The sequence below is a fragment of the Zootoca vivipara genome, chromosome 10, assembly GCF_965207765.1.
Source record: "Zootoca vivipara chromosome 10, rZooViv2.hap1.1, whole genome shotgun sequence".
NCBI classification, from domain to species: domain Eukaryota; kingdom Metazoa; phylum Chordata; class Lepidosauria; order Squamata; family Lacertidae; genus Zootoca; species Zootoca vivipara.
In genome coordinates, this window is record NC_142593.1 from 26,216,040 (window position 1) to 26,358,611 (window position 142,572).

General features: G+C 42.3%; 8 protein-coding genes and 1 non-coding gene across 19 annotated transcripts in view; 6 read left to right on the forward strand and 3 right to left on the reverse strand.

The window, feature by feature from the left end:
• Positions 1-17,638: 17,638 nt before the first annotated feature.
• On the forward strand, positions 17,639-17,711 carry TRNAR-CCU (transfer RNA arginine (anticodon CCU)). Its single transcript has one exon. It is a non-coding gene; the product is annotated as a tRNA-Arg (tRNA).
• Positions 17,712-20,156: 2,445 nt separating this feature from the next.
• On the forward strand, positions 20,157-28,683 carry GLRX (glutaredoxin). Its single transcript, XM_035100111.3, has 3 exons — positions 20,157-20,408; positions 24,950-25,062; positions 28,406-28,683. Exons 1-2 carry the CDS (start codon positions 20,202-20,204, stop codon positions 25,058-25,060), a joined length of 318 nt encoding a protein of 105 aa, XP_034956002.1. The 5' UTR covers positions 20,157-20,201; the 3' UTR covers positions 25,061-25,062; positions 28,406-28,683.
• A 3,490-nt stretch (positions 28,684-32,173) lies between these two features.
• Positions 32,174-65,047, reverse strand: RHOBTB3 (Rho related BTB domain containing 3). Of its 2 annotated transcripts, XM_088652930.1 has the most exons (13): positions 64,751-65,047; positions 64,307-64,532; positions 59,346-59,538; positions 55,471-55,622; positions 50,651-50,762; positions 49,254-49,619; positions 47,874-47,986; positions 46,339-46,459; positions 44,855-44,968; positions 42,015-42,188; positions 38,605-38,771; positions 37,476-37,572; positions 34,854-35,532 (listed from the first exon to the last, which is right to left on the reverse strand). In XM_088652930.1, coding segments are annotated over exons 1-13 (1,953 nt in total). In that variant the 5' UTR covers positions 64,753-65,047; the 3' UTR covers positions 34,854-35,416. The 2 variants fall into 2 exon arrangements, with proteins under 2 accessions (XP_034956019.1, XP_088509056.1); XM_035100128.3 differs by lacking the exon at positions 44,855-44,968 and having other exon boundaries at positions 32,174-35,532.
• A 908-nt stretch (positions 65,048-65,955) lies between these two features.
• Positions 65,956-77,251, forward strand: LOC118076851 (carnitine O-palmitoyltransferase 2, mitochondrial-like). Of its 2 annotated transcripts, XM_035099989.3 has the most exons (5): positions 65,956-67,802; positions 69,956-70,036; positions 72,414-72,520; positions 73,961-75,259; positions 76,678-77,251. In XM_035099989.3, exons 1-5 carry the CDS (start codon positions 67,387-67,389, stop codon positions 77,004-77,006), a joined length of 2,232 nt encoding a protein of 743 aa, XP_034955880.2. In that variant the 5' UTR covers positions 65,956-67,386; the 3' UTR covers positions 77,007-77,251. The 2 variants fall into 2 exon arrangements, with proteins under 2 accessions (XP_034955880.2, XP_088509055.1); XM_088652929.1 differs by lacking the exon at positions 69,956-70,036.
• A 3,880-nt stretch (positions 77,252-81,131) lies between these two features.
• SPATA9 (spermatogenesis associated 9) lies at positions 81,132-88,614 on the forward strand. The gene is made up of 5 exons (XM_035100298.2): positions 81,132-81,287; positions 81,796-81,884; positions 85,438-85,665; positions 87,340-87,435; positions 88,310-88,614. The coding sequence occupies exons 1-5, from the start codon at positions 81,227-81,229 to the stop codon at positions 88,535-88,537; spliced, it is 702 nt and encodes a 233-aa protein (XP_034956189.1). The 5' UTR covers positions 81,132-81,226; the 3' UTR covers positions 88,538-88,614.
• Positions 88,615-94,213: 5,599 nt separating this feature from the next.
• On the reverse strand, positions 94,214-101,943 carry RFESD (Rieske Fe-S domain containing). 3 transcript variants are annotated; one of them, XM_088652931.1, is made up of 5 exons: positions 101,801-101,914; positions 98,282-98,541; positions 96,504-96,684; positions 96,374-96,408; positions 94,214-94,840 (listed from the first exon to the last, which is right to left on the reverse strand). In XM_088652931.1, the coding sequence occupies exons 3-5, from the start codon at positions 96,679-96,681 to the stop codon at positions 94,571-94,573; spliced, it is 483 nt and encodes a 160-aa protein (XP_088509057.1). In that variant the 5' UTR covers positions 96,682-96,684; positions 98,282-98,541; positions 101,801-101,914; the 3' UTR covers positions 94,214-94,570. The 3 variants fall into 3 exon arrangements, with proteins under 3 accessions (XP_088509057.1, XP_088509058.1, XP_034956177.1); XM_088652932.1 differs by having other exon boundaries at positions 98,282-98,545; positions 101,801-101,877; XM_035100286.3 differs by lacking the exon at positions 98,282-98,541 and having other exon boundaries at positions 101,801-101,943.
• Positions 101,944-103,844: 1,901 nt separating this feature from the next.
• On the forward strand, positions 103,845-108,264 carry GPR150 (G protein-coupled receptor 150). The gene has a single exon (XM_088652935.1). The coding sequence runs from the start codon at positions 105,376-105,378 to the stop codon at positions 106,723-106,725; it is 1,350 nt and encodes a 449-aa protein (XP_088509061.1). The 5' UTR covers positions 103,845-105,375; the 3' UTR covers positions 106,726-108,264.
• Positions 108,265-110,392: 2,128 nt separating this feature from the next.
• On the reverse strand, positions 110,393-132,663 carry ARSK (arylsulfatase family member K). Of its 3 annotated transcripts, none has more exons than XM_088652934.1 (9): positions 132,094-132,635; positions 130,297-130,426; positions 129,259-129,673; positions 127,924-128,083; positions 126,419-126,701; positions 121,198-121,369; positions 117,516-117,737; positions 114,174-114,398; positions 110,393-112,653 (listed from the first exon to the last, which is right to left on the reverse strand). In XM_088652934.1, exons 3-9 carry the CDS (start codon positions 129,296-129,298, stop codon positions 112,373-112,375), a joined length of 1,383 nt encoding a protein of 460 aa, XP_088509060.1. In that variant the 5' UTR covers positions 129,299-129,673; positions 130,297-130,426; positions 132,094-132,635; the 3' UTR covers positions 110,393-112,372. The 3 variants fall into 3 exon arrangements, with proteins under 3 accessions (XP_088509060.1, XP_088509059.1, XP_034955902.2); XM_088652933.1 differs by having other exon boundaries at positions 129,084-129,673; positions 132,094-132,559; XM_035100011.3 differs by lacking the exon at positions 129,259-129,673 and having other exon boundaries at positions 132,094-132,663.
• Positions 132,664-133,973: 1,310 nt separating this feature from the next.
• The window catches only part of SKIC3 (SKI3 subunit of superkiller complex), a 44,006-nt gene continuing 35,407 nt past the window's right edge, over positions 133,974-142,572 (forward strand). The window contains exons 1-9 of one of the 5 annotated variants that reach the window (XM_035099721.3): positions 133,974-134,083; positions 135,628-135,722; positions 136,274-136,417; positions 136,955-137,046; positions 138,275-138,350; positions 139,326-139,466; positions 141,005-141,103; positions 141,219-141,327; positions 142,228-142,368. In XM_035099721.3, coding sequence (XP_034955612.2) covers positions 135,633-135,722; positions 136,274-136,417; positions 136,955-137,046; positions 138,275-138,350; positions 139,326-139,466; positions 141,005-141,103; positions 141,219-141,327; positions 142,228-142,368 — 892 coding nt within the window. In that variant the 5' untranslated portion in view covers positions 133,974-134,083; positions 135,628-135,632. Of the gene's footprint in view, positions 135,284-135,627; positions 135,723-136,273; positions 136,418-136,954; positions 137,047-138,274; positions 138,351-139,325; positions 139,467-141,004; positions 141,104-141,218; positions 141,328-142,227; positions 142,369-142,572 lie in introns of all 5 variants that reach the window. The other 4 variants (XM_060280187.2, XM_035099723.3, XM_088653223.1 and 1 more) reach the window with 4 other exon arrangements.

Here is a 142,572-nt window from a genome sequence, read left to right on the forward strand (position 1 = left end):
GACAGTGCAGGGAGAGGAGGACCCCAAAGGCAGCTAGATTCTTCGCTGAGCTAATGGAGTGGGTCCTGCTGTCTCAGCTGTGCTTCTGCTGCAGCCAGAAACTAATACTGGGAACTTGTACACCACAAGTGAGAGTCAGTAACTGTATATTACAATAAAGGACACGTTCCAAACGTTGGAGTAAGGGTACAATGCAAGGCTAGTGAGGCACATATGACAGGGGACAACCCCAGAGGCCAGACAGAGGGGCCCGAAGCCCCTCATTTAGTTCCTGGGCCTAAGGTTCCCCACCCTTGAATTACGGTAATCCAGTCCTGGAAGTAATTGAAGTATGGATGACTGAAGCCAAATTTGCCTTCTCCAGGTAATAGTGGTCACATCTGGCATATCAGCTGAAGCTGATAAAAGCCCCTCCAAGCAACTGTAGCCACCTGAGCACCCAGGAAAAAGCTGGCAGCTTCTGTTTCTGCAGCAGTTGCGCTGTTGGCTCTGCTACTGGGTGTGTATGTCATGCTGACCATAACACCCAAGCCTGTGATGGCCAGGGGATTGGCAGGCCAACCAGTTGTGAGTTATTCTGCTGGTTTCTGGCTTCTTATCAACACCAACCAACTGGCAAAGTACAGATCTACTGGTTCTGGTTCCTGGTTCCGAGCTTCTCTTTGAATCAGTCCTAATAATCCTTTGGTAAATTGTAGCAGGTAGTTTGCACAACCTTATTCCAATACTTGGCATTCCTCCCCCTTTTTCTTTTATAATTGCAAGCTTGTTTTGGTTTGCTGCATGTCCAGTGAAGATGAGATACACTGGGGACAGGGGATATTCAACAAGCTTGCCGTCCAGTATTTTAGACTTTTAATTAAGAAATAACTAACTTGTAGTGAACCTGTGGGTCCTATATGTAGTACAAAAAAAGCACCATCCACATAGAAGGGGGAGTTATTAGCAGGCTAGGAGGGTCCCTAGAATTGAAGAAATGCAAAAAAGAAAAATATTTAGGAGGTGTATTCTAAGGGGTGTAAATGAAAAAAAATCTGTTGAGGGCTAAGCACATGCCGTGGGCATGTTATACTGACTGTTGGGGGCAGGAAGACAGAAAACTAGAGGAAGGAGAAATGGAATGGAGTTTCCTGAAAGAGGGCATGGCTGGCTGTTAGGTGTACTCTGCACCGCAAGATTTTGTTGCAGGTGCCACCTGTCATTTCTCTTGCTTGTGAGCCGTTTTCCTGTGCCTCTGAACAAATATAGGAATAAAGAACAGAATGGTAGCTTCCCCCAAGGAGAAGTGGGGCAGGACAGGCTCACAAGGCCTTTCAATTACCGCAATTAGTCAGGGGCCTTGACCTTAGGTCTTATTATCCAGCCCTGTTTCTCTTCAAGTAGGAGGAAGCGTGGCTGCTTGCTAACTCATCACCATCTTTGCTTCCTGCACTCACTTTCCAGCCCAGTTGCCAAGCAAGCTTGGTGGTGATGCAACTGATAGGAAGCACCGGAAGATGCAGGTGTGTATCTCAAGAGACATTTAAATATCATTATTAGCAGGTGGGCATTTATAAGAAGTTGAGAGGAACGTCTCATAAAGTGATTCTGAGCACACACACACACCCCAAAAAAGGCATTTCTTATATAGCTTACACATTAATATGGTTTATGAAGTGTCTTCAGTGTAGAGGCTGTTCTACAAAGTAAAATAAGCAACAGGAGAGATAGGTGCTTGCAACCAAACCACTTACAGCATGCTGCTGTTAGAATCATAGAATTGTAGAGTTGGAAGGGACCACAGGGGTAATCTAATCCAGGCATCCCCAAACTTTGGCCCTCCAGATGTTTCAGACTACAATTCCCTGACCACTGGTCCTGTTAGCTAGGGATCATGGGAGTTGTAGGCCAAAACACCTGGAGGGCCACAGTTTGGGGATGCCTGATCTAGTCCAACCCCCTGCAAGGCAGGAATCTCAGCTAAAGCATCCATGGCAGATGGCCATCCAACCTCTGCTTAAAAGCTCCTGAGGGAGACTGTTCCACTGAGAACAGCCCATACTGTCAAAGTTTTTTTCTGACATTTCATCAGAATCCCCCTTCGTGAAACTTGAAGCCATTGGTTCAAGTCCTAACCTCCAGAGCAGGAGAAAGCAAGCTTGAGATATTGGAAGATGGTTATCATATCTCCTTTCAGTTGCCTTTTTCCAGGCTAAACATTGATGGCCCAACATTGATGGCCTTGTCTTCCATGTACCAAAGATATGCTTGCAGATGACACTGCGTGTCTCCCTGTCACATCTAAATGCTACTTGTAGCACAGGTCACAGGTGAGGTTCTTGTGAGCAACGCTCCACAGAAAAGATACCCATTTGTAAGTTGAGTGTGCATTCGGGGCTGTTATGTGCGGTTGTAAATGTGTAGAGGAAACCTGAAATTCTTTGAAATCCATGAGAACAGCACTCATAGGCCATATGACTAAATGGACTGTGGGTGGTTCCTTCCTCAGTAAGCACTCCTTCATGTCTGACTGTGCTGCCCGTCACCTCCTAGGGAGGAGCCACTCGAGGTAGAGCCGCCAGCTCATTAAAAACAAAGAATCACAACCGATGCAAAGGAAGCTGATGACAAACCCTTGAGCAAAAGGGCTTATTAAAAACCCAGCCTCATCTAGCTATTTAGCAGTATAGTAGTAGGTCAGGAAATTTCACTGAATGGGTGGGTGAAGGTATATAGCCTGTTTGTAATTAGCAAGCCAGATTGCATTCAGCCGAAACTCTGAATCTTCCTGGGCCAGGCAATTATAATTCCTTTTTATAGTGTCAACTTCCTATGAACCAAGGTGTATCGATGGAACAAAATGTGGGATGGATCTGAAGGAGAGAGGAAGGTTTAAGTTCTACTTCAAGCAGTGAAACATTATCAGCTTTCATTCTCTCTCCAGCTCTGCCTCCAGCCCAGGCTACTGTGATTAAGAGTGGCTACCAAATTTCACAGGAAGGAAGATTTGAAGGGATTTTTTTTTAAAAAAATAAGTCAATCAAGGAAACTAACTTAGTTTTTCCATGAATTGGTCTCAGGACCGACAGAAAAGGAATAAGCAGGTTGTGAACGAAATTCTATTGTCCCCCGCCTCTCACCGTCATTGGAACATTTAAATATGAATTTGAAGGACCTGGTGAAGAAACTCCATCCTCCAAAGGAGTTAATGAGAAACTGCCCCCCCCAAAAAAAGTAACTTGGAATGAAATTCTCCTCAGCCTGTGGATCTGCGTCAGGGGTTCCCCATGGTTTCCCAAGCGCCTCTGTCCTCTTGAAATGGCTCGGCCCCTGAGGGCATCCTCTTGCGTTAGCATGAATAATTCCTTTGACAAAAATGCCAACTTTCGAAAGCAGCTATAGCAAGCACAGGGAAAAGCAAAAGTTCAGCCGATGAAAACGCAACATAACTCTGTTTATTATTAAAATAAAAAAATTCCTTCAGTAGCACCTTAAAGACCAACTAAGTTTTTATTTTGGTATGAGCTTTCGTGTGCATGCACACTTCATCAGATACACATGCATGCACACGAAAGCCCATACCAAAATAAAAACTTAGTTGGTCTTTAAGGTGCTACTGAAGGAATTTTTTTATTTTGTTTCGACTCAGACCAACACGGCTACCTACCTGTAACTAACTCTGTTTATTATTATCGTTCAAATGGGGAGGTGTTGCTCCTTAAAAATCCAGGAGTAGAAGGAGGTTTATCTTTCAGTGCTTGGTATTATATGCTGCTCTAAAGAGTAATCAATCCCTGGCAACTGGAAGAGAGGATAACCTGGAATGGCTATGTCAAACCTATGATACCGTATATGGCCAGTGTTTTTAAATATAAACAGGTTGGGAGGGTGCCCAGTGTGGGGGGGGGGGGGAACAGGGAGGAATTCAACATTGCGCTTAGTTAATTATTCCATCAGTGTAAGCATTTCAGCTTGCTAGATGGAATTATCTGCTCTTTCCTTTCCCCGTGTGGAGTTCTGGGGGTTTCCTCAACCACTCAACCCAATTTTGCAGGGTGTGTAGGGGGTGCACGGGTGGGGGGCAGAGAGTGGGGAGAGCCTCATTGCATAAGTGAGACCTTGTTAGGTGAATCAGACCCATAATTTTGTGCCAAAGAAATCAAGATTCTCCTTTCAGAATTAATAATTCATTACCGTATGTGCTTTTGTATTCTGCTGAATATCGTAACTTTTATTAAATGTGTTTTAAAGGTCCAGCTCCGAGGGACTTCTGGTGGTTCCCTCAATGTGAGAAGTTACAGGGGATCAGGCAGAAGGCCTTCCCAGTAGTGGCACTTGGTGCTCTCCCTGTGGAATGGCCTCCTGTCAGATGTCAAACAGATAAACAACAATATGACTTTTAGAAGATATCTGATGACAGCCCTGTATAGTGAAGTTTTTAATGTTTGATGTTTTATTGTGTTTTTATATATTTTTTAATAATAATAATAATAATAATAATAATAATAATAATAATAATAATAATAATTTATTTATACCCCGCCCTCCCCAGTCAAAACCGGGCTCAGGGCGGCTCACACCAATAAAATTACAGTAAAACATAAAAAGAAATTGATTAAAATACAGATTAAAATACAGTATTAAAATATTTTGCTGGAAGCTGCCCAGAATAGCTGGGGCCGCTCAGTTGGATGGGCAGCAAATTATTGTAACATTATTGCTTTTATCCCACCTTTCCTCCGAAGGACAGGATGGTTCTCCCCTTACCCACCCATTTCAGGTGAGTTAGGCCTGAGACTGAGACAGTGACTGGGCCCCAAATCACCTGAAGAGCCTGTGTGATAGAGTGGGAATTTGAACCCGAATCTCCCCAGTCACATGCCGACCAATATAACCACTTTACAACATTATCCAAATTCTTATTCCTTGAGAATCTGAGGGCATGTAAGACGACTCAGCAGATGATAAAGAGATAGGCAGCAAGACACAGATTGTGAAGAAGGAATTAGGAGGGACAGAAAACAGAATCTGTCAAACTGGGACAGGAAGTTGTGTGATGCAATGATAGTTGTTTGAAACCTGTCCTGCCTTGTGGATACTAGAAATTTGAGAGAGAGAGAGAGAGAGAGAGAGAGAGCACACCTCTGTGGATTCTTTAACTGTGATCGTGTTGTGTTCACCAACTCACCCTTTGGGTGCTTCCGGTTGATGGATTGTATCTGACAAGGTCATTCTGTTTATGCAAGTACTTGCACAGCAGAACTTCCTCTCCCACTCCTCTCCCTGTGCACCCCAACATCCGATCTTTTCTGGAAGGTTAGAGGAACCCCCAGAGTAGATTTTGGGAGGACACTCAGGGGAAGGAGAGCAAGGGAAAGTTCTGTCGTGCATTTGATACAACCCTTGGATAATAATTTAGTTGCACCTGATCACTGCAATTCTGCTTCAAGCTAAATGTGCAATTAAGATTGGGCCGTACAGCTGGAATTTTCTTGGATTTAACCAGGATTTAAAATAGCATCCCAGGGGGAAATGTCTGGGATTTAGAGGCTGATTGTCTAAACTTTTGTGTCCTGAATTTCACTTCTAGAAATATGGTAACCCTAAATTAAGAACTCCAAGTTCTGGAATCCAAATACAGCCATACCTCAGAAGGCAGAATCCGTTCCGGAAGTCTGTTCAACCTCCAAAATGTTTGGAAACCAAAAGCGCAGCTTCTGATTGGCTGCAGGAAGCTCCTGTAGCCAATCGGAACCTGCAGAAGCCCCATCGGGCGTTTGGGCTCCAAAGAACGTGCGCAAACCGGAATGCTCACTTCCAGGTTTGTAGCGTTCAGGAGCCAAAATGTCTGAGTACCAAGGCGTTTGGGATCCAAGGTACGACTGTAGCTTCCTCTAGCCGTCCTCCTTCCCCCAACCTGTCTTCAAGAGCAGCCCCACTGAGAGTGCATTACAGTAGTCCAAGCTGGAGGTTACCAGAACATGGATTACTGTGGCTAGCTTCATGCAGGAATGCCTACAGATAGTGAAGCAGCCATAGCTGGAAATACCAGGCACTCACTCCTAGCTATGGAGGCCCCATGGACTTCCAGCAACAGGTATGGATGAAGGAGTACAGTACTTCCAAACAATGCCCCTGGTCTTTCAACAGGTATGAAGCCCCATCAAGCACAGGCCATCTCTCCAGCTCCCAGACTCAGGAAGTACCTCCTGTCTTTTCCGGAAGATAGCCAATGCAGCACTAGCTTTTTAACTAAGCACTGGAGCAATTAAGAAGCAAGTTCTGGAGCTTGATCTGTTCAGCAAAGCAAATTGTAAGGATTTATATCATGCCAAAGGTGTGTGGCAAGCCTCCTTTGAAAAGCACGTCCCGTCCTTGCTCTGCTGCCAGCAGTCTGCTATCTAAATTGGATGCACAGCAGCAACAAGGCTAATGTTTTAAAATAATAATCCTTTATTATTTCTGTCTGCCTGGCCCTAATTAGCTCCTGCTTTGGTGAAGAGAAAAATCAAATAAATTGTCATTTACATTTCCCTGATTCATTTCTAGCCAGTTGCCAGCACCACACCTGCAGTTGAAGTAAACTATGCAGTTGGTCATTGTAGCCAAGCAAGAGAATTCTGACTCAGCTGCTGAACCAGAAGTTTCAGAAACCAGCCAAAATTGCACAACAGAACCAGGAGTGGAAGGTGTTGTTGTGAGTAGTAATGCACTCCAATGCAAACTTTTTCAGCAAGCGGCCGGTCCACTGTCCCTCAGACCTTGTAGGGGGGCCGGACTATATTTTGGAAAAAATATATGAATGAATTCCTATGCCCCACAAATAACCCAGGGATGCATTTTAAATAAAAGGACACATTCTTCTCATGTAAAAATGTGCTGATTCCCAGACCGTCCGTGGGCCAGATTGAGAAGGTGATTGAGCCGCATCCGGCCCACGGGCCTTAGGTTGCCTACCCCTGGCATAGGTCCTATTCTACAGTAATGGGGTTGACAATAAACTACACTTGTATATTTGAGGGGCAGGGAAGGATCTTTTTTTTGGCTGCTATTTTTTTAAAAAAAACAACTGCCCACATAATGCAGGTTAAATATTGTGGCTCCATCACTTTCATATCCTAATCTTAAAGCCTGCTAGCCATTACACAGACAAAAATACTGGTCTTTTGACACATCCACTCTGACATGACAGGGCTTTGGTGCAAAACTCTTGTAGTCCCCTGTCACCGCCTTAATATGGAGTTTGGCAACAAAAGAATGATCTCAACAGCCTCCCCGTGAAGTAAATGGTGATGGATTAGCTGCTATGTGGTAGCCAATAAGAAGTAAGATGCCTCTCTGGGGCAGCTCAACCCATTTTGCCACCTGAGGCAAAATGGGAAGGTGCTTCCGCTGCCCACCATGTCACTTGCCAGCTGGCCTTTCATGGAACTCTCTCACAATGTCTTCCCAGAAGCTGCCGCCTCACCTCACTTCTCTGGCGATGGCAGCCTCTGTGCCCCTCATGGGCCTTCTCCAAGAGGGTCTCTTACTGGATTGGCTTATGGGTTTAAAAATGTGCTGGAGGTGGGAAGTATACCTAGTGTTACTCATTTACACCAGCCTTTCCCATCCCCTGGTGCCCAGCAGAGTTTGGACTAAAAACTCCATACCCTCCAACATTTCTCCGAGGAAAAGAGGGGTTTCCTATTCAACAACAACAATAATATTTATACCCTGCCCATCTGACTGGGTTGCCCCAGCCACTCTGGGCAGCTTCCAACATATATATAAAACATAATAAAACATTAAACATTTTTAAACTTCCCTATACATGGCTGCCTTCAGATGTCTTCTTACTGTAAAGTTAATACAGTAGTTACTTATCTCCTTGGCTTGGGAGTCACATAATACCACAGCCTCCAACAATTCTCTGGTGAAAATAGGGGCATCCTAAAGCACGGGTAAAACTGGGCTTTATTTCTCACAGGTCTAAGACCCAGCATGCCCCCCCCACACACACACACACATAGGCTGGGAACCTCTCTGGAGGCTTCACCTGGGGCAAAAAAAACCAGCTAGCCCCACCGCAGCTACGGCTCCGCCTAAGGAAAAGTGGGACATTCCAGGATCAAATCAGGGGCGGCTTCTGTAAATCCAGGGCTGTCCCTGGAAAACAGGGACACTTGGAGGGTCTGTTATTGGTTTTTAAATGTGTTAGAGGTGGGAATTATACATAGTGCTACTGATTTACACCAGCATTCTCCATCCTGGGTAGTTTTTTTGAACTAAAATGCCCATCATCCCTGACTACTGGACATACTGGCTGGGCTAATGAGAATGTAGTCCCAAACAGCTGGAAGGCACCCGGCTGGAAAAAGTTGCTTTACACCCTGTGCTTTATAGAATTACACACAGGCAAGAAATACAGTATATAGAAAAGAATAGGTTCCCGGCCTTAGGAGCATACATTCTACATTTAGATCAGCATTTGCATTGCTTTTTTTCTTTGCCTCTTCGTATCTGCTTAAGCGACTTCCAAGCAGATGCAAAAACAATTTGTCACAGGATTCCTACATTTATGGGATGATGCCTCATCTCCAGGTTATGCTTGTTCAGACTTCATCTTATTTGCATATTTAGAAATACCACACCTAACACTTTCTTCTTCTATAAGAGAGACTGTGTTCCCAGGAGGAGAACCCAGATGCAATGTAAAAATGCCAATTTAATGCACATCGATCTACACAGCTGTGCCTGCTCAGGGGAATAAGGTTATATGTATTTTCCAGGCTATTCAGATTCAATACCCACATTGCCAGGAACCGCCGTGCAAATTAGCAACACTTGTTTAGCACATTGCATGCTGCATTAATTGTATTCCTAAGTTTTGAGAGAGAAAAGCTGTTACACACACATCTGCACAAACCCTTGTTGGTACCAAATACTCAATGGGGTTTAATAGAAATGGGGTTATTTCTATCGACATCCCCTCCTGACTTTGAATATGTTTGTGAGTTGTTTATTTGATTTAGGAGAGATGGCTTCCATGCTCAAGTGAGGTCACATTGTTAAAAAGTTTGGTAACAAAAGACGTAGTGCCAAAAAAAGAAAATGCTAGTAGAGATTGGTCAGTATGGGCCCTGCCTCACTAACCTGTCTCTACCCTCCAGTCCAGGAGGTGGCGCTGTCTGACAACCTCTCCACTTTAGTCTCAGCGTTGCCCTTGTAGAACTGAGCAAGGAGGAGGATGGGGATAAAAGTAGAATTAGTTTGCCTGTCGTTGGCTCTGGCTTCACCTCCTATTGGTCTACCCATCTTGCGCCCTAAAGGATCTTTGGATAATATGGTGGTTAAAAAAGACACAAGGGGAAAGATGACTAATCCCAAGCAGTGGTCATCAGCAGCTGACAGGTGCAAACAGCACCCCACTGTTGATGACTGGTTTCGTGGGGACTTTCAGCCAAAGGAAACCGCCACACTTCCACAAGCACAGGGCAAAAGTAAAAAAAGAGCAAAGCATTCGTAATGGAGGTCAGGGAGGATGTGCCAGTCAAAGTAAGGGTGTGAGTTGTTCCACTAAAATTGGCACCAGAGATTCACACAGGGCAATACATGTACAAAGAGAGAAACCACTTGCACGCTGCGGTCCAATGTGTGCCACTAAGAGCGCCCATCTTCACATTTTGTCCCTTCTTGCCTCATAGCTCTTTATCCCTTGCACACAAAGGGAACATACGGTAAATGCTGAATTTGTATGCAAACATATTCTCATCCAGGGAAGAAGGATTTAGTTCCCTTCCTCTATGAGTTTGTATGGGGTGTTAGGGGAAGCGTAGCACCTCTGGTTGGGGAGAGGCACATCATGCTCCTTCTGGGGTAGCTTGTCCACCTTTAGTCCCTCACCCTGGAAGAGCCAGAGGAGGGCACAAAGGAGTTTGGATACGCAGGAATTTCAAAGAAAGATGCCCAAACTTCCAGAGTGATCAGGTATAACAGTTTATCAAAAAGGGCTACAAACTTACAGCAAAGGTCCAATGCCTTCCTCCTTGCCCCTGCTCACAGCATTCATGTGGGACGGACTCCACCGCGAGGAGATGCCTTGTCCATACCCAAGTAAAGAGACACACAACCTTTATAGGCCCAGGCAGGTCACATCACATGGGAACACAAGGAGCTGATCTTAACCATTGCCTCTTCCTCTAGCTTGGCCTGGGGCCTGTGGATACATCAAAGTGTGGCCATCAGGCAATGGCTTTTTCCACCTGCTTTGCCCCACCCTCTCCAGCCCTGGGAGCCTTTCCCAGACCATGATTTTAGGAACAGCAGAAGCAGCTGGGAAGAGAGAAGAGGAGTTCAGGGATATATATATATATATTTAAAAAGTTTGATAAATTGTGTGTCTTTGCTTCTCAATTTTTATTGTGTTATTTTATGCACTGTGACTTGCTGTTATTTTTATTGGCTATAGTTTAGAAATTATTTATTGTGATTTTTAAGAATAAATTTCTGTTTGATTATTATTTGCTGATATTTAATTTTATTGTGTACTATTATATGCTTGTGGGTTATTGAATATTACTTTGATATAAGTTATTTTAAAGTTATGTTTTTATTGTGACATTTTTGCATTGGGTCGGATTGTTATAAGGTGTACGATATTCGTTGTTTCTTCAGCTTGCAAAATTCCTTGTGTATAGTAATATGGAAAGGTGGTATACGAATTAAAAGTGAAATGAAATGAAACGAAATGGGGGGGGACTTGTGAAACACATATGAGCTCAGCACCACAGCTGCTATCAATTAGGCAGGGGTTATCTTGATCATCAATATGCTGCAAGCAGGGCTTCCAGACCAGCTTGCCTTTTGGGTCAACACAACTCTCACCTATGGCTCCTAGAAGCTGTCAATATGCAACAGCAGTCAAACCCCGGGGAATAGCTTCGGCTGACCAGCTAAACCAGGTGAGGGTAGCCGATGCATCTCAAACCCTCGGGGAGTTAGAGACTTCTCCTGCGTGGCTAGACAGACTCTTGCAGATTGAGCAGAGGAGACCAATAGTGGGTCCAGCGATGAAGAAGGCAGCTTCTGCATGTGCTGTAGAGGGAAGTGGGGCTCGTCAACTGGGGAAGGTAGTCAAGCAGGAGGAAAACTCTGATCCTAAAGCTCTGCTGCCTTGCAGGACATCTTCAGGAGATGAAAAGGCTAAGGAATAAAGCCTGCCGAAATCCAGCAGAGTCCTTAAGACGGTCGAATGGTGCCTTGGGCGCTTCCTTCCAGCAACTCCTGCAGCCAAGCCAGTGCCAAACAGATTGCTCTGCTTTCCTTTAGACCACATCAGCGAGGCCAAGAGAGGGTTCTTGTTGTCTGGGCTGCCAGGGCCTCCATACACGCTGCCCAGGTTGCGTCCCAGGGAGGTTACTTCAGTGCTACTTATGCAGTGGTTTGACTTCACCCCTGGAGGCACACTCCATTGTCTCTCGAGACTGATGGACGCTAACAACAGACGCAATACCTAAGAGCAGCTCTTCAGCAGAAGTACAGTAATTGAAGACCTTCTATGCCAATCAAAGAATGAGGAATTGGGAGGTGCAAATTCTATGACAAGAATCTGCAAATTCACATTCTTTCTGCATGATCCAAGAGAATTCTAACTACCTCCGCCATGCCTTCTGTAAAACGAGACTCATTTCACGAGGTAAGGAGATCCCGCAAGTAAACTGGCCCCAAGCTGTTCCTAAAATATATACCAAAACAGCAATACAGAAGCGCTGGTGGGTATTACACACACTGTGCTGTTTGTCTGGTCTCTGCTGAATTTGAAAGATAGGAGTGGGCCATTAGTTGCTCATACAAAGCTCAATTAGAGTTGGACCGGAGTCACTGACCATTGATCAATGATTCACTGACCCATGATGACCAACAGTTGTACTCTCCAGGACTGCAAATCTCGGGGAGGTAGAATTTATGCATATCACAAGTGAGATATCAACAATCCTCCAGGAAAAAGGCAATTCTCAAAGCTGATTGCAAGCAGCGATTCTTTCTGCTGTTTAATAAAATGGAAATGTGGTGCAACGATACAATGCTGCCACCTAGTGGATAATCTGCATACTGTATGCACCTTTGAATATATAGCACCATGAGAAAATACTTCTTCGAACAAACTCGTAAAGCCAGCAGGAGGAGGAGACTTAGACAACTGTGGGAAGTCAGGGACCTTCAGTCCACACAACTGCCTCATAGGGGCAAGATCTTCCCTGACGAGTTGCTGTGCTCATTAGGCCTGGCTTCCTGAGCCGACCCAGTTTCCTTGAATAAAGAGTTAACTTCATTGATGCTGTGTGATTTATTGCTGCCCTGCTCTTGACATCCTTCTTCAGCTGCGAGTAACAACTGCTGCCACCATCCCAGTCAGCCCCTGAGGGGAGAGGGTCCCTCCGCTGCCACCTTGGAACCAGAGTTTGGAACTGATCCTGAAGGCGCCCAAGGGCCCCCACCTGCTGCCCTTGTTGCTCGCTGCTGCTGCCACTTAGTGGCAAAGCATATGCCCATGCTGCCTAGGGTGGGCCACGCTCCCGAGGGGGGCGGGGCATGGAGAGTGCCCTCCCAGGTGCGGGATAGATGCTTGGATATGTACTGAGCGGCGTGCGCGCCCTGCAGCCAGGGGCAGAGCGAGCTGCCAATGGCGGACATTTGGCACACCGCCCACCCACGACTCCCAAACCTTCCCCAGCTGTAAAAACAAAGAGGGAAGGGGGGCAAAGTGGCACAGCTCCCCCCCTTCCCCTGACAGCTCGGGGTAGTCTTGGGAGTCGTGGGTGGGCCAAATGCCACCCCCCCTCAGAGAAGACACCCAGGGTGGTCCGCCCCCACCACACACCCCTTCGTCTGCCCCTGCCGCCCCTGCTCCCACCTGCTCCTTTCCTCTTGACACCTTATGTCAACACTAAACGGCTCTTAAACTTAAATGCCCCCATTCCAGCTAGTGAAAAATGCAAGGCAAGTCTTTAAAAATGTAGTATAAACATCGACAGCTGGGGAACACTGGCCTGCAAGCGCTCCGATTGGAGAACAGCCTTTACTATGGGCTTTGAAGGCGCTCGAACTCAGGATGAAAGGGAGAAATGTGCTAAGAGGAAGGCACACTTGGCAAATTCTCACCGTGATCAACTCCCACCGAGAAACCTATGTCCCCACTGTGGAAGGACGTGTGGATCCAGAATTGGCCTCCACAGTCACTTACGAACTCACTTTTAAAATCATGTTTATGGAAGACAATCTTACTCGTGATCGCCAAAGAAGAAGACGACTCTTAAACTTAAATGACCCAATCCAGCAAGTGCAGAAGTCAGTTTTAGACCAGCCTCCTTGAACTGGCTTCTGAGATGAGTCAGTCAGTGGCCAAAATTAAATGGGATAGCTTCTACAATTTCCAATGTAGGAGCCAATGTAGGTCTTTCAGGAGAAATGTCTCAGAATGTTACCATCACCAACTTAGTACCACAGCTTAAACGTGTATTTCATTATCTTAATTTCCCTGAAAAACAAACAAACCCTATTTCTGTTCTCAGGATGTATATCTCACACCTTTTCCCCCTTCCCCAGTCACAAGAGGTTGTTATAGCAACAAGACAGCTGTATACACCTTCTTTTGACTCACAGCCCAGAGTTATTTATAGCTGCTGTAATTCCTCATGGTACTTTAGTAATGGAAACCACAGCGAGCTAAAATTGCACAATTGATAGACTGGCATCTTAATCTAGTCTCCGTGCTTGCTGAAATTATCCACACCTCATGCTCCAGTTCCATATTCATCTCTGCAAAATGAAGCAAGGCGACATGGCAGGGTGTAGGAAGGAGCAGACTGTTTCATGCCATCTTTAATAGCAACACCTCAGGAATATGTTTTATTATTGTTGTTACATGAACTTGAAATGCCTTCACCGTCTCCTCAACCACAATGATTAAACCTAGGGATGAAATAGTTTGTCTGTGATAATCTTATAATAAAATAAGCAATCAAACAACCACTTTTTAAAAGGTCAACTCTGTTGAAATTAGGTACATTATGGCACTCTGGGTGCACCAATATGCTTGTGTTTTCTTTTTCGTTTCCCTTACTCCCAGGGATATCAAAATAATGAGGTTATTTTCTGATGTGCTAGAATCTGAAAAGTGGGGCAAGTATAGTTTAAGATGCCACAATAGGAAGAAAAATCTGAAAATTGAACATTTGTATCCCCCCCTCAAAAAAAAATGCAGGACCCAAAGTGCACACCCAAATTATTTAGGGTTCAAGTTATTCCAGGTGACACAGATTTTGGTGCAGGGCCATGCATGCTGCATGGCACGCACAGCTCCGGGTACCAATGGTCTCAGGGCCAAGCTACCGTAGCCCTCCTGAACTCTGCCACACAAAAAGGTCATGTTATACCCAAAAATAAGTAAGCTACTTCCACAGCAGGTAGAAAGCAGTAACTTGGCACGCACATAGTTTGAAGCGTGTTTGAACATTTGCACACTTTGTCCCCAAGTAGAATATACTATTACAGGCCACCCCAATCCCTGCCAAACCATGCACAGGATTCCAGGGGTCTTTGAATCCTCAACCAGGGTCTGTGCATAGGCTAGCCCAGGAATTCCTCTGCAGATTGTCAGGGGCGTAGGAAGATAGGGGTGGGCCGCCCCGAGTGGCGGGCTCCAAGGGGCGCCATCGCGGGCACCCACCCAACCCCCAAAACCTGCCACACCCCCGGAACGCGCGCCACGGCCCCGGGATGTGCGTCACACCCCTCTGGGAGGCGCAGCGTGCCCCCGGGAGGCGTGCCACGGCGCTGGAATGAGCACCCCAACCCCAGAACGGGCGCCAGCCCCGCCCCCAGTGCCGGAGCATAAAGCTCCGCCACTGCAGATTGTATATTCCCTTCATATCTGTCCCATTTTAATTGTGTTATGCTGAATCCCGAGACAGCACATTTTATTGTTATATATAGCATTTTTCTTTTTTCTTTCCTTTTTACCAGGTTATGTAATATGAATCCTTTGTTGCAATGGCCTGTAGGCCACGCAAATAAATAAAGTTTTACTTACTTACTTATTCCCTTCATATCCCAAAAAATCAAAATCCTACCATTTATTAATTTCTAGTGTTTAGAGGTTCCCCCCAAAACACAAAAACAACCTATAACAATACTCTCACGTCACTTATGAAGCTGGTACATGTCTAGAGAAAGGCACTCTGGTTACATCTCTGGAAACAGGGCTTTCAAAGGCGTAGCAATCCAAACTGAGAACGTGACATTTACCGCTTCTTCTTAAATGGCCCTCAGCCCAGCAAAGGACTCTGAGTTCCTATACGGGACAGAATGCTGGGCTGTGGGAGTTCCATTTCCTCTTCACACACTTTAAGCTGCCTTGGCGGAACTTCCCATAACAGCTAGGAATGTGCATTTCTACTCTCAGAAAGGAAGTGCAAGCTGGGTGCGTTCCTTTATTTCCTCACATCCTGCCTTGCGGTTACAAGCACTTCAAATGCTGCTTGCAAGACAGAACGAAATAATTAAAACACTGGAAAGAGAGAAACTACGAAACCACATTGAAATGGTGAAACAGACAAATGGGTGCAGAATCTGAAAGAGCAAAGCAGCAAGATCAATAAAGTTTTGAATGAATTAGTGTGCAGATATATAACTATAGGAATAATATTCAGCATTTGAAACAGAAAACCCTCCGTGTCCCTATTTTCCAGTGACAATCCAGGATTTACAGAAGCCATCCTGGTTTCTGACTTGATCCTGGAATGTCCTGCTTTTCCTTAGGTCGCCCCTATTTTCACCAGAAAAATGTTGGAGGATATGGAGTTATGCTACCCCCCCCCCAAGCCAAGGAGAAAAGTAACTATTCAACCTTTGGAAGACATCTGAAGGAAGCCTGCATAGATAAGTTTTTTAAATGCTCAATATTTTATCATGGTTTTTTATATGTTTGAAGCCGCCCAGAGTAGCTGGGGCAACCCAGTCAGATGAGCAGGGTATATTATTAATATTATTATTATTACTATTATTATATAGGTCTTCCCTATTTTCATTGGCTAAATGTTGGTGGGTATGGAACAGTAGCGTCACCCACCACAAATTTTAATGCTGCTTCCTTAGCAAACTGAGAGGTAGTATGGTGTAGCAGTTAAAGGGTTAGAGTAGGATTGAGATGGTTTGAATACCTGCTCAGCTCTGAATCTGAAAAGATGATGTTTGGCTAGTAACAATCTCTCCATTCAGCATATAACAGAGGTGTCATGAGGAAGGAGGAGAACAATTAATGCCACCCTGAGCTCTTTGGAGGAAGGGCGGCATAAAATTGTAATTGATTAAAATAAACAAACCATTGCATGATTCCAGGACACTGCACTGCACCCTGGAATCTCTTTTTTGTTTGTGTGTGTGTGTGTATGCTTTTTGCAGGCTCCCCTATTCATTTCAGTGGCAGGAACTGTACCCATTCAAGGAGACCCATGGGATTTCAGAGTACCTAAATCAAGAGCACATCTCTAGTCTCCTAGATGTGTTTTCTGTACCAGGCACATGGGTGCTAAATATTACAGATGATGAATAGATCACAGTCAAAGTGCAACTTGGCATTAGTAGGTTTGTGCCATGACACAATTTAAAAAATTGGTTGCAATCAGCTTAATCCCTCCTGAGGGTTGAGTCTGCAGGCTTGAAAGGCTGAATAGGCAATAACACAGCCTATGTAATCCTTGTGATTTCAATGCCAGAGCATATTATTGTATTTGTTATCCTTCTTAATACCGGTAACAATTTTTTTTTATTAATGCAAAGTTAGACAAGTCAATCCAAAATGATAGCTCAGGCTTCACGAGTGCTTTTCATGTTGAATAAAAACTCACTCCAGGCAATGATATTTAAAAAATTCAATAACAAGAACAAAACAAAACAAAATCTCCATATGGTAAGAATTTCAGGGTTCCCAAGTAGTAGGCTGGTCAAACTACACATCAATTTAAAGTCACAGGGTAAATCAATACTGTATCAGTAAGAAAGCAAGTCTTTTTCTTGATTCTGAGTAAGGCACTTTGCCTTGGAAGAACTGAAAACTTCATAGATGAATATTCTTGGCATTTAGTTTCAGGGCAGTAAGAAAACTCAGCCCTGCAGTGCTCCCAAAAGACTCTAGATAATGGGTTGCCAATGTGCAAGTGTGCTTGCTAGCACCTCCTGTGAAAGGTCCAAGTCAATATCAGCTCAAAAATCCACAATGGGTGAGAGATGCTCTTCCTGCTGAGTTCCTGTTTGCCCAGGGTTGTCATCTCCAACAGGCCCCCAAGGCAGCATTTTCTGACTGGCACAGTCTACAGTTCCTCAAAATTCCCTGTGTGCTCCCTCACTGACCCAAGAAGCTTCGCCACTCATCCTCTAGGTTTTGCACGAAGATATGAGAGGCGTTCCAGTGCCCTCTTCTTAAAAGATTTCTGCTGATGAGAAGTGCCTAATCCACATGCGGAACAGCTTCAAACATAATGCTGGCAACATGTGGAGAGAGTCAGAGTGGCCTTCAGATGGTGGCCAAAGCTTATAAATCTGGGTTAAAGTATGCACCCTGGTATCACCTTGTCAGTACACTTGCTTGTATCCCATTTCAATCAAGCAGATTGTGGGGGAGCAGGTAGCTCAGTTGGTAGAGCATGAGGTTCCTAATCTCAGGGTTGTGGGTTCGAGCCCCACATTGGGCAAAGAATTCCTGCATAGCAGGGGGTTGGACTAGATGACCCTCGTGGTCTTTTCCAACTCTACAGTTCTAGGCTTCTGTGATCCCGATTTATCCTCACAACAAGTGAGTTAGGTTAAACTGAGAGCATTTACTGGCTCAGGGAAGCCACATGTCCCCAGCTGATAGCGTTGTGCCAAGGGCCTCCAAAGACTGGTGCCAGACTTGAGCAAGGGAAAGAATGTGTGGAAATGCTACTATGCCTGCTTAAAGCTTGGAAGATACAGAAAATGTGGGTTTGGGGAAGGTTTGTAGTTAAAGTGATAAGTAGCATTTACAGTAAGTATACTGTTCTTCACATAAGCCAACATGCCCGCCATATCAATCTGGCATATTTTGTCTGCATTCTGCTTCCTGTCGACATAGCTATAGAAGCTATGTACATGACAAACATGGGACCGCAAGTGTGACAGGCAATGGCGGTCCAGAGTTATTCGCTGACTTTGTGGCTTGTTTAGCAGCAACATACAGATGCAACACGGCTTTCCTAGCACGCCTGTGGAGATGGCACTATTGCTATATGTTGGCAATATGCCAAGTTTCGTGACACTGCATTTCAAAAAAGGTTTCACAATAGTCTCACAAGAGCTGCAGTTGTCACATGCTAGGAGTCTTAGTCAATCCGGGAGTCAGAACAACGCATCATTCATTCATTCCAATATCCTGTACTGCAATACTCAGATCAGAGGGGACAATCCTTTTCCTGCTTTCCAGTTCGGTATATAACACAATGAGCAGCTTACCTAACTGATAATCTTATAATCATGTTGATAGATTTATGTAATAGTTTTGAGCTCAAGCATGATACTCCTTCTGGAGGCAGAGAGTTCCTCAGGTCACCTGTGCGAAATGCACTGTGAAAATGTCGTTGTCTTTGGGTTGTCTCCACTGTTGTGTTTACTCAGAGTAAACCCACTGAAATTAATGATGATCAACTTAGGTCTTTTAATTTCAGTGGGTCTATTCTGAGGGAAACTAAAAATGGATGCAATCCTTTTCATTTAAAATCTGTTGCAGGTTTACTCTATTTTATACATTATTATTATTATTATTATTATTATTATTATTATTATTATTATATTAAGATAAATTATTTCCTCTGTTTCTCCAAACTTCTTCCTTCCTTCCATGTTTTTAGAAAGGAAAAATCCAATCTATGTGTTGGGAGTTACACCCTTTTTGATCTGTAAGTATTCTCAGAATAAGCATATGATCGTGGGAGGATATAACAGGAGAAGCCCTTGCAATCTGGGCAAAACCGGTTGTGTGCACCCAGCTCAATCAGATGAGGGAAATCCTAGGCAGGTGAAAATCTGAAGCTGCTAGCTCTCAGTGAGACTTTAGAATAGATCTATTCTGTTGTGCCTCCATGCATAGTATAAGAGGTTGTGTGCGTCCAGTTATACCTGATGAGAAAAAGAAACACATGAAAATGTGATAAATACATAAATCTGGAGGCCAAGGTGGGTACCTCACCTCCCATTTCCAGGATCTGAGGAGTGCAGTCCTGTATATGTTTACTCCAAAGTAAACTCCACTGTGTTCAATGAGGCTTCCTGCTTAGCTTGGTTTATGGCATTTACTTTACTGTATATTTTGTTGTAATAACATGTTCACTATGGGAACCTTTGGGCCAAAGATAAGTATATAAATACACTGTATGGTGAATTATTATTATTTATTTTCTGCACAGTCTTCTTTTGCATCAGGCCATGCTAGTTTAGGATTTCAGTCTTTGAAAGTGCATTGTATCGAAGCACCTGTTGCTTCCAGCTCTGCAGCTATTTTGCCACATGAACAAGCCCAGCAGAGCCAGAAATACAATGCCAATGTCACCAGGGAAGAAGAGGAAGACCAAACATTTCATTTGGTTGGTTAGACCACGGTGCTGATAATGCCAAGGTTACAGGATTGATTCCCCCTGCATTGCAGGGGTTGGACTAAATGATCCTCAATGTCCCTTCCGATTCCATTAGAGGGATTTCTAGCCTGCCTTTCGATCCCACAGAAAACTATGCATATTTACTTGGAAGTTGGTCTCACGCCGTTCTGTAGGAGTTGCACCTCAGGAAGCAAGTTTGACTGCTACAATGAAGACTCTTCTATCCAAAACAAATAAAGGCCATGCAAATGCTGTGAAGCAACGACTTCAGTCCAAAATAGATTAAGGGCGCGCCAGCAAATTATTTACCACGCAGCTTGCATAGGGAATACACACCATAACGCTTCCTCTGGGCAACCGTTCATAGTCCTTTCTGACTTTTTTTTAAAAAGAAAGAAAAAAGAAAGAAAGCCGCAGATAAGAGAGGGAGAGGGCTCCTCCTACAGGGTGTTGTCCCTTAAAGGAGGAGCGACGGCTGTAACTCATAAAAGAGCGCACAAGCAACGCGGTGGGAGCTGCTGCAATCTTCCCGTTGCGCGCGGCTGCTTGTGGCGAGGCGGCAAAGGTCCCAGAATGGCCCAGCAATTCGTTAGCAGCAAGCTGAAAGCTGATAAGGTGGTTGTATTCGGGAAGTCGAGCTGTCCTTATTGCCACGACGCTGTCAAGCTCCTGGAAGGACTTCATCTCAAGCCTGGGCACTTGGAGTATGTGGACCTCACCACTCGAAGCGACATGTCTGCTATCCAGGACTATCTTTTGGAGATAACGGGGGCCAGAACAGTGAGTTTCCTTTCAATAATCCTCATTCTTGCGCGCGGGGGAGAAGTAAAGCAATATGCTTTTTTCTACTTTCTAGCCGTGCATTTCTCTTTAGATTCCCCCACCCTACCGTAGGAAGTGGCTCCCCGCCCGTCCTCCATGACATCACTTGGAAAAAGCTCTCCCACGTGTGGACAGCAGCGTTAGAAGTCTGTTACGCCGGGCTCAGGAAATGACCCCGCCCTGAGCTGCTTCAGCAAGCCCCTTGCAAAAGCTTCCGAGCTCTCAATGGATCCCTGGGGGCGACTTTGTGAGGAACCGAGCGCCTGTCTTTGCATACCGTTGCGCTCACTGCTGCTGCGATGTAATGACGAGAGGATTGCGGGAATCTTGAGTTAACGCCCATCCATCCCCACCAGAGCCGCTTTCTGTGAGAAGCAGGATACTGGACTGTAGAGACTTTTGGTCTGATCCATGGGGAGTTTTTTGTGTTCGTTACCTACCTCAAAGGGTTGTTGTATGAATACAGTGGGGTGGGGAAAATCAAGCTCCATCTGGGGGTGATGATAGGATAGAAACAAAGCTGGGTAGCGGAGGTGGCCCTTATAACTTAAGGGCCACTTCTGCTACCCAGCTTTGCAAAGATCTCTCTTCTTCCAGGGAAGCCCTTCATATGCCCTTGTGAGGTATTTCTTTTTTGCTTGAAGCTCACTTGAAGTCAGGGGGTGAGCTACATAGGGAGGTGTTAACTGTTAACTCTATGAGGAGACCAGGTGTCTCCCAAAAATTCTCAGCAGCCTTAAAAAAACTATGGTTTCCAGGATTCTTTGGGGGAAGCCATTACTGTTCGATAGTGGTTTGAAAACACTTTAAATGTGCAGTGCAGATGGGTCCAAAGTCATGCTCATTTAGGCTATGATGCGGTTAGCAAGCTAACACACCGTACTGTACTGCTCTATTTTTTTCCCCATTGTGGGATTTAAGAGTCCAAGCGGTCCTTAAAAAAAAAAAAATAGACATGTAGGCACATGTAAACTGCTTTCAGTTTTCTTACAATCAAGCAGTATACAGGTATAAATGATGGTGATTATATATATATGAGCAAGTGTCACATGAGATGTGATGGGTAAGCTAAATCATTCTTGACACTCACAGCAACAATGTGCATCGGAACAGTTTCCAGAATTCTTCTATTGGTGTGAGAGATTTTTCACAATGTAACATGTAAGTCTTTTGAGACATAACTATTAAGAAATGGGTCTTTTGAAACGTTGTACCTAGTAAGACATGGGTCTTTTGAAACAACTAGTAAGGTGTGAATCTTTTAAAATATATTGTACCTAGTGTACATAGAATTTGAAACATTTCAGTGTATTTTAAGTACTGTACTGTTCTTAAAACCAATCCCCTCCAGGGGTGGACCAGACTAGCAGCTTTATAGTTCACTCCTGTAAAACCGTGTACTATTTCCAAAAGAACATGTGGCAACTATAATGTAAGTTAAGACGTAACAAGCTCATTCTCATGTTGTATTTGAGAAGCCATAAAGTCTTCCTTCCTCTGCCACTTCTTCCCTTTGTGAAACTTAAAGCAGCTGCTTCCTTCAAACTTTTCAAGGTGAGCAACATGCCTGGAGCAGGGGCGCTTTAGGGAATTCAAATTTCTTAACAGGGCAGGGTGTTTGGCAAGGTAGGAAAATTGATTTTGAAATTCCCAATTAGTCAGACTTCTATTCAGTCATGCATTGCAGGGCAAAGAGTCTGTGAGTTTTGTGTCCAGGCCATATGAAGCTGGCTTCCCTGAGCACAGGTTTTCAGAATTTCTACCTCAGTGGCTCTCCTTTTGTTTCTGGGTTCCATCTCCCATCATCCCTGACCATCAGCTAGGCTGGCTAGCCCTGATGGGAATTTAGAGTCCCAACAGCTTCTTGGAGCCACCCCAGTTGTAAATGAGGCGCATGGCGTGTCAATCATGATGATAATTGGTACAGTCCGTTGGTGGGTTGCCAGCATTTCTGCTGGCCCTGCCCTTATCTCTTGAATGGCTGCCTATAATGCATAAAGTTAATGGGCAGCACTTTGGTTTCCACTTTCCGAGCTGGATGTAATACAAAGGAACAGCTGCACTTAACTGCATGTCATAATAGCTCCATACAAATCTGTGGGGCAACTGGGTATACTGTATACAGTCTTGGTTGCCTCATCTATTATTATTTTTTAACGGACGCTGTAGAAATGGAGAAAGGTTCAAAGAAAGAGGAACCCAAATTATAGTGCAACATTTGGGGGGCTTTTAGCTTAGAAACAAAGTTTGTCTCCTCTCTGGCGTCATCCAGTGAAGATGAATGTTGGAAGATTCATGACAGACAAATGGGAGCACTACTTCACATAGTGCATAATTGATTGGCTACCAACTTGAATGGCTTTAAAGGGGGATTAGATAAATTTATAGATAGAGCTTTTGGTGGCTATCACTCATGATGGGGTATATCTGGGAACCTCCCATAGGTGGGCCACTATGGCAGCAGAATCCTGAAGGACCTTTTGTCTGATTTCAGAGGTTTCTTCTTGGAGAGCTGGTAGAAGCCAAATCCCCTGGGAATTTCCTGTTTGCAAGCCCCACTGAAATGAACAGAACCTGTATAGAAGTATGGTTGGGTGGTTGCCCATCCCATTCACCTCAATGGGATTTGCACCACAGAACTTCAGAAGGAAGGAGGGACTGTGCCTGTTGCATTGTGGGGACCTATATCTAATTAAACTTAACATTATTGCACTGAGAGCAGCACCTCCGATTAAAATCCACAGCTTAATGCCGCAAAATGGGGCTTCATGTGAGGAGCTTCGTACTGTGCTGGTGAGCAACAGAGAACAGATGTTTAGCAAAACCTCCTGATACATAAGCTTCAGGCCAAGAATGATGGCAGGCACAAAAGTGTCCTGTTACCTTGGCTGACTAGTTTATAATGTCACTGGTCTTCTTAAAATGTTCTGGATAGGGGCCTTCTGGTAGTTAGTGCAAGCTGCAACAAGAATCCTTTGTGCTAAGAAGGCACTTCCTCCTTGGCAAAAGCAAGTTATGCAAATCTGGGCGATGAAGTCCAAGGCCTATGGCACAGTGACCTTTGCCGTAGTGCATGGGAGAATTCTAGGGAGGGTAAACCACACCTGCACCTGATGGAAAGTCGTCACATGCAAATTTCCTGTTACCTGAGATTCAGCTGCAGTAGCTCATGTTACAACACTCTTTTCTGCATCCTCAAGAGATGACCTGCCTCTAGTATTGCTTGCCCTTAAATTTACAGCATCACACACAGCAAGAATGTGTCTTCCTGGCCTGCAAGATACATATGTGACTTTGCAGGACTTTTGCCCTGCTGTTCTGTTCCATTTGCTTGCCATTCTATCCCATGGTTCACAGCACGGAAGAGAATCAGATTGAAGAAATTATTGTATACTGTCTTGGGAACTTCTAGCACCCTAAGTGATGGGGAAGGGTCTTCAGATTTGTACCTGGAAATCCTGTTCACCCCAGGAGTAAGGACGGTCTAGTCCACAGGCTTAATTAGGCCTGGCATGAGTCCCAATTTGCCCTGGGAGGCTGTGTTTTTTTCTCTCCTCCCCACACCAACCTGCTGCATGCAGGGGTGTTCCAAGGGGGGGCGGGGGCGGTCCACACTGGGTACCATTCCAAAGGAGGGGTGAAAAAATGCGCGCACACACACACACACACACCAGGATGTGCGCCACGCCCCCTGGAATGAGCACCGCTCCGGGTACTAGAGCAGGTTGCTTTGCCTCTGGCTGCACGCACCTGACATCACATACAATGTTCAGGTGAGGGGCAGGTGGGGATGTGGCTGCCAATGCCCAGTTGGGAACCTTAAAATGCACTCCTGATTGTGCATTGGCAAGGGAGGCATGTTGTCACTGTGAGTCAGCTGATTGAGAGTGAGAGCGAACCAGCTGACAATGACTGCATTACGGAGTTCCCCAAAGGGAACACAGGAGAAAAGCTGAACTTCAAGCAAGCGCCTGTCAGCCTCTCAGACCTTGCACTTCAAGGTCTCTGGGATCAACTGTTTGGGAGCTCCCTGAGGAACTCTGTAGCCAGTCAGGACTTGCAAAGAGCCTTGTTCTGCACCTTGAACTCTGACTATCAGCTACCTGGCACTTCCAAGCACCACACAGGATTCTATGTAAGCCCTGTGTGGCACTACCAAGTCCCAACAATTGTCGGTACTTCAAAGCACCCCATCGCCCAATGTAATTGTGACACCGGGTGATTGACAGGTGTCTGGCCACACCCACCTGTTAAATTTCACCCATAAAGGTAGGGGAGATAAGGGTCAGGTCTGCTGGCCGGATCCGGTTCTCCAGCCCTGCGCTACCCTTATCCCTCTTACTTAGTAGTCAAGCTGCCATCTCTCTCTTGCCGTTTATCTTTTGCTGTCGTTCTTATAGCTCTGTTTTAAGCTCCTGCCTCCCTAGGAGACTATGCTCCTAAAATCCTTTTTTCTTTGCTGAGTAATCCTAACTAACAACTTTAACTACTTCTTCTAGGTCCCTCGTGTCTTTATTGGAGAAAAGTGTATAGGTGGCTTTACAGACCTGGAAGCTCTATATAGGAGTGGAGAACTTAAATCCATTTTGCAGAAGATTGGAGCCTTGTGAAGGTAAGTGTTTGGATATGAGCTATCCAGCCAACTTGAGAACAAGGAAGAAATGCAGTTGCAACCCTGTGGGCCAAACTATGTGTTACATTCAATAAGAAAGAGCAGCGCATCTAGTGTTTTGTTTTGCTTAATACTAAGTGGTCTCTGGCAGCGTTCAAAATTCACCAGCTATTGGCCTCTTGTGACCAAACGAAGATACCAGGATGATGCCTGACATCTCCAAGATCTGAAGGAGCCTGCCTGGAGGTCCTTGGATCTTGTCTGTTTTCACACAGTAACAACAACATATCCTTTAGAATTCTATCCATGGTATTTTATCTGCACCATCAGAATGAATTTCAGGAACCAAAACCAAAACATTGCATTGAGAAAGACAGCCTTCTGGCCCCCAAACAGCAACTAGATATTCTGTTTTGGCGACTGTAACCCTGGTTTAAGGAGCCATTTGTTGCCCATCTTATATATATCTGAGTTTCTAACACTGGGGTGGGTGGAATTGTATCAGGTAGCACATAGGGAGAGGCGGTTTAAACCTTCCCTCCTTTGCTGCAATTGCACCCCCCTGTAACCATTAGCCGTAACTGGGTGCTTTTTAATAAAGCAAGCTGCTGTGACAGGAAGGGACTCTGACCATGATCCTGGTGGTGGAAGGAAGGTTTAAACTTCATTTCCCCATGCATTGTGGTACCAGTTACAATTCCCCCATATTAATAAAAATTTGTAGCTGCATGCTTTGAATTTGACATGGTGTGCTATTTGACATAGCATGTTGTTTGACTCCAATAAAACTAATGTTGTTGTTGTTGTTGTTGGCTGTGCTGGCTGGAGTTGCAGTAAAAAAAACAACACACACACAAACAAAAAAACATCAGGAGGGCACCAGGTTGGGGAAGACGAGCTTAGCTCAAGTAGCTCCAGTGCAACTCCTTGCACACAAAGCATAAACATGTGACTGGCGGCTCCCACAAGCACCATAAAGGATTCCTGATCTGCACAGAGGTTTATTTTGAGAAAAGCTTGCTCCAAAAGTATTTTCAAAATGTGCAGAGGAATCCTGCTGCAGGAATGAGAAGGCAACTTTAAAATGGCAAGAACGTGTGTTGGCATCTCCTGCTGCATCAGATGAAGAGAAACGAGGCTTGCCAGCATCTTGCTTGCAGCTAGATATTGTAGGGCAGTCGATTTCCTGAATTGTATTAGTTGAAAAGAGGCATACCAGAGGCCAGGGCGAGGCGGGGGGGGGAGATACTTTTTCTAGGCCAGGCACACAGCTCTTCTGAAGGCCTAGGCACTTGAAATAATGGGGTTGGAAACATGCAGGGGTTTGCAAATGCCTGATCTCTGGAAATGAACAGCTGCTTCACAGGTCAGTTGCCCTTGGAAGCATTCTCTATGTTCTTCTCTCTGGGAGTCTGGCTTGGAATGCTGGAAGCAACAGCTGGAGAAAGGAGCTTTTCAATATGTTCTTAAAAAAAATATTCATTTTACAATAAGAAAAAAAGAAAACAAACAGTAAGTATACATAAACACAAACAAAACACACACAAAATCTTAAACCTTCTCACTTATTACTTTACATCATATGGGGACTTCCCTCAGTCCCCACCTTCTGAGTTTCATTATTCTCCATCATCTTTAGCAGGTTCATCCTCTAAAATATTAAAATACATATCACTAACAAGGAATTAGTTCCTTTCACCAAACAAAATCCTAATATAAACTGAAAACCTAAATATACTTCCCTAAGGTAATTTATATATTACAAAAAAAATTCCAAATAAATTCTAAATTTCTTCCAATCTTCTATCTCCTCCTCCTCTTGGTCGCAAAGTCTCCCAGTCATCTTGGCGAGTTCCATATATTCCAACATCTTCATCTGTCAGTCATTGATAGTTGGTATCTCTTGCATCTTCCACTGTTTAGCTATTAACAATCTAGCTGCTGTTGTGGCATACAAAAAGAATGTACGGTCTTTTATAGGGATTTCTTCTCCAACAATTCCAAGCAAAAAGGCCTCTGGTTTTTTAACAAAAGTGTATTTCAGCACTCTTTTCAATTCATTATAAATCTTTTCCCATAAGTCTTTTCAATATGTTCTGCAGACCCTGTTAACCTTTCTCATTCCCACAGAGCAGTGACTTCACCCTCCAAGTCTGCTACAGGTTGTTGTTGTTGTTGTTTAGTCGTTTAGTCGTGTCCGACTCTTCGTGACCCCATGGACCAGAGCACGCCAGGCACTCCTGTCTTGCACTGCCTCCCGTAGTTTGGTCAAACTCATGTTCGTAGCTTCGAGAACACTGTCCAACCATCTCGTCCTCTGTCGTCCCCTTCTCCTAGTGCCCTCAATCTTTCCCAACATCAGAGTCTTTTCCAAGGATTCTTCTCTTCTCATGAGGTGGCCAAAGTATTGGAGCCTCAGCTTCACGATCTGTCCTTCCAGGGAGCACTCAGGGCTGATTTCCTTAAGAATTGATAGGTTTGATCTTCTAGCAGTCCATGGGACTCTCAAGAGTCTCCTCCAGCACCATATGGTGCTGGAGATGGTGCTGCTACAGGTAGCTTATGCTAACCCTGTGCCGCAGAATAAGTGCCATTCCTTGCCAACTGTAGTCATTGCTTCGTTTCAAGTTGCACTTACATCCACGCCATATAATGAAAGCAACGGCTTTCCCCAAAGATTCCTGGGCCTTGTAGTTTACCCTTCCTGGGCCTTGTAGTTTACCCTTCACAGAGATACAGTTCCCCAGTACCCTTAACAAACTACATGTCCCAGGATACTTTGTTAGAAGCAATGTGTTTTAAGTGTATGGTATGATTGTGACCTTTAAGCCTCTGCTTTTAACAGAGGGGCATCATTCACTGCAGGAGGCAATAGGAAGTAAAAATGCTAACTGTTCCTAGTGTGCAAAGAAGTGAGAGCCCTAACCATCTTGGCACACTTTTGCACCAACAGAGAGAGTGCAGAAAACAGAGTTTGGATAGGTTTGCACCTATTCGAGTTCTGAAACATTCAAAAACCAAAAACTAAATAGCCAACAGCTAGGCCCCAGGATCTTGCACTCAGTGGAAGCTGCATGGCATGTTTGACTTCTGAGGCGTGTTCGAAAACTGAAGCATTTATTTCCAGGTTTACAGCGTCCAAAAACCGAAATGTTCGTCAACGGAGACATTAAAAAACCAAGGTACCACTGTATTGCATTTCCAGTATTGTCTCAGTGGCAATGGGTTTATTTTTTGAAACCAAGCTTTCTCCCAAAGTACTGCTCAAGATCTTTATAGCTGCCAAATGTCATTTCATGGTAACCTTCCAGTGTTCATAATGTGTCCCTTTTTTAATTTTCAGAGCAGCAATGGACTAGAGGACGGCACTACCTCATGCTACAGCACTATCTTCTGGAAATGAAATCGCAGCTGCCTACCTCTCGCTTTATCCTGCATCTACTATGTTGCTCGTGGTGCGTTTCAATGTAGAGTAATGGTGATCGAAGGCTTTGGTCTCTGTCTGGTTTTGCTGAGCATGTGACTGTAACTTCTGGCACGTTTTAGTATGCACCATCTCTGCTAGTTAACATGGGGACAGTCAGATTCTGATGCAGTGGAATAAAATGCTTGTTCTAAGAATGAGTTTTATTATATAATTTATCTGCATATATACATTGGTAGCAATCTTCATTCTCCAAGAGCCTGTCCTTGCCTAGCCCAATCCACGCACATAGGGGAGGCATCAGTGGTCTTGGGAGAACCGCAAAGTTTGCAGATTGGGGGGGGGGGCTCTTAAAGGGAGCCATAGAAAACATCTCAGGGAGGTTTGAGCATGCTGCAAGAGGCACAGAATTCAAGTTGATTTCTGGAGAGTAGCATAGCTGCCAAGTTATCCCTTTTTTAAAGGGAAATTCCATTATGCTGAATAGGCTTCCTCGTGAGAAAAGGGAAAACTTGGCAGCTATGGAGTAGGAATGGAAAAACCAGCAGGAGAGGGAATGCAATGTCTGGAGTTCTTAGCAGGAGAATATGCTGCAGCATTTTGTTGTAGGTTGTACTTCTCCTTCTCATACAACCAATATAATTAGCTTTGTTCACTTCCTTCCAATATGGATGAGTCCATACATCGACACCTGGCTTTTTCCACCTTGTAAAATTTGGTTCCATTTATCTGCATCCTCCCCTCCTTCAATCACTTCTCAAAGTTAGCTGGTCCTTCTTCAGGCTGAGAATAACAGAGCCCTTTTTATCTGCCCATCCTCATACATTATTGGGCCATCCATCATAAAAGGGATTTAAGTGGTACAAGGCAGAGTATCTCCCTCTCAGTCAACAATCATTCTTAACCATTTTTATTTGCTACAGCTGCATCCTAAAGCACCCTTTTGGGACTCTTGCCTCCTGTGCATTTGGGCATTGTTTGTGGGGCATCAGTCAGCGTACTTCAATTTTTACGCCTCTCCATTCTTCCTTCTAGTGAGCCCTAGGATTGTTAGGCCTCTGGGCAGGGGATCTGTACAATGCCTGCCCACTAAAGTTAATGTTTAGATTTAATAGTGCTTAATGGCAAAGCACTTAGAAGCTGTTCTCTTGACCTTCACAATTACTTTCTGGAAAAAAGCTTCATCTCTGTTTGCAATACACTGGTGGATTTTAGAGGATGCAGTCACTTAACTCCATGCCGCCCAGGAATGCAACAGCAGAGAAGGAACTTAAATCCTGTGCTTTTAAGGGCTGTGATCAGTTGTTGCCTCCTATGCTTTGTACAAGGGTAGCACAGTCCAGCAAGGTGATGAGTTCAGTGTCGGAATATTTCCCTGTATTTGAAAACAACAGCACCCTCAAACTGATATGCCACTAATTTCCTACACAGCTAATTTTCCTACACAACGGGTGGCACTGTGGTCTAAATCACTGAACCTCTTGGGATTGCTGATCAGAAGGTTAGTGGTTCGAATCCACATGATGGGGTGAGCTCCTGTTGATCTGTCCCAGCTTCTTCCAACCTAGCAGTTTGAAAGCAAGCCAGCACAAGTAGATAAATAGGTACATCTGTGACGGGAAGATAAACAGTGTTTCCGTGTGCTCTGGTTTCTGACACAGTGTCCCATTCGGCCAGAAGCAGTTTGGTCATGCTGGCCACATTACCCGGAAAGCTGTCTGTGGACAAACGCCGGTTCCCTTGGCCTGAAGCAAGATGAATGCCACACCCCATAGTCAGCTTTGACTGGACTTAACCGTCCAGGGGCCATTTACCTTAGCTTTACTTCTGCTATAGTAATTTGAGAGTACAAATTGGTACAGGGGAGACTTGGATTCCAATCCCCACTGAGCTCACAGACTGAGTTAGGACCAGTCACTGTCTCTTAGTCAACCCTTCATCAACCTACCCAGAGATGCCACAGATTGAGCCTAGAACATTCCACAGCCCTTCACCTGAGATGCCTCCTTGATGCTATTGCTGAAACTGACAAAGAACTGAGTGGGAAGACACAGGATCCATCCCTTGGGGCATGCGCATGAATCCTGAGGAGCATACACTGCCACCAGAGTCTAGCTCTGGAATGCTCTGCACATGCTTTCCCAAATATAAGCCTACGCTGGGACCTCACAGAAGCACTGGTCTCTTATGCATGTATGCATTTGAGTCATGCATTTTTAAGTTATTGGAACGCGCTAGCAAATATCAAGTGCCTCTGATTGAAGTCTGACACACCTTGGTGGCAATCTATTTTCTTGACAGCCGTACAAAATGCAAGGTGACTTAATTTTTCCACCCATGAATGCCATTGAAGTTTGTGCTTTGTTGTCAAAGGGAGAGGCCATTATTTTGCGCATGCTGCCAAGTTGTGCAATTGCAGATTTTATTTTGAAGTTGCTGTCTTCAGGTACAATTATATGTGTTTCGACATACTAATTGAAGCTCTTGTATGTCAGCACGTAACATAATGGTTGTATAATAACCTTGAATATGAATAAACTGTTTCGTTTCATCTCGGGCCATTTCCATCTGGAGAACTAAAACAGGACTTTGAAGGCTGATTGCTGTGTTATGTTCCGCACCTACAAGTCATTCTTGTGATGAAAATCATAGAAAGAACCTACCTACAAGCCATAAGGTCCCAAGGCAGGTTACAACAACATTTGAAACAGTTGAAAACCATGAAAGTTTATAAATTATAAAAAAAGGGAAGTAAAACAATTGTCGATGCAGCAAGTATGGTAACACAAAAATACTTGAAACTGTCAAAGGTATAGGTATATCTTTAGCACAGTGAAAACTGAATAAGTATGGTGTTCAATGCACCTCTGCAGGAAGCAAGTTCTGCAACTTAGGGGCTGCCACTGAGAAAGCCCTCTCCTGTACTGGCATTGTCTCTACTTCTGAGGTTGGTGAAAATGCCAATCTTAATACCCAAGAGGATCTGTAGAAATGGAGGCGGTCTTTCAGATATTTGGGTCATTTATGACTTTATACACCAGGCACCCCCAAACTTCAGCCCTCCAGATGTTTTGGACTACAATTCCCATCTTCCCCGACCACTGGTCCTGTTAGCTAGGGATCATGGGAGTTGTAGGCCAAAACATCTGGAGGGCTGAAGTTTGGGGGTGCCTGTTATACACCAATGTGAGTGTGTTGAATTAGGCCCAGAAACAAACTGGCAACCAGTGTGGTGATTTTAAAATAAGGGTTACGGTATATGAATTTTAAATGGAATCATAGTCATCAAGCTGCTGCATTTTGGACCCTTGAAGTTTCTGAATTGTTTTCAAGGGCAGTCCCATGTAAAGGACATCGCAGTAATCCAATCTGGAGGTTACCAGAGCAAGTACAGCTGGCAAGTAATTTATATGACACATCTGGGTCGGGTGAGGCTATCCATTTTGCTTTGGATAAGACCTTAATCCTTCTGAGGTGAGTGCATTGTCTTGGAAGTTTTGTTTGAATCCATTGCACACTCCTAGTATGCGGCACAATGAAGTATCAATATAATACAAATTTACTGTGGAATATGTTAGTTTTGACTTAGCATGAACTGATTTTTTTCCATTTCTAAAGATGATCAAATACACACTGAGCATTGTTTGTATAGCTATTTAATGGATAAATAAGCACATGAGATGAACACTAAGTAGAAACATTTTATTGAATTAAATATTAAATTTAAAATCTTGTAAATTTTAAGCACCAGCTAACATGTGAAATTATTATTACATATCCAACACATGCCATAATAAAATAAGTGTTTCTTTGAGCTACAAACACTCTCATCCATGTGACAAGACTACAACAAAGATTCTTGTATCTTAAGGTTGGCTCTCTACACATCTCCACGCTGGCTTGACATTAGCCCATGTTCATAATTTCACTTTAAGAAATTATAAGTCTGTTATCAGAAATTATTATTATTTAAATAAAAATAGACATCGAAGTAATCCCTTCAGTGTGAACTCTCTTGAATGCTACTTACAATGCCTGCTTATTAATAAATAATTCTATAATTAGAAATGTGAAATCTACTAGTTGTCTTCTAAAATAGACTTGCATTAATTGCCCCATGAAACCACTTTAGGAAACTTTAGGAAAGTTACAAGTTGCTATCATGTGTTTGCAGATGGGAGGGCAGGATTTGACTATCTGAGCAGGGATTATGGTACAGTACAATGCATGTGCCTGTAAAGGAACCTGGAAGCTTTTTTGCCTTTTTGACATTTATTCAGCAGATCAAGCTACCCAAGAGTTTCTCAGTTAATTTATATATTAAAACCAAATCATGGCTTGCTAATTTTCAAGCTAAACTAATTCATGTATGTTCATACTAATTCTAAACTGATTCAACTATGCACTCTTCCTAATCTAAGGCCGTACACCATCTGCATGAGCATCGAGGAACACAAACAGGTGCACCATATGTGGTTTCTAATCCTAAAAAAAAAAAACCACCAAAAAACGAACTAGTTCCCCTCAGTTCCAGGAAGCTTCTCAAATTGCTATACTTGCCATATCGCAGTAATACTAGTGCTCTGGTTTTCCCCTCACACAGTTCTATCCAATTACTGCTATATACAGCGTTGCACCATAGCAGGCCAGAATTGGGCCTTAGGGGTGGTCAATTTTTGAGTGCAGCATGCACATCAATAGCAAACTCCTATGTGTGGCTATCCTCTTTCAAGTGAAGAAATTGTTTACAATAAATCTTAATTTTAAACACGTTCAAGCCCGGGTGGAATTCAATGAATGAGTCACATTAGTGGAAGTCTAGCACAAGGCCTTCCACCTGCACAAAGGGGCTTTCCTCTTCTCCTCCCCGCACTCCATGCCCCCAAAATTTACTTGTGGGAACCCCTAGAGCAGCATACAGGGAAAGGAGCTGTCTGGCAAGCCAAAATGACAAAACTGTCGCCATAGCACAAGAAAGAATTCCTCCCATTATTCCCAAGGTTACTTGTCAACATCGCTGCAACAAATTATCAAATCCATTTGAGTTGCTGTGCTCGTTTGTAGTATGCAATGTTGTATCTAATACATGCAAGTACAGAGTGCAAGTAAGGAATTACAGCCTATTTTGTGTGCTTGCATACTTAGCAAATCATTAGACATTTAGAAGGGGAACTGTCATGCTTGCCCTGCTGACCTGCGGAAAATGAATTGCAAAACCACACTGCTGGAATGAGATTGGTTTCTAGTAAGAGATCCACAAATGCTTCCATTTTTTTTTAAAAAAAAGGTTAAAAACCTAATAGAAAACACTATTTACAAGGGCCACTGAAATGCACGTGGGCTGTAAGGGAGGAACGCTTGGTGTAAATCTCATCTCTGGTGACATCAACAGGATCCTACACCTACATGTTTGGCGCATGTGGAAGATACAATGTTGCAGCCTCTGGATGTGCACACAGGTGTTGAGGATAGGTGAGGAAATACTGGCACATATAAATATATATAGCCTCATATGCACACAAAAACAGACAATAGTCTCAGCAGGGACATGCCACTGAAAACCAATAGGAGGCACCTCCTGCTTTCCAGTAGGGCATGCAGCCCTCTGGATCCTGGCCAGTCTAGGCATGCACACTGGATGCGGGTTGACTACATGCAGGGCCCCTCTGGAAGAAACTGACAAAGGACAGGAGAATCTTGCTGGGACGTCATACGTCTGGATATGTGTGAAAAAGACAAGCCAGGGCTTGGGACTGGGAGACTGGGGTGGCAGTCTGAGTGCAATAGCATGCCTGGATCCCCTGGAATCTGCAATATCTAGCTCGAAAGCGGCCAAAGCCCATCTGTCCAGCTGGCTCCATTCTTCTCTCTTGCAGCCTCTGGGACATCAAAGTATAAGCAACAGGCCCTGGTCAGGGTTTTAATGACTATACCTGGCTGCTGAGTGTCACCTTGCTCCATAACCTTTGCCTTGCAGATTTCCAACCCTTGCATTTTCATGCCCTTGGCTAAGCTCCGAATGCAATGTACTTTTGAAAAGTGTTTCTGTCACATGCCCCCTTTAGAGAAAAATTTTCCTGGAGGGATTCATGTGGAAAATGTTAGGACTTAATTTGTCATCTACTCAGGAAGAGCTGGCAAAAAATGCAGTAGCGTTACATGATTGTGACAATGTTTTGGTTTTTCTCCACATGGAAACACATTTGTAGAGGATATATATATATACACAAACCAGATACAATGTGGAAGAATGCTTATTACCCTTGATCATTTCTTTTGCATTGCAGGATAAAGACCACTATTTTAGATATATTAGACCATTCAGTGAGGGGAAAACATAAATCATTATTTTCTAGAAAGATAGTGATGTATTTTACACCATAACATAGGAATTTAATGATGCTAACAGGAAGTACATTTTTCTAATTCCCAGTACAGAAACATAATACTCTATGTTTTTGCAAAATTCTTAAAAGGCCCAAAAATAAATTACAGAAATCCTTAACTAGCAAACAAAATTGGGTTCTACAGTTTCCAGACAAAGAGAACCTACAAACATTTAATGAATTTGGAATCTCCTTCAGACTCTTAAAATCTCAATCACAGAGGCTGACAAGATTTCCAGGCTCTAAATAAGTCTAAACTCCACTAAAAACCTGAAATAATATGACATGAATTGATGTCCCTATACAAGGAAATTAGACCCAGCAGCAGAATTGGGAAACATCCTGGTTAAATGCTTATGCTTTTTAAAATTTTGTTTCACATGCTTTTAAAAAAATACAGTAGTTATTCATTAGCAAGTGCAGTATTAGATAATAGTTTCACAGCATGTAAGCTCAGCATTTGCTTTCAGTCTTGTGAAGTTGTAAGATTCCTGAAGCAATTGAATTTCTTCTCTTCATAACTAAAGATGGATCAGCTTTCAGTTTACATTACTACACAATGGCATTTTCGAGAATGAATGTAGTTCCTGTACTCTGCAAGCTGTTTCAGGTACATACTAGAAGGCCATCTATGCATCTCAACAAAGTTGCGTTCTTCCACTAAAATGAGAAAAAAGGGAAATGTATTTCTCATCAGGTGAAAAGATTGCTCTGTCCAGCGTGTTATTTCTAAACAACTTCAGAAGCTTTTTCTCTCTAAACTAGAAATATGTAGTTCTACCTTGTACCAGATCTGAATTGCAGTTTCATACATTCTGCACTCAACTTGGGTTGGAAACAGACAGGGTAAAAAGATTCTAACACACTACGGATTTGAAAATGATATGTGACGTACTTTCATCTAACACCATGTTTAATGGACTTGGTAGAAATGAATTGTCAATATATTTTGTTACTATAGAAGATAAACTGAAATACAGGGAAATGATAAATTTTGAGGGGAAGGGGGCACTGCCAATCAGTGGGGCATCACAGATCCTTGCTAAAAGTTGGTAAGATCCTGCCCAGGATCTTCTGAGGGCGTGGCAGAAAAAGAGGATATGGGAATCCATAAAGCTCTCTTACGGAGGGAAGCTTTCTTTTACCCATTGGTAAAATGTTTTAGCCATGACTACATGTTATTCTTCAAAGTGCCCTTCTTCCTTTCTCTAGATACAATACTAGTTATAACATCCCAATATAATCTGGCTTTTTTTAAGGCTGCAGAGAAAATTGATGTACATTCAAAGGGTGCTACTCTGTAAGACTTTTAGAACCCAAAGTATCATATTTTACAGTGCCTGGACGACCACCAAAACTCTACTCAGAAATTCTACTTATGTGATCTCCAAGCACATGAATGGGGTTGCGCCAACTAGCCCTGCCCTCAATATCATGTGCGCTAATCCTGCCCATTGATGACTCCACTTACAATGCAAAAACATCTGCAGGGATGCAGTCTTCAAAGGTACTACTATAAGCGCAAAGGCTTCCACACAAACTGGAACCCTGCGTAATCTGGGTTCCAGGTGCTGTTGAAGTCTTTACACATACAGCTATTCCTGGTATGAGATACTGACTTACAGAACTTTCGGATTTCACATAAGTGTCATAGGTGTTCCAGATAATTTTGTTTCTTATGAAAAGCAAAGTGGTATGCGGAGCTGGACTGTAAAGCATTTAGAAAGCTAGCTATTGTAATTTGCTTTGCTTGAGTGTGGAAGCAGATAGTGGACAGCACAGGCCTCTTCCAAATTTGGTTTCTATCTTCTATCTAGACCTGGGCCTCCTTCCTTCTCCTCCCGATCCAAAGCTTGGCACCCGATAATAAAGTGCATAGATCGATTTTCCTCCAGACTCAAAGTTCTTGGAGGCTGTTCCAGGCTTTCCCTGCTGCACAAATTCCTTGAAGGGTCCCCCCCCCCAACTTGGATTCTTGCTAGAAGGGAAATTTTCACCAGATTCCCAGCTTTCTCCTCCTACAAATGCTACTCTCAGCATTCTATGCTACATGTTTCCCTCATCTTGGGGTGCTTGTTTGAGTAAAATGAAGCCAGAACCACAAATGTTTATTACTCTTGATATGTAACAAGGGAGTGGGGGTAGGTTTGTATGAACAAGTTATTCACCAATCTCTATTTTTCTTTACATCTGTAAATTTCTAGAATTAAGTCTTCATAATTCCTCTTCAAATTTTTATGTCATGAATGTCCACAGTGTGGCATATGGTATCAACGATTACAGATATGATGTCCCCCTGATGCATTCATGAAACTACCTGTTTGTCTGACAAAGCTCCATCAATTCCATAGTAAAGTTGGAAGGGCAGATTCTAGGTGATTTAAAGGTTGGTGGGCGAGATATCATCCTATCACTGCTAAAATAACATCAGTGACAGTGTGCACTCATATTGATAATGAGCTGGATCCAGACCTCATCATGCTTAGAGTACACCTACTGAAATCAATGTGCCTATTCTAAGCATGACTGAGTCGCTTCAATCCACCCTAGCATTAGCCCAAACATCAACTTCTTTGTGGTTAGGAAGCAAACTGGCAAATTACCCGAAAGGTCTTCAAATTCAGGTTTTTGACTGAAGATTAAGTAGTTAGAAGCAATAAAATGAAGAAGCCAGTTTGAAAGGCAATCAGAGTTGTGAAACTGCAAGAAAAGAATTGGAAATAAAATAGAGATGAACTTGAGTATTATAGAAAAACACATTTTGGCAAGAGCATTAACTAAAATGGGTAGACATTTATCTAGAAATGTCATCTCTTTGCTGTGACTGGAACACCCATTTACTCAGTCTATTTGACGCTAATAGAAATTGCTTATTACTCCAGTGTCCGCCTTTTATATGCACATGCATATGCTTCATTTTGCCTGTTACAATGTGCTGCATCCAACTATGTCCTACTCAAAGTAAACCCTTTGCCGTTAATGGACCCAAGTTAGTTGTCTCTACTAATTGTAATAATGGGTCTACTATGAGTACAACTAACACTGGCTACAACCTATGAGTACAACTAACACTGGCTACATTCTTCCTGCACTTTTGCAGAAATTACAACCTATCCTAACAGGAAGAAGAAAAACAAATAAACCAAGAGGATTTAGAAAGCCAAGTGATTTGATAATTCTGAGGTAGAAGAAATGGTAACATAGACTTGTGAAGAGAACATCACAGGCCAAGTTAGAAGTGGGTGGAGGCTTTCGATAGGTTACTTTATGACAAGAGTGGTGGACCTGTGGTACTTCTGATGTTGTGCACTGGCCCGAGTCAGCATGGGCAATGGTTCAGCATAATGGGAGTGATAGTCCGGCAACAGCTGGAAGGCAGTCACAAGTTAGCTACCCCCGCTTTATGGTCTTAATATGTGAGGCAGGTATCATTTCCTGATAGCTCTTTCACTGTTGTAGCCGACCATTTAACAGATGCTATGCTTAGCTCAATTCTGGAAAAAGGCTAATTGGCTAATTTCTTCAAGGCATTGCTAAAGTGACAGGAGCAGCCCTGGCAATTACAGTAGTTGCAGTTATTGTTGTTTACTGCCAGATGGCAACCATGATCATGACATCAAAAAAGATACTTTGGAACACTCCAGCTTTCGCTGGCTAGGAAATAAAATGCCAGAGAGAAACCTTTTCCTTACTGAAGTATTAATGTGCATGTATTTGATGCTTAGCACTTACCTTTGCTTTTCGAAGCAAGCTGACAACACTCAGGCTTGTTGATGCCAATTCCCTACTAGGCATGCTCTGGAGCTGTGTGATGATATACAGCTCACAGATGTGCTGAAGCCGCGACACCTGGTACATCTCAGCACAAATCAAGAGCGACATAGCTTGCAGAATGCTGGCTGGTAAGAATATCAAACCTGAGTTAGATTACTGTCTACTTGATAGCAGGCTAATCAGTGCAACCCTTACCATAGCTGCCAAGTTTTCCCTTTTCTCGCGAGGAAGCCTATTCAGCATAAGGGAAAATCCCTTAAAAAAAGGGATAACTTGGCAGCTATGACCCTTACACATCTGTTGCCGGTGCGCTTCTATGCTCCCTAACTCAAATGGGTCAGCGGTCATTTTTAAGCTGCTCTTCCTCTACACATAATTGACTAGTTTACTAGCTATGAGTCCAAAATGGCTATGCCAAGAGCCATCAGAAGAGTCCCCTTACATTTACCAATCACAAAGCATCCTTCTTGCAATAAAGGGTGGTTCTAAGGGAGATCTGCCCACAATCTACTTTAGCTGAAGTATGATTTAATCTCTATAGAACTAAATAAACTTAAATCCTACTATTTGTATTTAACTGGGTAGTGAATATGTCTTTTGGGAGACTCATTTTACTAAGGGCAAGGTATGACCCATGCTGCAGAGTCCTGCATAATCAAGGAATTCCTGTTGCTGGCTGTAGAAAGGGCCACTGCAAATAGTACACAAGGTCCTTTCTTTTCCTGTAGCTGCCAACTGGGAAACCCTGTGACACACACAGACAGCAGCATAGCTGTAGTTTCAGAATATTTTAGTGCCTGCTTCCTCAAATGGCAGAAAGAAACTAAAGAAAAGAGGGTGAAAGGAATAAAAAGAGAGACGTGATTTCTTTCTTTTAACATGCTGTTTCTTTCCCCCTTGGGGAAACTCATATATAATTTTAGGGATTGCCACTGCAATCTACAACACAGTTATCAAATCAACATCCAGTAGTTTTCAAGGTCATACCATAAAATATTCACATTAACACGCCCTTTATATTTAACAAGAAACCAACCTGAAACATTTCTTTTGAGGGTTTTTTTTATGAGAACATACCTTAACCATTATTAATATTATTAAAAGTTAATTTATAGAAGTTAGTACAAACTCAACTTCAGTGTTGATTCTGACACACACAAAAAGGAGATCTTTTGCTAGTCTGCTGTCTCTTTAAAATGGGGTCAGGGAGACTGAGTACACAGCTGGGTGTGTCTGGTAAACAACTGTTTAATGAGATCTGAAGAGAGGAATGATTTAGCTGGGAATGGGGCAGTGTGGGTAGAGGAAATTCCCTGAGTAACAAATAAAGGTGTGGGTGGCATATGTCACATATTGATTGGATATAAATTATCAACCCGCAAATTTCTACTTGCACAATGCTGGGTAGAAATTTGCAGGTTGGGTATTCCTCTCACAGTGAGACACATGGATATTAGTGGTTTGAGAAATCTGGAGATTTTGAAGTGTAGTTTTCTATATTCTATGTCAGGCATCCCCAAACTTCGGCCCTCCAGATGTTTTGGACTACAATTCCCATCTTCCCCGATCACTGGTCCTGCTAGCTAGGGATCATGGGAGTTGTAGGCCAAAACATCTGGAGGGCCGCAGTTTGGGGATGCCTGTTCTATGTTGTAGGTGGTTTTTTTCCAGCCTTTTAGTCTTACTTGTTTTCATTAGGTCTGAGCCAAAAAAAATCTGAACGGTGTACTTTGTTGTCTATTTGTTTTGGGGGTACAGATTTTACAATCATTCACTTTTTAAAAGTCTTCCAACATGATGACATCATTCAATTATTGCTATATTGTATTTCTCTGTGGTTCTTTTGTCTTTTCTCAGACCACAGAAAGTCTTTTTTTTCAGAGGAACAGAAGAGCAGCGCAATCTCTCCAGGTGAAAATAAATGCCTTTTGCATTACCATTCTGCCTTTTTAAAAGTTTTTTTTAAAAAAAATGTGGACAGTGACATACTAAGAAAGAGGACCTATCACAGCTCAGCAGGCATTTATTATAAAATTTGCAGTGAGTGCCATTTTATGGCCCATTTCTTTTTAAAAACATCAATCTCTTAATTATCACTAGAACACTTTTCTGACTGTATTTTTAAAAAATGAAAGGGAGGCATGGTACTGTAAGTCTATGGTGGTTTTTTAATGATTAAACAATCCCTACCCCTTTCTGGTCACACCGCCATTAACCATGTCGATAAAATGATGAGAAAGCTTTAAAAAATATTTAACATTATTATATTATAGTATTACATCACCATAATAGATTAACATTATAGCATTTTGGTGATAATGATGCTAAACCGCTCTCTCTCTCTCTCTCTGGGCTAGAAAAAACATTTTACTAATAATTAAAATACTGATAAAATAAATAAATAAGGAAGATCATAAAAAGGTGTCCACCACAAAGTAAATGTACACTAAGGTTAAACTGTTCCCATATACAGCAACTACACCACACTGTTGTGGACAAAACATGGAGGGATAATAGAAAAAGCATCATACTCCTGAGAGTGCGAAAAGTCAATTATGATTCTGCCTGTAGCTTCCAACAAAAGAGCAGTGACTGAGTAGCACTAGGAGTCACTCATATTGAAGCTGGCCTGAACTGAGCCTTTAAAAGGTAATGCAGGAACGCCCAGAAATATTTTTACCCAATATCAAAAAATCCAAGGTTAAGAACCAGAAAATTCAAAAGGCACAACACTATGCAAAATGTACTCAGTAGCAAGTCCACTTAGTTCTTAATAAATATACTCACGATCAGCTGTGCAGAACAATCATATGCAAGTAAACTTGGAAGTAAATTCCATGGTGTTAAATGGAATTTTACTGTATTTTTCCATGTATAAGACTAGGTTCTTTTAACAACAACAACAAAAGGTTTAAAATTGGGGTGCGTCTTATACACGGGTAGTGCTGAGGGGTGTTTTCTTAATTTGGAGTCCTAAAAAATAGGGTGCATCTTATACATGGGGGCGTCTTATACATGGAAAAATATGGTATTACCAGCGAAGTCTGCACAGGATTGCAGCCTTGCTCAGCCGTAAAAGAAAAATGATATAATAATAATAATAAATTATTTATACCTCGCCTATCTGGCTGGGTTTCCCCAGCCACTCTGGGCGGCTTCCAACAGAAATATTAGAATACACTAATTTCCTAAAGATTAAAAACTTCCCTAAACAGGGCTGCCTTCAGATGTCCTCTAAAAGTCTGGTAGTTATTTTTCTTTTTGATATGATGGCATCTACTTCTCTTCCCTCTTCTTTCACCAATGAAGGAGCAACCAGAGCACCAGAAGTATATGAATATACAGAAAAAGCTTAAATATTTGTTTACCTGGACAACAGGAGTCCGTATACAGATACTCTAGAAAGGACAAGAAAGTGTCTTTGGAAATCCCATAAACTGGAACCAGAAAACTATTAGATTCTGCATAGTTGCCGTTGAACATAGCCGCCATTACCTCACAGCGAGCCACGAGGACTGCTCTGTGAGCTGGCACTGTAGCACCTGGTGGGGGAGAGAAAGAAAACCAAGACAATGATTTCAACATTTTTATGCTGATATATACTTAAGTTAGGGATGCGGAAACTGTGGCACTCCAGATGCCATTGGACTACAAAGTTGATGACAGTTACAAGTATAACAACACACAAAGGGCCACAGTTTCTCACCCCTAATTTAAGAGCGATGTTTTCTTAAATTATTGAACACTGGTGTTTCAGGAAAAATCTGCCATGGTTAACAAATTTTACAATATAAAACAATATAAAGTGACAAGACTTATAGTGATGCCTTCATTTAATGGGATCTCAATCCACTGACCATTTAGGATGAAACATTTGGTATCTGGATCTACTCTGGTTGCCTTCAGTACACATAAGTTTACAATCCTCTACACATTTACTGCGGGAATCAGTCCAATTTAATTCAGTAGGTTTTAGTTTTGAGTAAATGTGCTTAAAATTAGATGGCACACTGGCCTGAACCCAAATTCCATAATTTATTGCACCAGCAAAGAAAAAGACTCTGTGTGTGTGTGTGTGTGTGTGTGTGTGCGCGCGCGCGCGCTTCTATTAATGCTGCCCATTGAAACTTTGTGATCTGTAAATATGGCATCCATGTGTATAATGCAAACATCTGCAAGGAGGTTTCCACATCATCTAAAACCCTAACTATTCAGGGTTCCATATAGTATAGAAGGCTTTGTGCACTCAGTTATTTGAGGAAAGTTTCCCACCCAGCCGATGTGCGTCCTGTACACAGAGGTGCCTGAGAGCAGGGCTACTCAGCACTGGTATCAGGGGCAGAGTTATGTTCTTGTTTGCTGCAGCCCCACTCTTTCCTCACATGATCAATTCAGTTTTGAATAAAATGCCTGAATAGGGTTTACCGATAATTCTTTGGAAAAAGCACTGATAGGAGCAAACTGACATTTGCTCTGCAACAGAAAAACGTCTAAATGGCTCCAACATTTCACATACGAGGACTTAAGTATTTAAAATGCACAATCAGAGGCTGATTTTTTTTTAAATAACTGTTGCAGGCTCAAAACTGTCTTAGTGCCATGCTCTATGACTTGGAACTACTGGTTTAATCCCTGGGATCCTTCAGTAAGGAAGGAATAGCATTTTTCACATCCTCAGAGGTACTCCTATTATTACTGGAATTAAAAAGTCTCAGGGACTGATCTCTGTGTCCTGACAAAAATCTGGACACAATCTGGTAAACACAACTGCACTCTTTTGTGCAGTACATTCTTAAATTAGGTGTTTTTAGCTCTAAAGACGAAACACTTTAAAAACTACAAATTCATTATCACTGTGTTCTGCTTGTAATAGATGGTTGCACTCTTGTTAATATGAATATATTCCTCTGTGGCATTTGTTTGAGACAAGCAATGAAACCTATTGTTCCCTCAACTTCCTACAAGAATTGTCCAAAGAGTAGCCCTTAGAACTGAGCTGTCTGTCTCACCAAGCTGTGCATTTGTATTTTGTTCTCCTTTCAAAGGACTGTTTGTTTTCTCTGCATACTGAAGGCGGCATCTAGAAAAGAATTCCCTTGTACGCATGTGCCTAGTTCATAGAGATTCAGACTTGGCTGTGGCTTTTCAAAGCTGAAAGCAAAATAATTAAACAACTCTTTATTCTTGCGGAAGCAGAAGTTTGAAGTTGATCAAAAATACTTGCCACTACTTGCAGCAAAAACTGCAAGGTTTTTAACGGAGGCAATTAGAATAAGATCTATTATTTGATTGTTGATGTAAACCTCCAAAATGTATTTGGTATAGTTAAGTTTTTACCTCTTTCCTCAGTACATACATTATTTTATTTTATTTTATTGCTATGGCTAGTGGCTGATCCAAATAAAGATTCTTCTGGTTCTTGCCACTACTCCTGTCTATGTATAGGCGTAGAAGTAGCTAAGGGTTGCAATTCTGTACAAAATCCTGCTTAAATCCCACTGAAGTCAATGAGATTAGGCACTGTTAATAGTACACAGGACAGCAAATAAAGGTCCATGACTGGCAAGGCAAAAATGAAGAAATGCTAGTATCATCTGCAAAGGCAGCTGTGCTGGCGTATAAGAAAATTAGGCCAATACCTTTAATAGGCCAACCAAAATAGCACAAGTTAGAATTGCAAGTTTTTGAGTTCTACAGAACTGTTCATCAAGCTAAACAGAGCAACATGGGGACATGGTGGGGGATTTCTTTTTTATTGTTTGGTTGCTGTTGAAAACATGGAGTTTGCATCTGGTCACAGTCTTACGATGGAAAGGGGGAGGAGGCACTAGCAGATATTAACATGACGCTGTGGGTTAAACCACAGAGCCTAGGGCTTGCCGATCAGAAGGTCGGCGGTTCGAATCCCCGTGACGGAGTGAGCTCCCGTTGTTCGGTCCCTGCTCCTGCCAACCTAGCAATTCGAAAGCATGTCAAAGTGCAAGTAGATAAATAGGTACCGCTCCGGCAGGAAGGTAAATGGTGTTTCCGTGCGCTGCTTTGGTTCGCCAGAAGTGGCTTAGTCATGCTGGCCACATGACCCGGAAGCTGTACGCCGGCTCCCTCAGCCAGTAAAGCAAGAAAAGCGCCACAACCCCAGAGTCGTCCACGACTGGACCTAATGGTCAGGGGTCCCTTTACCTTTATTTAGGTGCTATATGACTCTCACCTTCACTAATATAAGGCCTGCATCCTGGCCGAGAAGTGGCGCCAGGATAGGTGTTGATTTCCTGCTGATTTCCTGCAAAATCTTGCGAGATCTCAGAAAAGTCTTGCAAGAGGTCTAGGAGAGCAAAATATCTATTGAGATTTGAGAGAAATATTGCAAGCTCTTTCACAGACCAATGCCAGCACTGCTTCTCCACAAGCAGCGGAGGTGACACAACTGGCGGTACAGCTGCAGTGCCACCGGCAGGTGGCTAAGTGGTGGTGAGTGTCCCACTGGTGGTGTGGCAGAACAGTATGGTATGGCACTTCCTGTTTTGCCTTAAGTGGCAAAATAGGATGTACCACCCCTGATCTTAGGATTCCAGAACTTACAGCTGTCAGTTCTGAGGGAAGACAGGCAAGGACCCACAGTCCAGGTGGGGCTTGCTAGCTCAGGGAGGAGGTGTGCAATAGTACATAGGATGCCTGGTCAACCCCAGAAGCTATAAAAGGCCTGCGTCCTGGTTTCCACCTACTAAGGAACCTGTGTGTTTTGCCTAGGTTGGAGACAGACCTGTATAACAGACAATTCTTGAGTTTTGAGAGATCAGGAATCAGCCACATTTATGATTATTTTCCCCAGCTGGCCTTGGTGCAATCTACATAGCCTCTAACCATTCTCATACATACTACCTCCTTCCCCATTGTTTTGAGACTAAGATACAGTGGAGCCTTGGTTGTCAAACGCTTCAGAAGTCGAATGTTTCGGCTTTCAAACTCCAACAACCTGGAAGTGAATGCTTCCGTTTTTTTAATGCGCCTCAGAAGTCGAATGGCTTCCAAGGTGTGTTTCTCCATTTTTTTCAATGGATTTTGCCAACCGGCAATTGCACCTTGATTGTCGAATGTTTTGGAAGTCAAAAGGTCTTCCAGAACAGATTACATTTGACAACTGTGGTTCAACTGTACAGGCTCCATGACTTTAATATCAGCTAAAAAAAAAAGTTTCCTCCTTCCCATTTACCATCTAGCCTGCTGAAAAGTTCTGGGAGACCTGGAAGCTTTGAAACTCTTTTGTGATTATGGCACTGCCATAATTGGGATTTTGCAATATAATCAAATATCAAATGAGATTCCCTCCTCTCCTATCATATATCCGGCTTTGCAACATTTTCGCAACACTATAATAAATATTGCTGGAAACCACAGGAGGGAAGAGTGCTCTTGTGCTCGAATCCTGCTTGAAAGTTTTTCACAGGCATCTAGTTGGTCACTGTGGGAACAGAATGCTGGACTAGATGGGCCATTGGCCTGATCCAGCAGGCTCTTCTTATGATATGCTCTTACATATTGAATTCTCCCTTATATTCTAGATAATGAAAGCATATTGATGATGCTACTTGTTTTTATTGCAAAAGTTATTCAATTTATCACCAGGAGGTATTTTATCATTGTTTGACTACTTAAAGGGCAAAGGTGGGAAAACAAATGAGATAAGTTTAATACCTTGTATTTTGAACATGACATCAGCTAACACAGTTGTGTTAAAGAAGAGCCTGAGAGAGCTGTTACATAACTGCAGGGGCCTTTTTGACAAATATGACCTGCAATTTCTTGAGCTGTTAACCTGAAAAAGGAAAAGACAGGAGAACATATGAGTGACAATGCTTTTTAAGTGCCTACCTTTGTTCCTGCTTTTGTAGCAAACAATATGAAACCACTGAGCCTGTTTTTTCACGTTGTTCACAACTGATCAGCAACATCTGTTGCACACTTTCAAAAGCTCTTCCTCCATTTTTATTTCTACTACCATAAATAGGCATCTCACAATGGTTCTCACTCTAAATATGTATCATGCCATTGTAAGCTCGCCCCTCCCCCGGATGCATATAGCGTCCCACAGGCCATAATTCTGGCACAGGGTAGTACTGTAATCAATATTTTCCCTCCAGTAGCAGACTCTAGCCCCTCACCTTTTGAGATGTTCCTCTAGCTAGACACTTAACATTGGGAAGATCAAGGGGGGAGAAATGTAACATTCTCCTACGCATACACGGAATCCTGAACATGACACTTTGTTTCTGACCATGGAGCACAATCCCTGACAAGGTTATCCTGCACTTATCTTGTTGAAATAAACAGGAGTTGTGTAAAAGACCACCCTTGCACATTGTGTCCCAGCCTTGGGTCAGATGAGTATGTCTCTCTTAAAGGTAAAGGGACCCCTGACCATTAGGTCCAGTGGTGACCGACTCTGGGGTTGCGGAGCTCATCTCGCATTATTGGCCGAGGGAGCCGGCGTACAGCTTCCAGGTCATGTGGCCAGCATGACTAAGCTGCTTCTGGCAAAACAGAACAGCACATGGAAATTCCATTTACCTTCCCGCCGGAGAGGTACCTATTTATCTACTTGCACTTTGATGTGCTTTCGAACGGTTAGGTTGGCAGGAGCTGGGACTGAGCAATAAGAGCTCACCCCGTCGTGGGGATTCGAACTGCCGACATGCTGATCAGCAAGCCCTAGGGCTCAGTGGTTTAACCAACAGCTCTTAAAGGTATCCAAAAGCTGGCAGCCTGAGACAGCTACTTCACCTAGTGTGATGGCAGGCCTGCTTCTGCATCAGCATTCATAAACAAAATTAAGTAATGCTCCCTTATATGAACCAAATATTTTCCCCTTTGAAACCTCACGGTTGTTAGCATTTAAGCTTCCCATAGCTGCATTTTAAACTCTTTTATTGATAGGAAGAATATTAATTAAGAAATAATTGTTTAATAAGGATCATTTTGAATACTCTGTCATCATCACCCGGTGAGTTATTAAATCTACGTATTAAAAAAGTTTATAATCTTTCCAGTTGTTGAATTCACCCTCTTCCCTTATTTCTATAGCCTAACTAATACTGAACTTAATGGTGAGTCATTTGGACTTAACAACCTTCATTGATAAATCTTGTATCTAAGGGATCCAAACCACTCCATCTGGTCCTTTTTGCAATCCAATAAGTGCAACTGAAAGATAAAAAAAAAATGTGGCTTACCTTTCCTGGAATTTTCAAGATACATTTTACTCTCTCAAGAACAAGCTCAACGTTCCCAAGATCCTTCAGCTTCTTTTTGATATGTTCTTCTAATAGTTCCCATTGGAAAGCACCTGTGGAGATGAGACAAACAATACTTCTAGGCTATGGCTCCTCTCAGACTATCAGCTTTTTAGCACCAGAAATGCAGTTATTACCAACATGCGCTGCACACAACCCAATCATCTTCTCAGGGGGTGGCATTTCTGTCGCAGGGACACTGCATTTTATATCACTGAATGAACTATATTTGGTACCTGGGAAAAGGAAATTTTCGCCTCTCCACATGCCTGAATAGCAAAGTCACTGTTATTGTGCTTGGTGTTAGTAATGTGGGTGTCATTGACACTAATAAGACACCCCTATGGTGTGAATAACAAAAAGTGACAAAACTACCTCCGCAGTTCCTGACTTTTAAATAAAAGTATGCAATGCAAAGAAATAAATAGAATTGGAGAGGAGACATCTGTTTGCCCTTGAACTGGCCTTGCAAAGGTTGTGAAGTTGCACCCTTCAATGCACACATACACAACAACAACATTTCAGCATCAGACTTGGAAGAAAATATATGTTAAGACATGACACCCAGATTCAGAGCTCTGCATGTGTTTTGATGCATAAACAGATTTCCTGGACAATATAGCATCCCCACCTAGTGCAATAAACCCAATAGGCATGTGACTGGAGTTGTCCTCAAACACACTGAAAGGAACAGTCCTTTCAAGAGAAAGAACTCCATGTGTAGACAGGAGCACCCTAAGTTTAAAGAATCTTAGGGCAGTAAAATTGGGTACAATCCACCAAAGAGTGGCATTGCACTATTTCCATTTTGTTTGTTTATTTCCTCCTTCAAAGGCTATTGACTACAATAGCTTGGTGGATTGCTTCATTGCACCTCCTTAGTAGAGGAACCAAGTGCCAAAGTCTATCATCTTTTCCTCCATCACCACTATTCAGCAAAAGTTCTTAAAATATGTAATAATCAGAAAACAACAAAGAGGATGAGAATGGGATAGTCTGGTGCTCAACCAACTCAAATTGTGTAAACAAAAGTTCTGGCAACATTTACACTTCCCACTGAAATCTCCTTCATTTAAAAAAAAATCCCTACATAAAGAACACCAGACATTTTCTGAAGAAAAGTTTTCAGGTAGTCGACTCCCTGACAGGCTAGTAATCTGTATGCATCTACTTCAAGTCTGAAGTGGTTAAGTTCAGGTGCAGATTTATTACAACAACGAGAACTAGGCCTCTAGCGAGATGGTATGCAGCCCCATTGCAGTAGGTTAGCTCTTTCTTGCTAAAAGACAAAAAACAGCCAGAACCATTCTGACAGGATACCTGAGTAAATGAAGTGCAGAATGTCTGACAAACAAGAACAGAAGAAAGAGTCTTTAACAATGACTCTTACTGGTGAATTGCATGATGAGTTGTGGTTTAAAACAGGAAGCACAGCTTGCCGCTTTGCTGCAAAGAGGGTCTGGGCAGTTCGAATGATGGAGGAATCCTGAATGTCTGCTGGACTCTTCACATTGAAGAGTAACATGAACACATGGCTAACAGAGCACAGAACAATCCTGTGAGCTTCTGCTACTTCCTTCAAGTCTTCAGAATAAAACACCACATCTGCACACTGGCAACAGAACAGCAGGTTATGTAAATCAGAGTCGTAATGCGAGGCTTCACCTTTTAAGATTGGCATTTTTTCTAAAACAAAACCAAAAAAATAGAAATCATGAATAAACTGTTTGTAACTCCAAATTTGCACTAGGCACAATGCAAACAAAAGCATTTTTATTCCCTGGGACTGGATTAAATGAGGACATTACAGTGTTTTCCTAACTGCCCTAAATACATTTTTCTTTACTACACTTTGGCCATCAAAGGAAGTACAATTCCTCTAACTTCTCAGGTTAATAAAAATTGTAAAAACATTTACTAAAAAAATTAGATGTTTCTGAAATTAATCATTGGAGAATTGCTTGAATTGCAGTAGTTTTAAACGATATAGCCAAAGGATTGTGAGGATAGAAGGCTGCATACTCACAAAGGCCAAACTACGTTTTATACTGAACATCACCAGCAACTGCTTATAATAGTGAAAAAAATGCAGAACATTCTGATGTCAGGGTAAATTGTACTAGATGCCAGAGGAGTCTGAGGAGGTGCACAGCATTTTTGATGGCAGCCATGCACTTAACGTAATCAGAGTTCAATAAACTCACCCAATTCCTTATTATGGACCAGGGCCCTTTTGCCATCTGGCCAGTAGAGGATGGTGGGGTGGGGTGGAAAATAATACCAGTGGAGAGTGAATAACGAAAGCTGTTAGGTGCCAGAGAACTTACAGCTAGCATCTATTCAGATAATGGCACCAGTACTATAATTATTTGTTGTAGTTCATACTTTCCTCTAGGCCCTGAAGCCCCTCTGCTGCAGCAAGTCTGCCAGGAGTTAGTCCCAAAACAGGGCATTCCAGGGATAGGGCAGCCTATAGTCTCCCAGAGCCCTCCATCCCCCTAGGATCAGACCCATAAACAACTACACAAGTATAGAGCTATTGTGTTAATTTCTCTTCCATTGAAATGAGAGGGTTTGTCAAAAACACACTCAAAAGAACCATAAAAAGAAGACACCCCCACCCCCCACCCCTGACAGCACAGGCCAGCAGGGCTTTGAAATTGATAAATTCTCCCTCCGTCTCCTGCCACTTAGATGTGCTCTGTTGGAAAGTATACCTGGCTGATCAAGTTGAGGTGGCTTAACTCCATGGCACTTATGGTTCTTTTTCCTTTTCTTCATTTTTTCAGAAGATTTCTGATTCAAGCTTTGTATCATAAAATATTCCAGCTAAAATAAAATACACACACACATATATATATTTACTTAACCTTATTAGATTTATTTAAGAAGCCGTAGCAGATCAATTATGGTTAAATGCTGATTGGACACTTTAATCAACTTGAAAGATAACAAATTTCTTATGTACAAATACAATTTCATACAAAAGCAGGAGCACTGAACGTTTAGAAGATATTAAGCAAAGTAGAAAGGATGACTCCTATAGTTTTTATGTTAGTGGCAGGGAGTTTGGATGTTTCAGAACTGACCAAGAGTCCAAATCTCCGTGTGGTTTTTACCCTTTCTCCCATTAAATTAGCCTCATCAACCGAGTACAAGAAACAGGACATTTCTTCCAGCAGCCTCTAGGTCAGGCACCCCCAAACTTCGGCCCTCCAGATGTTTTGGACTACAATTCCCATCATCCCTGACCACTGGTCCTGTTAGCTAGGGATCATGGGAGTTGTAGGCCAAAACATCTGGAGGGCCGCAGTTTGGGGATGCCTGCTCTAGGTCTATTATGGAATTCCCTGCCAGTGGGAATGCAGTAAGCCTCCTCCTCTTTGAAATTTTAAACATTCTTTGAAAATGTTTTGTAGGAAGGTCTTTTATGTAAAGGATGTATAGGGTGCCCAATGCAAGAGAGGACTATTCTGGATCCCGCCCAAGACCAAACCACCGAGGCATTTACGGTACTTGCAAGTAAAGAAGTAATTTTTGATACAAACTTAGCAGCTAAGAAAGAACACAATCTAATCCATAGCTCTGCATACACTGGACAGGCTGCAGAGCTGGCCTTCTCTGTATGGAAGTAGACTCTAGACTAGAGCTCACAGGTACATGCCAGTTCCTATGCTTATGAGCTCCTTGCCACAGGTCTGCTAGATGCTGCATTGCGCACTGGGTCTCCTTGGTACAGCAATGGGGGCCTCTTAAGCCTCTCTGAAGGAAGAGCATGAAAACCATCCAAACTTGATGAAGTGAGGTATTGTTTATTATACCAACAAATCTTTAAAAGATTAGCCTTTATCATTCCTGCTTCAAAATAACACTAACAGAAATTAGTACAAGGAAGGAACACCATGCCCAAAGTGCTTATAGAATAAATTCAGTAGGCAAAGCCAAGCAAATGAGGACAGCTCCCACAGATGTTAATTTAAAAACAATAACAAATCTACATAATATGTATTCAATTAGCTCCCTCACATTACTACCCTGTTTTCCATGGAAGAAACCTAACGTCCATTGAAGTTCATTTTTAAAGTAGCTGATTCAACAGACAAACTAAAGTGCCTACTGACTGCAAACCAAGCTGCAGAAATCCTAAAACAGGCTCACTTCCAATACACAATTAAGATTGGCAAATCCATTAATGGCACTAAATTTTGTTTCCCATAAATAATTTGGAATCTATTGCTACTGTTTTCAAGACAGTGATTCATTTGAGAATGTCATTTGCTCTATGACTTTGGGTGTAATCCGTATCCATTCAAACCATTTCTTTAAAAAAAACCTGATATGGCTAGCCAATGGCTAATGTAATTAATGAACTGAAATGATCTATTTATCACTTTAGAGACCTTTTATTTTTATTTTTTTTAAAAAATATTTTTATTAATTTTCCAATTAAAACCAATTATATCACATTTCAATATTTCAAATTATACACATATATATATCAATCAAACCGAATGTTATGCCAAATCATCTAAATAATTTATTTTTGGGTTCCCATGCTTCAAGAAATTGGGAATTCCTCGCAACTGTCCACTGCCGTCTTATTTCTAAAGTTCAAATCGTCCTCCAAGCTCATAATATTCCAAATCTTCCCCTTACAGTCACCTAGATGTTTTCCACTTTCATCCGATTGTTCCAGCTGCTGAGATAAATGTCAAACGAAGTTTCACAGATGTTCTTTCTCCTGTGTGAGTTAATCAGTCCAGCCTCCCCATAAATCTTCTTAGTGGAGCTCCCTGTTGCGACGGAGTAGCAGCGCCATCTTAAAAGGCTCAAATCACTTTCATTTTCTCTCATAACCATGAAGATTTACGATTTATTTATCTTTATAGAATTTACAGCTTTTTCAGGCAGGAGACCCAAACATCCAACCATGAACTCTTGGTAAATTAATGGATCTCCTTGCCCTATAGCTGAACTTAGCTTCAGGTCGCTGCTCCAATTTAAAGTGCGTCACAGCTCATAAATCCTCCGAACGCGTCCAGAACTCCTTCCGTCTGACTAGGGGGGGGCTTTTCTCATCGGCAACTTCACATCTTTAAGAAATATGCTCAGTAACAACAGCTATAGAGTTCAACTCACACAGTCTTTTGCTTCTCTTTCACTCCAAACAAGCCAGGACATCGCGTCCGGGAAGATACGAGGCAACAATATGAAGAAAAAATAAAAACTTGCTTCCCTTATCGCTCCGTCCCCATCAATCCTTCTTCCAGATGCCGTACATTCTTTGACTCCTCTCGCTCAGCAGCATAAAATTCTCAGCAGTAAACAGCGCTTCTTCCCCTCCTTCTGAAGTATGTCCATAGATTTAAGCCTAATTATCTTCTTTAACCATGGAAATCCCCGCCATGCAGATTAGCGTCCGGGAGTCCTGGCCGTCGTAAGTGCTCAGCCCAAGCTCCCCCCACTCCAAAAACAGTCGGAGTGGGTCTGGGGGCATCGCGGGCCAGCGGCCCCTCTCCGTAACCCCCGGAGAGGGTAGGGGGTTGCCATTTACTCCCCTAGCAACCGCCAAATTCCTCACGAAGGTCAGAGAGATGGAAAACAGGTCCGCCATTCCTGCAGGCGGAAACCGGAACCCACTTTAGAGACCTTTTAAATTTACAGCCCAATCCTCTGCATGTCTACTCAGAAGAAAGCCTTTTGTGAGATTAATTACCAGGAAAATGTGCATATAACTGCAGCCTAAATCGTTTTTAAACCAGTTGTGGCATGTGAGGGAATTGCCACTGTACCACCCTCAAAGCTGCTGTTTGCCAAGACTGGGATGAGGAAGGACAGGTTGGTGGTGTGAGAGCATCAGGCTTGCAATGCCACGCACAGAGGCACATGTACTTAGGCCCACTGCTACCAGAGGTGTACCTAGGCTCCCTTGTGACCTTGGCAAGGAGCTGTATCGGCGCCATTCCCCTATCGCTTGCACCCATGGCAAGGAGATATATTGGTGCCTCTGAAGCCAGGAGAGACCATGGACCCAAAATTAAAAAAACTTTGCTTTTCATCACCTATTGCACTCTGCCAGTTATTTCCTCCTGGAGTTGGGTCTGCTCTGCTCCACCTCCCCTCCATCGGTCCATCTGCCTGGTTTCCTCCCTCCCTCTGGTTGCTGCATTCCCTTCCGCCTCCATCCACCCTCCCTTTCTTTTTCCTCCTCCTGCAACTCTCACCCTCCCTCTTTCTTTCTTCCACCTGAGCCCTCACACTTCTAATAGCGCCACCACCCACTGGGGAAGGCCCCCCAGCAAGCGACTGGATTCCATCACAAAGGCACCCAGAGGAGCCTGCAGGCCTTGCCCAGCCACTCAGAAAAGCAGAGGAGCAGCCCAAGGAGACCACGGATGGGCTTTGAGCCACTCCAAGTACTGCCATTTTTGTGCCCTCATGGGCTTGCGCTTTGGTAGGGGCCAACCCAGCCAACCCTTATGTACACCCCTGAATGCCCCCACCAACCCAGTGCTTCTGCTGCCCTGTCCATACTAATCAGCAGCAGCGTTGCCCCAGCTAGGAGTACTTCTTACATACTGCAACTGTACAAAACTGAAAATGCATCCAGATTAAGGATGTAATACTATACTCGCTTACTAGGAGCAAGTCCCACTGAACTCAAAGGCACTTGTGTTTCAGAAAGCATGTTCACGATAGTGCTGCAACACTTTTGCTGCATTTCAATTTAATTTAGTTCCATTCCTCCAAGTACTAATCATTGCATGTAGACTTTCTCCTTCCAAAATAGTGGACTTTGAACAATGAAGGAGGTGGCCTTAAAAATGGCTCGGAGAAGAGGCAGTGCACTTCCCCCCACTTCCTAATATGATTTCCTGTGGTACCTTGAGCAAAATGTTCCAATTACACCGTTTATTTCACTTACACAATTTATCCTTGCAACAACTCTGTCTGATAGCTTTAAGCTAAAGTTTAAACTGCCATAATGAGTTGCCACATTTATACCCCACCTTTCCTTCAAGGAGCTCAAGGTGTCATAAAAGATTCTCCCCGTTCCCATTTTATCCTCTTAATAACCTTGTGAAGCATATTAGGCTCAGAGGGAGTAAGTGACCCAGCTTCACAGCTGGGTGGCGATTTGAACTCTGTTCTCCCTGGTCCTAATACAACACTTTAACAACTACACCATGTTGTCTCTCTGTGGGGATAAACTGTGTACGAAACAGATATATATATATATATATATATAGAATCATATATATATAGAATCATATATATATATATATATATATATATATATATATATATATATATAGAATCATATATATATATATATATATATATATATATATATATATATATATATATATATATATATAAAATTTGACCTATGTCATCCAGTGGACTTCATGTCAGAGCAGGGGCTGTGATCCTGAGTAGCCAATGTCCGTATCCGTCCCAAAAAAATGGTAGTCCAAATTTCAAAAGATATTTGAAATCTTACCATTTGATCATTCTGAGATTCTTTTCTACTTACCACTCCTCCAAAATATTTTCCTATGTAGAAATCATTGAGACTGTGCAGTTCCAAATAAGTAGCTCCAAGTTCTTTAGCAAGCTGAATCCCTTCAGAAGCTGTAACACAGCTCCCTCTGTCTGAGATGCACAAAGGACAAGTGCAGGGAACTTCTGAGAAAACAAATTATTTATGCAAAATATTTTAATTATATTGGCTCTTCTTCAGTAGCTTCAAAATCCTATTAAGGAATTAATAGCACATTCAACAAAAGGTAAGATTTTAAAATCTATTAACAGCTTAAATGATGCAAGTGCAAATGCAGAGTTACTCCAACAAGAATTAAAGAATTATTTTAATGTTAATTATATTGTATCTTACTTTTCTTATTGCAAGCTATTTTTGAACAAGGGTTGTATTCAACTAAATCCTACTCAGCGTAGATCCACTGAAATTAATGAACCTAGTCATGTACATTAACTTCAACTGGTCTACTCCGAGTAGGACTAGCACTGAATACCACCCCATGCTCTTGTTATTCATGGTTTGTCTGATGTATAACAGCTAAGGTTGCATCAAGGTTTTCTACAAAGATCTCTCCTGAAATGCAAATATGGCTTGCCAAAATGATTAATGTGCATGACACAGTATTCCCCCCCCCAAAAAAATGAAATTAAGTGTCTTATTATTTTCTCTTCACTTTTCAATTTATCAAAAGTTTCAAAAAAATTAAGACAAGTTTCAATGGTAGGCCATTATAAATCATAAGGCAAATAATGAGGAAAGCTTGTAACACTTTGCAAGGACATTTGCCAGACCATAATTTCCTCTAAATTGCAGTCAGCATGATATTACACAAGAATTCTGCATTCCTTACTAGGCAGTGTCAGTAGTACCACAGATAGAGTAAACAAGGCTCTGCAGACAGCATTATCTATTATTTTCATTGTTAACTGGAGGAAAAAAAGTTCCCATAGAAAACAGACTTGTGCTGTTATAAATAAAAATATTTAAGTGCATTATTATATTGTATCATCAGTGTACATGGCACTGATATTCCAAAAGACAAGATCTCCTTGCCCCCTAAATTTAATCTCTAGTAGGATATATCCCTAGGATATATCAAATTGCCTATGAATCACATCAGATAATATTTCATGAAAAAGAAGGCTGCTACCTACTGACAGTTCTTACTGTAAAAGCAGTGGTGCAGTCACACTGAAATAATCTCTCTTGGGTCATTTATATTCTGATTATCAGTTATTCCAAATAACTTACTGCCTTGCAGAAGCATAACAAAAATTGACAAATATAAGGTTGCATCCAATGGTAGGCATAGTCAAAGCAGACCCACTGAAATTAATGGGCATGACTAACTTGGGTCCAATAATTTTAATGGGTATTTTCGGAGTATAATGCAGTTTGATAGAACATAGATCTGTATATATAAATGCAGAGAGAGAGAAATTTGAGACATCGATACATTTTCACCCAGCATCAAGTTCATGGCCTATGGATGATTGTCAAGGTTTACTTCATAGAGTTTGGCTAACATGCAACACAATCTTTTTATACGTTTATTGTTAACTGCCCCCAAGTATTCCAGTAAAGAAATTTCAATTGGGAATCAGGAATTACATCAATGAGGATAAATTGCAGCATTTTAAATAATAAGTATGATGAATATCAAACTGGTTCATATTACAATCTTACTATGGTAGAAACTATGTTGAAGTTGATGGCATGTTTTCAGATAAAGTGGAATAGACTGTTTATTAACAGTGTGATCATACAAAGCAGTTTCATTCTTGTACATGTTATCCTTTTTTTTACACAAATTTAATCTGGAAAAGTTTCCCCTTTTCCTTCATGTTGCTATTCAGTACAGTGGCATCATAATTTTAATTAAAAAGCATTTCAAATGGTCTACCATATGGAAATGGTCTGCAAGGTATTGGGACCCATAATGCAACAAAGTTTAAGAATTCAGTGGACTGCATTGCAGCAACTATATTTTAAAAAAACAACACTTAAAAGTAGCTGCAACTTACAACAATATAATGGACAAAAACATGACAATGTATTAAGTGATTGTATAATGAAAAAACTTTTTTAGCAAATGCTTCTCAATAAGAAATTACAGACTACTCTGATGCTATTGCTTTCCAATAATCACATTAGCTTGGAAGGTACCAGAAGTAAGGAAGAAACAAAAACTTTTTTCCACTTTTGACACTGTATCAGATTTCTCACAAATAATGCCTTCATCAGGATTCATTAAACATCATTAAAATTAAAAGTGCATAGCTCATAAATGCCCAAATAACATTCTAGGGGGCAGGAACACTAATATGCCTGTCACTATGCCACAATAAATACATTATGTTAAAATTTTAATTTTCCTGTCAACCTGAAATATCCACTCAAAGATGCTACCCACTTTGCCTCTGCTTGAATAAATGCTCTGGACAGGCCTCCTTCAGTTTCCACTGAGAGCAGGGTAATTTTGCCACAGATATGTTTGGATCATTCAATTGCTCATGATGCAGATACACAGCAAAATTACCTATGAGGAGGCACACCAAAATGGAGACATATAAAGTAACACTACCCTGAGCCATGCTGAGTAAACCTTTCCAGGAGTAAGGGCTCAAATCTGTATCTCATCTATTAGAAGCTTGAAATACAATGGCACAGCTAAAGTTATGACTATAGACTCTGCTCATGCAAAAGCTAAGGATGATGAGATTCAGAACAGATCTTCACATACATGAGAGAGCGCTGTAGAAATCAAATGTGCAAAATCATTTTTTACCATGTTTACCAATTTTTCAGAAGATGGCATTCATTGTTTCATCATCCAGAGCATAAATTTTACCTAACAAACGTGTGCAGTAGGATAAATTATAGGCAGGGATTTAGAGCTTCATAGCTCAAAAGGGATTAAAGCCTCAGTCCAAGTTCAAGTCGAACACATCAGGCGCCCTTTAAATAACTTTTTCATGAGTGGCTCCCACATGGGCAGTGAATGATCTTTTCGGTTCTAACCAGAGAAGTATCAGGAGAGGATGCCAATTTCATGGGACAGGCACTTTTGATCAGCCCTGCCCATATGGTTGGATCATTTTAATGTAATTGCAACTCTGCAGGATCCACTCAAATAAATTAAGCTCCTACACAGTCTGTGGGATCCCAGCAGACCACACAGCTGACGGGTACCAATGTGGCTTCAGCCTTCAGCACAGACAATACAGCCTGCATGACTTTAACTTCTGAATGCAAAGGTGACAGGGGTATGCCCTTTTAATAGAATCCATTAGCTACTGGAATTGACCTACAGTATGTAAAGTCTATACATACTAAGGAAAGGAAATGATGTTATGAAGTTACCTGTTACACACAGAACTGATCCTGTGAAAGAGTAGGCAAATGTTTGACAAACAATGCTAACAATGTAAAGAATTTTCCAAGCAAATTACTGATATGCAATGTCAATAAGCATTTTAATGTTGCAATCTTAATCACACTTACTAAGGTATAAGCCCCACTGAACACTGTGGGACTTACTTTCAAGTAAATGTGCACAGGAGTCTGCTGAAACACATCAAAAGCAGCAATTCTGAAACCAACTAAATTTGGCAAACCTGACTTAGCCCCAGTAACAGCAAAAGGGTACACAAACCTAAGTACAGTACTTTACCAATCGTGTAGAAGTGCAATTCTGGAACAAGTCTCTTGACTAAAACAAATCTAACCAACAGTACAAATGCTTTGTGACCAAACATTAAGCTTATCATGATTGAACTAACAGCATCGTTTCCCCCCACCATGATTAACCCAACACTTAGTCTCATAACGATACCTCAGCTGTTTATAAGATGAGCTCCATCACATACCGTTTTGTCTTGCACCAACAGCAGAAATTATGACAGGAATTGAACAGTGGTTTAATGCTTTTTTTATCAGTGGTGCATAAATGTCCTTTACTTCTTGAAATGAAGACTTGTCATTTACAGAGTATTTAATCACAATGATATCTGCTTCTCCAATAAGGTTCCGAGATGTGTACCAGTCACTGTCAAAAATATCCTATACAAAACAAAAAAGATGGAGCTAAATTCCATTTTCTATGGATCAAGAGCAACTGGCAAAATAGTCCTTCACACAAAAGTAATACAAAAGAGTGGTTTTTTATGATGAACTGAATGGTTGTTAAAGCCAAGAACAGAATTTGTAGTCACAGTTTTGTTTGTTTTTACTTTAAAGCCATTTGCGTAGAGATGGCCAGAATTAACAAATTCATAACTATGAAAAATTCCTTTAAACTTAATCTCATTCATTTTTGCAACAACCTTGTCTTCAATATTTCCATTTTAGAGATAGGGAACTGAGTGCACGACACTAATTGGTGAGTTAATAGGTGCACAGCAATTTGGATCTAGACCTCCCAACTCCAAAACCAACATTCACTATGGTTTTAGAACCTCTGGTTGTTGCGTTTATTGGTGTATTACTTATAAGGAATCTTTATGCAGCAAAATTGTTTTAATTTCTAGTAAATTGTCGCTACAACAATCTGTTCACAGGTACGAATATAAATTAAAAACACATGCAGTTCGTTTTTTTTAAAATGCTGCCTTTTAAAAGAAATTAATGGGAAGGTGTAATTCAAAGTCACCTGTACTGCTGACAGCTTAATCTGGGCATAATATCCCTGGCATGGTTGTACTGTATGAATACTAATCATAATTTAAATAAATGAGTCTTCTTTTCTGAATATCAGTAACATTTGTAGCCAGAAAAATGGGAGAAATCATTCAAATCCAAATGAAGCACTTACTAATTTTTTAATGTATGCCCCAACTTTCTTTTAATAAAGAACTAACCAACTGTAGTGTTATAGAAGAGAACCTGGCTTATTTTTCCTCTGTGAGACAATTTACTATTATTTAAGCTTGCTCCAGCCTACACATTCCCAGCATACAATAATCTGCACTCCAATACTCCCTTTGACTGGCACTTTCCCTCATTCTCTTATTTCAATTATTATAATAAAATTCTGAAGGTCCAAGTATGGAGAATGACAATCTTTTGTTTATTCTTACAAACAAAGGCCACCGGATATTCTACATTTGTTTCTCCAGTAGTATTCTGGAAAGTTCACTACTAGAGAATGGAAAGGCCAGTCCAATGTCCTTGCTTCTTATGCAATGTATACTTATTACCAGCTGATGAAAGGCTTTCAAAGTAATCTCCTGCTCTCCTTATTTTTCAGTTTGTAAAATTCCAGTCTGCAGAAGTGCAGAAATAGCACAACAATTTGAGATTAGCATGAGACTTCCCAACATTCTAAATAACACTAGACAAAATAGAGAATGAGATAAATTCAGAATGTTTAGATTTGTGGGAAGTAAACGCAAGACGGGAACAGAAACAGAAAAGGAACAGAGAAATGTGAAAACCGAAGACACAGAAAACAAGATCTGGAAGATTAATAAAACCAAAATTAATGCATTAAAACTTGTTTAGTGAATGAATGCACTGAGAAGTTTTAATTCACGGGCATATCTTTGTACATTCTTCACCCCACCATTCTAAATGTTGATCAAATATTTGCCCAATTAGAGAGCAACTATGCTGAAATCCCAGACTTCTGCAGGCACATTAGGAACCTTGATATACTTCTTAGGCCACGATAGTTAGGTCCTTCTAGATATCAATTCCCTCCATTTCAGAAGTTCAGAGATGGATGTGGATCCTTGTGTACCCAAAGCAGCACCACCCATACTCAAGGAAGAGAGAAACAGAAAGGTTTGCAAAAGTGCAAAAAAAACACCACCCCACCTTTAGGAGAAAACCCTAAGGGAGGGAACCCCAGAAATAGCCCAGTAAGGACTGAGCATGCTCCGTGCCACAGAATGTTGACTGGGTGGAAGAGGGAGAGAAATAGTGTTCCCTGGAAAAGGGCATGAGTAACTTACTGAACACTAAACAGGCACAATTCACGCTACAATGGTTTGTTACAGGTCTCACCTGTTTGCTTTACTTGCAACAAACAAGTTAACAACACGGGAAGTATTTTATATCTAAAAAGTACCTCTTACCCATAGGATCTGGAACTATTGCTACTACTCTTGCACAACAGCAATTATCCTATATGTGCTAATATTTCTACCACCCTGTAGACTGATCAACATGGCAATCTCGAGAGTTGCTGCCTGACTTGTAAATACTGTATCTGGAAAGCTCAGATAAAGTGCTGCAAAAACATTATGTCTGAAGAAAGCTGACACTGCACCTAGGAATTAGTTTATTTCTAGGTAGACATATACAGTATAGGAATGTGGCATTTAATCAAACAATTTGAGATGTGCATAAAATACTAGTTTTCAACACTAATAATAAATAGCAGAAGTAAGCCAACTTGATTGCATTGTGTTCCAGACAGTAAATGCAAGGTCAGATGAATCAATAATGTTGACTGTCAGTTGTCTCTGCATGTTTCCATACACAGACATATGTATGCATATACTGATCATTGCACAGCACAGATTGTGAAAGGGTAAAGATCTTAAATCACTGTTCTGCACATATGATCAGAAAAACTACAAATATGAATGCTTTGTGTGAAGCTGTTCAATTGATTTCATGTTTTTAACTGTGGGTACAGGTCTAGACCATGTTATTCATTCTTGATTTAATAGTTCAGAATGAATTTTTAAACATTGTCCTCAGGATTTGTCATGAGGCAAGAGATACCTTAACATTATTTGTAATTAATCACTTTTTAAATCTGTAAAATCTCCAGAATTCTCTTAAGCGATAGGATCTATAACACAACAAAAGTTCTTCCTAGACAATGTGGTTTTGGGCACATGGTACACATATGCCAGGGATACAGGGGACCCTTTTCATCTACTGCATCAGTTCACGGATTTGAATGTTCCCTAAAATAAAGCTTCATTATTGAGTTACTATGAAAATTCAATTTCTCCCCTACAACAGCAACTATTGCACTGAAGTTGTATGATCATGGTTTCACTACTTAATAATGCTTACAACAACAATGTAATGAAGAGTAGTAACCCAGGTGGCGCTGTGGGTTAAACCACGGAGTCTAGGGCTTGCTGATCAGAAGGTCGGCAGTTCGATTCCCTGCAATGGGGTGAGCTCCCATTGCTCGGTCCCAGCTCCTGCCCACCTAGCAGTTCGAAAGCACATCAAAGTGCAAGTAGATAAATAGGGACCGCTCCGGCGGGAAGGTAAACGGCGTTTCTGTGCGCTGCTCTGCTTTCGCCAGAAGCAGCTTTGTCATGCTGGCCACATGACCCGAAAGCTGTCTGCGGACAAACGCTGGCTCCCTCGGCCTATAGAGCGAGATGAGCGCCGCAACCCCAGAGTCGGACATGACTGGACCTGATGGTCAGGGGCCCCTTTACCTTTAACACAATAGTAACTCTTCATTCTACCAGTGCCACTTTGTACTTTAATTGCCCTGCCATTTAAATTATTTTTTGTTTTCCCTGGTTTCCATATACTGTACTTTCTTCAGACACTGTGCACTTCTGCTATACAACACCTATCCCAATATGTTGAAAATGGCTATGTCTCAGCAACAAGATTACCCCTCTTCTTCCATTCCAAGGAGTTGCAAATATAATGGCACTAAAGAGGGTGGGTATCAAAATTATAACCTGCTTTTTGGAAAAGGTCCAAAGAGTGTGGTCCACATCCAAACAGGGAATAGATTCCTGTTTACAATATACTGTATGTTACATTTTTAGAGTCAACTCCAAAATAACCAACCGTTCAGTCACTCAAAAGATGTTCCTCGATGCATGCCATCTCAAAACATTTAGGAATTTCTAAAGAACCATAGTCTTCAACCATGGCACCCATGTTTAAATTTTAAACTGCATGTGTCTGCCTTTCTTCCCCTTTCTTTCATTCTACTGACATCACCTTGTTCCTATTAAATGCATACACAAACACTCCAAAAATGATGGTGGTGTGCTTTTGGTGCAGCCTAAGTGTGGTTGGGAAGCCATGATTTTTTTTATAGAATATCTGTAAATGAAGATGTTGCATACAAGGAATGAGGGTAGGGAGGGAGATCTCTTTAAGTGAAATGAATGAAATTTACTAACAGAACCGTAAGTTGAACCAATATAATTTACCCAAGGTCTTATGAAAAAGTTATAAATACGATTCCTGATAACTGACCCTATCATTAACTCCAGAAACACTATTAAGAGCCAAATTGGTATATGGTCAACTTATTACAAAAATAAATAACAGAACATGCACACTTTTCAAAACTTTATAATCATGCAACTGTCAATCAAATTCAAAGCTGAAAACCTCATAGAAAATTAGTTGGTTAAACTGCTTTACTGTTCTATTAGTTCCAGCTAAATGTCTGCATGAAAAAACAGTTTTTCAACCCTCCAAGATGTGTTTCTTCTCTGAAACACAACTTCCATATCAGAACAGCAGGTGATAGTCCTCTTTCTTTTGATCTTTTCACGTTTCTTTAAGGAATGAACTTATTCAAATGGCAGTAATTTACAGAAGATAGTATTTTCAGTTCTCTTTTTCTATTAAGCTATACTGTATTCTAATAACCTTATACTGGTTTAGAAGTTGACCAAACTAAGGCAGCAATCCTAACTCCACTTACCTGGGAGTAAGCCCCACTGAATTCAATAGGACTTACTTCAGGGGACAAGATTAGGATTGCACTGAAAAGCTACAATATTAGCATAATTACAAGGAAGTAAACCCCTTGGAACTCAATGGGACCTCTGAGTAAATACATTTAAGATGGCTCTGTTAACTTCATATTACAGTATCTTACCCAGAGAGGACAGTCATGTACCACCAATCTGACATTTCCAAACACACAGGCTTGATATTCGGTGAATGCAGGATTTCTAACATAGTTGGCAGAGTTTAACAACAAGCTGCTGTCAGTCTCTGAAACCAGAGCACTTCTCCCAAGATAGGTCCAAATCAGACTCCTCTGCTGATCATCCTCGGAAAAGCCACCTCTTTCATTTCCAAAAGCTACAACGTGAACGGACCTACAAATAAACAATGTTTTTAATCTGCTGGTATCAAACATCTATTATGACGAAATGAAGAGAATGTGGGAAGGGGAGAAGAGGGGGGGGAAGCAAATGATGTTTTTCAAGTGACAAGAAGAATCATTATTATTTTCTCAAGGCACACGGTTTTTTTGTGTTTTTGTTTTTGCCAGAGACAGGAAACACTCAAGGAATAAATAACACAACCCACGTACATGATCTTAAATCCAAAAGCAGGAGAGCAAGGTGACTATGGATCCTGCAAAAGCTGCTTGCATTATAAATCCAAAGCCTCTTGGGTTTATTCTTTCTCCATTTCCTGAGGTTGTTTCATTCACCCCGTCGACGGCCGTGGGGTGCTTCCGCCACCGTCCTCCTCCTATTCAGCAATCCCTTCTCTGCAAGTCGAAAATGAGCGTTAGCTCTCTGTGACAACAGCTCGCTGCTGCCGAAGGTGAAACCGGCACGTAAACTCAGCAGCTCCCAGCTTCGAGCTCAGCCATTTGCCTCGTGACGTCAGTAAACCCTACCAACAAAGGGTATTAGCACCCGCAAAGGGAAGAGCGGCTCGACATTTCTGCAGAGCCAACATAATACGGTCAGGTCAGCAGAGGGAGAGAGAAAAACAAAGTGTGGCGTTGGGAACAGCAGCATCTCACCGAACGGAACGAGCCTACGTGGTACATTGCTGTTGCTGCTACTAGCGGGAAAGAGATCCATAAATACATGAGCTCACTGGCAGCCAATCCACTTCCAGTCATTCCCAAATGCGGGAAGGTGGCCAGCCCGAGCTGGGGCAGAGGCGTCAACACTCAAGAAAGAAATGCCCTCAGTTTAAAACATTTGCTTTCAGACCTTTCACTGGCACAACAGAGCCGTTGTTTTGAAAAAAAAAAGGCGTTTCAGATGCAGCATCATGCTTTGTTATTAATAGGAAGGTTGAATTGCATCTTATATTTGATTGTAAATATATATGATTTTTTAAAAGATGTGGTCTCTAAATAAAGTATATTTTGTTCAGTAAGAATTTGTTCACTATGTCTGTTACCGTTTAAAAAGAGAAATACTGTAGGTGTTTTATGAGGCTCTTAATTTAAAAAAAAAACCTGCTCCTAGCAAAGCTACTGCAAATCAATTTTGCTATACTGTATAAAAAAATTCTTAACAGTAATAATATTAACTTAAGTTGCAGACCCATTGAAATCAATGGACTTTAACTTAGATGGATGCAACAATATGGGCTGTCCCCAATGTGTTATACTCAAGAGTAGATCCATTATAAGTAATTGACATAGCTTAGGCATTAGTTTAAATGGGTTAACTCTGAGCAGAACTTAGTTGGATACCACAGTATGTATACCAAATATGGGGGGGGGAGTAAAAGCAACGAAGAGCACTTCAGACAAGGTTGGTCTGGTTCCTGTAGCACATATTTATTACAAGGACTAAACAGAAATCTTAATTTTATTTACAGTAAAACATTTTGGCTTCCACCTTCATCAGTCGCTCTGATAAAAATGATGCTGTTCCACAGGTGGTAGTTAAGATACCTTTGAGGATGCTCAGAAAGCCTTCGTTCCATCAAGGGTGCTGGTACCACCCACTAGGCTGAGGTCATGTGGTGTTAATGTGTCCAGCATGTACAGCCAGAAGTTCTCCCTTTTTTGCTAACACTGCTGGATCTGTTGGCATATGTCTAGAATTACTATTGCTAATTCCGACAGGCCGCGTTTCTCAGAAGTGTTTGGCAAACGCTTTGTAGTTTCTAAAACTGTGCGCCTAGCTTGTAGCTTTACCTATATATAGTGGATACACATGAGAGGAGCCTTCCTGTTTGCTTTGTTTTTAATCCTTAATAAATGCAGCAAAGGCAGGAGGCGTTGAAATACCGGTACTACTTCTGGGTTGTGCAATGTGTTGCTTTCCAAAATAAAATATGCAATTAATTCCTATAAAAACATACAGGCTGCAGACACGGACGTAGCCAGGATTTTTGTTGGGGGAGGGCAGGCTTTTGTTGGGGGGGGGAAGAATCTCAGTTAGTTAAGTTTTTTTCTTGATGGGGGGGGGACTCCCACCCTGCCCACCCCCTTTGGATACACCCATGAGTCTTCTCTTTGAGGCTGCAAGTGTATTTACACATTAAAAAATACGAGTGACCTTATTTATACAGTATTGTGGAACTATCCTCAGCATGCTTCATTAGGCTGATTGCAGAAAGAGGGGGGGCGGGTGTTCGATACTGTTTTTTTGTGTTGAATATATGCTATATGGTAATTTATCGACCTAATAATAGGTATCTAAAGCCATTTGCACATAACAAAATATGTATTTTATCAAAGCAATTGTTGAACTGAAATACAATTAAAAAGAAGTATATTAATAGTGAAATGTAGTTGTTTAGTCGTTTAGTCGTGTTCGACTCTTCGTGACCCCATGGACCAGAGCATGCCAGGCACTCCTGTCTTTGTGAAATACAACCCTATATATAGAAATGAGCAAACCAATGATATTTTAGGGAGAAGGCTAGCAGGCGGGGCCCATTACTTACATCATAGGAGCCTACACAACACAAAACACTGTTGCTGTATGTAGGTTTTATTTGTTTTTTATATTATATTTTGGAAATGTACATCCAGTGTTCTTTTTCCAATAATTTGGGGGGGGGGGGCTCAAGAGAGTGGGGCCCTAATCTAGCTTATACTTAAATCCGGCACTGCATGGTAAAACGGGTGACGTAGGAACAGTCATACACCGACCAAGGTGGAATAAAATATGAGGCGGGGGAGAAGCTCCACCCACCCCCGGCCAGAAGAAGAAGAGGAAGAAAAGAGCACGAGACGAGGGGGCCATGAGGGGAGACTCAAAGAACAAGGCCGCCTCAGCGCTCGCCCGCGCCGCCTCTGCAGAAGCGCAACGGCCTCTCGCGCTCCCTCGCGTTGCCCTGGTTACTGCCCGAGCGGGCACCCCGCTTCCCCACCCGCCGCGGCCGTTTGCCGCCATTCTAAGAAGCGCGTGCCGGCGAGGATCGGTTTGGCGCCCGCTCTGCTCCTCCGCCCGCTCCCCCTCCCCTCCTTCTCAACGTGACATGCACCGAGCGAGGCCCCGGTGGGGCGCCGCGGCCCTGTGGAGCAGCGCGGCCAGGAGCCGCCGCTACTGGAAGACCGTGGGGCAGCTGGAAGGCATCGTGTCGGAGCAGGACACGGACCATCACTTCGTGCACCGGAGCACCATTCCTACCATGCACTTCCAGCCCAGCTTGCCCAGGTTCCCCCGCGTCGCCGTTGCTCCAGACTTGCAGGGAGTGGGGAGGGTGTGTGAGGTAGAAAGCGGAGCCGAGGAGGAGGAAGAAGAAGACGAAGAAGCGGGAAGGCGAGCAGGCCCCTCGTGCCTTCTTCCTCCTTCTGCTCTCCCAAAAAGCCACTCGTTCCAGTTCCCAAGGGGGGGGGTTAATATACAGGTGAAACTCGGAAAATTAGAATATCTTCAAAAAGTGCATTTATTTCAGTAATGCAACTTTATTATTATTATTATTATTATTATTATTATTATTATTATTATTATTTATTTTTACAAATGCTTTCTTTCGGAAATTCTACAGTAATAAAACAAATAGTTACAATAATACAAAAATAAACATAAACATCGCTATTACATTTCATTAATTGCATTCCATTTATAATTGACCTGCCTAAGGACAAATAATTACAATTGCAACAAATAAAGGCTTGACATATCTTCCTTTGCAGGTCATGCATCTATCTCATATATTGGTTTCACCTTTTAAGTTGCGTTACTGAAATAAATACACTTTTTGATGATATTCTAATTTTCCGAGTTTCACCTGTATGCACAGTAATTTGCACTTAAGAGCAAACGCAACAAAGCAACCCAAATGAAAGCTGGCCCGCTTGCTGGGCAGAGTGCTTGAGGTTGATCCTACTTGAGTGAGTTCCTCATTCCACCCTGAAGGGCAAAATATAAGTAAGATTTCTTTGACCACGTTGCACTTTTGCATTGTGAGTCGTCTCAGGACCACTTTTAAAAGCTGTCACCTTAAATAATAATGTAGTTACCATCTGCAGAAGCTTATGCTGTGCAGTATATTGGGTTGTAATCCTATGGCCACTTATTTTAGGGTAAGTTGGTTGAGCTTTGTGGAAGTAAATTTTCCGGTAAACAGATAGGATCACGCTCTTAGGCGCCAAGGCACCACAATACTTTTTGTGCATGCCAGCTTAACACTAGGATCCATTGTGGGTACACCAGGCAGAGATGAAGCACTGATAAGGGGCATTAGCAAAGCCCAGAGCTTTCCAAGCTTTTCATGTTGGTGACACGCTTTTTAGGCGTGCATCATTTTTTGACACTGTAATTCAGTTTTATTAGCAAACCGGAGGTCAAACTAGCCTCTTTCCATCTCCTGGAGGACTGCAGGGAGCATTCGCACGACACACAAACTGCAGCAGCCGATGCGCTCATGCATGTCCTGGGCAGAAGAAGGACCTGAGAAGGATTCCTTCATTGATTTTTTAATAAATAATATTTATTGACATTGTGTGCACATCTGTCCACCTAACATTTGTTCTATTAAAACTAATTTCATATTAGTTTACTTGCTAAACCTAAACATTAAGACTAATTACGCCTTAATATGTCTAGTTTACTGGAGTAGTTGCACCCTGTTCAATGGCTGCTCACAATCCGTAAATGGATGTAGTGCACATGTGGAAAGTGTGCAGCATTTAATAACTCTTTAACCATCCTGATTATGCTGCAGGATTGTAGGAAGCATTAAGCTGCTTGAAATAAGATGTTTTTTTGTAGGAGACAAGTGTTTCAGCGCTTCTGATCCTCACAGGACAAAATTTTGTTGTGTATCTGTGCATGTGTCTGTGAGCATGGGGATAGCTCATACTGGTCCTCACCTGCTGACATTGCAGATATAAATCAGTATGAGTGAGGCACTGCTGGTTTGCTACTGTAGGGGGTCCCAGATATGTGAATGATTTTGCTTCCTCTGATTTTCATTGTGCATTATATCCTTTAAGTCTTAGAAGGCATAAAAATTAAGTGTGAATGTATCAGTGTGGAAACAGAACTAGTAATCTTTCCACTCTTACTGTTTTTAACATTTGTAGAGAAGAGGCTCGGGTGTCTTCATCATTTAAATTGTCTTTAATTTTTTAAAATAATACTTGTGGCAAGTAAGAATCACCTCTGGGTGATCAGGCAACAAAGGCTTTGCAAATTAAAAGAGTATTCTCCCCCACTCCAGGTAATCTATAAATTACGTGTCTATGTGCCATAAATTATTAATTTAAATATGAATGAACAGGTGGGCTGGTACATTGAAGGGGAGGTAGTAATCTCTGAGGATTTATGTGCCGGATCTATAATTTGTCAATATCCATTTGTAGATTGCCTATTCCAAAACTGGAGGATACTATTAATAGATATTTAGCTGCCCAGAAGCCACTATTGAATGAAGAAGAGTACAGGTACAAGAAATGACACTTGCAATTATTACAATATGTCAGATGTAAACACAAAAATTAACATTTGCTCTCCAGCTCTACCACCAGCAGCTGCTTAAACATCTACTCTCTTGTATGGCTCTGTATGTGTTTTCTATTGGTGCTCCATGCCAATAGGAAGAGCTGTTGTATGCTTGGCATACTGATTGTCCCAGGTTCAATCTTCAGCATCTTGTCTGAAACCCTGCAGAGATGCTACTAGTTAGTGTAGAAATAAGACAAAGGCTGTGTACACACTAACCCATTTGTATCACAAAAACGTAACCTTTCTTGATCAAGAATTGTTAATGCCTGTCCTCAACATGCTGCTTTCAGTCTTGATGCGCTGCTTATCTCCCGCTTGGACTACTGCGATGCCTCTACGTGGGGCTAGCTTTGAAGGTGACTCGGAAACTGCAATTTGTAATCCAGAATGCGGCAGCTAGAATGGTGATTGGGAGTAGCTGCTGAGACCACATGACCCTGTCCTGAAAAAGCTACATTGGCTCCCAGTACATTTCCGAGCACAATTCAAAGGGCTGGTGCTGACCTTTAAAGCCCTAAACGGCCTCAGCCCTGTATACTGCCCTTCTGGCGGTCCTCACACTGCGAGAAGTGAGGTTACAGGGAACCAGGCAGAGGGCCTTCTCAGTTGTGGCGCCACCCACCAGATGTTAAGGAGATGAGTAATTACTGTATATAACATTTAGGAAACATCTGAAGGCAGCTATGTATAGGGAAGCTTTTTCAGGTTTAATGTTTTATTGTGTTTTATATATATGCTGGAAGCCGCCTAGAGTGGCTGGGGCAACCCAGTTAGATGGGCAGGTTACAAATTAATAATAATAATGATAATATTGATTCTAGATCCAGCCAGCCACAAGGTTTGGTGTGATTACTTAGTACCCATTTGAAAACCCATGCCTTGTTTAGCTTATCCATGACTTTTCCTCCCTGCGCATGTCCCAGGTGAATGAAGAAGGAAGTGGTGATTGTGATCTTGATATAGGCCCACCCACAAAAATATTGAGCAGTTGTTGATACACACACACATTGCCAGGACCGCCTACATCTTGTTTTTGTCTTTTTTCAAATGGACACATTGTGGGGTAATGCAGAATCAATCTGCAATGAGCTTTTATTTTCAAAATGGAACCAATTTCTCAAGAAGCACTTTTCAGGGGGCCCCAAAATAAAAAAATATTAAATAGATCTAGATTGTGTGTGGAATATGTAGGGGGGAAAACAATAACTACACAGTCTCCAGTGGTTCTTCACTAAACTGTTGTGTATACACAGCCTGAGCCAACTGGACGTATTCTCTGACTCAATGTAAAATAGCTTCTTATATTTACTGGTAACTCCTTCCCAGAACAAATGTATGGTGCCGCTTCCCGCTCCTCAGAAACCACAATTTCTGTGAAACCTTTGACTTAAAAGCACAGTTTTCATCCCTAGCTGAAGGAAAACAATCTAAGATGCAATCCTTTGCACACTTACTTGGGACATGTATGTTGATGGTGCTGTTTCACTAATAATTAGGGGTCCAGCCCTTGTTTTTGGTTGGCAGTGCACTTCCTCTCCCCCTTCCCCCAAATTCTTTGGTGTGTTCAGATTATGCAAGGGAGTTTCCTGCTCAGCTTTGGAGAATCAGAAGTGGCACAGGACACTAGGGAAGGACTTCTGCTTCTTCTGCCTTCTTTTGCTGAAGGAACTAGGGAGAGGGGTTCTGGTGTCACTTCATACTGGGTTTGAGAGGTGGCAGAAACAGCCCAAGTCATTTTGCTGCTTCTGCTTCTCTAAAACCTAGCTGTTAAGGCCCCTGATAAGAGAGACCAGTCCCACCTCAGGTTCTTTCCACATGCACTGTGGAAGACTCTTCTGAGTTCTATGGAATTTGTAGACACCATAGGGGACCTGGAATTTGTGTTGAATAATCCAGGTCAATGATTCATGCAGCAAGATCAGGAAGATTTGTCAAAGCAAACTCTCTTTATGGACTCCTAAACAGAATTCATATAAACATTTACTCCCTCAAAAACTCCAAGCCTGGAATTACAACAATTTCTATTTACAATATTAGTTAGCCTTGATTTTGATTAAGGAGCACACCTAACCTGACTCTTTTCAGAGTCATATTTACTTCATCCATTAATTTCCTGTGATGTTTATTTAATGTGTGATTTGTTGAAACACTGCTCCTGCACAACCCACATTAATGTCAAGGTGTGTAAGGATGGCACTATATATTGTATATATGTATTACATAAAAGGGAACCATATTAACTAAATATTAAAATTTATTATAATAAATGCTGTTAAAATCCAGTGCTAAGATGAGTTACACTTTTTCAATTTCTAGAAATACTGAAAAAATTGCTAGAAAGTTTGAAGCTGGAGAAGGGAGGTTACTACATCGTGATCTTCTGGAACATGATAGACTTAATAAGCATACAAGTTATATAGCAGGTTGGTTTTTAATTTTCTTGCAATTAAAAAAAATACCCATGAACTTTCTTACTATTATTGATGTTTATTCCAGAGATAGTTTAGGAATTATTTTTCACCATCCATGCTCTCTCATTATGTGCTGATTGTTTTTCCCACCAGATTATATATTTGTGATGAAGTAGTCATTTAAGAATTCCACTTCATGTGGAGACTGCAGTTGAATGCTGTATCCCAAAACCTAAAAAGTTGATTGCACAATGGCTAGTTCACTCATGATATCTAGGTGAATAACAGAATTGTCACATGATCACTTTTCATTTTCAAATTGCAGACAAAACATAATCCAAGCAGAAAAAGCACTCAAAATGGTCAGCTGAATAATCTCTGTGCCTCTGCTGAAACTTTCTGTCTGGTAGACTATTTACACATTATTCTGTATCTTTTAGTCCTCAGAAGCATGACCAGTCTTCACTTCTATTACTCTCTACAAAAAAATATTAATTATTATCTTCAGTGTTTTTCAAAGTTCTTAAATCACTGGTTTTGTTTCAAGTTTTGGAACAGTCAAGTCTGTGTGTTGCATATTCCCCAGATAATATCCTTATTTAGTATTCATTAGCTTAATGAATGCACATATTCTGTTAGTATTAGGTGAATAAATATTGACCAATATAAGAAGAGCTTATTGGATCAGACCAAAAGCCGGTATAGTTGAGCACTCTTTTGCTGTTGACTAAGTAAATCTCTATGGGAATCCCATAAGCAGGACATAAGCACTATAGCACTCTCCCACTTATGATTCCCAGCAACTAGCATTTAGAGGCATACTTCCTCTGATATTGGAGGTAATATATAGCCATCATTGATAGGTTTATCCTCCATAAATTCATCTAATCCCCCTGTAGAGCTGATTAAGTTGTCAGCCATCACTACATTACATGGTAACAAAATTCCATAGTTTACCAATACCCTGCATGAAATACGTTATTTCTGTTTCTCTGTCCTGAATCTCCCTAAAATTCAGCTTCAACTGATTACTCTGGGGTATTGAATTTTTCAACAGCACACATACTTTTGTACATGTCTATTATTTCCCTTATGCCTGCTTTTTTTCTAAGCAAAAAAAAAAACATAAACAAAAATCTTCTGCCTAGGGAAGTTGCTCCAGCCCCTTGATCATTTTGTGAATTGCACATATTCCAGCTCTCTAATATCCTTTTTGAGAGGTGTGTGTGTGTGTGTGTGTGTGTGTGTGTGTGTGTGTGTGTGTGTCACCAAAATTGTTCTTATTTGGGTAAGATTTCGACTTTCTTAAGGTAGACTTTTTTCTTTAATGGCACACGTGACTGTGATTGTTATCCACACTGGTGACCTCTTGGATTTGGTTGTACAACTATCTTTGATATATCAAAGAGCCAAATGTGCATTTTTTTAACTGGATTGTTTTTGTTTTTATAGGTCCCTGGTTTGATATGTATCTTTCTGCAAGAGATCCAGTTGTTTTAAACTACAACCCTTTCATTACTTTAAATCCTGATCCAAAACCAGAATACAACAAGCAAATAGTGAGAGCAACAAATCTGGTTGTATCATCGTTAAAATTTCTTAACAGCCTGAAGAATAACTATTTGCGGCCAGATATATATTATGTCAATCGCAAATGGGGTCAGAGTAAAGTATTCAAACATTTTATCCGTATTCTTCCACCTAGTATATCCTGGTATGGAGCGTATTTGGTGAATGCATATCCTTTAGACATGTCACAATATAAGTCACTCTTCAACAGCACTAGAATTCCTAATTTAAGTAAAGATGTATTGTTCACAAGTGAATTTGCAAGACATTTGTTGGTGATGAGAAATGGACATCTCTATGTTTTTGAAGTATTGGATGCTTTTGGTAACATTCTACACCCATCTGAAATCCTGGCTCATTTAACACAAATAATACATGATGCCGATCGTTTGCCTCCGTTTGAACTTTGCTACCTGACAACTGAAGATAGAAATACCTGGGCAACACTAAGACAGGAACTTGTTCAAAAAGGTAACGAAGAAAACCTCAAGAAACTTGACAGTGCTGTATTTTGTCTTTGCTTAGATAGAGCTTCCCCCAAAAATGAAGTTGAACTCACTCATTGTTTTCTTCATGGATATGGTTTCAATCGCTGGTTTGACAAATCTTTTAGTCTGATTGTCACTAGTGATGGTACCGCAGGAATAAATTTTGAACACTCTTGGGGAGATGGAATTGCAATTCTGCGTTTTGTTAATGAAGTCTATAGAGACAGCACAGAGCACCCGGCTCTTGTACCACAAGCCAGTCCAGCTCTATTTGTTACATCATGTGACAAGCTTGAATTTAATATGGATCACACAATAAAATCTGCTATAAGTGCTGCACTTCAGAAATTTGATAAAAAAAGGGGAATGCTCTGTGTTAGAACACTTAAGTATAAAAAGTTTGGAAAACAATATTTAATAAATCAAAATTTGAGCCCTGATGCTGTGTTTCAGCTTGCATGTCAGATGGCTGTCTATCACCAGTATGGAAAACTTCTTCCTTCTTACGAAGCATGTAGTACTGCAGCTTTTAAGCACGGTCGCACTGAAACAATTCGACCAACATCTGTGTACACAAAAAAATGTACAGCTGCATTTATTGATCAACGAGGGAAGCATAGCGCTGAAGAAATAAGAAACATGATTGATGAATGTTCGAAGTATCATAAACGCTTGCAGCTGGAAGCTACATTAGGTTAGGCCTTTTCAACATTTTCTCATACTATTGGGTTTCTGTTGTTTGACTTGTCTTACAGAAAGGGTAATGTTTCCTAGGAGTTTTCACATGGAGATACATTCATTCTGGCTTTTCTTCATTTAACTAAAGACCTTGCTGAGAGATACAGAATGCAGTAATATTTTTCATACTTTATTTCATTTATATATCCATCCCCCTTCCTCTGAGGAGCTCAAGGCATTATCTGTCATTCTCCAATGCCCATTTTATCCTCACAACAACCCTGTGAGGTAAGTTAGGCTGACAGATTGACAGCACAATCCTATCCATGTCTGCTCAAGATTAAATAAAATAAATACTCTATGAAACAGGAATGTTCTAAAATTCGGCATACTGTATTTCTTAACAGTCATAGACATTCAGATGCCATGCTAAATAGTGTCTTAGGATGGCATTTATGTGCCTACCTTCCTTCCAGGTTTACATGCTTTCCCCTCCTATTTCCTCCTGTAGCCTGGAGGACCTTAGAAGCCTTAAATTTGCCTTTTTGCATCTAAACCACAGACCATAGTTTACCATTAAATGTACCAACTTGAAAACATATGGTAGATTATGAAGCTGGTTTGTTGAGACTAATTAGTGCTAAACCACACAATGAAAAGTTGTATCTAAGAGAAAACAATGAACGCTTTTAAATTCCTCCGCTCAGTTGTGGGAGAATTACAGAACTGTAGAGTTGAAAGGGACCCTGAGGGTTATTTAGTCCAACCCCCTGCAATGAAGGACTATGCAGCTGTCCCATACGGGGATCATACCTGCAACCTTGGCTTTATCAGCACCACGCTCTTAACCAACTGAAAGGAGATATAGACAGAAGATCAGGAGGAAGGTAGGCACATGCAGGTCATGCTAAACCAAATGTGGCCATACACCCCCTAGTAAGATGAAATATGGTTATGCTTAGTGGGGAGACATTTCAGTGTATCGTTGGGGATACTCATGGGTGTCTAGCTGTCTGGCATCATTAGACAAAGTTGCAGGTCATTCCAGGATAACAGGAAAATATAAAAATTAGGAACGGCATCAAGTCAATGATAGAAGAAGCCGCTTAAAGCTATTTAAAAGCTATCACTTAATGGAGGTGTTTTCACAAAACAATGCATAAATAGTGTTTTCTATTTCATATAACTAGAATGGAAAAGTTTATTTACTAAGTATATAATCAGAATGTTCTAGCTCACTTTCTGTACATTAGGTTGTATCCAGAGCAGACCTAATGAAATTAGTGAACTTAGCTAACTTTCCTTTTCACCTGAGCTTTTGGTCATTCATGTGTGGGTTTCAAGTATTTGTGGCCTCTTTTAGTAGGCAGGATCTGTAAGCCCTGTTGTTGTTTTAATACTTACTCTATGTATTTGCCCTTTTTTTAAATCCAGGCCAAGGATTTGATCGCCATTTATTTGCCTTGAAGTACCTCGTCCAGCGCAGAGGTGGACGTATGCCTGATATTTATAATGACCCAGCCTACAAAAACATAAACCATGTTATAATTTCAACTAGTACATTAGGCAGTGAAGCAATTAATCATGGTGCGTTTGGACCAGTTGTGCCAGATGGTTTCGGAGTTGGATATAACATGTTTGATGATTGGGTAGGAAGTATTACAACTAGCTATTTAGAAAAAGACTTAGAAGAACTTATGAGATACATCGAATATACATTGAATGATATATATGATGTCTTAGAAGGAAGAAGACTTAAATAGTATCAAATTTTCTATTATATGGAGCTAGCAAAATAATGATGCAAAATTAAATACAGTATTTAAATATTGTACAGAGGACTGAAATGCAACAGAGAAAATAAACACTCTAGAAAGCAAAAATTTCAGACAAAGGTTAAAGTAGTTCTATGTCAATGTCAGTATACTAATATTGTAATTTCTTGTTCTTACTGTATATTATTGTTACTACTATTAATGATTTTATAGTAAACATTTTTTATGCAATATTTTTTCATTGATTTTATTCACTGCTGCTCATCTAGGGAAATCATATTATGCTGAAGAGTATATCAATTTTGTAATCCCAAACACTGCAAAACCAAGCAGTATATATGCTGGTGTTTATATGTGTCACCCAGTCAGCCAGCTCTCAAAATGCTTCCTTCCCTCCCATTCTCAAGTGGGAAACTATGTACTGTATATACATTTTAGCATGCAGAGTCTGCACTGCATGATATTATAATTTCAAGGAACTTTCCCTGTTTTATATGCATGCACATCAACATAGGAGCAAGGGGCAGATCTGAGTAGCTCTGCCCCTGATGTCCCCTGCTCCTTCACCCAGACTCTATAAGTCAGCATGACTATCTGAATGGAGGGGAAATGCGGGGAGGAGTCTTCTGGGGTCTTCTGGGGAGGAGTGATGGCAGACTATTTGATTGCTGACACTCATCGGCAGAGATAGTTATGTGGTGATTAAAGGTAATCAAGGTATAAATCTTGGTTACCAAACTCCCTGAATGGAGGGAAACTTCACAAGTATGTGCAGGTTGTGTGTGTACAGTTTGTTATACCACATCCGTTAGAAAAGGATATAAAAATCCTCCCACATTTCTCTCTCAGTAAACCTAATCCTATTATAACAGTCATAGTAATTTGCATGAATTCCCTTTTAAAAGAACTGGGACAGGAGTTTAGGGATGATTCCTGGAGAAGCATGGGTGGTGAGGAGGGGCTCCAACAGAAAACTAGTTGTAGCTGTTGATTAATCAAATCACTCTGTTAAGTCTTATTACTCCTAGAGGATTCCATTTATACTTAATATTTCTTCACTAAAAGCCATGTTACTGACTTACAAAGAAGAAAGATAGCCAGTGCAAAAATGGAGTCAAAAAACACTTAAGTAAAAGCAATGTGGTGTCTGCGAGGCTCATTTTATAAAAAGTAGCTTTCAGTGAAATACGGTCACCCAGTACACGTGATAAAGCTTACAAATCCTAAAAGCTACTGAATAGTTTGCAGAGACAGAAAAGGAACACACACTAAAAGCAATTGATTAATCTGTTTACAGAGAAAACTAGCCAGTTTAAAGTGCACAGGTCACAAGTTAGAACCGTTAAGAAAGTAAACAATTAACGACATAACTTACTGAGCAGTCAAAATAAACAGACCAATACACAATGGGATATTTTCCTCCTTTGCATCAATGGAGATTTCTGCCAAACATGGAAAGCAATTGAAAAGAATATCCAGATTTCTGACATGAAATACAGTATGCATGTTTAGTTCTTTAAGTAATCCCACTGACATGCAGGCCAAGACCTAACCTAGATGTATACTTCGGATACTGGTGAAGTGTGGTGAATCCTGAATTTCATCCAGTAAGAAATTGAAAAGGGGTAGTAATCAATTGTTGGGGATAAATTGGGCTTTGTCAGAGACAGCAGCCACTGCAGAGATTCAGTATTGGACCCTCAGAGAAAGTTATATATAGTATGTAATTTTGGACTCAGTCTGGTACTACTTAGCCCCGCCCCATCCCGCCCCCGCCCCATATCAGGCTTTGAAATTAGTGTGAGAACATTTTAACCAGTGGATTTCTCTTGCAGCATTGATGGCATTCGTTTTAGCGGTTAACACACAGCAGCAGCCTCTGCATTCAGAATCTACTTAAGTTTCCAAACCATCGGGCAGCCCATGTATTGTAGTTCATCAAGAGGTGATGAGGGCATGCATGACTGTGGCAAGACCTTGTTTCTGTGGGACAGATTACCTGCATACAGTAATTCAGGAGTACCCAGTGTTGCTCAGACACAGACCACTTAGTCCAAAATTGGAGTTATGGGTATGATGTGAGGACCTTTTAAAGTAGCATCCTCACTACTGCCTCTTTCGTACTAGCTGGAACAGTTTCTCCCAGAGAAGTATTGGTTAGATACAACAGGGATGGGGAATCTCTAGTCCAGCGGCTGAATCTGGGTCCCTTGGTCTCTACCCAGCAGTCAGAACTCTCCCCAGCCACACACCCTCTCCCTAGACTGCAGTCCTCACCAAGCCTGACCCTGTACCTTTTCCAGGTACATTTACCTGTTTGGAATGTGTCCTTGGGCTGTGATGTTGACACCTATTGCTTGCCTGCGTTACACAACCAACAGGTATGTTTAGGCATGGTCGAGCAGAGACTGCTAGGTGAACAGAACTGGGTATCCTGCCCACATCCTTGGATGTAAATAATTGAAAACGAGCCAATAAAATCTGATTAGAGGACTTAGATGGCTCTGCTGTTGACGCGGAGATAATGGTGGTATCAAGGCTGGAACAAATGCAAGGGTTTTTATCTGCAGAAACTGCAAGGAGCTACAGAAGATTCCGGCCCTTGTAAAGAAAGGAGGGGGAGAATGTAAAAACTCTTTAATCATGTGGGAAAGCTGTTTAATATTGTTGTTACAGGAATTCTAAGGTCTCAAATATAGAATAAATGTTGATAATTGCACAAGGTAAACACACATTTTAAAAAAATAAAGGTACCCCTGACCATTAGGTCCAGTCGCAAACTCACACATACGTAAGTATATAAAACACTTGTCCAAAATAAAATTTAAAAAATCCTTCAGTAGCACCTTAAAGACCAACTAAGTTTTTATTTTGGTATGAGCTTTCGTGTGCATGCACACTTCTTCAGATACAGTGAAATAGGAGTCCCCAGGCACTTATGTAGAGAAGGGATGGGGAGGGGGGTGGGGAGGGGAGGGGGGATCACTCAGAAGGGTGGTGGAAGTGGGTGATTGACTGACTGATAGCTGTTGATGACCGAAAACGACTGCAAATGGTTTTGCATGAAAAAGCAAGGGTTGAGATGGCTGAAGATCGCTTATCATGTATAATGAGATAAGAATCCGATATCTCTGTTCAAACCAGGTCCCTCCATGGTTTTGAGCTTGGTGATAAGTTGTAATTCAGCAACTTCTCTTTCCAGTCTATTTCTGAAATTCTTTTGTAGTAAGACAGCTACTTTGAGATCTTGTATAGAATGTCCTGGGAGATTGAAGTGTTCTCCTACTGGTTTTTCTGTCTTCTGGTTCCTGATGTCAGATTTATGTCCATTTATCCTTTGGCGTAGGGTTTGGCCTGTTTGTCCAATATAGAGAGCTGAAGGGCACTGTTGGCATTTGATGGCATACACAATGTTAGAAGATGAGCAATTAAATAGTCCTGAGATGGAATGTTGGGTGTTGTTGGGTGAGGAGTTGTTTAAGATTGGGTGGCTGTCTGTAGGCAATGAAAGGACTCCTCACCCACAATAATACAACCACCAGACAACATGGACACTGGTACCAGAGCCTGCAATAAACCCAGATGCCAACTTTGCTGCCACATACACCCGGACAACATCATTACTGGCCCCAACAACATCCAACAATAAATTGTAATATGAATATACCCAAGGCAGAGTAGGCCACTAAATTTTCTTAAAGTGAAACTTGCACACATTCCATCCAACATTCATTTTAAAACTAAAGGGAGGAGACTTTGGAACTTCTAGTTCATTCTGAAACAGAATTCCAAGAATGTTAGGTTCTGTATAACCCAGAAACAAGAGCACTTTTTTCCACCTTGCTCTTCAGCTTTTATGCTAGTCTATCAAGGACCATAAACTCAAGAAAACATTACTTGTTGTTTCTGTGGTGTAAAAAGAAAGTCATCTTTTTTTGCATTATGTTATTTTGGAATGATCGTATTTGAAAGTCCTGGCGGTTGAGACTACAGTGATTGGAGGCGGGGGGGGGGCTATTTTCTTGTGTACACATGATGTCAGGAGTCAAGGAGGCACTGTGCTTAAGAGGCACATTGTGTTCTCACAAAGGTTTATTGCCTTGGAGGTGGAGATACACATAAGTATGGCATATTGTCATTTGCAGCCTGAAATATCAGCTTGGTTAGACTAATTTTAGGAGCTGTAGACAGACACCAGGGCATGCAGGATGTCTCTCAGGCCAATTGGCTGGATATGTGGAGAGCTGGTCAGGAAATTTGCTGGACAAGGTATGAGCTACTCTGTGTGTGAGTTCTCAAATCCTGGATTCAGAAAACACTGCCTTCTCTATACCTTTGTACTTGATTTTTTAAAAAAATCTGTTTCTACCAGATAGGCCAGGGGTAGGGAACCTCATTCCTGGGGGCCAAATATAGCCCCCAATGCCTCTCTGGGCTGTGGAATTTTCCCCATGCCACACCCCTTCTGCACCAGCCATGGCCCTCGCTAGCCCTATTCCATACATACATGTTTTTGCCTAGCTAGAATGCCTTTGGTCCCACCTACCACTAGCACATGGTCCTTGAAACGTTGGCCATGTTGGTTTATGGCCCAATAGAATAGAATTTTGCTAATTTAGATCAGCCAGCAATTGGCTGGACAGCAACCATAGTTCTTCGTTCTGATGCTGCAGACTTGCTCCAACCTAAATATTTCATGTTTGAACAATGCTTACACGATAAGTATAATTTTGAGAACAGGGGCTTTATTATTTTTAACTACTGTTTTTCAATTCAGCCCAGATAATACAGAGAGTCTTCTTGGAAATTATAGATGAGATTAGGGATGAATTCCCCAATTTACTGAGACTGACAAGCTCCAACCAGGTAATGTTTCTGAACTAATACTAATACTATTTCACTATTATTTGAAAGTTAAGTTTCTTTATACAATAGTCTGTTAAAGATTGCATTTATTGCAAACTCAGCAAAGTTTCAGCTAAATGTTTTACTTATACCACAAAGTTATACACAAAGTTAGAAAAATAATTAATATATTCAGGGGAGACAAGTTTTGGCATAGCATACCTCCAGAAACCTGCTCCACATATTTTTTTTCTTTTTAGTATCATTTTCATCCAATGATGATAAAAACAATGTTATTACTAAATCCCCAAAATAAGCACACCCATGTGTGCATCTATTGAGTTTTGGCTAATTTATCCAAGTAAGCAGGGTTAAACTGATGTTTCTAAAGCAGTCTAAAGATCTATGGCATACAATGTTCTTTAGTAAGGAGCCCAAGGGTAGTAATGCTACCGTAATTCCCCCCCCCCCTTACTGGTGTTTCTGTGAATAATTGTCTAAAATACATGTCAACTTGGTGCATTTGCTGGAATGTTGGACTAGGAAGGACCAGGGTTCAAATTCCCACTCAGCCATGAAGTCCCTGGATGACAGCCCTGTCACTGTCTCTCAGCCTAACCTCCCCCACAAGGTTGTGGGGAGGGAGAGATCCATTTATGCCATCTTGAGCTCCTTGGATTAAAAGTGAGATATTAATATAATAAATGAATGAATGCCAGGGCAAAGATGCTTGCAGATCTCATCATATATTCATTGTCCCCCCAATGGCAAACTATACTACATCAGCAATAGGGCCCAGTGTGGGAATGTTGAGGATAGTAGGAGATAATGTTGTTGTTGTTTAGTCGTTTAGTCGTGTCCGACTCTTCGTGACCCCATGGACCACAGCACGCCAGGCACTCCTGTCTTGCACTGCCTCCCGCAGTTTGGTCAAACTCATGTTCGTAGCTTCGAGAACACTGTCCAACCATCTCGTCCTCTGTCGTCCCCTTCTCCTAGTGCCCTCCATCTTTCCCAACATCAGGGTCTTTTCCAAGGATTCTTCTCTTCTCATGAGGTGGCCAAAGTATTGGAGCCTCAGCTTCACGATCTGTCCTTCCAGGGAGCACTCAGGGCTGATTTCCTTAAGAATGGATAGGTTTGATCTTCTAGCAGTCCATGGGACTCTCAAGAGTCTCCTCCAGCACCATAATTCAAAGGCATCAATTCTTCGACGATCAGCCTTCTTTATGGTCCAGCTCTCACTTCCATACATCACTACTGGGAAAACCATAGCTTTAACTATACGGACCTTTGTCGGCAAAGTGATGTCTCTGCTTTTTAAGATGCTGTCTAGGTTTGTCATTGCTTTTCTCCCAAGAAGCAGGCGTCTTTTAATTTCGTGACTGCTGTCACCATCTGCAGTGATCAAGGAGCCCAAGAAAGTAAAATCTCTCACTGCCTCCATTTCTTCCCCTTCTATTTGCCAGGAGGTGATGGGACCAGTGGCCATGATCTTGGTTTTTTTGATGTTGAGCTTCAGACCATATTTTGCGCTCTCCTCTTTCACCCTCATTAAAAGGTTCTTTAATTCCTCCTCACTTTCTGCCATCAAGGTTGTGTCATCTGCATATCTGAGGTTGTTGATATTTCTTCCGGCAATCTTAATTCCGGCTTGGGATTCATCTAGTCCAGCCTTTCGCATGATGAATTCTGCATATAAGTTAAATAAGCAGGGAGACAATATACAACCTTGTCGTACTCCTTTCCCAATTTTGAACCACTCAGTTGTTCCATATCCAGTTCTAACTGTAGCTTCTTGTCCCACATAGAGATTTCTCAGGAGACAGATGAGGTGATCAGGCACTCCCATTTCTTTAAGAACTTGCCATAGTTTGCTGTGGTCGACACAGTCAAAGGCTTTTGCATAGTCAATGAAGCAGAAGTAGACGTTTTTCTGGAACTCTCTAGCTTTCTCCATAATCCAGCGCATGTTTGCTATTTGGTCTCTGGTTCCTCTGCCCTTTCGAAATCCAGCTTGCACTTCTGGGAGTTCTCCGTCCACATACTGCCTAAGCCTGCCTTGTAGAATTTTAAGCATAACCTTGCTAGCGTGTGAAATGAGCGCAATTGTGCGGTAGTTGGAGCATTCTTTGGCACTGCCCTTCTTTGGAATTGGGATGTAGACTGATCTTCTCCAATCCTCTGGCCATTGCTGAGTTTTCCAAACTTGCTGGCATATTGGGTGTAGCACCTTAACAGCATCATCTTTTAAAATTTTAAATAGTTCAGCTGGAATATCATCACTTCCACTGGCTTTGTTATTAGCAGTGCTTTCTAAGGCCCATTTGACTTCACTCTCCAAGATGTCTGGCTCAAGGTCAGCAACCACACTACCTGGGGTGTACGAGACCTCCATATCTTTCTGGTATAATTCCTCTGTGTATTCCTGCCACCTCTTCTTGATGTCTTCTGCTTCTGTTAGGTCCTTACCACTTTTGTCCTTGATTATGGTAATCTTTGTACGAAATGTTCCTTTCATATCTCCAGGAGATAATATATTGATTAAATATTACCCTTCCTCACTCATGCTAGTGAGCTAGTAGCAGAGGACATTCCCTCCCTTGTACATTGCAGGAAGCTAGTTGATGGATTTGTGAGAATCATTTGAGTTAAGCAATCCAATCTGACTTGTCCAGATTGGATTGTTCCTGGTAAATCCCCTTTAGTTCCCTCTTAAAAAGAATAATGACACAACAGTCTTCCTTTTAAAAGTACGGTAATGGTAATGTTTACTACATTCAGTTCACTGTATGGTCCTGGAGGCAGGCTTTATCTTGTAGTTACAGATACAGAGAAAAATGTGGGTTCATCCTCTGTGAGGGATGAGCCCATGTGCTGCTGGCTGAGAGCCTGCGGACAGCAAATGGCAAAATGGTATAAGGTGGAAAAGGGAAGATGGCTGCTTGACCAGCCCTTTTGTAGGGTCTGCTAGGGCCATGTCCATATACCTGGTCACACACAGGGGGAGGATGCTCCAGACCAGGTGTGACAGTAAGTCCTCCTGGCTGGAGCAACATTCCCCTGGGTGCCCACTCTGGACAAACAGGAAATGTTGTATTTGACTGCTTCAGTGATGTCACATCCCACACCCAGAGGCATTGGAAATAAGGAAGATGCCACCAGTTGCAGCTATCTCACTTCACACTTGGCTGTGGCGTACCAAGTGTCTGAGCTGTACAGTTTCCAGTGGGATCACCACCTACTACCACTCATTTCCTCCGTTCCCCTGGTAAGGGAATTTCGATGGGAGGAGCATGTTTTGGAAGCTAAGCCTGCTGAAATTCATCTAGACAACTGTTGAAGGTACAGGAGCCTTGTCCTCTTTCACATCTGACCACATCACTTTCCCTTTTTCCCATACACATAATGCATACTTAAAAGTGGAATGTGGAATTTTCATGTGATCCCGAATGCTCTACCCAAAGGTCTTAATAATGCATCAAACTGCCTTTCTCTGTTCTAGACCTCTCCCTCCCCAAGTACCGTAATTTTACTATTTTTTTCTCCCTCCTTGTATTGACTTATATTTCAGGACAGCAATCGCACCGTGCAGGAGTCTAGGTCTGTTGTGGCAAGAGTGTTCTATTCCGCTCATGCGGTAATGATTAGGAATGGGCTAACTCACCTCTCCCGCTCTTCAAAATCAATTGCTAAATTCGTGCAGCCACACCTCCTCCGAAAATTGACAGACCTGCAAAGGGTATCACACCGTCTCTTGCAGAAACTGAATGCTCCCAAACAACCTCTTTATAAATTGAAGGTAGGCAATGAGTGTGACTCCCCCATCTCATATTTTCTAAGTGAGTTCTAAGTGAATGTATGAGCGATTTTCCTCAGCACCACAACAGAGGATGAGAAGGTAAAATTTCCTCCTCCATGCCATCTTGAGATTCTCATAATTATAAGCCGCATCAGCTGATGCTATTTGCCCTAAAAATGTTAGGTGCAAATACCTTTTTTTTTAACATTCACATAGCTTGATCTTCCTTGTGCAGACAAGGATTCAGTATAAGATTCAGTATGGCAGCTTCCAATGTTCCTGTGATAGCATATTACAGCACAAACAAAAAGGAATCTTGTGGCAGACTAATAGAAATATTGTGGTATAGGCTTGTGGATTAGAGACTAGTGTTTTGTGCATATTTGCTAGAAACTAAGTCCCACTAAGTTTAAAGGGTTTACTCCCATGTCAATATGCGTAGGCTTGTAGCCTTATGTTCTATTGATATCAATGGAAACTATTTCCATGAAATATGTTTAGGATTTACATAATCTACAACAGGGTGGTACCTGTCAATTTGTGGACCTGATCATTCCCAAGTCTTCCCCCCCCCCCAAAAAAAAATTTGTCTGGGGCAGCAGCGTGTGTGTGCGCACAGAGAGTTAACGAACCACATCAGGGGCTCTGCATGGAAATATTTAGGAACTGTCTAGCATGTGGACATTAGATTGTTATCCATGTTGAGCTTTATGTCCCATTGATTTAAATAAGGAAGATATAAGCAAGTTCTTAACTCTCCCATTCAAACCAATGGAACTTAAAAGTGAATGGATCATGGATACCAAACTGCAATATGGCAGAAGAATGAATCCCTTGACTGTGAATCCCAGCGTGGAGTAGTGGTTAAGAGCGGTGGACTCGTAATCTGGTGAACCGTGTTCGCTTCCCTGCTCCTCCACATGCAGCTGCTGGGTGACCTTGGGCTAGTCACTCTTTTCTGAAGTCTCTTAGCCTCACTCACCTCACAGAGTGTTTGTTTAATGTTTTTTTAAATAATTAAAACCCCATCTTTATTTAACTTCTTTAAAATATAACAAACACAAACAGAAAAAGAAATTTAAAACATAAACAAAAAATAGAAATTCAATCCCTCCTTCCTAAAAAAAGGATACAACATAATATAACATACATAAAAAATATACAGATTGTAAAAGAATTAAAGAGAGCAATAAAGAAACAAAAGGAAAAAATTATTTAAAACTTAAAAACGACTTCCAATTGTTTGTGTATCACTTCCTTCACCAATTTCCATTCGCTCGCTTTCCTTAATTTACTCATACTACAACCCTAAGGGGTTTTGGCTTACACCACCTTTCAAATACATCACTCTATGTGTATCTTAATTTAGGCAGATCACCAATTTTGTTTCAATACCCTCTTTGTTCAAATAATCCTCCACATATTTCCACTCATTTTTTTATTTTTTGTTTGGGAACATTTCTTATAGTAGCCATCATTTTGGCTAGGTTCAAAAATTCAACTAATTTAACATGCCAATCTTGTATTGTTGGAACTTCTTCCCCCTTCCATTTCTCTCACAGAGTGTTTGTTGTGGGGCAGGAAGGGAAAGGAGATTGTTAGCCACTTTGAGACTCCTTAAGGGGAGTGAAAGGCGGGATATCAAGTCCAAACTCTTCTTCTTCTTCTCTACAGGATAAATCCATGTTCCTTTATGATGTCATTTCCTATCCAGCGAAGACCGCCCTCAGTGGTGTAATGTGCATTTCTTATGCAGCACTAATTTATTTGGTAGGTTAGTAAATACTGTTCTTTCTGGTCCTTCTTGTTTCGTGCTTCCCCTTCCCCTCAGCAAAGAATTGAAGCCATGCATTATTCTTCAATTACTGTGCACACTTTTAGTGCACATTACCAATGCCCAGCTGTAGCTGGCTTGCTAGCTGTGACCTTTCCTCGACCAGCATTGCCTACCTACAGTAGCATATATACAGGTAACCTGTAATTTAGGTTATTTGTATTGCACTCTGCAAAGGGCAGCTCTTCACGACAGTCCAGAAACTGCCACTGGCACTCAAGCAGGATCAAGTGTCACTCATCCTTGAACCTCAAGAGGATGATCATCCAACTGCCAATATGCCAACATTTATTAATGTTCATGAGAAAAATGTGTTGACCATATGCAGTATTGATGGGATGGTTCAAGGGGTAGGACAACACACACACATACACACAGCATTTTAGGCTGAAACCAGTCCGGAAATTTTCAAAGTGTGAATCTGCTCACCTCATCCCCATCGCGATTCTATCCTTTCCTCCAGGCATTTGATATACAGTGGTACCTCGGAAGTCAAATGGAATCCATTCCGGAAGCCCTTTCGACTTCCAAAACGTTCGGAACCCAAGGCGCGGCTTCCAATTGGCTGTAGGAAGCTCCTGCAGCCAACTGGAAGCTGCGTTGGACGTTCGGGTTCCAAAGAACATTCGCAAACTGGAACACTCACTTCCGGGTTTCGACTCACAAGGCGTTCATGAACCAAGGTACCTAACCAAGTAGCCTACTCGCTATACTGCAAAACTCTCTCTCTTAAAGTTAGGCAGAAATGCAGAGGATTCCAAACCTTTCCGTTTCTTTATGCCAAAAAATGTACCTCTTATGTGTATACAGGCACTCTCCATTAATAAAGCACTGGGAAGAATTAAAAGCATAATTGAAACAGACAAGAGCTCCAGGGAAAGCAGCAGTGATGATCTCGATGCAGATGGATTTCCCAGAGTCAGGGCAACGGCAAGCGACTCTGCAACTTCCTTCCCACACGAAGTATCTTCAGAGTTGATTAAGGAATCACCAAGCATCCATACACTACTTTTGAAAATAGATAATAAAAATGAATAATAATGCTCCCTTGTATGGTATACATAGCTGTAATTTTTCTGCTTGTGCACTGTTTTATTTCAATACACAAATATGTGAAGATAGTCTTCATTTTCCATTACTCAAGCAAATGCAATTTACACACACACACACACACACACTACAGATGAACGCAGGTTCCACACTGTAAATAGTTTGGTATGTTCCTTCTCTAGTAGAAATAAACCAAATAACGGCTTGTCCATGTGTATGCTCAGTACCACATTTCATGCAATAGTTTCAGAATGTCTTAATCCTCAAAACACTGAATACCATTTTGATAGAATCAACAGGCATGTTTTTAAATAGATATTACAAAAACAGGTCAATGGACTTATGCAAGAAAAACAAACATTTCCAAAGTCTCATTTTTTCACCATACATAATTTGCCAGTATCTAATTATTAAGGTAGTAAAAGTAATATTAAAAAGTTGAAGAATGACTAACATTTTAATTACTAGTTGATAATTGCAAGGCTATTTTGGAATTTTTGACAGCAAAATAGCTGCCTATGTATGTATATATGTCACAATTCCTATTATTTTCCTAAGCACACTCATAGCTTCTTTTGACTGATCCTGTCCAAAAGGCATTTAGTTTTACAGTATTTTGTCTTTTAACTCGCTCTTCCAGTATGTATGCAATACAGTACAGAGCTTTCCTTTGGGCTTGGTTTAAAAACAAAGTTCAATCGTACACTAGAAAATGGTTTCAGAACTCTGAACTCCAGAGAAGCGTCATCAAATTAAGGGCAGTGCAGGAATTTGGTTATTTTCTTTTCCTTCTCAATTGTCCTTGTCAGTCAGCTAGCCACATACTGTACAGGAAGGGCAAATTGCTCCCAGCAGCTCCACCTACACAGCAGTGAGTGCCAGGCTTATCCAAAGCTACTGTGTAAAAGGGGCTTTGTTGCTCACAAACTCTTTCCTGTGCAGAGTTTCTCGCTACTGGAAGAAAAGGGCTCTGTTTGCAGCTAGGAGAGAAAGGGCAGATTTCTTTACTTAGCAAAAACCCCAGACCTGATTAAATGTTACAGATATGTGTGGCTGCTGCTGCTGCTGCTGCAAAGTTTATCCTTTGTGGTGAGATAACTTTTGAAAGCTTTTACAGCATCTCTGCATCAGTTCCAGCACCTACCAGGGATTTGCAGTGGTAGTGTGGGGTTGGCAAACACAGTAGGATGGGTTTTTAAATACTACATCAGCCACATAGAAGGGCGCCACATGGTATTGCTTTACATTTTGATAGGGGTGCCAGGGGTGCCAACTTGAATAAAATATTGCGGGGGCTCAGATAAGACCCTCCCTACATAATCAATCACATGGTGTGGTGCATGCACACCATTTGAATGGCAATGTCCATCAACCTGGGGGGTGGCGGTCCCCTCAAATATTTTATTGGGGAGGCGAAGGGGCCCTAGCCCCTAGGAGTTGACTCCTTTGCCATCATCAATTGCCAGAGTTTCCAAGGACCAGGAGAAAGCAATCTAAAGACCTGCCAACCACTGGTTGGCAAGGGAGAAAATGCATTACGTGGCACATAAGAAACTACAATATGCTCCCTGAATTGCTTTTAGCCTTTCCTTCTGTATTTTCAGCGAAAGTTTCATAAGTATTTCAATAGACTTTTGTGATGCATTGCATATCTAGAAACGAAACTGACAAAGTAAGAGTTAAATACTTAACATTCCTCAGAGCATGGCTGTACCTAGGTAATATGCATAACTGAGTAATTGCACATCTATTAAGACAAGAATAAGCATGAAAAAATGCCAGTGTGTCAAATCCTTGAGCATCATTTCGTGAAAATGAAACCATTATCTGAGAAGGATTATGTGTCTCTGTGTTAAAGATGAGTGATAGACTTCTCTAAGTCATGGTCCTCCATCCTTTGGCAAGTATTTTCTCCCTTTTCTGGAGTCCACTCTACCAATTTGGACCACCCAGGTGTTTATCACTGCATTAGCTTACTGTATCTCTCTCACTCCCCTTCATGGATCAATGCCTTGTCGTGGCGAAGGGGCTTGAATAACTCAGAGAAGCTATGAGCTATGCCATGCAGGACCACCCAAGATGGACAGGTCATAGTGGAGAGTTTTGACTAAACGTGATCCACCTGGAGAAGGAACTGGCAAGCCACTCCAGTAACCCTGCCAAGAAAACTCCATGGACAAAGACAACAGGCATATAAAAGTTATGACGCTGGAAGATGAGCCCCTCAGGTCGGAAGGCGTCCAACATGCTACTGAGGAAGAGCGGAGGACAAGTACAAGTAGATTCAGAGCTGATGAAGCGGCTGGGCCAAAGCCGAAAGGACGCTCAGTTGCGGATATGCCTGGAAGCGAAAGGAAAGTCCGATGCTGTAAAGAAAAATATTGCATAGGAACCTGGAATGTAAGAACCATGAATGGAGGTAAGCTGGATGTGGTCAAAAATGAGATGACAAGAATAAATATCGACATCCTGGGCATCAGTGAACTAAAATGGAAGGGAATGGGCGAATTCAGTTCGGATGACTATCATATCTACTACTGTGGGCAAGAATCCCGTAGTAGAAATGGAGTGGCCCTCATAGTCAACAAAAGAGTGGCAAAAGCTGTAATGGGATGCAATCTCAAAAATGACAGAATGATCTCGATACGAATCCAAGGCAGACCTTTTAACATCACAGTAATCCAAGTTTATGCACCAACTACCGGTGCTGAAGAAAGTGAAATTGACCAATTCTATGAAGACCTACAACACCTTCTAGAAATGACACCAAAGAAGGATGTTCTTCTCATTACAGGGGATTGGAATGCTAAAGTAGGGAATCAAGAGATAAAAGGAACAACTGGCAAGTTTGGCCTGGGAGTTCAAAATGAAGCAGGGCAAAGGCTAATAGAGTTCTGTCAAGAGAACAAGCTGGTCATCACAAACACTCTCTTCCAACAACACAAGAGACGACTCTACACATGGATATCACCAAATGGGCAGCATCGAAATCAGATTGATTATATTCTCTGCAGCCAAAGATGGAGAAGCTCTATACAGTCAGCAAAAACAAGACCTGGAGCTGACTGTAACTCAGATCATCAGCTTCTTATAGCAAAATTCCAGCTTAAACTGAAGAAAGTAGGAAAAACCACTGGGCCAGTAAGATACAATCTGAATCAAATCCCTTATGAATACACAGTGGAAGTGAGGAACAGGTTTAAGGATTTAGATTTGGTGGACAGAGTGCCTGAAGAACTATGGATGGAGGCTCGTAACATTATACAGGAGGCAGCAACGAAAACCATCCCAAGGAAAAGGAAATGCAAGAAAGCAAAATGGCTGTCCAACGAGGCCTTACAAATAGCGGAGGAGAGGAGGCAAGCAAAATGCAAGGGAGATAGGGAAAGATACAGGAAACTGAATGCAGATTTCCAAAAAACAGCAAGGAGAGACAAGAGGGTCTTCTTAAATGAGCAATGCAAAGAAATAGAGGAAAACAATAGAATGGGGAAAACCAGAGATCTGTTCAAGAAAATTGGAGATATGAAAGGAACATTTCGTACAAAGATTACCATAATCAAGGACAAAAGTGGAATGGACCTAACAGAAGCAGAAGACATCAAGAAGAGGTGGCAAGAATACACAGAGGAATTATACCAGAAAGATATGGAGGTCTCGTACACCCCAGGTAGTGTGGTTGCTGACCTTGAGCCAGCCATCTTGGAGAGTGAAGTCAAATGGGCCTTAGAAAGCACTGCTAATAACAAGGCCAGTGGAAGTGATGATATTCCAGCTGAACTATTTAAAATTTTAAAAGATGATGCTGTTAAGGTGCTACACCCAATATGTCAGCAAGTTTGGAAAACTCAGCAATGGCCAGAGGATTGGAGAAGATCAGTCTACATCCCAATTCCAAAGAAGGGCAGTGCCAAAGAATGCTCCAACTACCGCACAATTGCGCTCATTTCACACGCTAGCAAGGTTATGCTTAAAATTCTACAAGGCAGGCTTAGGCAGTATGTGGACCGAGAACTCCCAGAAGTGCAAGCTGGATTTCGAAAGGGCAGAGGAACCAGAGACCAAATAGCAAACATGCGCTGGATTATGGAGAAAGCTAGAGAGTTCCAGAAAAACGTCTACTTCTGCTTCATTGACTATGCAAAAGCCTTTGACTGTGTCGACCACAGCAAACTATGGCAAGTTCTTAAAGAAATGGGAGTGCCTGATCACCTCATCTGTCTCCTGAGAAATCTCTATGTGGGACAAGAAGCTACAGTTAGAACTGGATATGGAACAACTGAGTGGTTCAAAATTGGGAAAGGAGTACGACAAGGTTGTATATTGTCTCCCTGCTTATTTAACTTATATGCAGAATTCATCATGCGAAAGGCTGGACTAGATGAATCCCAAGACGGAATTAAGATTGCCGGAAGAAATATCAACAACCTCAGATATGCAGATGACACAACCTTGATGGCAGAAAGCGAGGAGGAATTAAAGAACCTTTTAATGAGGGTGAAAGAGGAGAGCGCAAAATATGGTCTGAAGCTCAACATCAAAAAAACCAAGATCATGGCCACTGGTCCCATCACCTCCTGGCAAATAGAAGGGGAAGAAATGGAGGCAGTGAGAGATTTTACTTTCTTGGGCTCCTTGATCACTGCAGATGGTGACAGCAGTCACGAAATTAAAAGACGCCTGCTTCTTGGGAGAAAAGCAATGACAAACCTAGACAGCATCTTAAAAAGCAGAGACATCACCTTGCCGACAAAGGTCCGTATAGTTAAAGCTATGGTTTTCCCAGTAGTGATGTATGGAAGTGAGAGCTGGACCATAAAGAAGGCTGATCGCCGAAGAATTGATGCTTTTGAATTATGGTGCTGGAGGAGACTCTTGAGAGTCCCATGGACTGCAAGAAGATCAAACCTATCCATTCTTAAGGAAATCAGCCCTGAGTGCTCACTGGAAGGACAGATCGTGAAGCTGAGGCTCCAATACTTTGGCCACCTCATGAGAAGAGAAGAATCCTTGGAAAAGACCCTGATGTTGGGAAAGATTGAGGGCACTAGGAGAAGGGGACGACAGAGGACAAGATGGTTGGACAGTGTTCTCGAAGCTACGAACATGAGTTTGACCAAATTGCGGGAGGCAGTGCAAGACAGGAGTGCCTGGCGTGCTATGGTCCATGGGGTCATGAAGAGTCGGACACGACTAAACGACTAAACAACAACAACAACAACATCTCTCTCACTCATATGTATACACACACACCACACCACACCACACCCCTACCCTCTCTCCCTACAGCCACATAGAGGCATACCTAGTATTCAGCCACAACACACACCGATTGCACTCTTCTCCTTGCCTGTTAAGAGAGGCATGGCAAACTACCAAGGAGTTCAGCTTTTCCAGGATATACCTTCAGCACAGTCAATTTGGCCCCAAAGCAGCCTGTCACTTCCAGATGATACAAGGCTGAGCTGGCTTCTAGCCAAGTTGCATTAGGCAGAAGCTGGGCGCCCTCCTGTCACCCTCCTGCCTCACTTACAGGCAGATCTATGCACTGCTAAATAACTACACAGCTGGAACAGCCTTCAGGAATTCTTGCACAAACCAATACGAACTTTGGCTATCATTTTGAGAAGGACTGGATTAAGGGCGAGACAAAGAATAAAAGACTCCCAACAATAACAAATCATATTAGCACACAAGCACAACATCTCCAATTATATTGATAACATTTGTCCATCATGATAGTTTTAAAACATCATTTTATATTTTGGAAGCGAGAGACACTTGAAGGCTGGATCAACATAAATCTAACATTTTGATTACTGGCAAAATTAATCTATTATAAGCATACTATACTATATTCTTCTCAAAGGCACAAATACTTCTCTGATCGACTCCCTTTTTAGAGAGAGACTGGAGCTCAGTTTCATACCATCACTCAGAAGCTGAATGCTCTTTAGACAGCAAGGATACCATTCACATTCATTGTTATTTTAAAGCCATTTCTATGAAGCACAGAAGATGCTATTTTTTCTTAGGAGGATGTATAGTCCTATTGTGTATATTAGCATAATGATCAGAATCTATATTGTCATCTGTATCTGAAAGAGTCACATAAACATCGCCGCTGTCCACAGTAACTCTATGAGTCCTCTGTTTTACTCCTTTAGACTTCCATGTGGGTTTCGGAGATTGCTCCATGGGGTTTATTGCTTGATACAATCCTTCACCTGTTGCCAGGGTTATTTTATACCTGTGCCAGGGGCAAATAATGCATGGCTGTCCGTTGATATCCTAAACACACAAGGGAAGGAGGGATGAACAGATGGGGGGGACACACAAATAAAATAATAATGATGATGATGATGATCATTACACTGAACATGCCCCCCACAAAATCCTTCATACCACTATAACAGGAGTATAAAGTTCCTGTTTTTTAAAAAGCATATAAATGTAACAAATTAAACAAATAAATATCTGAAATTTCACAAAACATGGAAATTTCAAGTGTGCAAACTCCTGGAAAGTGTCCCTTAAAGTTCATTGGAAAATAACTTTAGCACTGGTTCACTCTTAAGGACACCCGCCTTCTGAGATTCCAAGGGCAGGCAGCCTTAGGAATGGCCATCACAGAATAAATTATAACAATGCTTTCTACTTCATTCTGCATTGCAGTAACACAGTAGCCTCAGATAACTAGAACTCTTACCTCACCAACTGAAATTTGGTTTCATCAGTTGAAATTGGCGCAGTTAAAGGTTTTTGCTTGGATTCCAAGTCTGGTCTCATTTGCAAGAATATCCTATGAGCATAATTCTGCTAAAACATGCTCTTGCCAGTGTACAGGGGGAAGATATTTTTGTGTGTGTGCTTATTACCCCTTGCAGTTGCTCCTGCTCTCAGAAAATCTGCTGCGGAAGGTGGGGGGACCACCTGGAACAGCAACCGGAGGGAGGAGGAGTATCCGTAAAAATGGCCTCCCCAAACTTCTGCCTACATGATTCCCTACTGTAAACAGGGGAGAACCACAGGCTGAATGAAGGCCTCCAGGCTCTCTGACCCCCACGACTCTCCCTAGACCTCATCCCTCACCACCCCTCGTCCACATCCTGCTTGAATGCCTTTGCTTGGCTGAAATAGGCCATTGAACTGTGGTGCCTCTTGCTCACTTGGGTGGAAGATGAAGAGCAGTTTGTGTGTGTCTGTGTAGAACTTAAGTGACTTTTGTGTGGTTGAAATGCAGCCGAATGTAGAAAGGTGAGTCTCACATTAACTGCTCTGCCTACCCACCCCCAACCCTCCGGCTCCACACACTACTGGAATGTGGTACAGGGTAATCCACAAGGGAAGGAAGTCCCTTTTTTTTGGAGGAGGGGAGATTTCCCAATGGATCTAAAGTCTTTTGTTAACACAGCAAGCCCTCCCATTTGTGGAAGGCAGGTCACATACATTTAAAGCACTATGGTACCACTTTAAACATGACTTTCCCTAAAGGATTCTGGGAGCTGCAGTTTGTGAAGGGTGTTGAGAATAGTTAGGGGCCCCTATTCTCCTCCCAGAGCTACAACTCACAGTGTGGTTTAACAACCAATCCCTGTTCACAGGGGACTCTGAGAACTGCTATAGCTATATATGCTGCAGCCAGCTAATACAGGGCGAGTCCTTTAAAAGAGGCCCGTGGATACAGAGTACACATGTCCCAGGGGGCTCTTTTAAAAGACTCACCCTGTAAATGCACAGTAGTATTGCATTACTGTAGCATTATGTTAATAGTATTCTTATTTATCAGAGGGTTCTGAATGAGGAAGTACTGTATTTACATACCTCTATATCTCCTTCATGTAAGGGACCTCCTGTATCTGTTAAAAGAACAGAATATGAAATTAGAGCAGAGGCTCAAACTAGCTAACGTTTAAAGTTGTTCCGAAAACACTATCTTCTGAAAAATTCTTACGGTAACAGCGGCAATCCAGAGCATAAAACCTTCCATCGTGATAGAAAACAACAACTTCTCTGTCATGGATGACCGCTGTTGTCCTTCGTAGTTTTTTAATCTCATCTTCTCTGCCAACACAAATTGGACTTCTGTCTTCCTTCTTTTTAGACGTTTCAACAGAGCTGTCCTCATTCATATTCTGAAAGCAAGAGAAAATGCGCTATATTACTTAATATGACTGTCAGAAATAATCATGTTGAGGAAAGAAAATCACAACCATTACTGGCCACCATTTATAGCAGAACGGTAGGCTGGTGCACAAAGAACTTTTGTTGCAAACAATGAGGTATACAGGTGTACCTCAGTTTACGAACTTAAACCGTTCCGGAAGTCTGTTCTTAAACTAAAACCGTTCTTAAACTGAGGCGCGCTTTCCCTAGTGAGGCCTCCCACCGCTGGTGCCCTTCCACTGTTCGGCTTCCGTTCTTAGACCGAGGTAAAGTTTGCAAACCAGGACACTACTTCTGGTTTTGTAGAGTTCGTAAACCGAATAGTTCGTAAACAGGGCTGTTCTTAAACCGAGGTACCACTGTATTTATTTTATGTGGATCAAATGGTATCCTCCTATTTCAAACATGATATGGAAAGAGTGAATAAAAATAAAACAGGAGTAGTACATCCTGTTCGGCATTTGAAAACCGTAAATTTGAAATTTACTGTAGACTATGTGTTTTAAAAAGAGGGATTGATCCATTCATGTGTGTGGCGATCCATTCTGTGAACTGGACAATTTTCACCCTATCTTTTATCCACATATGGTGGTGTGAAAATTTTAAAGGTTATCTGATCTATGTGGTAAGTTGTTGAATGCAAATGGCTTATCCTGTGAGGACAGTGTCACAAAGATCAACTCTTAAAAAAAAGTCCTCATCTGATGGCCAGTATATTGAGACAAGTAGCCCTTGTTCATGGCACCAACATAGGAACAACTTTCCACAGCAATAGCGGAATGTTAATCATAAACTAAATGAAGGGTGGAGGTTTTGTGTGTATGAACATTTTTCTTTTCTTTCCTGAAAGTCTGTCCATTTTCATTCTGTGACAACAGGGTATTATTTGTTCAAAGGTATGCAAAAAAACCTTGATTTTTCAACTTGTCACAAGTTCTTCTGAGGATGCAGTGGCAGCCAAAAACTAAGATATAAAGCATATAGGACAACCTGGAGGGGAAAAAAATTCACATTCATTTTGCCATCAGTGACAGCTGTGAATTTCTGTTGTATAATACACAGTTCTTGGTTTGGTTTGGTTTTTTAAAAATAGATTCATATTGCACAAAAATGTGTTTTAAGAGCCAGAACAGATAGAGTATTTAATGATTTTCTGAGTGCTTAAAGCTGCAATCTAAGAGACAGTGGAGTAAATTGCATAACTGTCAGATCTTCAGTCACTGTGTCTCGTCTTCGGTCTTAGCTTCTAATACTTTCCAGCTTACAAACCAACCCTAAATGAGCCCCAGTGAGTTCAATGAGAACTCACTGCATTAGGCATGCATAGAATTGTAGAATAAGATAAAAGGAAATACTTAGCAGCACAAGATGAAAGAATACATATAATTACAGGCAATATCTTCAACTTTGGCAATAGAATGTACAAAATAGTACAAAATAATACATATGCAAGAGAGAAAACAAGATACTTTCTGAATCCACTTTAATTGTATTTCACGATCGGAAACACCTTTAAATGAAAAAGTCAGTGGCACTGCATTTAAAAACTAATGTTAAGAATGGTACCTGTGTGGAAAGTGGCAGATTCACATTCCCAAGGAAATCTGAAGGGTGATCCTCTAAGACAGTAGTGCGGCAAACAACACAGAAGTTGTATTGTCACAGAAATATAGAAGGAAGATTGTAAGAGGTGGGTGAAAGTTCTGAATCATCAGCTTCCAACAGTCACATCCACCACATGTGCCTTCATACAGAGCAGTTCTTTACTGCGAAAGACGTTTTCGTAGAGCCTTCACACAGTGACGTGAATTGGGAGAGGATGCATCCTGCCTGAGCGGATAGGAAAGTTAAGAACCAGGCTGCACTGAACCGATAAGGACATTTTAGCTCCTAGGGAGTTCTGCAATCACTTGTTCACCTTAAAAGTAACCCCTAACCTAAAGTACAGCAACTAGATCTTTTAGAGTAATCAAATGAAATTTTATTACGGATAATGACCAAAGTCTGCAATTTTATTGAGACAAGTTGTTTGTTGCTTACTGTCGTAACAAAATGTATCTTCTGTACCATGAAAAATAAATAAAAACATGGTTTGTAAAATAAAAAGTAGCCCCAAACTTCCCTCCTCCAGGAACGCTGGATCACAATGATGAAAATATTACTCATGTCTCAGGCTTAACAACAACAACAACAACAACAACAACAACAACAACAACAACAACAACAACAACAACAACAACAACAATTTATTTGTACCCTGCCCACCTGACTGGGCTTCCCCAGCCACTCGGGCTGCTACTGTTGCCCATGATCAAGGGTGGATTTTCACCCCCACCCACCCCAGTGCTTTATTTTTCTGATAAAACATCCTGTTTCCTAAATTCATTAGTAACAATGAATAGAGGCCAACTATAAATCCAATACAGTGGTACCTCAGGTTAAGAACTTAATTTGTTCTGGAGGTCCGTTCTTAACCTGAAATTGTTCTTAACCTGAGGTACCACTTTAGCTAATGGGGCCTCCCGCTGCTGCACGATTTCTGTTCTCATCCTGAAGCAAAGTTCTTAACCCGGGGTACTATTTCTGGGCTAGCGGAGTCTGTAACCCGAAGCGTCTATAACCTGAAGCATCTGTAACCCGAGGTACCACTGTACTAGACAAGTGTGGCATTTTCAAAGTTTTTTTTATTTGTTTATGAAATGCAATAAGCATGAGGAGCTTAGAGCACTCTCTAGGGGCATCAGAAAATGTTATGATGCAAATTATCCCAGAAAATTCACATCACTGACTATGACCTGCCAATCTTGTACAAGTCAAAGTGGTGTATAAACAGTACAACTGAACTTTGTTTGAGAACGCACTCTCAGCCAAACATGCATATATAGGATCAGGCTGCAAAAGGCCTCCATTCATCCCAGTTAAACAATACTGCCCCAAGCAACATCAGAACCCCACACCTTTTGCAGACATAACCCCAGTGAGATGAATGGGCTTCATGCTATCACAGAAGCTTTGAAATATTTAATCTATGCAGTTCCCAGCACACAGATACAATCCTTATTCAGCCACAAGCAAGTGGAATCTGATTGCTCATAGAGGTGTGTAACTCGTAGCAGCGTCTGTGTAAATTGGCCATAAAAACTCTCAGTACGGAGAGAGTGTAAAAGGATTTCAGTTGCAATGGGAGAAGGCCAGCTGTGGACACTTGCCAATGTCTATAGCAAATTCGATTAACTTGTGTTTCCCAGCTTTCATTCTTCCTGTGAGTCACCCTTCCTACTGCCAAGCAGACTCTTAGCTGGGAACACTCTGAGATTTGTGATGAACAAGGAAAGAACTGCCTGGAAGTAAACATACTGGCACAGCATCCATAGAAGCATTGTGTTCAGAATAGAGAAATGTGAAGAGGGAGGGGAGAGAACCACCTAGTAGTGGTTTGAGATGCCAACTCCACTGCGATGCCATGGCAATCCTTACTGTTAATAACTAGATCTTACCCCTCTCTAGGGCAACCACCTGAAAGAAAGAAAGTGGGTTCTTCTCACTTGCACATGTTCATTTATTTGTATGCACATTTTAAAAAAGTTGTCCTCTGCCTAATATCCAGCTTTAACTAAAAATAAGCCAGATGGCTTAGATGCCAAAAGTCATGCAAGTGGGTTTATTGCATACTTATTAAAATGTAAAAAAACCCACAATGTGTGGGATTTATATAACGTGAAACACACAAGCATCCTTCCCAATTTACAAAGCTTTCGATAAATCTATGGAATAAGATAGGAAGTGGGGAGAAGTATTAAGTTGCCACTGAAATCATGTAAAGCTTAAAAGATACATTGTGATAATCACAGAATTGTAGAATTGGGAGGTCATGTAGTTCAACCCCCTGCAATGCAGGAATCTTTTGCCTATGTGGGACTTGAACCCCCAAACCCTGAGATTAGGAGTCAAATGCTCTACTGACTGTGCTATAATAAAATAATGGGCACAATTATTTTTAAAAAAATCAAATCAAGTAATTTAGAAAAATGTATCATGGCCATAATCCAGTCTCTCATTAGATTATCTTCACCCACTCCTGTGTGTGCTGTTTTGGGGTGAGGGGCTGTCCTTCTACTCACTTCCCCTTCTTTCTGACAGTTTTACTACAAGCAGACAGCTGTGGGCAGCTAACAGCATTCAGGAAGTAGAGCCTGGATGACCATACTCATGGTCATTTGTATCCTGTGTATCTACTTAAAGTAGACCACTGGAATTTAATGGGCATTATGATAAAGGATTCACTGCCTCCTGCTGTTTTTGCAGTACATTTTTAGAGTAATTGGCTAGAGTGGTTATATAGCTAACACTGAGCCACAACTTTGCTGTACTGTAAATTACAAGTGCCTAACAGTCAGGAGTAGCTCATACTCATTAGAGAATGCCCATATTTTTTTTGAAACACGAGCAAAGAAACCTGAGACCCTTATCGGTTTAGTTTAGCTCCTCGCGGCAAATGTAAATATAAAATTTCACCCATGCTACACAGCACTCTTAACAATCAAGCTGCATAAATCTACCAGGTTAAATGCACTGTTTAAAATATCCCTGCTTCTTTGAATAGGTATCACTTTTCAAATAATATCACGACTGCAAGATGTAGTACGTATGTAAACGGGAGTTACACAAATATATTATTTGAAAGGCGTGCGACGGATCCACACGCTACGGAGTGATTTATTTCCATTTATACTTCACAGCTTCGGAACCAGGCATTCTCCTCCCGCCGTACCCAATTTGGTAGCAAAGCTCAGAAAAACGTCGGCAATTAAAGACGATATAGCACTGATAACAACAACCACTAGGCGGCGATCGACACAAAGTCTTCAAGCAGCGTAGCCTTATCGAGTAGGCAACACGCATGTGCACGAGCTTTATCTCCAAGCTCAGACTGGAATACCCAGCAGTCACCGCGCTCCTTGAGACTACAACTCCCGAAGGTCCTTGCGCTGTCACCCCTTTCCCCCAGCCTCTCCGTCTCCCTTCCTCTCGCGCGTTTTATGTGGGCTTAGGGGGAAGGGAAGTGGCTTCTTGACGTCTACAAACCTGCTTAATGTGGCCTAACGCTGCAGCAGCAACCAAAGGGCGAGACCCACGAGTGAGGCGCCACCGCAAATCGCTAACTGAAGAACCGCTTTTGCTTCTCCACGGCGTCGGTACGTCATTAAAACGCGAAGGGAGAAATGCTATTGGACCGCGAGGTGTCACGTGATAGCGGCTGCACCACCTTTCCTAGATCTAGAACGCAGACCTAAATTCATGCTGGCAGAGGGAGCAGTCCATCCCCCCTGAGCGGAACGTACTTCTGAGTCAATATGCAAAGGGCTGCGCTGTTAGGAAAGCCGTAAAAGCGTTGGAAAAATAATAATAAAGAGACACCATATGGTAATGCCGTCATATAATATAAAACTAAAATAAAACCTACATAAACTACCATATCTATATATATAAAAATGTAAAAGGTCCATGTTTGTGTTCTATGACGTTTCTCCACAACTGCTTGACTGATTGCGTTGAAATTTGGACACGACGTCACATGCGAATATCCGAGGGTTTGTATACTGTTTGTGTGGACAGATGTCACACCTACGGCAGGTAAAGCAGGTAAAACCCACTGTTTCCGAACACAAAACTCAGTCGGGGATGCTGGGAGTACAGGAGAGGTTGCACAACAGTGGCCTCTACCAGCGGCTACACTGGTACTGCGGGTAGGAAAGCTTTCCTCTCCACATCTCCGCTCGACTTTGCAGACTAGGCTGAGTAGCGGTGGGGGGTCTCATGGGTGGGGGATGGGGGAGGAGGGGGGAAAGGTCATGGGTCGGGACAGGCTGGGGCCAATCACAGGGATGAGCTACAGCAACGCATGGCCGGGCCAGCTAGTAGCATATATACAACACAAAAAACAGCGACAATTTGTTGTTGGCAAAGGACAGCTGGACATAAAGGGCCCCATTACCTTCAGCCTGGCGTGCTCTGGTCCATGGGGTCACGAAGAGTCGGACACGACTAAACGACTAAACAACAACAACCTTCAGCAGCTTAAGGCCTCATCAAATCCAGCCCTGATCACACTTGAGGAGCAGCACAAAGGATGGGGGGCATGGGCATAGCAGGGACAGGGAGCAACTGCTCCCTCAAACAAACAAATCTAAAAGTAGAAATAATTAGAATGTTTGAAATTGAAATGCCCACTGAGGTCACTTGGATGATGCTGTGGTGCATTCTAGCAACGCAACTGGCAACCCGACTGAGGGATAGTGCTAGACAGAGTATGATGACAGGTGAGTGTCCTGCCCCCCCAACATATATCCAGGCTACGCCCATGGGTGGAGGAGTGGGTAGAAGAGGGGCTGTATCCCCTCCTCTGCAATCATGTGATGGTTGGGGCCAGAGGCAAAAGTGGGCAGAGCAACAGAGGTAACTCTTTAACTTTGTACAGTTGGCTACACTTCGGCCACATAAAAGCCAGATGTTTCCACATACCTGCACATCTCTCTCCATCCAGGCAAGCAAGAGGCATTGTCACAATTTAAGAACACGTGTCAGACATGCCCAAACATAGCTGCCAAGTTTTCCCTTTTCTCGCGAGGAAGCCTATTCAGCATAAGGGAAAATCCCTTAAAAAAAAGGGATAACTTGGCAGCTATGTGCCCAAAGCACTAGACAAGGGTACAGAGCACAGCTGATGGGGATGGATGTGACCTGAGGACATGGCTTGTTGCCTGGGGAGGGGCCATAGGACCGGGCAGAGAGGCCTGAAGGACTGCATTCAACATCTGGGCTACTGGCTCCACAGCACTATAGCAGCCATTATGGCTAGAAGCCATTGAGTTAAGATGGAATCAGACGTTTGCCTTCCAATCCAAACTCACTGATTACAAGTCGGCTTCACTGATTTCAGGCTCAACCTATATCAATGTTTTGAGGGTCAAAAATGAAATAGTAATATTAAAAAGTTGCCAAAAAATGAACAGAAAAAAGTAGCAGCAAATTTTAAAATAACAGAAGCAGCATTTTTGTTGTTTAAACAACAAGGAGTATTTCCAAATCTTTTTTTTTTTTTTTGGATTATTTTCTTTATTTTAAGATGAAAACCTTGGATGCTTTCCTACCATTTCTGATTCATTTCTGATGGGGGCGTACTTATAAAGAAGTACCATCTGGTAGAAATCATATTAGAAATGCCTTGGTGTAGGAGAAAGGTTTATTCTTTGCAATGAAAACACAAGTGCATTCATGCAGTATTAATCTGTGGCCAACCTTTATGCCTTCCGACAAGATACAACTTTCCAGACTACCAAGGCAAAGAATCGCTTTTGGTTGAACAGGATTTGTAAACAAGTTTAGTTGTGTATGTGTGTATGGGTTGTTTTAATTAATAAAAAAATAATGCCACATAACACAATGACAGTCAATCAACCTCTTTGTGGTTCCCCCCCCAAGTGATTGAGCCACTCTCCCCAAAGACCTCTGTAAAGTCACCTGATCATTTAGGCTTTTTTTTGTTGTTCTTTAGGCATTTTAAAAAAAAATCAGGGGGACGGTAACTGCATTTATATCCCATCCTTTCTTTCACCATGGAATTTAAGACAGAATACATAGGCAGTCTTTCATCCAGGACTGAGCAGACTCAGACCTGCTTAGTTTGAGCAAGGTGGTAGCGCCTTAAAAAATAACATATTTCCTGTTTGATGAAGTGGGCTCTAGTTTACAAATATCTATGCCTCAATACATTTGTCAGCTGTCAATGTGCCACAAATTGTGGGTCTGCATCTTAGTTACCTTACTTCATTTGTTCCTATTCTCCAAGGGAAGAATGAAGAAGACCCTTTGCTGGTCTGATTTCCCCTTTCTACCAAGTTGGGGCAAAAGCTGTGAAAATACCACAGGAGCACTGTAGGAAGTAGGGAAATCAGGAGCAATAGTTTCTGGCTGTTTAATCTGCCTCGGTGAGTTGCACAGTTGTCAGCTATTTAACCGGCCACTATAGTTATGCCTAAAACAGCAGCTTGATGTCCAGACATCAGCTGATAAGTGTTGATGCTGCGAAAAGCTTAACAATTTCTGTACATCAAACTGCTGCAGGGGCACAAGACAATTTTAGCGTTGATAAGGTTATGAAGAATATGCAGTCTGTTCTTGGTGGCGCCAATGGCAAGACTCCTGGAGTCCTGGGCTTTTACAATACAGTACAGCAGGATTTATTTGTGCTTCCCTTGCAACAGGTTTTCTAGCACATCCAAGCTAGATATGAACCCCTTTGAGAAAGCAACAGTGAATTGATGTGGCGATCCCTTTGGTTGAGTGAGAATTGAACGCCGGTATTTAGCTGCGAAAGGCGTGTGCTTTCGGGAGACGTCTGTGGAGAATGTGACAATGAAGAGACCCTGACTCCGCTCAAGACGACTGCAACCGTTGAATTGGAGGGGAGGGCGAGATGGGCTGCAGAGTGGGCAGAGCACACAGGCGCGATGGCTGCAGCCTGGTGCGCCCACCCACGGTGAGTGACAGGTGACAGGCAGAGCCCCTATATATGCTGCCGAGGGCACCCTTGCACAATCCTCGCTGCTCCTTTCCCAGAGTAAAGTTCACCCCCAGTTGGGCGGGCGACGTCGGAAGGCATGGAGGACTCGTTCAACCCGGACACCCTTGCCGTCGGACCCAACTTATCCGGCATCGCGATTCCCGGGTGGAACTTGAACTTTTCGTCCCACGGGGCTACTCTGGGGCAGCCTAGTGCGCGGACCCTGTCGGCGGGCGCGATCCTGCTGCTGGCGCTGGTGGGCAACGGCTTGCTCTTGCACAGGCTGCGCTGCGGAGGGTGCTGCTGCGGGTCCCGCTTCGGACGGCGGCGCAAGATGGATTTCCTGCTGGCGCACTTGGCCATCGCCGACCTCTACGGATGCGGGCTGGTGCTGCTCTCCCAGCTTCCACCTGCCGATGTGGAGCCGGGGCAAACGGCGTGGCCTGCAGGGGACGCCACTTGCCGCCTCCTGTGGCTCCTGCAAGGCTCTGGGCTGCTGGCGCCCTCGCACATGCTCGTCCTGATCGCGATCGAGCGACACCACATGGTGAGGGGCCCCGCGCACCCGCCGCTCTCTTTCCTGCCCGCCCGAGGCGCTTTGGCTGCGCTAGGCTGGCTGCTGGCGCTGCTGCTCGCCTTGCCGCAAGCCTTCGTTTATCGGCTGGCGCCTCTCGAGTCCGGGGGTCGTTGCCTCAGCATCTTCGCACAGCGGCCCCGCTGGCACGGCCAGACCTACGCCGTGTACTGGGCAGTCGCGGGCTTCGTGGCGCCCGCCTGCCTCCTGGGCGGGACCTGCGGCCGCATCCTCAGCGCGCTCGGCGGCGCACCCGGCGCCAAGAACGACGACGACGCCGAGCCGTCGCGGGGGGCAGCGGGCAGCGCCCGCCATTACGGCGCGGAGCTTCCCGGCGCCTCTGCCGCTCCTCGCCCGCCTCCGCCGCTCTTGCTGCGGCTCCTGCCCCTCGCCAAGTGCGCGCTGCCCTCGCCGCCTGCGCCGCGGAGCCTGCCCCGCGCGCGGGCCCGGGCGCTGCAGCTGACGCTGGCGCTGGCCATGCTGTTCGCGCTCTGCGGCTTCCCGCGCTTTCTCCTAGAGCTCGCCTTGGCCTTCGCCTCCTCGGAGAGCAGCGGCGGCGCCACCGACGAAGCGCGGGCGGCCCTGGGGAGCATCATGGCGGCCACCAACAGCGCCCTCAACCCCTACGTGTGCCTCTTGTTCCACAGCCACGGCCCGTGGGCGCGGCGCCTCCAGCGCAGCCTGTGCCGCTGCCCCGACGGGCAGCCCCGACGGCGCGCTCGACACCGGCATCGCCCGCCGCCGCAAGCGGCTGCCGAGCGCCCTGGACGCTGGCTGTGCCCTTGCCAGACCAAGCCGCCCACCGTCTCCACGGTCGTCCACCTCGAGGAGGGTGAGACGCCGCTCTCTGCCGCTTGCGAAAGCGGCTTCTAAACAGTTTCTTGTGGGATTGCAGGCACGGAAGGATTTTTGCAGTATCCCCAGGACGTCATCAACAAGCATTTTTGACTCATTCAACCCGGATATGTCCCTTTCCTGGAGAAATCCGATGTTTTAACACCCACACACACCCCACGACCTCTGTTACCGCAATCTCCTGGGGATGTCTCAGCAGCCGATTTGCAGTAGTATCTGGACTGGGAAGCACCCAAGGAGGAAGACAAAAAAGCAAAAGAGAACTGACAAATTATTATAATGCCCACCTCAAGCATACTAGGTGCTCTCTTCACACAATGTGTCACAGAACTTTGTTGTCCTTGGTTGTAAGAGGTTCTGGGGTGTAAGCTTCCCTGTGGGGTCCTCACTTGCTCAAATCTGGGAGACTCCCATCTTAACTCCGGAATTCTGAGGGCTGCTGCCTACTCCAGTGTGGAAAACACACTCTGTACTTGCTCAAGAACTATCTTAATTAATACTTTACACTTCACAGCGCTGACCCGTCCCTGAAATTTGGCTGTGAATCTGGAGCCCTTGTGACCCTTGCTTAGTTTAATCCATTATGAAGCCATGACCCTCTTCCAAATCAAGGAAACCCAGAAGGGCCAGGAGATTCCACTTGACCATTTCAGATCTAGCTGCTATTTTAAGCCCTTGCTGGGAATGTAGGGACTTGTTTCCAAGTAAATGGGCTTAGCTTGGACATGGTAACAGCCAAATGTTTTAAACTTCCTGAAGTTTTGTTCAATTCATTGCACTCCATAACTTATGATGGGACTTACACAATGTGGTTTTAGCACAATCATTCTGTAAGGTTTGTCAAGAACAGGGTTCTGCATAATCTGTTGCTTTCACTCATCACAGCAGTTTTCAGGTGTGTTATTTTCAAATTCCATTGCCACAGATTTTGCCCCTTTTCAAGAGAAAGGGGCAAAAATAAGGACTGCTTTTGCTATGCAAACTGACCGTATATACTGTCTTTCTTAATTTTGTCATATTCCACACAATCAGTGCAAGTGAACTTAATATTAGACATTTTGTATATGAAGCATATGATAATTGACTTTTCTGTTCAGTATAATTGGTCTAATCAGCATATAAGCTGTAATGAAAGCTGCCAGTGACCTGTGGGCAGAGGTTGAGAAAAATCAGCAGGTACAAAAATGTAACTTGCAAAACTGAAAGGCTTTTAAGAATGCTTTATGCAAATGTAGCTCTTTTCTAAGTGGGCATTAGTGGCAAGTATGCAAAAATATGTGGCCTTGTAACAGGCATAAATAAATGTCATATATAAGTACCCCTGACTGATAATCTACAATTGCAGTAGTTTCTAAAAGAGTATAATTGCTTTTACCTTTGATAGTTAATATTCTGTTCTCTTCTCACATAATAGTAGAGTTCATTCCAGCAGGTGGATTTTATTTTTTGCACAATTTGCTCTAGAAAAAAAGTGCAAGGAGTTGATAGAATGTCTATGTTCTGGGTACTCCACTCCCCTTTCACAGAAAAAGTCTGTTTCTCAGTAAAAAAGGTTGAAGCTTTTGTGCAGTTGGTCCCTTGCACACTATATAAAATGATATTTGGGTGTGCATGGGTACAATTTAGGAAATTAGCATTTATAAACAAAAAAGAACCCAACAATTCCAGGACAAGCAAGGATGTATGCACAGGACACATGCAAGCAAACTGTAATAGAATAGAGGGAGTGAAGTAAAATGAAATGTAACAAGTGCTTGTCTGAATACAGTGGTACCTCGGTTTAAGTACACAATTGGTTCCGGAAGTCTATACTTAACCTGAAGCGTACTTAACCTGAAGCAAACTTCCCCATTGAAAGTAATGGAAAGTGGATTAATCAGTTCCAGGCGGGTCCGCGGAGTACTTAAACTGAAAGTACTCAAACCGAAGCGTACTTAAACCGAGGTATGACTGTATAGCCCAAGCTGTTCATTAATGCTGAAATGAATTCCAGCATCCTATCCTATTACTCCCTTCAGAGACAGCATCGCTTAAAGCAGTAATAGCTCTGTCCCACTAGCTTTCATTTTGGAAAAAACACACAAAGATGTTGTGTAGCTTGCGTAACAAAAGATTAACAAGTAGGAGCACACAAAAAAGGGGCACACTTCATCATTAACCCATGACAGAAGTTCTGTTGTTCAGGATTTCCAAGCCAACTGCAACAGGAGCTGGTGGTGCTGTCTGCAGTTTGCAGGGGAATGTCAGCCTCAAATGCAAGCATTTTCTGAGAGTAATGGTATATTTCTGCAGTAGGAAAAGGCAAAACTCGTTTTTCCTTTTCCTTCAGAGCCCACCTCCCCCAAACTCTGCAATGCTAGGATTCCTGCTGAAACCCTTTAATGCTGGGAGAGGAGTTTGGGGCTGTTGTTTTTAATTTCATAAGGCAATCTCAAATGGGTAGCATACTGGCAGCCAATACAGTTCTTACAGCTCAAGGGTGTTACATGCTGATGCTAGGCTGCTCCAGTCATGAGACTGGCCACTGTATTCTGCTCCAGCTGCTGCTTCAACCTCAGCCTCCACATGTAGGTCTTGGAGGCTATTGAGCACAGGTTCATAGCAGGATACTTTTGCTTAATCTAATTTTAATGTACAAACTAAAACACTTCTGCTTGCCTGGGGAGTTCCCAAAGTATATACCGGTATATAAAACCCCCCACTACCTTGTTTTTGGACGGCTCCTTTTAGCTTGCTAACTGATAGGCATGGGGCCACTCGTGTTCAGCATTTGAGGGAAATGTGATGAGATTTGCCTACACAAATACCACCTTTCTTCGTTTTAAACTTCACCTCTCAGTTCCAATACATGGGGTTTTTGTGGGGGCAGGGAGAGATTAAGACAATAGTTTTTCCCACAGCACTAGAGAGCAGATCCAAATTATTCTGAGTTTCTTCTTATTCTTTGCATTTGCTTGAAGGGGACTAGCTGTGTGTGTGTGTGTGTGTGTGTGTGTGTGTGTGTGTGTGTGTGTGTGTGTGTGTGTGATGGAGAGGACAACGGTTGCTAGGGAGATTTAACATATTTGAGTAGCAAAAATCTGCATGCAAATCTCTTGGATATTTAGACCAAATGAAACAACATATGCTGCTCGCACTTAAACTGCAAATGCAAGCCATGTTGGTATACCCAGACAAGTATCTGGAGTGTGTTGCATGAAGGTTAAACAATACGTAAAAGGCTTATGCAATACAGTAAAAGAAAACAGCGGTTTTTAATAGCTGCAAGCCCTTAGAAGAATAAGAAGGAAGTGTAGATGAATCTAGCATTAACCTGCACCACCATGATACTAACTTCGTTGGGAGGGGGTGTTAAAAAAAAAACCCCACTTGTAAATTGCTACACAAACCATTAACCCAAAGGAATTCAGGAACGTATCACACAATCATTAGTCACAAATGGCATCAGTATGGGGGGGGGGACCTAAAATTGCATGCATCTCTTTTGTGTTCAATAGTAACTGAGGGCATTACCAGACTCGCTGTTATGTGGGAAGAATTCAAATGCATTCCAGAACTTCAGGTTTCTACATTTAAGGTGGGTTAAAGGGTTATGTTGCTCTTGTGCAACAAATCCACTTTTTAAAAAACTCAAGACTTTTTGTGGTTTTGAAAGTGACAGAAAAACGCACCAAAAAGTGGAGGGTGAACAAATGATTCCATGTACTGTAAACATAACCACAAGCAAAATGGAAGAAATGCTCAATAAAGACTAGGTATAATCTAACCTTCACATAATAACCTTCACATTCTTAATGCTTAAGAAATGGATCACCTAGAGGGAGCCTGAACAGATGTGCTTGCCCTTGTTCAGCCCTAAACTGCACTTTGAAATGTTTTGAAATGTTGTGTTCTGACCAAGAAAAATCCAGTTAGAACACAAACTCACACACAAAATGAATACTTTAACCAGGGCAGGAATAGCTTACAAAGTACGCTGTGGATGCTGTTGGACTCCAATTCCCATAATCCCTGACTATGAACCATACCGGCTGGGGCTGATGGGATGTGGTGTTCAATAACATATGGAAGCCCAAAGGTTAGCCACTGCAGTTAGGGCACTGTAAATACTATACTTGTTAATCCAAGTACTGTATAGTAATACAAATGTGTATAGTGTTTTCAGAGTGTTTTACATGCATCTAATTGTTATCCTTACAACACTGTACGGCAACAGCGATTATTCCTCATATTGCAGGCAACAGCGGAGAAAGTGGCTTCTCTAAGGCACCTAGTGAGTTCATGGCAGTGACAAGTTTGAAACGTGAGAATTCCTAATTCACAGCTAAGTCCTAGCCACTACAGTATATACTTTCCCACATGAAAAAGTATAGTCTTGGGGGTAGTGCAGATGTAAAAAGCAGCTTTTGCTTCTGTTTTCAGTTGACTGCTTTTTATTGCTTTGTCCAAACCCCAAACTCTGATTAATCTTAACAAAGGTTTAGGGAAACAAGCAAACTGTCCTGTGCCTCCAACCATGTCGGGGCTTAGTTCTTAGGCAGAGGCTGGGGTAGGCCCTGTCTGCTCCTGCAACCAGGTGAAAAAGCAGACTGAAGTCAAAGTGTAGTCCGTGTCAAAGCACAACAAAAGCAGTCCATCAATAAGCCTAGTTCTAAAGGCAGGATCTAAGAAGCCAGCAACAGAGGCCATCAGTCAAAAGGCAGGGCAGAATAGGCAAGGTGGTTCACAAGAGTTGCTGGATTTCAATATGTGCTGTTCCAGCAGCTTCCATAGTCTGGTCTCCCACACTTCACCCAAGACCCCTTAATATGAGTAGCTCTATAATTTTGGACTCTCAGACATGTACTTCTTTGGTAGGTAAATGCCCGAACCTGGACTTTTTGGGCTCTATGCTCTCTCTATGCTGGGAGATGGTTTGGTCTCCCCCTCTGAAAGGGGGATGAGTTGGGAACCCGCCTCAAGAGTCCTTCTAGAGCAACCTCTGGATACAGGCATGGTGAGATTTCTCCTGGATGTTAAGGGCTTCTTATCAGTGCTAGAGATGGTGGAGGGGTGGCAGTTTACATTTGCTCCCTGGGGTATCCTTTGCTCAGGGGTTTTGCTGGCAGAATACGGTACTTTTATTGGCAGGCCCCAGTGTGACATCACATTCACAAAATGCAGCTTGAAGTTGGTTGGTTTCTCTGAACCATAGTTGAGACTAATCATGGTTTGCTGAGGTTTGAACATAATGCTAAACTGTGGTTAAAAACGGAAGGAAAAGATTTTGATATCCTCTTTGTGGCTGTGCCAGAGGAGAAGGGAGATGGGAAGTGCAGACAAGGCTCATGCTAACAACCATAATTTAACACTATGTCCCAATAAGGCCATTATATCAACATCCATGTGAATCACAGGTCACTTAGCACGGATTCTTCTTAACCAGAGTTGAAATCAGGTTTTGAAGCTGCCTAGCAAATCCTGGTTAACAGGCAACTGGGCCTAGCTAGTATTTATAGCTTAGCAGAGTAGATTTGTGTTGGGAAATGGGAGGGACTGGAGGATAGCATCCGACCCCATGTTCCCATTTCAGTATCTGTTGCAGTAAGAGGTAACTGCTTATTGCACCCGCACTGCCTCTTTACATCCAGGAGCAGATTGTCCATTCTCACTTTCTGCAGACATTTCACAGATTTGTCTTCTCTTTAATCCATCTATCAATTGCATCCTCGTACTTCTTTGGGTCCTTCTTCCAGTTCTGGTGCCACCTGAGGTTAGCTAAGGTATCAGAATAGTTTTGTCCTAAACTTTGTTTCCAGTTGATAAACTCCTGCTTGTTGTACTGTTCAACAGAGGCAGAGACTTTGGGATAATCAACGATGGAGTAGAGTTTTTTGTTCAAATACTGTGTGATCTCTGGAAACTTGGTTGCTACGTTTGTTAGTTCATCTGGATCGGCAGAGAGATCTGCAACAAAGAACGATTAAGACAAATTAATGAGCCCGAACTTGAAAAAAGCAGCAGCGCAGCACTGGAGCATTTGTTTGGCATGCAGAAGGTCCCAATTCCAATCCCCAGTATTTATTATTATTATTATTATTATTATTATTATTATTTTGCTTTTATATCTCAGCTTTCCTCTAAGGAGCTCAAGATTGTGTACATGGCTCTCCCATCTCCATATTATCCTCACAACAAAGCTGTGAAGTAGGTGAGATGGTGTCTGGCCCAAGGTCACCCAACAAGATTCCTATCTGAGAAGGGATTTGAACCCTGGTCTCCCACATCTTAGTCCAACAACCTAACGGCTACACCATCCTAGTGTAGCTTGGGCTAGGAAAGCCCCCTGCCAGCCAGTATGGAGCAGGAGAAGGGAAACTCTTTCATCTCAAGGACCATACTGTGTTAAGATACTGGAGGTGGCACACAGCTTCATCTTCCTTGGAATCCCCTTTTAAAGCCACCTGAGTTGGCAGCCATCCCTACACCTAACAGTAACAAATTCCATTAACTATGTGCTGCGTGGAAAAATACTCCTTTCCCTCCCCTCAAAACTCTCACCATTCAGCTTCATTGGATGGTCTCAAGTTCTAGTTTTATGAGAGGAAGAAAAACGTCCTCCACTTTCTCAACACCATGCATGCTTTTATATACCTCTCTCATGTGCCACTTTACTCACCTTTAACAAACAAACAAACAAACAAACAAACAAACAAACAAAACCCTCAAATGTTGTTACTCCTCATAGGGGAGTTGCTCCCTTGATTATTTTGGTACAGGCCTAGACTACAGCATGCCACCTTTTCGGACCTTAACCTCTTTGGGTGCCCAGTCATCTGACCACATTGTCCAATCTGAGAGGATGGAACCATAGTTCAGTGGTCAAATTCAAACCCAGGTTTATGGGTTCAAGCCAGGCTTCCTCAAACTCGGCCCATAGATGTTTTTGGTCGACAACTCCCATGATCCCTAGATAGCAGGGATGATGGGAATGGTAGTCTCAAAACATCTGGAGGGCCGAGTTGGAGGAAGCCTGGTTTAAGCAGACTGGGCTATGCACAGTTGAGACATTGAAGAGACAACTGTCCTACCTGTCTCAGGCTTTGGCCAGTGATTCTAGTGTTCTCAGACTGTACTTTTGCTGTTTCCAACAGTGCAGTGCATTGACTGCAGAACTGTGTTTTGATTTAACGGTCCTATTTTGTTTGTGCAAACTTGCATTGTTGCAAAGGAGAGTGCTGATCTTTATGAAGAATGGGATGCTAATTACTATCACTACTACTTTACTACACTGCTTCTCTGCTCTTCTTTTCCGGTGAACCACGCAAGACATGATGCAGCAACAATCGTAGGTCTGGTAGTTTGTGTTGCTTCAAGACAGGAGCTACATAGTTGTGCTAATGCAACACTGATTTGCACCTCCCTATCATACTCGTGCGGAGCAGAACAGAGGATCAGACTGCACATTAATCAAGTAGCAAACGTACCAAACAGCTGAGGAGATACTGAACGGCCATCTGAGTATGCTATGTATTTCCACCTGTCAGTTCTCAGCATGTAGGTCGAAGAATTCACATTGCAGCCATGGAATTCACTCAGAATCCAAGTAGGATGTTGCTGTCTAGTTGGGACTTTATCTTCTGCCTCTTTCAATACCAGGGGCATCAGTGAATATCCACTGAGATTTTTTGGTATAGGTATCCCAGCAACATCTGAAATAGAAATTGTGACTTAAGTCAATTTGTTTTCAAAATTTTGTATTTACATTATTTAAAAAGAATTAAACATAATTAAAAGGAAAAGGCAGAAATATATAAAACCAACAAGGAAATAAATTATATACTATGTCAACCATTGCAACTTGTCCTTTGCCCCTTATAGTGATAATTCTGAACCTCTTATCTTTGCATTTATATTAAGTCCAAGATCCCTCTTACATTTTCTTACTGCAAAATTAATAACTAGCTACTTAGGGAAATTATTTCCACAAAACTTCAGTTCTGTTCTAACCATTGGCAGTTTATTTGTTATTTTTAAGCAACTCATATGTGGTGCAAGAGAGAGAGAGAGAGAGAGAGAGAGAGAGAGAGAGAGAGAGAGAGAGAGAGAGAGAGAGAGAGAGAGAGAGAGAGAGATTTAAGTCATTGAAATTAAACCTAAGATCTTTCTGAACTAATGGTGGCATCTAATTGCAGTGTCCTGTTTGCACAAGTAAGACTTACCCTTCCTTCTCCCTGAAGGCCCCCCCATCTGCCTAATTTAAATAACCCTTAAGATGGAAGTACAACATCATAGGTTGCATCCAATGCTGAATTTTTTTGGGGGGTGGGGGTGGGGATTCCGTGGTGTACTACAAAGAGAAATACAGGATGGCAAAATCTGCTGCAGGAATAAAAGTCTGTTTGTGCCATGTTGGATACAACAGCACACTTTTAAGGGAGATTGTTAAGCTGTGACACACACATGTACAGAAACAAACTTTAAAATCAAATGGCAAAGCACAGAGACAGAGACTATATTCCTATCTACTGTATATTCCTGTCTACAGATAAGGTCAGAGCTTACTTCATCAGTCGGAGTGTCTGAGAAAATAACATTAATCATTTGTTTGTTACTCACCTAAATAAATTAATCATTTTGTATTTTTTAATATTCTGAATACAGGAAGGAAGAACCAGGAGAGAACATATGGAGAATGAGAGCACAGGAAGAACGGTGATTTAAAAATACAACCTTCAAAAAGAGAGAAGGGGGAAATTAAGACAGTTGGAACAAGAAGGTAGGGGCTGAGATTTGATTAAGAGAATGTGTGACTCATTGATTAGTAATGTTAAACTAAAGTCTCTAGTTAGAATATAGGGTTTGAACTGAAAGTACTAACTATTTTCCAACAGTGTAAAATTCCCCAACTTCTTGGCGACCTTTCAGTGATTCCTTCGTAAGAGTTTACCTATTCAGAAGGTTTTGCCCTCACTCTGAATTTACTCAATTTCCCCTCCATAATACTGTCATGTCAAATACAGTTAACTATGAAGCATGGCCATCTTATCATGTTCACAGTGTGAATCCCAATTGGTTAGGATCGCCCATGTGACCGGCCCAGGAAGCATCATCCTCACACTCATTAATTTTATGCTGCTGCACTTCCATAAAACTTAAGGTGGCACACATGGGGTTACTATCCAAGCATTAACCAGACCTGTTTTGCATCAGAAAGGTTGTACCATGTGCCTTCAGACAATGCCAGGGTAAGTGAATTAGTTTTGTTTCTCTCAGTAAAATCAAATTGGCTTTGCAATATTACAAGATCATCCTATTTACTAAATGACCCCTAGACAACTGAATACATTTTTGTTCCGACAAACTTTCCCAGTTGGATAAATTGTTCCTTACTGTGGGTGTCTACTTTGCTAGGGTTTCAGTACTGTTTTTAATGTATTTGCTGTTTTGGTGTTTTAAAGTGTTGTCAATACTCTTATGTGCAAATGGTTGTTCAGAAGGCAATGAATAAATCAAAGCTGATGATGATGATGATGATGATAATAATAGGTGGGATAACTCATGTCACTGATCCAGGTAGCAATGATCCCAGTTTCACATTGATTTTTTGTCCTCAGCGATGTCACATAGCTAAATCTACCAAGTTTCTTAGTGTCTTGACAACATTCAGGTCACTATGTGGCCTATGATTAGTCTAGGATTGCCTGCGTGATTAGTCTAGGAAGAAGAAGCAGGACTCAGAAATTTGGTGGGAAGGAAATCAAGCTGCAGCAGACAGAACAACCAACAGCAACAAACATGACTGGAAAAAGGCAAATATTCCCACAATTAAAAGGGTTTCTTTTCTCCAGGAAATATTTCTTATCCTTCCCGCAAATGGGACACTTTTGACACAGAAATGGAAATAAGGCAGAATACATTATTTTCCACGTTCCAGGTGTTTATAATTTCAGAAGGATTTTGAGAGCCTCATTATTTCATTCAGGTTTTGGTGTTGTTGTTTTTTTAAAAAAAACATTTTTCCCATTACTGTATTAAAACATTCAGTAATATCTCATTTTGGAAATGACTGGGGATCTGCTGAAACCTTCACGCCCACCTGCCTAAGTATATAACCCGTTACATGTCCTTTGACCACACTATTATTATTATTTTAAAGTGCGGTTTTTATATGTGTGCAGAGCAGTGCAAGTATCACATGAAACAGAGTAGCCTCGGTGCGCAAGTGGACAAAAACACATTATTCATATACACTAACGTTAAATCAAAGGAGGTGAAACTGACTGGGGCATCTCCAAATTTTGGCTTTATTGATCAGTGTCAGATCCTTTAAATGTCCTTTCTTTGCAAGCTGAGCAGTAAATCACAACATGGTGTAGGCATGTTGGGGAAGTTATCTGACAGTAGTGACACCATGGTTGCTAGTCAGCAATGCTTTAAAACCAGGGGTGGCTAACCTGTGAGACATTTGTGGACTCCAACTCCCACCAGCCTCAACCAGCATGACCAAAGGTAAGGGATGATGGGAGCTGCAGTCCAGCAACTTCTAGACCAGGCACCCCCCAACTGCGGCCCTCCAGTTTTGGCCTACAACTCCCATGATCCCAATCTAACAGGACCAGTGGTCGGGGAAGATGGGAATTGTAGTCCAAAACATCTGGAGGGCCGAAGTTTGGGGATGCCTGTTCTAGACAGTCCCAAGTGAGCCGGCCGTGCTTTTAAGCGATCTTCTGCAATCATATTTTAACAAAGGGGATGGTTTTAAATATTTTTTTATCCCTGCCGGTCATGTGAAGTGAGCTTGCTATTCCAACAGAAATATTGCTTACCGAGCATGGTAGGGTAGATATCCACAAGGGACACCACATTGGGGATGAACTGCAGCTTAGTATTCGGTCCCATTATAAGGAGAGGAACATGGGAGCTTGCTTCGTACATGCTCATTTTGTAAAACTGCCTGTGTTCCATGGCAAGTTCTCCGTGGTCTGCAGTGAATACGACAAGAGTCCTTCTGAGTAGTCCTGTGTCATTTAGAGCAGAAATTATCTCGCCTGCAACAAAATATAAGGCAGGGTTAATACGCAAACATCAAAATATGCATAAAAATAGTTTTTAGATGTCACAAGGAGGTAGCTCTTCTGCCAGTGTAATGAAAGCACTAGATCACATTGCCTGTGTTCTCATTTATACAGAAGGCATTGCTGTTTCAAGGATTCCAAAGAAAAGTCCTCTGGGAGGATGGAGAGAAGCTGATTATGAGAGATCATGAGGGGCAGTTTATTTTCTCCTTGAGAACTCTGAATAAGTTTCTTCCACAGCTAAATATCAGCATGCACAACTATGGCTTCCATACTTCCAGAAATCTCCATCCGAAATGCTGCATTTTGCTAATCTGTCGCTAAACACCCACAGTTATCCACTTTTAGAAGCTCACATTTATGTCTGCCATACAGATCTCAAAGTATGCTTTAATAGTCTGAAACTTGCAATGGTTTTTAAAACCACACTGAACGTTCAGTGATGAGTCTGAATCCCATTTAAGGTGGTGCACAAGCTCAGATGCAAGATTTAGGTCACAATCCTAATCCTATACATACATACATGGGCGTAGTTGGGGGGCAGGGAGGGGCAGCTACCCCCCTAAATAAATAAAAATCAATAAAATACATAGCAAACTGAGTTTCTGCCCACCTAACAAAAGGTCTGCCACCACAACAAAAAATCCTGGCTATGCCCAGCATACTTATTTGGGTGTAAGCTCCACTGAACACAATGGGACTTGCTTCTGAGTAAGTGTACCTAGGATTTGAGTTGTCAATCTGGGTTCGTTGTAGTTCTCTTGACTTCACCTAAAGTGTTTATTATCATGTATGAAACTGTCAAATTTCTCCTGAATTTCTACATACAATAAGGGTTTTCAAAGGATTGTAATAACTGATCAGTAACCCCAAAACATGCAGATTTTCCATACTGCCCATATACCATCAAAGAGACAGCAAGGCACCAAAATTCTACCCAAAGAAAACACTTGACCTAAGCTCCTTCTCGCTTCTGTTCTCCATCTCTCTCATTACACTTAGGCTTTTAAGGAATTAAAGCTGGAATTCTCAGAATGCCAAATTCTGCAGCAGATGGGAACAGCATTCCAGATGTGAAGCCAACATATAAAAAGAAGATTTGTAATAACTGAGAGAGGATTCCTCACCCCACCTCTCTTCAGTTTCAGTAGATGTTCCTTGACAATCTTTCTGCTCTTCTGGCAATAACAATATAAAAATGCTACAGTGTCAGTATCCCTTCATTTCCAACCTTTTCCCCCAAGGCAGCCATCTCAGAATATATTATTTCCATAAAGTACATGTCTTACATGTATTAAGGTACAGAGAACAAATATTTGTGGTTGTTGTTGTTGTTGTACAGAGAACAAATATACAAGATTAATTACATTCCCTCCCCAATGATACTCCTATCAGAATTGTACTGCAGGCATGACAATACTCAACACTCCCTTTGCAGCACTTTCTGCCACAGATGTTTGGCACAGACATCTAAAACCAGGTTAATGTCATTTTTGTGGTGGTGGCCGAGACCAGGTCTCAGGAAGATGTACATGGGGCAGAACCACATGAATTATGCCTTGTGTGACACATGCAAAGGCCCACCTGATCATTTCCTCATAGGAGTTGCAGAGCCATGCAGCTCAGACATATCGGATGATATCCAGCCTGAATCAAGTCCATTTATTTCAATGGGTCTACTAAGTTTTACTTACAGTGGTACCTCAGTTTATGAACACAATGGGTTCCGGAAGTCTGTTCATAAACTGAAGCGTTCATAAACTGAAGTGAACTTTCCCATTGAAAGTAATGGAAAGTGGATTAATCTGTTCCAGACGGTCCACGGAGTACTTAAACTGAAGAGTTCATAAACTGAAGCGAACTTTCCCATTGAAAGTAATGGAAAGTGGATTAATCCGTTCCAGACGGGTCTGCAGAGTACTCAACCTGAAGCGTACTTAACCTGAAGAATGGGTGTAATTGGTTCTGGAAGTCTGTTCATAAACTGAAGCGTTCATAAACTGAAGCGAACTTTCCCATTGAAAGTAATAGAAAGTGAATTAATCCGTTCCAGATGGGTCCGTGGCGTTCATAAACCGAAAATTCATAAACCGAGGTGTTCATAAACTGAGGTTCCACTGTAGTTGAATAACATCACAGTACAGAGCTACATTTGTAAACATAATTGCTTAGCTTACATAATACATTATTTGCATTAAGATTGCCAGGGCTGGCTCTAGGTAGAGTCCTGGTGGTGTCGGGTGCTGCGCGGCAAGGCCGCACGGAAGCCATGCTACACGCTGCGAGGGCAGGGGCGCCGGAGCGATCTCCGCCCCTCAGTGCCAGGGCGCCCGACCTGCTCGATACTGCCCTGAAGATTGCTGTGTACACTCCTGAGATTGTGTCCCGGCCAGGGACGGCCTCTTGCATTTTGCCACCTGAGGCAAAACAAGGAAGTGGCTACCCTTCTGCACAGCTGTGCCTTCCTCTGGTGAGATCTTGCAAGAGTTCTGTGAGATCTTGCTGGAAGAAGATGCAGCTGCCACTGTAGCTGCGCAACCCTAGCAGTAGTGGCAGGGGTGGGAGCACCGCCCTGCAGGATTCTGCTGCCTGAGGCAGCTGCTTCAGCCTACCTCATGGGTGGGCTGGGCCTAGTCCTGGCCTCTGCAATTGAAATGACATTACCATAGTCCTTAATACATTAACTGAGACATATTGTTTTCTTCATGAATCAGATTCTAACCTTGTAGACTGAGTATGATAGAAGTTTTATTAAATAATAGATTAAAGAAACCCCAACAGAAAACACCTAGTTGTTACTGTCACAGGGTCCGGAGTGGCTACTCTAGAGTAACGACGCCTCACAGGTCTGCATTTTATCCTTTTATTGGTGCAATCTATTTACAGTGCTGAATCAGTGCTATATACAGGTTGTCGGTACATGTTCTCAGTCCGGCACAGAACCTCCGAATGGCGGTTCCCGCGTTTTCCTCCAGCAAAGTAATCTTGGCATACTGAATCTCCTCCCTCTGCGCTTTTTACGCAATTCCGGGGTGGCTGGGATCGGTCTTTTTCCCACGGTCCCTTTGCTTCCCCTTTCCGTTCCCAGGCGGTGCCTGGGCTCAGCTATCCTACTTGAGCTCATGCTTCCACTTCCTGAATCCCCGCTGGAACTATCCCCCTCCCCTCTCCCACTTCCGCTGGGTGAGGAGCTCGTGTTCAAGATGGGAGGGGGCTGTCTGTAGGTCTTGTCCCTCACAGTTACTTTCTGGAAAAAATCTTTTTACACGAAGCTTAGCTATGAAAAATATATAGGCTGCAGTTCTAAGACTTTGAAGAATGCATAATTAGGGCTGTAGCCTCTACATGGGTAGAATCAGGGAAGAAAACTATCTTTGCAGTAATAGTATTGAGAAATACATGGTATTAGTAAGATAATCGGGATATCACTTACCAAGCATTGCATCCGTTTCTGCACACATGGCATAATAATGTGCCCGGATATCTCTGATTTCTTTCTCCGTAAATTTCTCTGTGCAGTTCTTTGTATAAGAGGAATAGTAATCTACTGAGTGCATCTCTGAAAATGGAAGCCATTTTGGAATCTTGATGGCTTCGTATCTCACCTAGTAACAAAGTAAAAATGTTTTATTTTGTCAAAAGGTAACTATTATCACCGTCCAATTTGCCAGCAGCCCAAGGTAGACATACTGACTGAACATGAGGACTCCATGTTTTATAAATGAGGGGAGAAGAAGAGGTGAAGGCCCCATTGCACAAGCAGAAGTCATCGAACAGGGCTTGTACTGATGTGACTTATTAGGTGAATCCCGCCCAATGCATTATTTACAGAGGAGGACCAAAGTGCATAGTGCTTTACAGAAAACAAGAGCACAGGATCCTGCCCTGAGGGACATGCAATCTGTAATATGACCCAGAGGAAGAGGAGAGAAATGGAGACAGGGATAAACAGGTATGTTCAGTTGCACATACTTAGGCATATTTAGAGAATGCCATGAGGACTATGGACTTATGCCAAAAAGCTTTGCTGAGAAAGTGTGCTTAGAGGAAGGTGTCCAGGGATGCATTCAATGAAGGGTAACAAAGTACAATGATTGAAATCAATGGGCCTAACTTAGTTATGTTCACTAACTACAATGGATATAGTCAGGGTAAAACTTAGTCGAATACCACCTCCAATATGCTTCTCAATAGGTTAGAACATTAGTGTAAGGGGAGAGCCCCTGACCCACTGCTGTTCTTATCAGAGATCTGTGCAGCAAAATGCAGCATGTGTTTAGAAGCAATACTCCAGGCATTACCACTACACTTGCTGCCTTTTTCCTGCCTGTGCAATTCATTCGGAATGCATAGGTAGAGAGTTGGATCTTCTACAGCCCGCTTCCATAAGGTTCAGTTAGATTTTATGGGATTATCACAGCCTTCCACCACAATGACTTCTTCTTTTGCAGCCAGCAGCCTTTTCCGGTTACGATATATCCCCTCACTAACTATATGAATGCTTATACAAATTGTCTACAAGAAAGACTTTTCCTTAAAAAATTGAATGTGTGATCTTCTCTTGCTCACCGCAGCGCCTGTGTCTAGGAACAAAGCCACACGTCTTAAAGATGGCTCCAGCTGATACCTTACAGACCATCTGCTTAATAACACAGCGTACCGTGAGAGCATCATGTTGATGCACTGCTTTGAATTGATTCAGCAAATGAGAGAGCTTGATTCAGTGCTAAGCTCCATTCCAACCTAGACAGGCCATTGCTGCAACCCCAAGAACCACACAATTAATTCTATGTGCCCGGCAGGAATTCCAGTGATACATACACATAAACACGATGGCAATACAATAGCAAAATAGCAAAAAGCAAAAGTCAAAGTGTGACATACTACATAGAAACCCATGGCTTACAGAAAATAACTCCTTTGTTTAGCAATCAAATCATTGCTAAAGTACCGTATGTTAGCTTGGTAGCAATCCTCTGGAAGTGAATACCCAATGATTTTTTTTGTAGAACGTGTATTTGAGCTCATGTTCATATTTAGGCTTCAATGTTAGCTGAAGCTGCTGATTCAACTACAGTGGTATCTTGGTTGTCAAACATAATCTGTTCCGGAAGACCGTTCGACTTCCGAAACATTCAACAACCGAGGTGCAATGGGCAGTCGGCAAATTCCATTGAGAAAATTGAGAAACGCATCGCAGAAGCTGTTTGACTTCTGAGGCGCGTTTGAAAATGGAAGAATTTACTTTCAGGTTTTCGGCATTCAAAAACCAAAACGTTCGGCTTCCGAAATGCTTGAAAAGCGAGGTACCACTGCACTGCTACTGGGCAAATGTGTTCAAGTTAATTGTCAGCAATGGAGACAATGTCACAGCTAGAGAAATGAACAGTGCGTATTGGTTGCTGTGAGGCAACAGCACAGGAGGTCTACCCTATTGTACTGCTTCGAAACATGTGATTGGCTACTGTGAGAATCAGGATGCTGTAACTACATGCATGTTTGGTTTGATACAGCAGGGTTCTTGACTTCTTAGATGTTCACAGCTGTCCCCTCAGAAAACTCAGGAGCGAACAAAAGACTATTCTGTCTGGCTCCAGTTTTTCCATGGAAAACAATATAGACAAACATTCAGCCAAAGCAATCCCGTGAATTAGTGCCCTAGATACTACAGCCACCTAGGTTTTGTATGAAAATGTAGTAAATAGATGCTTCAAGGAAATTCAGAATCCATACATACAACAGAAGATAAAACATAATTGCAATACAGTGGTACCTCTACTTAAAAATAACTCTACTTACGAATGTTTCTACTTACGAACGGAGCTCCAGCCGCCATCTTGGATGCAGTTTAGATAGGATTTTTTCTACTTACGAATTTTTAGATAGGGTTGCTTCGACTTACGAATTTTTTCTCCCAATGCATTCCTATGGGATTCGACTTACAAATTTTTTCGACTTACGAATGTGCATTTGGAACACATTCAATTCATAAGTAGAGGTACTGTAATCACTTTCATAGTCAGCTCACAGGAATGGGGAAGCCACAGTACACATTATGTACATTGTACAGTACACATTATGGTATACTCCAGAACATACCACCCATACTTCTCATTAGGCATTCCAACACACAAGTATGGGGTGGATCCTAGTAGAAGGCACATAACCAGGGCTTTTTTTCAGCCAGAACTCACTGGAACTGAGTTTGCACACCTCTCAGGTGAGCACCACTGCAATTATAAGAGAACCAGGGAGGCGTTCATGGTGAGTTCTGGCACCTCTTTTTCTAGAAAAATAACACTGCACATAACTTTTCTCCCATTTGGCCTCTCCTGTGCCAACAGTCAAAAGCCATCTCTGCATCTCATGCTGGACATGAGGTTGTCTCTGCCACCCAGAGGGATGAAAGGTGACCTGAGAAGAATGAAGAAATTGGTTGCACTGCATGAGGTACTCGGTTCCCAAGCTAAGAACAACTGCATGTTCTCCCTAGTATAAGCATATTCAGGGACTAGAGCTAAGACAAAAATTCTAGCAGAGATCCTAGAAAACTGAATACAAGGTGTACACTTTCTGAGCTTATTGTACTTCACTAGCTCAATACAGATCCCTCGGAGTGCATGACAACAGGAAAAAGGGAGTAATCAAGAAATCATTCAAAAAGCTGAAATTCTAAGACATTGCAATGATGGAGACTAAAACTGAGCACTATTCTCATTATATATAAAAAAGTAAACCATGCGCTGAAGATGCTTTTGTGAAGAAATGGTTGTTTCCTTTAAAACATTCTGCTGAATTACAGGGTTGCACTGCCATTTAAGCAGTGGGAGCCATGGCAACCAGTCTGGAGAGTGTTGTGTGACCATTGTAAAAACAGAACCTGGAAACAACTCAAATGGAATACAAATAAACAGGAAGAGCTGACTCCCCCTCACAGAACCATGTATGCCATCTTGAACTCATTGGAGGAAATGTGGGACAGAAATGTAATACATAAATAAAATAAAGAGTACCGGTATCTTTACATCACAAGCTTAAACTGGTTTTATTAATCATTCTCATGGCTTTTTCTTTTCTTTTTTTCAGCCAGAACTCGTTGGCACTTCTCAGGTGGGCGCCATTGCCATTCTAAGATAACAAGGGAGGCGTTCATGGCGAGTTCCGGCAGCATTTTTTCCTAGAAAAATAGCATGGGTCTTTGCGAGCCCACGCGCCAAACCCTGTCCCTGGTGCCCACCACACCCCCAAGAGATGAGACATGACAACACTGTATGGGTTTAAATTAGGCCACAAATTAAGGGCCTTGGAAGGCATCCTTCTCATCCCTGACAGGGGCTGAGGATGTGCAAGGCAATCAGGTGTTGTAGGAGGGGACTGGAAAGCGTGCCCTCCCACTTCACCTAGCTGGGAGTTCGACCTATATGCCGCCGCTGTAGGGCCAGTGACTGCCACAATAAACCCTTTAACGGGCCCTGCAAACGCCGCTGCCTGGGGGTGCATCAATATGCTGGCCCCGACTCACAGACAGACTATAGAATACTGACCAAGGCCTAAAACTGCCAAAGTTGTGATGAGATACTACAGGGAAGGCGAAACCTGCCAATGCAGGGAAATTCATTCCTGGTTCTGAATACAGCAACCATCTTACGACCATAGCAGCGCCCGCTGACCTGTAAAGCAAGAGATTATCCTACAGAAGAAGACCATGTTATATGTAGGGAGGGTTGGGTGGGTGAACCTGGAAGGAAAAAGTGAGCCTGGGCTGAGGGGCATTGCCCCCTTATGCTGGCCCTCGCCCCACCCCCAGCCGGCTGCTGAGATGGGGGCAGGGCGATGGCCTCCCTGGAACAAAGGTGGGTGGCTCACCTGTCCCAGGAGCCTGCACGGTGTCACAAGGGACACCCACCCAAGGGAGCGGGTGAGCGGATATTTCATTTATCCAGGGAACCACAAGCAGAGCAGTTTTTATCAGGAAGGATGTAGGACTAGATATTCTGAAAAGAGAATTCTCAGCACTATCACCCAACTATAATTCCTGGGGGACCAAGGAGATTACAGTTTAGTATTAAAACTTTAGTACATATCTGCTGTACTTGCTCACAGACAATCTGGCAACATAATAAAATACAGTTGTACCTTGGTTCTCCAATTTAATCCATTCTGGGAGTCCGTTCGACTCCTGAAACGGTTCGAAAACTAAGGCACGGCTTCCAATTGGCTGCAGGAGCTTCCTGCACTCAATCAGAAGCTGCGGAGGCCGCCTTGGATGTTCGACTTCCAAAAAATGTTTGCAAACCACAACACTCACATCCGGGTTGGCGACGTTTGGGAGCCAATTTGTTTGACAACTAAAGTGTTTGACTACCAGGGTACTGCTGTACTGTGATTAATCTTTCATTTCAGATTTGAGTCACACAGCATTAGGAACATAGGAAGCTGCCCTATACTGAGTCAAGCCATTGGTCTATCTTGCTCAGTATTGTCTACACCGATTGGCAGAGGTTCTCTGGGGGTTCAGGAAGGAACCTCTCCCAGTCCTACCAGGAGATGCTGGGGACTTGAGACCCTCCTTCTGTGGGTTGAGGAATAAAATGCTCTAGAAAAACAATTCTTTAAAAAAACATATATCAGGCTATACACTAATATTTGCATACCCTCTGTAGCCAATAAGGAGACGTCCGAAATGTAGATGCCCCATAATTTTCTCCAGATGAAGGTGAAGGATATGGATGAGGCAAATTTAGCCCCAAGTAAAGAACGAAGGGTTGTGTCAAGTTGGTGGCTTTGTTTCTTAGCCAAGCTGCAGCATCGTCGGTGGCCTTCCAATCTTTTTGCATGACTCTCACATAGGACTTGTTACCTACGAGTTCTGCCACAGGCCTGCCTTCTTGCTGAAGCAAAAAATCAACGCTTCTGGTCCAAGCCTCCACACGGTTACTGAAAATCAGAACAGTATTCAGTATATACGCTATTTCCATGTACCGGTAGATGCAATCACAGGCAAATTATCACTATGTTCACATTTCTGACATTCTTACCATTTGTATTCAGTGTTCTATGACATTAAATTTTAACTGGGTTTATAAAAAGATATTTATATCAGTTTGCCTTTGCAAATGATGTTCAAACATGGCCTAGCAGTGAGCCTTGTACCTAGACACTTCTCTCTCTTCCTCTGCCTTTGCAAGGGCTGTAGGGACAAGCTGGGAAGTTAAATTTTGCTTGTTGTGACATTTAAAAATGGAGAAACCATGGCTAGGCTTAAGTAAACCAGGATTAGTGAAAACAAGTCAACTCAAGTCATAGTGAAAACAAGTCAGGTTTGACAACTAACTAATTTAGATTAAACATGGTTTAGGGTTTGGCTGTAACAACAAACCATGGTTAATTTAAAATGGAAAGGGACATTTCTGATCTCTTCCAAGCCATTCTGGAGAAGAGGAGGGAGCCTCCCTCTTCTCCCCTTTGCATATTCAACTCTCTGCAGCATGCACAAAGGAAAAGGGAGAATATTTTTATATGAAACTTGAGCTTCAGTAGACGTGTAAGAAGTGGAATGACACATCCAATTATTTTCTCCTTATGCAGCATACAGAAACTATGACCCTCAAAAAGGTTGCCTACAAGTGGTTGCATTGTGAAGAAAAAGACGAGGCAGTAATATTTGTTCAAGAGCAAATGACTGCAGCTCTCCCAAGGTACATAGTTCTTACAATAAACCCTTCTGAGAAGTTTGCTGCCTTTATAATGGATTTTGTAGCTCCCTGACAATAAGGACTTCTTTGAGCAATGATGAGGATTCAAAATGATTTACTGTAAAATGTTTCAAAAAAGTGTTTTCAAAAAATCATCTGAAAAAGTGCTACCAGATTCATGTACTTAATGGAACAAACATTTGACAGGGTAACACATTTTACAGACAACTGAACTGTAAGAACTTTACAGATAGTACAAAACAAAAAGTACTTTTTCAACTTAGTCTTAGTTAGGCCTCAAAGAGGTGTTATCAGGATAAATGAAGTAAATACTGAAAAGCACTTTGTACACAGAAATGATAAAATACCAATCCAGTTTCAACCAGGATGCTTTCAATTAGCAGTAATCATGCCTCTGATTAACCTGTTTTAATCAGAGATGGGTTTTTCCTCCCAATGCTTACCTTAGTGAGTGATGCCCTGAAGTATAGTCAAGTTTTCCATATTTCTGAGCATAGTAGCCATGTTTTTCCATGAGGTCCATCCACGTTGTGTGATTTGGATCTAAACCCTTGAAATTATTCCATGATTCTGTTAGGTGAGTGAAGAGGCCACTCCACATAGCTAAAACAAAAACAAGAAACCCACCCATAACAGAATTTGTTGATGAATCATATAAAACATATAAAATCTGACTAAAACAAGGTATGCACAGCTTTCCTCTTGCATGTTTATTAGACATTTATCAGATGCCTTTCTGAATGTGTTGTGGAAGGGGGGGAATATTGGGTTGTCTTTGTTCTTATTTTTATTACGGTATGTGCTTTGGGTTTTTTATGTTGTAATTTTATGTTGTGAACCTCCCTGAGATCTATGGGTATACTTAGCATAGTATAATTACTAACTAACTAACTAACTAACTAACTAACTAACTAACTAAATGATTATGACTTCCACTGCAGCTAAAAGGCATCCCGTAAAACAGGCATGGGCAACCTGTAGCCTTCTAAATATTGTTGAAATACGATTCCCATCAGCCCCAGCCAATAGGACCAATGGTGAGGGATGATGGGAGCTGTAGTCCAGCAACTTCTAGAGGGCCAGAGGTTCCCTACCCCTGCCATAAAAGCAAGAAGTTGTGGCTTCAAGGACCCATAGAGACTTTGCCACTGTATTTTTCTAACCCAACGTTACAATGGCTCCAGGAGGCCAGAGTTTGTTCAGCAGCATGAGGAATCTTCACAACCCTTCTGCCCTTTCCACTGTCTCTCCAATCACAAGAAAACTATTTTATGATTACTTCTACCTTGCCTTTTAAAGCAAGCCACTTACAATAAAAATATTAAAGGCAATACAATTCTCCCCAGGCTTTGATTACTTTGTATTCAGCAAGGAAAGGAATTTGAGAACTGCTACTGCCACTATTTTCCAAACTACAAGTTGGAGTCAAATTTCCTAACTTCAGTCACACTCTTGACAGGTTAATTCTCAAAAGCCATAATACAGAAAGAGGTGTGAAGAAATGGAAGCAGGTTTCTGCTAGTGGATAAGCTCTCAGCTCTGACAATCCATGGAAAGGAGAGGGGAGGGGAGCCATTGCTGGACTCAGTCTAGGTATCCTAACCATCTATTGAGGGTAGTCCATTCTGATCATCAGTGTGAAGAAAAAAGGAGGAGCACCAATAAATGTTGCAGTCCATTTAATCAATCCTCAGTTAAGTGTTTGTTTATAAGGGCTTTCCATCTTGTCTTCCCATAAGACATGCCCAAGGCACCTAATAATCAAAATACAGTGGTACCTCGGTTTATGAACACAATTGGTTCCGGAAGTCTGTTCATAAACTGAAGCGTTCATAAACTGAAGCGAACTTTCCCATTGAAAGTAATGGAAAGTGGATTAATCTGTTCCAGACAGTCCGCGGAGTTCTTAAACTGAAGCGTTCATAAACTGAAGCAAACTTTCCCATTGAAAGTAATGGAAAGTGGATTAATCCGTTCCAGGCGGGTCCGCGGAGTACTTAAACTGAAGCGTTCATAAACTGAAGCATGGGTGTAATTGGTTCCGGAAGTCTGTTCATAAACTGAAGCGTTCATAAACTGAAGCGAACTTTCTCATTGAAAGTAATGGAAAATGACTTAATCCGTTCCAGATGGGTCCGCAGTGTTCATAAACCGAAAATTCATAAACCGAGGTGTTCATAAACCGAGGTTCCACTGTATGTGATTAAAAAAATAAAAGTACAGTAAGAGAAAAAAGTAGAACAGACAAAGCAGCAAACAAAAATATCCCTAAAAACAGAAAACAGCCAACTAATCAGATGGAATGCCAGTCAAAATAAGGGGCTACAAAAATTATAATAAGGGGGGGGAGGTTTCTCCCAAGGCAGGGAGTTCTTGTAACACAATCCCTAAAGAGTGTGCAAGGTGTGTAAGTCATATAACCTATTCATCTAGAATAAGACAAGCCAATGAAGCCCACTGAGTGGCTTTGTGCAAGTCACTGTCATACCCAGCCTAGTTTCTCCACTTATAAAAGGGGTATGACAACAGGCTTAGTCCTAACTCACATGATGAATCTTCTAACGTTGACCTTCAGCCACTCTGCACTTGGTAAATACAGACGACAACCCACTCCTAATGTCCCACAAGCATATGATTTATTTCCTTTTTAAAACATGCAAGTGATACTATGTCTATCCTGAAGGCCTGGCTCACAGACACTAAAAGGAACCAGAAGTTTCAAGGTTGCCCAGGGAAAATCTTTTGAAGTTTAGCTATCATAAAGTAGTATTTAAATAGGTTCTACTCATGTATTTCTTGCTTGAGTATGATCTTACCTGCACGGGAAGGACAACATATTGGAGAATTGGTATAAGCATTAAGAAAGAGACTGCCATGTTTTCGCATGAGGTTCACAAAAGGCAAGTCTACTGTTTCATTTTTTGGGTGAAATGTCAGCCTTCCATCCTGCATGCAGAGGAAAAAAAACATTTTGAGAATTACTCTGGAAATTAATCAATGCAACATTAGAAATCACATTAATCAATGCAATGTTACAAATCACACTGGAAAAAAAATCACACTGTACAAAACACCCATTTCAGTGGTTCTGGCTGCAATATAAGTTTTCTAGGAGCTTGTCTTCACTGACAGGACACCAGCAGGGCCGTCTTAAGCGCCCCTGGCGCCGTGGAGCGACGGATCCCTCCGGCGCCCCCCCGCCCCATTTCCCAGCGTGGCCGGGCGCAGCACGCAGTGCGGCTGCCACAGGCGCTGCTGCGCGGCGGGCGGGCAGGCACAGTGCGGTTGCCGTGGGCGCAGCTGCGCAGCAGACCGGCCGGCCAGCGGGCGGGCGCAGCTTGCAGCGCCCTCCTGGCGGGCCGGCGCCGTGGTGCCCTGCGCCACCCAGCCTGGCCATAGAGCCGGCCCTGGACACCAGCATGGATAGAAATGAAACATTTCAGTGAGAAGTACAATTAAGCAAGAACTGAGCTATGTGATTTCCTTACTGTGATTTCAGTGAGACTTTGTGACTGGTTCCATGTTGGTTAAGAGAAGTTTTGGAGCTGGCCATTTGCAATAACGCAGGCAAAGAAGACAGTGTGAGGTATGGGCCAGACATATTAAGTATGACAACGTGGGTAACCTTTCCACATCCCCCGCTCCCGATTTAAATCAGAAGAAGAAAGAACTCATTGCAAAATAAATCCTGTTCTGGAGCACCATTAGTGCTTCTGTTTGTTTGTTTGTTGTTGTCGTTTAGTCATGTCCGACTCTTCGAGACCCCATGGACCAGAGCACGCCAGGCACTCCTGTCTTCCACTGCCTCCCGCAGTTTGGTCAGACTCATGTTGGTAGCTTCAAGAACACTGTCCAACCATCTCGTCCTCTGTCGTCCTAGTGCCCTCGATCTTTCCCAGCATCAGGGTCTTTTCAAGGGAGTCTTCTCTTCTCATGAGTTGGCCAAAGTATTGGAGCCTCAGCTTCAGGATCTGTCCTTCCAGTGAGCAGTGCTTCTGTACCTTTTACTTTTTCACTATTGAGCAAAACTTGCAAGCTCCTTCATGTTCACTCCCACATATTAACTTTTGCTAGAGGTGTTATAACCCCTAGTGTACATAAAGCACTACTTGAATTGTTTCCTATAATGCTCTCCTTTTTTTTAGTACTGGTATAATGCTAATTTTCTCCTCCTCCTCTCTTATAACAGGCAGCTCAGTCCATTCGGATGCTATAATCTTGCAAAAAGCTAGATCTTAAGTGCTGAAAGTTAACTTTCACAGTGTTAACTGAATTTCTTCCCAAAATAAGCAGGTATACCGTAGGACTGCAACCCAAGTGTGACACAAGAACATGCTCTCCAATTACAGTATTAGGTGAAAGTTTAGCAACAAATTTCACTCTCAATGCAAGCCCTTTTCACTTGGGGCTCTCTAGCATGTAAATGGCACCGCCAAGCGGAAAAAAAACAGCAGCTAGGCTCAACCAGCAGGGAGATCAGGTCCACAGCAGCTGAGCCTGAAAAGAGTAGTTATTTTACACCATCCCGCCTCACATTCCTTCGCAGGTAGAAGCATTGGGAAGAAGTTGCTCTCGATAGTTTTGCATTTGTTTTGAAAAAGTCAAATACTTACTAAGGAATCGCACGTCACCACCACAATGTTAGGCTTCCCGCATCGTCTGCAAGTGTAATCCTCGTTGAGCAGAGGCCTCGCCTTCACTGCTCCCCAAAAAGCGAAGCCCGGGAGCAGGAGGACCAAGGTAACGAGGTGACTTGCAGAGGTTACATGATTTCTACCTTTCCCACCCATTTCGGCGAGCTCAGCAGCTCAGCGGGGCTTCCATGCAGAGCTCCCTTCTCTGCCCCACCCTTCTCTTCACCCTGCTAGACAATCATGACGCATCCCTTGAGTAACCGGGGTGGTGCATCTCGTTCCGCACCCGCTGACCCGTCCAGGAGCAAAAAGCTCACGAAGGGAAGGAGGGCAAGTGACACCGTTCACAAACTCAGCCGCCGTGTCGCGTGAAACAGCGACTCTCATCATGCATGTCGGTAAAGAAAGCGGGAGGAAATAATGTCAAAGGCCATTGCAACGCGCCAGTTGAGAAATAAAGACGCACCCCCCCCCCCTTTTAGCATACTGTACTTTCTTTAGGGAGGGCGGAAATAAACATCGGGTGGAGAACTACAACTCCCATAATGCAACGCCACCGGGAAGGGTTTTCTGTTGTCAGAGGACGCACATAGAGTTGTTTAGAGTTTCCGTTCCAGTGTCAAATGGTGGGGTCGCTCCTCCTGCTCCTGCTCCTGCTCCTGCTCCTCCGGAGTAAAATTAGACAGCCGTCCATTCGAAACGACGGAGAAACACGGGATTTCTGAGCAGGTGTACATTGGAGAGCAGCACAGGGATGTATGCTCCTTATAACTCAGGCCTGATCGCGTGCTTTAAATAAAAACGAAAAACCCAGTTTGCAAGCTGCATTTCCCTTGCTCTATTCCAGGGTACACGCAGTGACCGAACAGTCTTATTGAACTCTATGGAACTTTCTCCTGAGTAGACCTACACAGAATCGCAGTGTGTCAAGTCAGATCGCATGCGTGTACTGTACATAGGTTGCTGGTGCAATTTGGGATTATGTGAGAAATTGTACTGTCTCGGGTTGCCCTTCTCCCGTGTCTGAGTTCTGTTCAGGGTTAGACTTTGAAGCTTTGCTGGACTCCTCTGCAGGTGCTGCCCTACTCTGCAGGCCACACCGGTATAGGTGTGATATCAGAACATTGCCATTGGTGTGGTGCAGCTGAACAGAGTGGAGGGCTACTAGTAGTACTACTCTGAAGACCAGAGTTCAAATCCCCACTGTCTCATGAAGTTGGTTGGATAACCTTAGGTCAGGCACTCTCTCTTCTCAACCCAGCCCACTTCACAAGGTTGCAGGGGGGAAATGGTGCGTGTATAAGAGAAGAAACATACAGTATATGCCACCACGAACTCCTAGGATGAAAGGTGGGGTGTTAATGCAATAATAAAAATATTAGCGTGTGCGACTCCACTCTCACCACTTTGCTGAAAGCAAAGGGCCGTTGCTTTGACAGCTTGACAGCCTGAGAACCACGTGGGTTTCATGACGGAAGAAAGCCGATACTGTATATAAATATTAGAAAATAAGCTATGGGCATAAAGCAACAGAGACAAATCACTCTCGTCAGTGCCATCAAGAGTAAGCCCTATGGTGTTTCGATTCGACTTTTTCACAGGAACTGCTCAGACCCTCCAAGTGTCCCTATTTTGCAGGGACAGTCCCAGATTTACAGCAGTTTATGATTTGAACTGCCCCGTTCCCCCCCCCCCCCGTCTCTATTTTCATCGGAGAAACGCTGGAGGGCACGCGCGTTTAGGATTGCAGCCTCAGCCTACGGGGTTGGAAACGGGGCTCGGGCGTAGCTGAGGCTGGCTCGGCGTTTGACAGCGGCGCGCTGTCGGGCCTCTGAGGGGTTTTCTCTCTCCACGTCATCGGTTGAGGGGCGGGGCCAATGAGGGGCGGGGCCTTCTGCGCGTGCGCGGGGAACGGCATTGCTAGTGGTCTGCTGCCGGCGGTAGCCGTGGCCGGGGTCGGTAACAGCCGGTGAGTGACTGTTCGCCGCGCTGCTTCGTGGCAAGGGAAGGCCTGGTTCCTCGAAGGCTCCGGCGGGGCGTTCCTGCAGTCAGCGCCTGCTTTTGTGAAGGGCCAGCGGCGCAGTCAGTCGCTTGCCCCTCCTTGGAGCTGGGCTGCGGTTCCTTTGGGGGAAGCGGAAGGGAAGAAGAGCATCTGGGTCAGGCTCGGGAGGTTGCGGCCCCTGCTTTAACTCAGGCATCCCCAAACTCGGCCCTCCAGCTGTTTTAGCTAGAGATGATGGGAGTTGTAGTTCTAAAACATCTGGAGGGCCAAGTTTGGGGGAGCCTGCTTTAACTCCTCGTTTAAATCCGAGCATTAACGCGCGCAGCTTTGGCTTTAACACTTTAGTCTTGCTCTCTGGCTTGAATTGCGTGTAAAAGGAACTTACCGTAGAAATCTTAAGATTGCGGAGTTGGAAGGGGACCCTGAGGATCATCTAGTCCAACCCCCCCCGCGAGACAGGAATATGCAGTTACCCCATACGGGGATCGAACCTGCGACCTCCGTGTTCTCAGCACTGGGGCTCTAACTGACTGAGCTTTGAAAGGGCAAGCAGCAGGTATCAGATAAAGCAGTGAGGGGTTGCTTCCAGGTGTCAGAAAAAGTTATTTATGAACTGTATGTTACTACTGCAGCCCGTGTTTTGTTAGCCCAAAAATGGAAAACGGGGGGGGGGGGGTCCCAACCAAAGAAGAATGACAACTTAAGTTGACATAATATGCACAACTTGCAGGCTTAACATATAGAATAAGAGAACAAGAAGAACATACATTTAAAGAAGATTGGAAAACGCTTATTGAATATATATGGGAAATAACTGTGTCCAGCTGAAAACACTGACAGCATTAAGATAAATTCAACAGTGTAAATAAGTTTTGATGGATGCAATAATGGAATACTGAATGGTATAATTTTTGTAAAATATGCAGGGATTTATGATATGTAAAATGAACCATGGAAAGAGAAGCAGGGAAGTCATTGATGTCTTAAGCATATAAAATGAGTATTTTAAATTGTAAAACAAAGTTTAATTAAAAAATTATACCGGGGGGGGGGCAGCAAGGGGTTGCAGGTCAGAACGATGTGTGGGGTTGTAGCCTGCCACATACCCTGAGCTAGCCTCTTTCCCCAAGATCAGTAGAGGATGCAGTCCTATGGTCAGTGTTGAAGGTAAGATCCAGTCAGCTTCTGTATGTGGAATGGGAGCATATCTCTTCACTATAGACAGCAAAATGTCTTGGTTTGGCCCTGAAGGGCAAGAATCGCTGTTGCCCATCATTATAAACCTGGATGATATTGCTCATTTTTGTCCTATAGGAAGAGGTCCATTTAGTGGCAGGACTCAAACAAAAGAAAGCAAAACCCTGCATCATAAACCCTGTGGCATAAATTATCACTTACTTTGTCAAGAAGCAAAAATACCATGAAAAAGAAGGGATTAAAATAAGACTGTTTTGAAAATTCTCCATATGGCTTGGTATAATTGCTGAAATTTTCTTCCGTTATCTTGCCAGTAGTCATGTCCAACAAGGAAGTGAAAGCAGCATTGAAAAGTGCCAGGGATGCTATAAGAAATAAGGAGTACAAAGAAGCACTGAAACACTGCAAGGTAACTAGCACTCGGATGTACAATTAAGCTTTCAGCATGTGAAATTGTATGTTCAAGTCATAGTCCTCCTCTCTGATATTTTAAAGTATTTCTTCATCATCTTGGTGTTCCTTGCTGTATTCGTTTATCTGCTGTGGGCTGCACGGCATTGGTGTCATTTTCTGCTTCTGCCCTGTTGGTGAGGGTTTGGATGTTTTGTCATCCTCATAGATATCAGCACAAAGAGTTGCCTTATATTGAACCAGGCCATTGGTTCATTTAGCTCAGTACTGTCTTCTCTAGGTTGGCAGAGGCACTCTAGTGTCTTAAACAGGTTTTTTGCTTTAGCTTTGCTGTTGAGATCTTTTGAGCTGGAAATGTTTGGGATTGAGCTTGGGACTTTGTACATGCAAAGCACTTAACTTTGGGCTCCTTCTGCAGCTTTAGAATCTTTTGATGATAACATCTGAGCATGCATCAGTTCCGCTTTCTTCTTCAGCTTTGAAATGATTTATTAATACTGTATTGCTTATTGTAAGTGTTTCAGTGTTTTTCTTCACTTGTTCTTGTAGGCAGTATTGAAACAGGAGAAGAATAACTACAATGCCTGGGTATTCATTGGTTTGGCAGCTGCTGAGCTAGAACAACCCGATCAAGCCCGAGGTGCCTACAGAAAGGCTGCTGAACTTGAACCAGGGCAGTTGCTAGCATGGCAAGTACGTAGAATCATAGAATTGTAGAATTGGAAGGGGCCACAAGGGTCATCTAGTCCAACCCCCTGCAATGCAGGAATCTTTTGCCCAATGTGGGGCTTGAACCCATAACCCTGAGATTAAAAGCCTCTTGCTCTACAGACTATCCCAGCTGATGTTGTAATATGACTGGTTCCATTTCCCTATTCCATATATTTGTATGAGTAAAATGCAAATATTTTGGAAATACTTTGCAGCATTAGATTCAGATTTAGGAGACTGTACATTGGACTATCTTCTAGGCATCTTCCTGACTACATGTAACAAGGCTAGTCTTTCTTGCTTAGAAGTTACAAATGATGTGGAGAATGTAGACAAATTACTCTCTGCCTCTGCAGGATTATCTTCACACAGTCAGTTTGATGAACCTTGAAATGCTATACTTCAAAAACTATTAAACAGTAACATGGTTATATCTCAGGAATGGATATGAATATGGAGATGATAGTTGTGACCCAACAAGGATTTGCTTCAAAAGTTATATGATTCACTTTACCCTAGGGCTTAGCAAATTTATATGAAAAAACAAACCATGCAGATGTCGGAGAAGATTTGGTTAATGTGTATCAAAAACTCCTGGAACTCTATGAAAGGTAGGAAATCAGCTATTTTACAGGATTTTGAAAAAATAAGCTAAACATTTACTTGAGGTGAATATTATGATACTAATTATAGAGGAAATGTTTATCACAACAGTTTTCACAGCAATCACATGTCAAATTTATCTTATCTATTCCAGCAGAATGTAAAATGCTTCCATCATTCTGAAAATAAATCATTGTTCCCTGATAATTTTTTTTTTTTACATTTAATCAACATGATATAAAAGTTGTCTATGCAAAATGGTAAAATCCATTATACAGTAGTGTGAAATTTAGTTCAACTATTTGTTTTATGTTACTACTTTACCCATAAAACGTTTTAAGTGTTAGCATGCACCTATATTTTCCTGAACTTGGAGAGATCCTTCTCTTTTTGCTAGAAAATGCAATAAGGAAAACAAAAAAGGCTGTCTTAAGTAGATCGGCTTCAGTGCCACGGTGATAGCTTCTGCTAGTAGATCAAGCTTTTGTCTACTCCAAAAACTTAATTAGAAACACATTTCTCACTGTGTAGGACTGAAGGGAAGGAGACGGAGAAGGCAGAAGACAAATAGAAGTGGGGTAGCCCTAAAGCAGGAAGCAGGTAGCCCTAAAATGAAGTGGTGGGGAAGCAGGGGCCAAAGGATGGGACCCTGTGCCAGGACCATGGGGGGTTGGCAGGAAGAGCGAAGGGGAAAGGAGACTGCAAGATGGCATAAGAAGAGGGGAGAGAGGACTGCAGGAAGCAAGGTTCACAGGTTGAAGAAGACAGTGGGAAAAGCCACAATTGAAAAAGAAATAAGTACAAAAGAGCAGATTGTTAAACAAATATTTTAAATGGAAAAGTATGTTAACTGAGGGTTTCCTTAATAGGCAGAGACCTATAAGAAGGATGAGGAGGAAAAATATGTGGCAGTAGAACTGTCAAGTTTTGAGCCCTATGGGGTTCACCCCAGCCAGGGTTTAAAGGCGGCGGGGGGGGGGCGAGTCTGGAGGGGAAAGTAGTAGGCAGCTCCAGGGCTGGCAGATTCAAACCACCGCCCTCCAACCCCAACACATTCCTTTCCCCCTCCTATTGCTCTCAGAGGACTGATATAGAAAGAGGGACAGCCAGTGCAACAAAGGGTGGATTTCCTGCTCCAGCTGCAGGTCTACAAAATCTTATGTCTCCTGACACCGCCTTTCCAGGTACAATAGGATTGCACCCTTATACTGTAGACATTTTGTCTTTCCCCCCCAGCACTGATAAACAGAAATGGTGTGAAGTATGTAGAAAGCTTGTGGAGCTGTATCAGCGAGAGAGAAAATACCTTCAGGTTAGTCACTGTCAAGTTCGTTGTAACTTATTGTGATCAATGTTAGTAATCAATGTTTGTTTGTTGTGCCAAAAAAAAAAACACAACCCACCAAATTTTCCTTTGCAGAAATATTTACTAGCTTTATGACTTCACCAGTCTTGGCTGTGCTTGCACCCTGTTGCTTTCAGATGAAATACCTTGTTTTTCTCCATTGCATTGCCTCAGAGTCAACTTCTGTTTCCACAAGCCTGCGGGAGGACTTTAATTACTTTTTTCTTCTAGCTCTCCCATTTTTAAATAATGGAATAGCAATATTTTGCATTCTCTCTCTCTCTTTTTCTCTCTCTCTTAAAAAAAGAACAACCATGAGAGGAAGCCGGTGACTAAAGCGTCCCTTTTTGTGAAATCAAACACTTCATTGCCCTAAATCTAAAGTTTGTTTGAGGGGCAGCTAGTGGGCTAATTCATCACTTTCCCACCACCCACTATAAAATGAAAGCAAGGTGCAGTCAGATATGTTTATGTCTATGTTTAAGTGGAAAAGGGAAGTGAGGAACCCATAAAAGCCTCAATAATGCTTTGCTGTTCATACTAGGCAAGGCTGGTGCTGCGATGACATTTTATTAAATAAATAAAGGCACACGATGTGGAAAACATTAGTATGAAATAGACTGACAGTAGCATTGTCTGGATGCTCCATAAGAGGAAAGATCTAGTGTGGAAGCAACCTGTATTTGAAATGTCGTGAGAGATACTGCCTACACCATACCACTAAAAGAATCTGTATAGCTGTGTGACTTGGTAGGCAGCAGTAAGCAAGAAGACTGCAAAATCATCTCATAACACTGACACCTTATTGCTTCTGACATCTCATTTACGTTAAAAGGCATACGCCTTGATCTCTGGAATTGGGAAGTGTCTTCCAGTAATCAAAGGTGATGCATGTCTCTGATTTGAGAAGACATTGAGGCTTGACTGGTTTTCTTTTGACAGGTGGCTCGGACATGGCACAAGCTAATAAAAATACGACAGGATGAAGGTGCAGAAAAAGCTGAGCTTCATCAGTTATGGAAGAGGTTGGTCCAGTTGCTAGAAGAAGGCACACATCTCCAGGATAATGAGACACAGCAATTGGTAAGGGTTCGTCCCCTGATTTGGCTATATTTATTGTTTTTCAAACACCAAATCTATATAAAATTCAGCATAACAATCGCAGCTGATTCTTAGAACAGCTTTCAAGGAATAATTCCGAATTTCCATCTTACAGATGGGAACTGATACAGTGATTTTCTGAGGACCGCCTGCTTGAGGCTATGACTAAATGGCATATGCCCAGTTCTTGGTTTATACAAACTGGGGGCTGTAAATCACAAAACCTATTAGGGTAGAAATAATATCTGGCAGTGCAAAAGTATAAGCAGTAGTCCTGCTTATAACACATAACTACATTAGGGCATTGGGGTAATTTTATCAATCCCTGCTTTATGTGCTTTGGCTTACTTGCTCGAGCTGAATTATTTCACTAAATTGGTCCTTCCCGCATCTTCCCCTTAATGTGGTACATTATTTGCTTCTGTTTTGTTCTTGAAACAAACTATCTACCGGTATATGAAGCGGTTTGTATAGAGTCATAGTTCTGAAAAAAACAAACACCATTCTGTAAATTGACAGAAAATCTTGCTATGGATAGTGCCAATTGGCTAATGCTTGTGATGTCATGGAGGCTTTCTAGCTTATACCCCAAGAGCAATTTTGCAATTGTTTTTAAAATCTTGAAAATATGTATGAAGCATAGGAAGAACATAGAGAGAACAAACGTTTCTATCCCGTTTCTCCCACTGGTCTTGAATGTCACCAGCTCCACCTTGTGGTTGAAGGCAGGAAACGTTTTGGCTACCTTCACCCCAAAGTCAAACAGGATCATAGTGAGATCCTTTCTATTTGCCTGTCCGTCTTTTATTCATTCTGGTGATTAAAATGAACTTCAGGCATGCTCCTGGGACTGGAGATTGTAGTATGGGAAAATAAGCCATGCTGCACGTTGGACAGAAAAAGGCAAAATAGCAACTTCGGTAGCAATACACAGTATTCACAATTTTACTATATTAGTTTGGTAATCTTAGGACCAAACCATTGCACCTACTATGTGTAACTGTATGAACTGTATGACAGTTGTTGCTTTTTAAAATAATAATAAAAGGAAAATAAAAGTTGAGATCAGAGCACCAGTGTGAGCAGACTGGCTTGAAGGGAAGAGGGAACGCCCAGCTCTTACGATGCCAGCTATTTATTCACCCCGTATTCCCATTCATGGATGTGGAGAAAAGAGGAAGTCCATCTATTTTACCCTCCCACTGTGGGTGGGAAAGCACTTTGTGGAAGGTGTGGATCAATTTTGACAAATGGCTAGCAAGTTCCTCCCTCTGACCCCCGCCCCCAATTGGAAACTCTCCGTTAAAAAAATCACCAAGAACCACACAATTATGTGTCATGATAGCTTGGCTCTGATTTTGTGTAGAAAAGAAGTATTTGCTGGCACAGTAGTGGAATTGAATCTTTTCAAACTTTAGGTGCCTTAATTATCCAGAGACCACACCATCTCTTGCTAAAAGCTTGCTGCATTTTGGGCTTTGTTGTTCGATATTGCAGTGCCTATACTATTTGTTTTTCAGCTCCTCAATGCATTTGAAGAGGCTGTGAATTCCTCCGACCCAATTCCAAGTGAAGAGCATCAAAAGACTTACAGAGAGTTCATTCATTGTTTGTCAAAAGTAAGGGTTGTTTATTTATTTTGCTGTAAGGTAAAACATCCTGCTTTGAAATTGACAGCTATCTACAGACAACTGCCTACATTGCTGCTAATTGTTTTTCTCCTCCTGAAATAAGTTTCCTCATGAGGATTTCAGACTGAAGAAGGCCTGTGAAGATATGATGATTTTGTATCCTGCTGCGAGTTATCCTCTGGAAGTTCTTTGCTTGCGATTCATTCAATCAGGTAAATTTTGGTTTGTTTGTTTTTAAAAAAATTCTTTACTACAGTACTTTCTCATATTTGACCACTGTATCTGCTGCCTTTCTGTACTTTTTTCATACATCTGAGTTGCTCTGAGATTATCTGGGAGATTTGAGTTTGTCACAGAAGAGGTTCTAAAAGGAGGGGGGCAGCTAAAATAGAAAACTAAAATTTGTTGGTGGAATTCAGCGACTCATTAAGACAAATGTTGCACCTGCCCCTCCCTGTCCCTTGCACATTGTTCACCTGCTTTTTGTATGCTGTTCCAAGAGCTTCAGCTGAAGAACAGCTAATAAGTATTTTAAATAAATGAAAACAATTCTGGTGGGCATAGAAATAAAGCTGCCTTAGTGGTCTCGAAATAATCTCCTTTTCCTGTATTGCTCTGATTATCATTAATGGCAGCATTCTTGACCTCAAAAGCTTTCATATCCTTTGGCCTCCATATGCTGTTGCTTCCTTTTTCCATTATGTACCATCACGGGCCCCAAGATTGGTTGAAAGTGCTGTACTGAAAGCAGCTGGTCTTTATTTCTTTCCAGATTTACATTCTGCCCCATTCTTAAAGCAATGTAGCAAATGTAGAACAAAAGGCTTGCCTAAACCTTATTAAAATAGTAAGAACTGCTAGTGTAAGCATTTTTAACTTAAAGCAGCTTGCTTTTACTATCAATGGCCAATAGCCATGGTGGCTATGCTCAGCCATTGCAGTTGGAGGCTGCAATGCTTCTGAACGTCACAGGCCATTCAGTATTAGTTTTGGACAACTCAGAAAATAGTATGCAACGGCAGAAAAATAATATAGCGAAAACACTAGAGAGATTTTTGTTTTCTTCTCACCTTCTAAACTGTGGGCAAATGGAAATTCCCTATGTATTCTAGGCATTTTCACTGATGAGGCCCTGAATTGTTGTCGGAAGCTGTTGGATATTGACTCAAGAAGTGGCCCAGCCCTTATTGGATTAGGGATTCAATCTCTCCAAGAAAAAAAATATGATGAAGGTGAAAAAAAGCTAACAGAAGGTGAGTGATATGGGAAGAGAACAATGGGTGTGTACATAATGTACATTATAGGAATAATATGATTGAATTGGAGTGAAATGCTATCCTTGTTTTTTGTTGTTTAGTCGTTTAGTCGTGTCCGACTTCGTGAGTCGGACAGGGAGGCATTTTAGAGAGGCATTATTGAGTCTGGCCAAACTATCTTTTTTCTCCCAGTTTGGCCTC

Bases quoted from the DNA above. Each gene is read 5' to 3' on its own strand.
- GLRX (XM_035100111.3), top strand. From the start codon at position 20,202: ATGGCCCAGCAATTCGTTAGCAGCAAGCTGAAAGCTGATAAGGTGGTT. The intron at 20,409-24,949 runs GTGAGTTTCCTT...TACTTCTTCTAG, and splicing joins AGATAACGGGGGCCAGAACA to GTCCCTCGTGTCTTTATTGG.
- RHOBTB3 (XM_088652930.1), bottom strand. The intron at 59,539-64,306 runs GTAAGATACTGT...TGTTTTGTATAG, and splicing joins TACATGACTGTCCTCTCTGG to GATATTTTTGACAGTGACTG. The intron at 49,620-50,650 runs GTATACTTTCCA...GTTTTGTTTTAG, and splicing joins ACCTCAACTTGATCAGCCAG to AAAAAATGCCAATCTTAAAA.
- LOC118076851 (XM_035099989.3), top strand. From the start codon at position 67,387: ATGAGGGGAGACTCAAAGAACAAGGCCGCCTCAGCGCTCGCCCGCGCC. The intron at 70,037-72,413 runs GTACAAGAAATG...TTCAATTTCTAG, and splicing joins TTGAATGAAGAAGAGTACAG to AAATACTGAAAAAATTGCTA. The intron at 72,521-73,960 runs GTTGGTTTTTAA...TTGTTTTTATAG, and splicing joins GCATACAAGTTATATAGCAG to GTCCCTGGTTTGATATGTAT.
- SPATA9 (XM_035100298.2), top strand. From the start codon at position 81,227: ATGTCTCTCAGGCCAATTGGCTGGATATGTGGAGAGCTGGTCAGGAAA. The intron at 81,288-81,795 runs GTATGAGCTACT...TTTTCAATTCAG, and splicing joins CAGGAAATTTGCTGGACAAG to CCCAGATAATACAGAGAGTC. The intron at 81,885-85,437 runs GTAATGTTTCTG...CTTATATTTCAG, and splicing joins GACTGACAAGCTCCAACCAG to GACAGCAATCGCACCGTGCA.
- RFESD (XM_035100286.3), bottom strand. From the start codon at position 96,681: ATGAATGAGGACAGCTCTGTTGAAACGTCTAAAAAGAAGGAAGACAGA. The intron at 96,409-96,503 runs GTAAGAATTTTT...TTCTTTTAACAG, and splicing joins TCTGGATTGCCGCTGTTACC to ATACAGGAGGTCCCTTACAT. The intron at 94,841-96,373 runs GTATGTAAATAC...TTGTGTGTTTAG, and splicing joins TACATGAAGGAGATATAGAG to GATATCAACGGACAGCCATG.
- GPR150 (XM_088652935.1), top strand. From the start codon at position 105,376: ATGGAGGACTCGTTCAACCCGGACACCCTTGCCGTCGGACCCAACTTA.
- ARSK (XM_035100011.3), bottom strand. From the start codon at position 132,270: ATGGGTGGGAAAGGTAGAAATCATGTAACCTCTGCAAGTCACCTCGTT. The intron at 117,738-121,197 runs GTAAGTGATATC...ATTTTGTTGCAG, and splicing joins AGAAACGGATGCAATGCTTG to GCGAGATAATTTCTGCTCTA. The intron at 112,654-114,173 runs GTACGTTTGCTA...TCTTTGTTGCAG, and splicing joins AGTATCTCCTCAGCTGTTTG to ATCTCTCTGCCGATCCAGAT.